The sequence below is a fragment of the Heloderma suspectum genome, chromosome 9 (assembly GCF_057233095.1).
Source record: "Heloderma suspectum isolate Gila_16-S chromosome 9, 16-S_ref, whole genome shotgun sequence".
NCBI lineage: Eukaryota > Metazoa > Chordata > Lepidosauria > Squamata > Helodermatidae > Heloderma > Heloderma suspectum.
In genome coordinates this window covers 30496031-30640209 of record NC_139466.1, presented here as the reverse complement: position 1 = coordinate 30640209, position 144179 = coordinate 30496031, and the positions used below count along the sequence as shown (strand labels likewise).

Here is a 144179-nt window from a genome sequence, read left to right as displayed (position 1 = left end):
CCCCCTCCGGAAACTGAAAGTGTAGTCACTGAGGAATAAAAGAGTATGCATTTGAAATCATCGACCTTGGAAGAGGGAAGAGGCTGCTGAATCAACCAAGAAAGATTTACAAGTCGCTGAGTTTATGCCGTTCACACTCCCATGGGGGGGGGGGGAATCCCTGATATACTTTTCTATCAACAAGAATAGCTATACATTGGGAGTTTGCTTCTGAGTCAAATGGCAGTCGTGTGTGTGTTGGGGGACGGGGGGAGGGTTGTTGCGACCTTGGTAAGGAAGGGAAGGGTTAGCAACAACACACACACACACACACCCATTATCCATGCACCACCGTCCCAATCTGGATCTGTCTGACTTCAGCAGCAGTTGTTGTTTTAAAACTGCACGTACGTTCAATGATACAACCTATTTAACATAGTGGATCGTTTGGTCCTTAACCTGCTTTTCAAAAACAGAGCTGAAGAGGGACTGTGTTTTGAGAAGCCACTGCGGAGAGTAGAGGCCAGGTCAGGTTCAAGGCCTTTCCTCTAAGGGAAAGCATGGTATGATTTGCAGGGGGAATGGTTGTTGTGAATGGTTGTGAACTGTCCAGAGAGCTTTGGCTATTGGGCGGTATAGAAATGAAATAAATAATAATAATACTTTCTATGAAGTTATGTCCAAATAGAAAATAAGTGTGGATTTTACAGTCAGATCTGTATGAAGGAAACTAGACTGGTGTTGGATTCTCTCTGCACTTCTTCTAGGCAAGCGACACAGCCTGAAAAACAGCCTTGGGGCCTTGCAAAGGTGGGGTCAAAAAACTCAAATGTCCGCAGACTTATTGGTATTGCAAAAGTCACTTTCAGCCTCAATTCCATTCTGTAAAATGGGCTCAATAGTTAGCTACTTAACAGCTGTTTCATGCTTTAATATGGCAATTGTGTTACCGGGTTTACCCATATTACACTGGTGTTTCCTACAGTAAACCAGCAAAGTTGGAAGGGCAGATATATGCTACTTGAACTCTCAGCAGATATTGCCCAGAGAATCACAACTGCTGAGGGCTCCCGGCCACATGGCCGTTGTGTCTGACCTCTTACATTGCATATTTGCACAAGGAAAAGCAACAACCGTGACTGTGTAAGCATCGCTACACACAGAGTGGTCAAGGGTGGAGTGGAGCTTGATTACATACTTTTTTTAAAAAATCAACCAATCAAACAAATAGTCATTTAATAAACTCTTGATTAATCTCTTGATCAGTGGAGGCTGGTGGCCACTATGTCAGTGGCATGGTGAACCCGCTCTGGGTTTCAATCAGAACCAGTCAGAACTCTAAAAGAGCTTCGTACCTTGGATAGCTCCTTTATAGTTCTGATTGGTTCTGACTGAAACCTGGAGCGGATTCACTGCCCCACTGACATGGGAGCAGCCAGCCTCCACTGCTCTTGATTATGCAGATTTGCATACATTTGCATATAGGTAAAAAAAACACCCACCAACCAAGATTCCTGAAGCAAGAAGCATACTTTCTTTGTTTTTAGGTGGTGCACATATGTTAGAAGAGGCATTCCCTCTTGCAGTGAGAGAAAAGAGAGAACGTCTCTCCTGAGATTGCACTTGCCATAACCACGTGTAATAATGATTTTAAAACAAATTTGCTGCCCAAACAATTAGGGCAGGGATGCAGAACTTCTTTCAGCCCAAGGGCTAAATTCCATTTCTGAGAAGCTCTCAGGGTCTACGTTCCAGGGGTGGCTGTGGCCAAAGGCAAAGAAGAGCATTGCCAAAGGCAAAGGAGCTGGGTCAAAATACCAAAAACACCGGTGTGTTTTAGCTTAGAGATCTTCCTGCTAGTCACTAAGCCCTTTGACCTTTTAGAATGGGGGCCAAGCTGCACAAAAGCTGGGAAACTACTGTCCTGTTCTTACGGTCTCTCCCTTCGCAATCAACACACTCCAGGAAACAAGCTTCAGGCCAACACTACTTTATTAGTGAACCACTAGCTTCCTTACAAATGCAGATTCTAGGAAACTCTCCGACTGCATAGAACCAGCTAATCCACACATCTACGAATATCAGTACAGGAGACGAAGTGGAAGTTAGATAAGTTGCCAGCGGTCTGGGCATGAACTTCATGGCCAGACTTGCTTCGCAGGGATGCCCCTCCTTTAGGGTGGCTCCCTCCTACATTGGCTTTCATGAGTGGTCAACCTGGCGGAGCACGTGAGCGCTGCCTCTAACTTTTCCCACTTTGCTCTGCAATGGCCCTTAGCGTCCCTCAAGTCATGCCCCTCGCCCTCCTCCTCCTCCTCCTCCTCTGAAACTTGAGTTCTTGTGGTGGAGGAATGGGGGAGCGGTTCAGGCTGGGCTCCCTGTGTGTCAAGGTCTTGGGAAGAAAGTCTCGCCATGTCTGGGCTCACTAGGGAGGGTGCTTCCCTCTGCTGTCCCCATTCTGATTCCGAATCTGAGCTTTCAGACATCTCCACATGCTCAGATTCATTCCTGACACTACTAGTTGCTGTGCCGAAAATTTCTACCACTTTTCCCCCCAACCATTCTTCATTCAATTTGACAGAAAATAAATTTATTTCAAAAAGAAATTCAATAGTGAACTTTTGGGGGAGAAATTCTCATGGGTTGGGTTTCTTGTGCTTAACTTACTTAGGAGGAGGCCAAGGAGTGTCTGCAAATGTCCTTTTTTTCATCGTACAACCATCTCTCCCAGAGCCTGTAGCCTCCTTGGCTTCTCACACTTCAATTAAAGCCCAGGGGCAGACATCATGAGACAATTCCTCCCATAGGGCCTTTTCAGCTCAGGAAGGTGTAGGCAGCCAGGGTGGCTGCAGAGCCATGGAGAGAGAAAACACACACAGCGCACCCTGGGCCACCTTGCAGTGATGCAGTAAGCTCAAAAACACCACAAAAAGAAAAGATAAAACACCCCGAGAGTGAGGCAGAACAACGGAAGCCTCTTTCATGGGAGAAGAAAACTTTTAGGGAACTGGAGGACGGATTTGGGCATAGCGCTAGCTCCACTTCTTCCCTGGAACTGGACATCACACCGCCCACTTCACACCTGCGCTGATGGATGCAAAATGGGGTGGGGGGAGCCTGCCTTCACAGTCAATCCTGGTGCCATTTGCAGTGGCAACCCAGAAAACCAAAAACCTTCATGAAAAAGGAAAGAAGCTGTGCTGCAACCCCTGCCAATGGTGAGCCTCACCTGCGAGAAACTGTGGAGAATTTCTCCTTCCCCTGGAGAAATTCAGTGGAATTGTTTCCCCTGTTTCTCTGCCCACAAATAGGGTGGAGAATTTTGAGAGGCCATCTGAGTGCAGCTTTAGAAATTACTAAATGATTGGCAGTTGGGGGAAAGAGGGAGGGCCCAGGGGAAGTGGGTGGAGCCATCTGGGAAACCCGAGAGAGCCGGATTGGGACCTCTGGAGGGCTGGATTTGGCCCCTGGGCCTGATTCTGTACCCCTGAATTGGGGCCAACCTTTTAGTCAATGAAAAGGTTTGCATGCCACCATACCTCCACCCTCCGTCTCCGAACACCCCCCCCCACACACACACACAGGGCACCCACCACTGCAGGTCCAGCCTAAAAGGCCAGCTGTCTACGGAGCAGGCCCATGTTTGAGCCTGTTGCCATCAAAATGTAGTCAGTTCACTTTCATTATTGAATAGTTCTTCCCGTTTCCAATGCAATCCCCCAAACAGCACAAGATATGTTTGGCTCATTGCACAACATACATATTTAAGTCACATCCTCTTTTGGATTTGCTGTCACTAGAGGACAGATCACAGTTTTTTCCACTGGGCAACTTCCGTAACAAACGTATTAAAACAAGGAGAACAACGTGGCTGCTTGGGAAGTTAACGCACTCCGAAGGTATCGCCTAAGGACTCCCCTGCTTCTGTTTTGCTGCTGTTCTCATTGGTGATTTTACAGAGCATGTAACTCCAAGTGATTTGCAAAGGTACGTCATGGACTTTTTTCACCTTTCATTCCAACAAACTTGAAAGTAACTTTTACTGTACTTCCAGCCCCCCAAATCCTTTGCATGTTTATTCCAATGTAAGTTATGCTGTGTTCAATGGATCATACTCCCTAGTAAGTGTGCTTAGGATTGCAGTCTTAAATACATTAAGGGCACAATCCTATGCACGTTTAGAAAGAAAAATGTCCTACAACTCCTAGCACTCCCCAGCCAGCTATGTTGGCTGGGGAATGCTGGGCATTGTAGGACTTTTTGTTTTTTGTATATGCCACATTATGTGTAAACACACAAAGAATTATTAAAATGAAGGGACAAACTATGGCAGCCTTCCCAACCTGATCTTCTCCAAATGTGCTGGACCACGATCCCTATCATTCCCAGCTACCATGACCATTGGGAGTTGCAGTCTAACCCATCTGGAGAGAACCAGGTTGAGGAAGGCTGAACCACAGGTTGCTTTTTCTCCTTGAATGTATGTTTTGTTGAAATTAGACATTTATTTACCAATGGCATCGATGCATAGTTTTTATGGTCTATCACATCCTACATGTCATGCTACACACAGATTTGGTGTACTCACACTGGCAGTTTACCACTGGTTTGCTTCACTGTCTATAAGGTTTGTACTTGACCAACAGTAGTTGTGTATAAAGTTACTGTGGTGTTAAGATCCAGTAGCAGTTGACTGCTGCTTTAACTGGGATGTTTGGAAGATTGTCATTCTGATGTGTATCTTATCCTCTGGGCCGAAAGAGTTGGACAGAATGGCCTTTTCAACTGCCTTACCAACTGAAAGGCATTATAAGTGTTACCTAGCATGGGGGGGAATTAAAGAGGAAGAAAGGGAGTTTAATGCCCACAAAGGGTGTGGGTGTAGAGTATTTTGCTGGTGAGTTAATGTAGGAGATAATGTAGTTCTTGGGGGAGAATTGGAAATAACGTTTTATCTTCCCTTGGTTTACCTTCCCTTCCCCAAAAGACTTCTCTTTATTATTTTTTACAGAAACATTCCATATCCTGCGAGTTAGGCAGTCTCCATTTCGAGCCAAGATGCTGGCAGAAAGCGTCCTAACACAGCTTGCCTACAAAGATGAACCACACAAGCCCCACCAATGTCGAGTCCTAAAAGCAGTCGCAGGAGAAAGCTGGCGAGATCACTTGATAGACACAGATGAATATCAAGACTTCCACACAGGATCCAACAAGCAGGCTACCGAGAAGATGGCGGCAACGTGTTATGACATGGGAATGGATCGAGAAGCCCGCCTGCGGAATTCTGTACCAAAGCCAGCCATGAAAGGATGCGACGATATCCCTCCATCGGCTCCTCTGCATATATCAAGAAGAGAGCAATTCTGTGAAGAAGAGCTGGATTTGTACCGATCTTGGTCATGCCAAAGCCTTTATCAGAATTATCCTGATCTCCATATTGGAGGCGATCACATAGCTGACCATACGTGCGATTCCGGTTGCATCATGGACCAGACCTATGATGAACTATCCGCTGGCCCTGTTTTGCTGTCAAAAGATATCCGGTTAGGGCATTCCCCTGTAACTGAGCCTCAGCAGAAATCCAAGGACACCAAATTCTGGCATGGAGATGAGGCTGGGGAGAGAAGCATGACACTCCACAAGCAGCCCCTTTCAAACTCCATGATCAACAACTACATGGAGACCAAGGTTCAGGAACTATATAAGCAGTTTTTGGAAGAGAAGCTGACGCGGTGCGGTTCCATCACCCACCTCCTGACGTCGAATTTGCTGACAAACAACATTGGCGAGGTGCACCGCCAGTTGTCCCACGAGCGACACACTGACGCGTCGAAAGCCACACAAACTCTCTTGCATTCTCTAGCTCTGTTGGGTTTGCAAAACACCAGCAATGGAAACAGCAGTGAATTTAGCACTCCCAACTTACAAATCTCAACGCCGCTTGGCAAAAGGAAGTCCTCAGGGGTGCAGTATGCATCATGATGGAAATAAATTGGTTCTTAAAAAAGACTGGCTTAAACAAAAGATGTTTGGTTAATTGATACATAGATCCATTCATCTTTAAGGTTCCACAGGACTCTTGGAACAAAGCTCGTGACAGACCAACATGACTGTCCTGCTAATTTGGTTATGAATCCTCAACTGTTGTACCCTGGCCATACAAGATCACTTTATGATAAATGCAAAAATCAGACACTACCAATATTTTTCGAGCAATTATACCTTTGCATAACCTGTTAATGGTTGATTACGGGTCGCTACAAAGTGTCAATAATATTAAACATCTAATGTCTATCATATCCTGTTTTCCAATTGAAATATCTTATCAAAGCAAATGGGGTGAAATAGCAATGTGTTGTTTCTTAATCTTATTATTACTATAGCAAAATGCATGGCAATTTCCCAAATACAAGAAGACAGCTCCCTGCCCCAATGTACTTACAGTCTAAAATTCAACACAGTTAAGACAACAGAGGAAGGGGAAGGAGATGGAGTTAGGAGTAAATAGGAAGAATATATGTTCATTTTGGTTAAAGGAATTATACTTGCTTACAGTAGGATATGGGGACTAAGACGTTAAACCATAGGAAAACTGATTCAAATAAAGCTGTCTGGGTGTGAATGTTTGCAAAAACTAAATCCCACCAGCTGGATGATGATGAAAAACTTCCTGTTGACTTTGCTTATTTTTTTTCAGGGCCCCAATTTGTGTTTGCAACACTGTGCATTCGCAGTTTAGAATACTCTTGCAAATTAGATCTGTTACACCAGAAAAACTGGTATTAGCCAAACAGTCTTGAATCAGAATGCCTTTTTTTCTGGATTCTTTCACATAGCAGGCATGGTGTGTGTCCCCATATACAGACTTTGTATATGTTCTTTATTCTGTCTTCTTTTGTAGAACGAATAGACACACATATGGAAAAATCCCACTCTTGTGTCTTAATCAGCCTCTAAACTGGTGGTTCTTACGCAATTTTTAGTAAGGGCAGCCCATCTGCAAGTAGAATTTAGTCTTTTGGAACCTACGCACCTGATCTAAGATAAGCCATTTCTTGTGTTGTGGGAACAGCAGGACTACCTGAGACACTCCAGTGTTTAACTAGGAATGATTTGTCATTACAAACTGTTTGGAAAATCCAGGGCAAAACTGGTGCAATATAACAGCAAAGCACTGATCTCAGCTTGTCTTTTGGATCTGACTTCCCCTGTAACATAATTTACATTTTCATAATGATATGAAGGCAGTGTGTATATCAACAGTGATTTGAAAATGTGAAATTGACTCAGTAATTTGAGAAGGAATGATGAGTGTGTAAAATGTCCCAACCCTCCGTTTTGTTTCACTGATTCATTTTACTGATTCATCAGAGTGGTTACTTGAGAGAAAGTCCCACTGAACTCCATGGGGCTTATTTCTGATTAGGCATGCATAGGACTGCACTGTTAATCAATCATTCTTTGTCCTCGAACACAAAATACAGCATGGGGCACCTTTGAAACCTTTGGGTCTGCTTTCAAATAAAGTATCTTTGGCTTTTTGAAAAAAAAACAACAACATTATTTGCCATTTTGCTGGGGTGTGTGGAAATCAACAAATAGAAACAACACATTTTGATGGGAGTGAAACACTTGTTGCCATTTCGAGCCAGCCCTACTATTCACTGAATTCAAGTGCCGGAAAAGTGCTGGAAAGCTCAGTGGTGCTGGCATCAAGCATTCTGCTATAAAGCTCTAAGTGTTGCTGAAAAATGTAGGAATGCACAACACTGCTGCGTCCTTTGTGAATACTTTACAGGTGTATGCAGTACACAGCTTTGGCCAAAACCGAAATCAACCAGAGTTAAGCCACGATGGGTCTCCAATCCAAGTTCCCCTACCTGTCCAAAACAGGGGCAGAGATTCTGATTCTACTCCCTGCTGCCTGCCGTCCCTTTGTCAGTCCTGCCTTCCAGCAGATAGCAAGGAACAAGGTCCAAAGACTGCGGCAAGGAAGGTTGAAGAGCATGAGGCAACGGCTGGACAGAAAGAAGCACAACTGAAGGCACGTCTGCAGGAGGCACTCAGAAAGTTTGGCTTCCTTGGTGCTCAGATCAAAGAGGAGGGCTGACCATGTAGCTTTAGTACATGCTCTTCTTTGGCCTATGAGACTTTCACAGAGCTTGTTGCAAATAGCGGGGGTGGAGGGGAAGGAATTTTCTTCAGGGCCTCAGTTCGGATAGGGAGCATGTTCCAAACTGGGCTGCTTTTACTTCAAAACCAAAGTGGCCAGTTTAAGCATGTTTAAAAAAATAAAATGTGAATGGTGGAACGTAGTTTAGCCTCCGAGAGCTGGTTGACAAGCTGAACCCAGGCCTTACATCATCCAGGGTCAGGGCCCCCTCCCAACCCATGATACCTTGCCCCTGTATCTCCATGCACCTAAGAGCGCTACCTACTCTAGAGTAGTTCCTTGGCATTCAATTGGAATCTAGATCATTACTCCAGAGTGCAAGGTCAGTGAATTGTAGGATTTTAAGGTATTGTGATGCAAATTTCTTCTTACAGCCTGTGAGGCAGCCTTCCCACAACCTGGTGCTCTCTAGATGTGTTGGACTACAACTCCCATCAGCCCCAGCAAGCATGGCCATGGCTGCTTTAAGGGGTCAGATTTCACTTCTGTGTTAACGTTGACACACGGTCCAACTTTTTGAGGTCTTGACAGCTCAATCTGATGCACGTTTACTCTCAGACGTACGCCCCAGTGTGATCGGTGGAGCTGGCTCCTCAGTAAGTGTGTTTAGGGTTGCAGCTAGGGTGGTCATGTGTCCTATTTTACAGGGGGCACTCCTCTATTTGAAGGCATCCTCTATTCCAGAACAAGTTTGGTTAAAAGATGAAGAACCATAAGAAGGAGAAGCAACAGGGGCCTAGAAGTTGCTCATCAGCACCTGGGAACATGTGAAGCTGCCTTATAGTCAGACCTTTGGTCCACGTAGCCCAGTATTGTCGACACTGACTGGCAGCAGTGGCTCTCCAGGGTTTCAGGCAGGTCTCTTTTTCACAACTCTTTCCTAGCCCAACCTGGAGATGCCTGGGATTGAAGCTGGGACCTTCTGCATGCAAGGCATGTGTTCTATCACGGAACCACAGCCCTCCACCTTAGCAAGCCCATAGGTTACCTGGTCACACTCTTCCCCCCTATTTAATTATTGTCTGTCTGTCTGTCTGTCTGTCTGTGTCTGTCTGTCTGTCTGTCAATTTAGTGAATTTATTGTATTTCTGCCAATGCCTTAGGCTGCAATCCTACGCACACATCAGTGGAAGCCAGCTCCAATGAACACTGTAGGGCCTACTTCTGAGTAAACATGCAAGGGATTGTGCTGTTAGTGAATGAAGGATAAGCAAGGAGATCTAATGGTTGTATTGTTGGCCCTTTGTCATATCACTTCACTGGCTAGATATAATAATGAGGAAACAACGTACCTGATTAATATTGAAATAGGAAAGTGGAAAACTTTTCAGAAAGGAGAAACTGGTAAGCAAAAAACCATAAGCAAAGGAAACAACCATCAACCGCAAAGCTGGGAAAATATCATTTTCCATTTATATTAACTTCCTACTAAATTATCTTTTATACTGGGAAGGGGTGTTTTTTACCTTCTGACTGTCAGAGAAAGTCAGAGAAATGAACTGATTAATCAAACACTACCCATAGCCTCATTCACGGGCTTTCTGCAGCTTTACAGAGTAAAGATGCAATCCTATGCATATTTAGACAGAAAAAAATCCTACAACTTCTAGCATTCCCCAGCCTGCATGGCTGGATGGGGAATGCTGGGGGTTTTAGGATTTTTTTTCCTGTCACAGTGGGGGATAATTGCACCTCTCTTGGAAAGAGTTCTTCAAATGGGGGTGGGGGAAGGGGGGGTTACCACTGGGCAAACCCTTAAATCAGCAAAATCAAGTGGCCAAGGGTGTTTCCAAATGAGGCTTTCATTCTGCAATTGTTCTGTTTCATTCACAGAATTTTACAGTGGTCCAGACATAGTCATCTTCAATTTGTAGCCCTGCTGTGTTTTCTCCTAGATTTTCCTGTCTTTTTTTCTTACCACAAGAAAATGGAGAGCCAGGGCCTGCAGGAGAAGCCACCACCACCACCACCGGGGAAGAGGCGTGCTTGACGCCGCTGGGCCTGCTGCTGCCGCCGCTGGACCTGCTGCTGCCGCCACTGCCACCACCACCAGGCCTTCCCTGTGGACTTCTGCCTGGCAGACCGCCAGTCCCTGCAGGACCAGGCCCCCAGGTACCGAGCCAGCTGTGCTGCTCCACCTGCCCCTCCCTGGAGGGGCTACATAAGCTGGCTGGCTGAGGTAGCCTGGGAGAGCCAGGGCCTGCAGGAGAAGCCGCCACCACCACCGGGGAAGAGGCATGCTTGCTACTGCTGGGCCTGCTGCTGCTGCTGCTGCTGCTGCTGCTGCTGCTGCCGCCGCCGCCGCCGCCGCCGCCGCCGCCACCACCACCACCACCACCACCACCACCAGACCTTCCCTGTGGACTCCTGCCTGGCATTTTTAAGGGGATTTTAATTGTTTTGTTTGTTTGTTTTATTTTGTTGGGGGGGATTTTGTTGTGTTTTTAGGGGTGGGTAGCCTGCCTGATAGGCGGGAGCGAGGGGGCATGTGTCCACCTGATGGAGGCATTGCGGGGAGTGTTGAGGGCCAGAACATACCGAGGCTGGGTGGCAGGCGCTGGCGGAGCGGTAGGGGCAGGCCATGCCAGGTAAGGGGAACAAGGGAGAGATGTGTAGTATCTGTCCCCTGCTCCGGGCCTGTCCAGAGCCAAAGGATGGCTGGGGGAGGCGTGACCCCATTTTCTGGCCTTCGTTTGCTGCTCTGCAATGCCAGGTCTGTTACCCAGAAAACCTCCCTCATCCATGACATGATCCTGGATGAGGGTGCAGACCTGGCATGTATTACGGAGACCTGGCTGGCCGAGGCTGCTGCTCCAACCCTTGCAGCCATGTGTCCAGCCGGATTTTCGTATGCACAGCAGCCGAGGGCTGGGGATCGGGGAGGGGGAGTGGCTGTTATCTACCGAGAGTCCTTGGTCTTCACCAGACCCCCTCTCCGGGAGACCAAGGTTGCTGAGTGCATGTACTGGAGGTTGGGCCCGAAGGGCAGTCTGGGGATTCTGCTCGTGTACCGTCCACCCCGCTGCACGACTGACTCCCTGGCCGAGGTGCTTGAGGTGGTCTCTGATGTGCGTGTACAGTCCCCTAACTTACTGGTGTTGGGGGACTTCAACGTACATTCGGAGGCCATCCTCACAGGAGCACCTCGGGACTTCATGGAGACCATGGCCTCCTGGGAGCTGCACCATATTCTAACTGGGCCCACCCATGTAGCCGGTCATGCACTAGACCTTGTGTTTGTTTCTGGAGAAGTGGGGAGTGATCTGGAAGTCGGGGGTATATACCACCCCCTTGTCATGGTCAGATCACTATCTGGTGATGTTGGACTTCTCGGTTCCACAACCCCTCCGCAGGGGTGGAGGACCCATTAAAATGGTCTGCCCCAGGCGTCTTATGGATCCAAATGGATTCCTGAACGCGCTTGGGGATTCTCTGGGGCATGCCAACGGCCACTCGGTCGAGACCCTGGTGGGTGGCTGGAATGCCGCAATCACTGGGGCATTAGATCGGGTGGCTCCGAAACGCCCTCTCCCCCTGAACAGGGCTCGGACTGCACCATGGTTCAATCCGCGGTTACGAGCTCTGAAACAGGAGGTGAGACGGCTAGAGCGCCGGTTGCGGAAGTCTCGCTCCAAAGACGATCAGACACAGGCTAGAGCTGTATCTTCAGCCTATCACGTGGCGGTGAAGGCAGCAAAAAAGGAATATTATGCAGCCTCCATCGCATCTGCAGAGTGCTGCCCCAGGAGGCTGTTCCAAGTGGTCCGGAGCCTGGTCGGTCCTGTGGCTCCGGAACCACTGGAGCATTCTAAGGCCTCCTGTGAGGCTTTGGCAAGGCACTTTGCAGATAAAATTGATCAGATTAGGTGTGTTACTCTGCACACTGTGGATACAGTTAGTGAGCAAGAGGCGGCCTGTGGCAAACCGGTTTTGTGGGATCGGTTCCAGCTTCTTCCTCCTGATGAAGTGGACAAGGTGCTTTCATCTGTAAGGCTGACCACCTGCTTACTTGATCCTTGCCCATCTTGGCTCATTATGAGCTGCAGAGAGAGACTGGGTGAGGGGATCAGGGTGGTGGTGAACGCCTCCCTTGAGGAGGGAGTGATGCCATCAGCTCTCAAGGAGGCAGTGATAAGACCGCTCTTAAAGAAGCCCTCCTTGGATCCTCAAGTTCTGAACAACTTTCTCCCAGTCTCAAATCTGCCATTTTGGGGCAAGGTGATTGAGCGAGTGGTGGCGGTGCAGTTGAAGGCACACTTGGAAGAAACTGATTATCTAGACCCATTTCAGTCGGGCTTCAGGCCTGGGCATGGGACAGAAACGGCCTTGGTCGCCTTGGTGGATGATATGAGGAGGGCTCTGGATAGGGGTGAATGCTCCTTCCTTGTTCTCCTCGACCTCTCAGCGGCTTTTGATACCGTTGACCACGGTATCCTCCTGGACCGCCTGGAGGGGTTGGGCATTGGAGACACTGTATTGCGGTGGTTCCGGTCCTTCCTCTCCGGCAGGTACCAGAGGGTAGCACTGGGAGAGGAGGTTTCGGACCCGTGGCCACTTACTTGTGGGGTGCCACAGGGTTCCATCCTCTCCCTGATGCTATTTAACATCTATGTGAAGCCGCTGGGGGCTATCATCAGGAGGTTTGGGGTGCAGTGTCATCAATATGCGGATGACACGCAGCTCTACCTCTCATTCAAATCTTCACCAAGGTTGGCCGTAGAATCCCTGTCCAAATGTCTGGAGACGGTGAGTGGCTGGATGGGGAGGAATAAGCTGAAGCTGAACCCTGACAAGACCGAGGTACTTTTGGTGGGAGACAAGAGGAGGCTGGGGGATGTTGACCTGGTGTTGAATGGGGTACGGCTACCCTTGAAAGACCAGGTCCGCAGCCTGGGGGTCATTTTGGACTCCCAGCTGTCCATGGAGGCTCAGGTGTCAGCTGTGAGCCGGACAGCGCTGTATCAACTCCATCTGATACGGCGGCTGCGCCCCTTCCTTCCCAACCATCTGCTCCCATCGGTAGTACATGCCCTGGTCTCCTCTCGTTTAGACTACTGTAATGCGCTCTACGTGGGGTTACCCTTGAAGACGGTTCGGAAGCTGCAGCTGGTACAGAACGCGGCGGCTCGCCTGATTAAAGGCAGCCGCCGGCGAGATCACATCACTCCAGTGCTGAAGGAGTTGCACTGGTTACCAGTTGTTTTCCGGGCCAAATTCAAGGTGTTGGTTTTGACCTTTAAAACCCTATATGGTTCCGGCCCAGCCTATCTTAAGGAGCGCCTCCAGCAACACCAGACAGGCCGCTTAAAAAGATCAGCCTCAGATGGCCTTCTCTCTGTCCCATCAGCCAGGACAGCTAGACTGGTGGGGACGAGGGAGAGGGCCTTCTCTGTGGTGGCCCCCACTCTGTGGAACTCCCTCCCTAGGGAACTCCGTCATGCCCCCTCTTTAATGAGCTTCCGTTGTGCATTAAAAACGTGGTTGTTCAGGCAGGCATTTGGGGTGGGTTAGGGTATTTAAAAAAAAAAATTTTATGGTAAAATTTTATTGTTTTAAATTGTTTTATGGTGGGTTGTACATCGCCCAGAGTGGCTGGGTGACCAGTCAGATGGGCGATTAATAAATTTAATAAATAAATAAATAAATAAAAAATTAATGGGGCTGGAACATTTCTCCTGGATGTCCTAGCTTTTTACCTGAAGAAAGCTTTATTTTTGATTATTTATTTATTTAATAAATAAATAAATAAATGATTTCCCTATATACAAATACCAACAGATATACACAAATATTTACAAAGATAAATAATTAAGGGTGCAATCCTATGCATGTTTAGACAGAGAAAAGGCCTACAACTCCCAGTATGCTGGCTGGGGCATGCTGGAAGTTGTAGGCCTTTTCTCTGTGTAAACATGCATAGGATTGTACCCTAAATTTGTTCTAGAAGATAATAAATAGTATATATCCTTAAAGAACTGGAGGAATTTACAACCTTATCCTCAAACCTAACATTTTCTGATTTAAATAGGTTTTTTTCTTCTTCAAATAAATATACAAGGATCATCAAAATGGAAGATCCCAAAGTTAACTTTCCTTATAGCTGTCTAAAACAATGTTTCAAAATTGGATATAAGAAATTCTGTTCACAAAAACAGTGCATATGTTTCCCAGTCAAGTAGAAACGGATATAGTGTTTTGACACTTTTCTCAGACGCTGAGATAAGTTGCCAGTACTTATATCAGTATTTCCTTAACACATAGTCCAGGAGGGGTTTTAAAAACCAACCACTGCAAAACCAACCCAGCACTGTGAGAGAGTATTTCAAAATACACATCAGTATGGGGGAGTATTCCAAAATAATGTCTCTCCTGTCTACAGTCTGAAACAGTGCAGTCTGCTCTGCCCCCTTAGGAGTCCTCTACTTAATCCTTGTGAATGTGGACAACGGGCCTTAAGTTAGGTGAATACAAGAAGCAGAGAGAAGAGGGAATGAGGTGGCAGAACTGTGGAGGTAGATGAATGGACTGTACCACTTCGGAATGCAGATAGGGGCTCACATTCTTGAATTCTCCCCTACTTAAAAAAAAAAAGCAAACATTCCTTGCACCTAGAAAACTAACACATCAGGGAGAAATGTTCTAGTGTAGACCTCTCCCTGCTATGCTAGATTTCTACTAATGTGGGGCATCCCCCCCCCCACATACACACACGTAGAAGGAGCATTAAAAATGGTATCTCCCACCTGCAGTCCATTCAGCTACAGGTGTAGACTAAGACTTAGTTCTGCTAAGTCAAGGAGCAGGGCTATGTGGGGAGCTACGTAGAGGATATTAGGACCTATAGAGAACTAGAGAATGTCGTGCAGGGATTACAGCCATCTTCCCCAACCTGGTGCCCTCCAGATGATTTAGACTTCAACTCCCATGAGCCCCAGCTAGTGGGAGCAGTGATAAGAGATTATTGGAGTTGTAGTCCTAAACAACTGGAGTGTACCTGGTTGGGGAAGCTTGGGTTAACATTTTGGACTAGGGTCTGGAGGACCTGAATTCAAATCCCCACTCCATCAGTACCTCTCAGGTATCTCTGCAGCAGAAAAGGTGAGATAGAAAAGTAATATGTAAATAAATAAAAATCTGAATTCCCAAACTCAGAAATGAGCCACAGTTGACTCCCAATTTTGGGAACAATATGGAACTTTGATCTGCTTAACTGTTACCAGCTCATCTATCCAGAAAATATTATATCCTGAAAATACTAAACTTGTTTAAAACTGCAGTGTCTTTACGCAATGACGGTCAGACTCTAAGAACATTTGCTTCCATCCAGCTGGCTGATTTTGTCATTTCAGAAGCCCTGTCTTCTGGCTACAGCTGTTAAGCTTTTTTTTTAAAAAAAAAGTAGCATGGTTTCGGCATCTAGATTTGAGGTACTCATTCTTAGGGGTGGCATCAAAGGTAGGCATGGTTGGGCACTTGCTGAGGGCCCACAACCAAGCAGGGGCCCATTGACAAGAGACCCCGGGATTTGCTCCTCGTCTTCACCATTGCAACCTGCTTATTCATCTGCCTCTCGCTCCAGCCCAGGCAATAGTTGTGGTGAGAAGGAGGAGCAGTAAATGCCACTGCCCGCTTGCTCACTGGCTCTCTCCCTGTCAAGCAAGGAAGTGGTAACAATGATAAGAAAGAGGTCGTCAAGCAATAGCAGCTGGTGACAGTGGTGTTGAGAAGGTAGACTCGCTGTAGAAGGGGGCCCACTGAGGGTGTCTTACCTAAGAGCCCTCGAAACCTTGCACTGGCACTGGACATTCAGTTCAATTCCAGCACAAGTGATCCTAGACTGACTTTGGACACGATTCACTGCCTGTTTGGCTTCATTTGTGTTATGGAAACTCATCATGGAAAGTAGTGGAGAAAGCCAGATGTGCTTACAAAAAGATTTGAATGATTCCAGCGGAAGCCTTAAAATTCCTCTTGGCAATATATTCAAATGTTTATGAAACAACGGGATTACTTAAGATCTTGTGACATTAATTTTCCGGTTGAAAGGACAGGGGAACAGAAACAAACTGAGACTTCTGCTTTCCATTGCTGATTTTGACATGTCATACTCTGTCACCAAGGTCTCTCCATTGCAGATATCTTCTCTGTCTGGGCACTGTCTAATTAGGATGACAGCCTTCTGGCCACTGACAAGAAAATAGCTAGTACTTCGGCTGTGTATCTAACAAATAGATTCACAGTTGGGGGAAGTAGTTGTAACTATTTTAACTGTCATAGTTTTAAGGGCAACAAAACTTCTATTCAGTATAAAGTTATAGCATATGTATAGGAGCATTTGGACAAACATGAACATTTTAGTCACAAAGACTTAATGGATTGTACAATACCCAACTGGTTGTTTAAAATAATAAAAGGAATTGAAGTACCATGAGTATTTATTAAGTCATAGGAGATCACATTGAATTAAAATTTGAACACAAGAAAATAAAAGTATAGTTTCAAAAATGAAACCATTTCTTTTCCTAATCTCCCCAGACAAGAATAACTTCAACAACTTCTTCTTCTTCTTCTTCTTCTTCTTCTTGCAGATTGAGGGTGCAATCCTATATATATCTGCCTCAGAGTTACCCCCATTGAACTCTATGATATGACCCATCATGGTTTCCTTATTGAATTGAACTTGGAGGAACTGGTTTATGGTGTTTCCCAGTGGAGGCCGGTGGCTCTGATGTCAGTGGGAGTGGTAAATCCACTCTGGGTTTCAGTCAGAACCAGTCGGAGCTCTAAAGGAAGCACCTTGGATAGCTCCTTTAGAGGTCTGAATGGTTCTGAGTGAAACCTGGAGTGGATTCACTGCCCCACTGACATCAGGGCCACCACACTCCACTGGTGGTTTCAGTCCTCCTTGGAGTGGGGAGCGTTCCAGAAGGTGGAGCTGGGGGACTCCTGTTGGACACCATGGCTGTTGGCCTGTGGCAGGGGTGGGGACCCTGAGGCTGGGGGTGAAATCTGGCCCTCCTGGGTCCCAATCGAGCCATCCAGGGTGCCCCGCCCCCTTTTCCATGGCCCCACCCTCTTTCCCCCAACCACCAATCATTTGGTGGTTTCCGGGCTTTTGTGCGGATTTTTCCTCCATCCTAAAGGTTGAAATAACTAATAGCCTCTCCTAAGGCTGAGACCTTATCCAAAATTAAATTAGGCCCGTGAGCTGAAAGAAGTTCCTTTCTTCAAGGGACTATAAAAATTACAAGGCAACATATTACTAAAATAGCATAGAATTTTAGCACTGAAGAACAGAATTTAAAACATTGCATGCTGCAGATAGGCCTGTGGGTAATTACTGATAAGAATGTCTGCAGAAATTCCTGTAAGAATGTCTCCTACTAAAATTCACTGGCGACTCAGAAAAGTGTTCAGAAGGCTGTCGTTTTTATTCTATCCGTTAGACAAGTTTTTTCAGGCTTTCCCAAGATACATCAGTTAGTCCAGGGCCTCTCATATCGGGACAGGCCTTCTCCAATGACCTCCCGCCAGCAGGCCAAGATGCTTTTATTCAGACAGGCCTTTGGCTTCATAAGCTTGTTTCTGTAAATGTTGCAATGTATCCCAATAAAAACTTTCCTCCCGCAGATTACCTTTATGCTCTGGAAACCCCTAAATATCACAGAGCCCTTACCCTGGCTCGTTTTGACGCCTTACCATCAGCTTTTCTGGAAGTGAGCTACGCATGTATCCAGCACTCTCAACATGTTTGCCCCTGTTAGAAAAAAGAGACTCCATAACCGTTGGCACCTCAGTTACGTAGGAGCCCGAGTGGCGGGAAAAATGTGGGTGGAGCCAAAAGGAGAACCATAATGACGCACTCATGACTAATGGCTTGGTAAGCTGATACTGACTGTTTATTGGCTATTGACTTGGTAAGCTGACGTACTGACTGTTTCATTGGTTACTGGCAAGAACAATAGAAGTGATATGGTATAAAAGGCTTTTGCACACGTGTCTCGGGGTCCAGACTGCTCTGCACCCGTTTTGCAAAACGTTCAATAAAATAGTGTTGGATCCACTGCTGCCTGACTGGCATCCTTTTCTTCTAAACCGAAAGCAAGGACTTTTTTTATCTAACAATTTGGTGCCGTGACTCGGATCCTGCTTTGGGGCGCGTCCCCTTCGCGCTGAGCTGAGGGGCCGCGGAGGAGAAGTGGCCACAGGCGGTTGTTTTACACTGCCTTCTCCTCACGACGGCGGCGGCAGAGGCGCTTGGGGACCAACGCCAGAGGAAGAGGGAGACGTGATCACTCCTTTTAGGCACCGGCAGTAGATAAATAAGCAGCTGGACGCAGCTGCGGGCGGGACAGAAGAGGCTTTTGGGGTAAGTGAAACAGCTTACATTAGGGGATAAACGCAGGACGGTGGTGTGTTTGTGATTGTGTGAGATGCCTACGGGCGAAGCGAGTGGGGAGCCCTGATCTGCATTTCCCTACCCTGGAGACAGGCTGGGTCAGAGGAGGGCGAAGCGCAAGAATTGCTGATTGAAATTCCCACCGTCATGGGCGGGTCCCAATCTAAGTCTGCGAAGAAGTCCCATACGCCCTTGGAGTGTTGTTTGCGCAATTGGTCACGTTTTAAGCAGGATTATGGAACTAAGATGACAAAGGATCATCTTGTCTTTTTTTGCACCCGGGAATGGCCAATATTAGAACCCAAATGGCCACCCGAGGGGTCTTTTGACCCAACCTTGGTATTTGATATGCGAACAACAGTAGCACAGAGGGGAAGTTGGGACCAGTTCCCTTATATTGATTCATGGGCAACTTGTGTGCCCCTTGGCAGCAGGCCCGCTCCATGGGTTGTTGAATGCATGTCCCTTGCCCTTCCCATGGTGGTCAAAAGGAAACCACCAAAAGAAGGACCACCTAGGGTCATGGCCACGGCACCGGAGGACCTATTGCTTCCTCCTCCCTACGGGACAGCCGTCGCAGGGCGACCACGCCCATTGCAACCACCACCTTCTCCTGAGGGGCCCGCCCAGCGGTTAGATGCCGCCGAGAAGGACCCCTCTCACGAAATAGTACCAGTGGACCCCACCCCTCTAGTTGAATGCCGGGACACTCTCCAAGATCGTCTACATTCCCTAGAGGAAAGATTGGAGGTCCTACAAAGAGAAGCAAAAGGGGGACCTAACTATAACCTGAGAAAGGACCCCCAACCACCGGTGAAGTTCACCTTCCCCATCAGAGAAGTCCCCGACCCTACCGCCCAATATCCTCAAGGGATGATGTTTGTTTATGTCCCATTCACGACATCTGATTTGTATAATTGGAAACAATTTAACCCCTCCTTTGAAGAGGATCCCGGGCCACTCCTGTCTCTGATGGAGAATGTGAGGCTTACTCACAACCCCACATGGGATGATACACAAATGCTATTGAACACCTGTTTCCTCAGCCAAAAGCCAACCATCCTTGCGGGGGCACGAGCCAAGTATAGGGAGGAAAATCCCCAGGCAACTGAGGAGGAGACGGCGGAGGTTCTGCCCACAGGGCGACCCAATTGGGGGGTGGCCACAGCGGCACATAGATGCTTACATGCTGACTATTTTCGGCTCATTTTAGCAGGCATGAAGCAAGCCGCGAGAAGGGCCCCCAATTTGCAAAAAGTCCTGACTCTAAAGCAAGACAAAAACGAACCTCCTGCCATGTTCCTCCAAAGGCTGAGGGAAGCCTTCACTAAATATACTGACATTGACTTGAATGATCCAAATAATTTAAGGATCCTCACGACTCAGTTCGTGGGAAATAGCTGCCAGGACATCAGAAAGAAGTTGCAAAAAGTTGAAGGAGGGTTGGCAGCTGACCTAGGAGTTTTAGTTGAGGTAGCTCAAAAGGTTTATGAAAGGCGAGAAGAGGAAGAAGGAAAAGAAAAAGACAAGAGGCAGGCCAAACTCCTTGCTGTGGTTCTTAGACCCGACAAAGAGGGAGCTAGAAAGGGGAGGAAAGGGGGAAGGAAGGGATCTCCCCTGGGGAAAGATCAATGTGCCTTCTGTAAGAAAATGGGGCACTGGAAGCGTGATTGTGAGGCTTTGAAGCAGAAAGAGAGAGGGGAAAATACGGGAGGAGCAGAGAGAGTTCTGTATGAACAAGAAAGAGATTAGGACAGACCAGGGCCCGGCCCCCTCTTAGCTGTCTCTGAGGCAAGACAGGACCCCATGGTCAAAATAAAGGTTGGGGGCCGCTCCTACAAAGCCCTTGTGGACACAGGGGCCGCCCTGTCTGTCCTCCCCCTCAGTGAGCCCCCAACGGGAGGTGGGGGATTCACCACCATAATGGGGGTCGAGGGAAGGGCAACCCAAGTGCCCCTCTCTTGTCCCCTGTTCACCAAGGTTGGGTAAACACACCTAGAACATGCATTTGTCTGTACCCCCTCCTGTCCGGTGGCATTGCTAGGAAGGGACTTATTGACTAAACTCCAAATTGAGATTGCTTTTACTCCTGACGGAAGAATGGAGATACGGCTCCCTAAACAGCAGAGTAGTAACTACCAAATGGCCCTTTTGAAGGTTGCAGAAGAATCCACCCCAGAGGCCACCGAGGACTGGAGCCTAATAGAAAACAGAGTCAACCCTCTAGCTTGGGCCGGGATTGGAGGGGCCTCTCGTGCCAAGTCGGCAGCACCATACAAAATTCCCCTCAAGGAGGGAGCAAGGCCTGTTCATGTGAAACAGTATCCCCTTTCCCGTCAAGGAAAGGAGGGCCTACAACCAGTAATAACAAAGCTCCGAGAAGAACGCTGGCTCATTGAGATAATGTCCCCTTATAACATGCCCATCCTGGCTGTGTCAAAAGGGGGGGGGGCAAGGGCTTTCACTTAGTGCAAGACCTCCGGCTCATTAATCAGAAAAATTGAGGCCCCCCATCCTGTGGTCCCCAACCCACACACCCTCCTTGTAGGAATTCCGGAAGAGCACGCCTGGTTCACTGTCATAGACCTAAAAGACGCCTTTTTCAGCATCCCCCTCCACCCTGATTCAAGGCCTTTGTTCGCCTTTGAATGGGAGAGCCCAGAGGGTGGGTGGGGGGTCAAAAGTTCAATTAACATGGACAGTAATCCCTCAGGAGCTGAATCTCTCACCGGTGGTCTTTGGCCAGCAGCTCCAAAAGGATCTCGAACCCTGGGTCCAGCAGCACTCAGAGGTGCATCTCCTCCAGTACTGTGACGACCTCTTGATTTCAGCCAAGGCCAAGAATACGTGCCTGAGTGGGATGGTTTCCCTCCTCAACCATCTAGCGGGGGGGGGGGGGGTATAAAGTGTCAAAAGAAAAAGTACAGTTGGCCCAACCAACTGTAAAATTCCTAGGCTACCACTTAACTAAAGGGACTCGGAGCCTAGGGCAAGAAAGAGTCGAAGTCATCCGTGACACTCCTGTCCCTAAGTCCCCCCGCGAATTGAGGGCCTACCTGGGGCTGACCGGATTCTGCCGACTATGGATAGCAAACTGTGGGGAGACAGCGCGGCCGCTGTATGAGGCGCTGCAGAAAGACAGACTGGATAAATGGAAATGGACTAAGGAAATGAATAAGTCTTTCCTCAGTCTTAAAGCTGCTCTTGTGTCACCACCCGCACTGGCCATACCAAATCCCAGCCGGCCATTTAGACTTTATGTGCATGAAAATAAGGGCATAGCTTCGGGAGTGCTTTGCCAGCGAAAAGGGCCCTCTTGGAGACCAGTGGGATATTATTCCAAGGTCCTAGATGTCGTAGCACGAGGATGGCCAAGTTGCCTGAGAGCAGTGGCGGCAACAGCTCTGATCTGTACTGAGGCCGAGAAAATGACGATGGGAGGACCCATTGAAGTTTGGGTGCCGCATGGGGTGCCACAAATTTTGGGATCAGGAGGAGGAAGCAAATTTCTCAACCTGGCCCGGCATTCCCGATATGAAATAGGTTTACTAACAAACGAAAACCTCACTTTTAAGGCTTGCTCTAGCTTTAATATCACCACACTACTGCCAACATTACTGGGCACAAACGGATTGGGACTCCCAGATCATGACTGCCTTGAAGTACTAGACCTAGACACCAAAGGCCGACCGGACCTTGAGGCTGAACCAATAGAGGGAGCCAGAGACCTGTTTGTAGATGGGTCTAGCTATATGCTGGATGGAAGGCGCTACACAGGAGCGGCCGTCGTTACTCTAGACGAGAATGTGCACGAGGAAAGGTTGCCTCCTTATTTCTCTGCCCAATCCGCTGAACTGGTAGCCCTGACAAGAGCCCTGCAAGCCAGCAAGGGAAAGCGAGTAAATATCTATACCGATAGCAAAAATGCCTTCGCTGTTGTGCATGCTCATGGGCAACTGTGGAAAGAGAGGGGATTCCTTACAGCAAACGGATCTCCAGTGGCTAATGGTGGCCTAATAGTGGATCTTCTGGATGCCCTCCAGCTACCCTCACAAGTGGCTGTTGTCCACGTCCGAGCCCATGGGAAAGAAAAAGAGGAAAAATGGAGACAGGGAAACCAGAAGGCAGATGAGGCCGCAAAAAGAGCAGCCAGAGAGGGAATCCAAGGAACATTCCTCATTCTACCCCAAAGAAAAGAGCGCCCCACATACTCCCCTGCTGAGTTACAGATGGCACAAGAACACGGAATAAGTCCCTGCGATGACGGATGGATCCAGATGACAGATGGAAGACTGCTTCTTCCACAGACCCTGCAGAGGGTTGTTCTAGAACAAGTTCACCATTCTCTTGGACGCCCTGGAGCATCAGCCAAGATTGACTATTGCAAGAGGCTGTTTGTCTCCCCTGGCATAACTGTATGCACCCACCGACTGGCCGCAACCTGTGAAGTCTGCCAGAAAACCAACCCTCCCAGGGCACCCCCTCCTCCAAAAGGAGGGCGACCATGGGCCTACTATCCTTTCCAGAGGGTGCAGATTGATTTTGCTGAAATGCCACCATGTAGGGGTTACAGGTATTTGCTTGTAATAGTGTGTCAAATGACAGGGTGGGTAGAGGCATTTCCATGTAGGAACTGCCAAGCTAAAACTGTTGTTGCTAAATTGTTACAGGAGGTGGTGCCCCGGTTCTCCCTGCCCGAAGTTATAGAGTCCGATCAGGGCTCACACTTCACCTCAGTTATTACACGGGGACTGGCACAGGCTCTGGGAGTAGAGTGGCATTTCCATTGCCCCTGGAGGCCCCAGGCAAGTGGACAAGTTGAAAGAATCAATCGGAGCCTCAAAGAGACTTTAACCAAACTCCAACGAGGGGTGAAGCTCACTTGGGTTGAGGCTCTGCCAATAGCTTTAACGAAGCTTCGAAGGATGCCAAGAAAGGACATAAAATTGTCCCCCTTCGAACTGATGTTTGGGTTCCCGCCTCGGGTACACTGCGGAAGGAGGGAGGAAGTCAAGTGGGAGATGGGTGATCAGATGCTAAGGGATCAGTTGACTTCTCTACAGTCTGTTCTTTCACAGCTACAAGCTTATTCCGTTCCGTTCCAGAGATTGCCGTTAGATGCATCTATCCATCTCTTCCAGACGGGAGACGAGGTGTTGCTGAAAAAGTGGAATAAAGAAGCTTTTATAAATAAAGAAGGGTGGGAGGGGCCTTATTTGGTGGGACCAACCAGCCACTCGTGTGTAAAGCTTGTGGGTTCTAGCAGATGGACACATTGTAGCCGGATAAAGCCATTTAGGTGACCCTTGCTTCCTTCTGTCACCTGGAGAGAACAGAAGGACATGGGCAACGGTCCTTTGCTCCCTGGCAGCCCTCCGGAAGCTGCCAGGGACACAGGCGAAGAAGCCATCCAGGAGCCACAATCACATGTAATATATAAGTCACAACATCTGGGAAAAGCTCGGGTTCGAATTACAAAAAACTTGTAATATGAAGCAAGTATTGTGGGTGGTGTTGGTAATGTTTGTCAAAGAAATATTAACATGGATGGTGATGCCTCAAGGACTTGGACTTGACAGCTTTAAGATAAAACCCCAAAATGTCACACCTACACCCCTCAAACCACTTCTGGTATAGATCCCCGAGAAAGAGAGGCATCCCTGGAGAACCAGGTTAGGAATCCCAATAACAGAGGAAACTGATAATGTGTGGTTAGAGTGGATAAAGTATACAGCCAAGTCCTTAAATAAGTCTGACTGTTTTGTTTGTGCCACAGGAAGATCAGTAGCAAAGGTGCTGCCTTTTCCTCTGGGGTGGGACACTCCTTCCCTCCTCACCTGCGTGATCCATTTGTTCCAACACCCTGATGCATGGGGAGAGGAGGAATGCCAAACCCTCAATAAATTATACCCCCCACTCAAATTAAAGGATCACGTCAGACCTTCCACAGTCTTCTTGCAAAGAAGAAACCATACCGGATGCATACACCGAAACCTTGCAGACACAGAGGGGCGTATAGGGAACCTGACGAGTAAAATAAGATGTGTTAATTCCACCCGCTTTAGGAATAATTCCCTTTCAATCCCACGGGCTGATCTCTGGTGGTATTGTGGTGGTCTAGAGTTGTATGAGGTATTGCCCTCCAATTGGTCCGGAGCTTGTGGGTTAGTTCAGTTGGCAGTCCCCTTTTCAATTGCATATCATCCAGCAGAGAAGACTAGCCAACCCCGGCAGAAATGATCAGTAACCCCTTTTGATGATCAAATATACATTGACTCCATAGGAGTACCAAGGGGAGTGCCAGATGAGTTCAAAGGAAGAAATCAAATTGCTGCAGGATTTGAATATACCCTGTTTTGGTGGGTGACCATTAACAAAAATGTAGATTGGATCAATTACGTTTATTATAATCAACAGAGATTTATAAACTATACCCGAGATGCTGTAAAAGGATTGGCTGAGCAGCTAGATGCCACCAGCCAAATGGCTTGGGAAAATCGGCGTGTTCTTGATATGATGTTAGCAGAAAAAGGGGGGGGGGTTGTGTCATGCTAGGTGGACGGTGTTGCACCTTCATCCCTAACAACACTGCCCCAGGTGGCACGGTAACAAGGGCTTTGCAGGGCCTCAAAGCCTTGTCTGAAGAATTAGCCGAGAATTCGGGGATTAACAACCCCGTGACCGCCTGGTTAGAAAAGTGGTTTGGAAAATGGAAACACCTAGCAGCTTCAATCCTTATCTCGCTTGTAGTGGTAGTAGGAGTTCTGGTATTATTTGGTTGTTGTATTATCCCCTGTGTTATCCCAGCGATTGATAGAAACCGCTCTGTCAAAACAGATGCTCTTGCTTTATTGTACCAATAAAGAGGCTCCGTTTTAAACGCTTTAAGACGTGAGTAAAGACTTAAAGGAGGGAATTGTTAGAAAAAAGAGACTCCATAACCGTTGGTGCCTCAGTTACGTAGGAGCCCGAGTGGCGGGAAAAATGTGGGCGGAGCCAAAAGGAGAACCATAATGACGCACTCATGACTAACGGCTTGGTAAGCTGATACTGACTGTTTATTGGCTATTGACTTGGTAAGCTGATGTACTGATTGTTTCATTGGTTACTGGCAAGAACAATAGAAGTGATATGGTATAAAAGGCTTTTGCACACGTGCTTCGGGGTCCAGACTGCTCTGCACCCGTTTTGCAAAACGTTCAATAAAATAGTGTTGGATCCACTGCTGCCTGCCTGGCATCCTTTTCTTCTAAACCGAAAGCAAGGACTTTTTTTATCTAACACCCCTGTCAATCAGGCATGGCTGAAACAGTTGACCATGCCTTATTATACTGCATATACTATAAGGACATTTGCTCCCATTATATTGCCCCGATTTTAATAAAATTCCCAGGCAGATCTGACAAGTTTTACTCCTTCCTTCTTCTTTCAGATTCAACTAAGGAACTTACTTTTAAGGTGGCAAAATTCTGTGCCTGGGCATGTTCTGTTAGGAATCAGATGGTTAAATCTTATTATAATTCATCTTAGTATGAACTGATACTAATAGATACTGTCACTGATGCCTGTTTCGATCTGAACTTGCTATTCTATGTATGCTTGTATTTGTAGCTCGTACTGTATTTGTATCTGGTAGCCTGATTCATATTTTGGATTCCTAGCAGCTGGTCTGTGATGGTAATTAAATAAAAGTACAATGCTGTGATTTGTTTAACTGACTATTGTATTGATTTTATTGATGATTGTATTGGACATTTGTTGAAGTTGTATTGATTTTATTGAAGATTTACCTGCCAGCTTACGTTATATTTTACTCTCGTAAGCTGCCTTCAGTACCTTTTGGTGGAAAAACAGGATTTACAAATTTAGCCAACAAATAAACATAGGGGACTTATTTATTTTAGGGATTTATAACCTACCCTTCAATCAGTTCCCAGGGTAGCTTCCACAGAGTGTAAATTACAGTAAAAAAGAGAAGAAAAAAAAGCACAGGTTAAAACAAAATCATAAAAAACACCGCAATTTAAAAGAGAGCATAACATCAGTCAGCAGGAAAAAAACAAATACGAAAGAGCATAAAAGCAATTTGCCAAGAGAAAACAGGTCAGATGAAAAAAACCTGGGAAAATAGAAGAGTTCTCTGATGCCGAAATGACATCATGGTAGATGCCATGTGAGTCTCCCTGGGGAGACCATTTCAGAGTCAGGGGGCCACCACCAAATATACTGTTTCCCCTATAGCCACCAGTTGCACCACAGATGGTGGGGGCACTTGAAGAATGGCCCACTGATCAAGCAGAGACATCTGGAGAGAAGTAGTCTTGCAGATACCTGATCGCAAACTGTATTTCTGGTTAGACTTGCATAGGACTGCGCGTAAATGTACTGACCTTATTTTCCCCTTTCCTGTTTTGCTGTGGTTTTTAGATAATTGCTCCTCTGCCTCAATTATGCTGGCTGCTTATGAATCACCAAAAAAGAGGAAATGCACAGCCAAAAAACAGGTCAAAAGAGAACACCAATTTGCACACACCAATTGTTATGTATAGATGCAAATTTTAAAATAACAGTTATAATTTAGATAGAAATACAGTACATCTCACCATCCAGTGGTGTAGTGGAGGCAGGGCTCGCAGGGATGCAGTCCCGGCACTTTTTCATTAGTAGGGACTCTGATGTCATCTGCCACCCCTCTCAGTATTCCTTGTTCCCTCTGAGCTTAGCTGCGATCCTCACTGTAGCTGTGCGGGGAATGAATTTTCCAAGCAACAATATATTCTTCAGTGTTGGAATGCAAAGTATCTGGGATGACTTGGTCTGGAATGGGCAGTTAAGACCTATTTGCTTTACCAAAGACATGCTCCTGGTGGAGATGAAAACTCCTGGAACTGGTTTGTTGATATGGATTGACACAGCTTCCTGAAATTTTTGGACTGCCCTTGGAGACTGTCACAATGAGCTCCTGCATTTCCAAATTTACCACTACACCACTCTGTGTGTGTGTGTGTGTGTAGTTCAATCCAGCTGGGTGTGTGGACATTTCTGTTGGAGGGGGAGGGGGAGATATAGGGCATTTCTATACCAGCCTAAAATCGTGCATTTAAAATAGGGCTTTCTGCTTATTTTTTAAATGCAGAATCACCACTGACTCCCTTTACATGCGCTTCCTTTCCCCCCTCCCCTTCCCTCTTCCTTCTCCCCATATCTGAGTCTTCTATTATCTTTCATTGGTCTCTCTCCTCTTCTTTATTTTATTTATCTATCTATCTATCTATCTATCTATCTATTTATTTAATTTCTATACCTCCCAATAGCCGAAGCTCTCTGGGCAGTTCACAAAAATTAAAACCAAAGAGCACACAATAAAACAATATAAAATATATAAAACATTAAAACCACAGTATAACAATACAACCAGAATAAAACCAGAATAAAACCTAGCAGCAATGCAGGGATTTAAAATACAGATTTAAAACAGCAATGCTAAAAGTCTAGAAAGCGAAAATGCTAAAATGCCTGGGAAAATGAAAAGGTCTTCACCTGGTGCTGGAAAGAATACAGTGTAGGTGCCAGGCGAAACTCCCTAGGGAGCTCATTCCACAGCCAGAGTGCCACAGTGGAAAAAGCCCTCCTCCTAGTAGCCACTCACCTCACTTCCTTCAGCAGGGGCTTACAGAGAAGGGCCACTGAGGATGATCTTAAGGTCCGGGCTCTTCCTGCCGCTTTAAGTCTTTTCACGGAGGAAACTGAAGTGGAGCACAATGGGGTAATTTGATAGCTCATTATCTGCGATCCATTTAAAAATGGAACAACGGGCATTTAGTGCAGGAGGGTCATGGCAGGGTCATGGCATCATGTAAAGAGCCCGCAAACTTCCGTTGAGGAGCAATCTCAATCGTTGGATAAAAGCTCTGTGGGATGAAGCCCATAATGAAGGAGCTTAGGGAAGGCTAATGGATAATGTTGGGGCGCTATGGGAGTGTGCAAGGGGGCTGTTTAAATGCGAAGGGATCTGTCCATGAGGGCTGAGTTGAGAGGGTGAAGCTTCCATAGAGTGGCACTTCTGAATTCGCCACTACACTACTGTCACCATTGTATAGAAGACTGTGACCACATGACCTATGTGCCTGTTCGGACTGCTGTCCAGGTGCAAACTGTGGATGGGCAACAGTTCTCATGTTTTTAAAAATCTTTAAAACTGGAATTGAACAGGGCAGCCCTTCAAATAGAGGACACCTTCAAATAAAGGACATCTGTACTCTGGCAGCCCTTCAAATAGAGGACAGTTCTCTGGAAAAGAGGACACCTGTCATGTAAATATATCAGTTCCATTTACTGTCTCACGTAGGGATATATGGATTTTGCTAAATCTGTTCCGTCTGTGTTTCGTGGCTTGTCAGACGTCTTTTGTCCCATCGTCCACTCATTCATGCAGTCGGATGTATGGGAATTCTGTTCCACTTGCACAAGTGCACATTAATGCCAATGTGCACTTGCACTAATGAGCACTTGTGCAAATGTGCATTAGCGCAAGTATGAATTTGTGCAAATCCCCGCAAAAGTAAAAAACTGGTCTGCGGAATTTGCACGACTCGGAAAAAGCCGGTTTGCTACAGCTCTGCAGATTGGGTTCATAGAAACCCGAACTCATTTGACTCTGTTGCAGATTTCTCTGACATCTGTAGCCTAATATCACAGCAGAATGTCAAAGCTATGCAAGGCTAGCTCCAGGTATGAGGGCCCCCCAGGGCAAAAAGTCATCTGATGGCATCTTCCTTCTCTTGGGAGCCCCGAGTGGTCTTTCCTGGTGGTGGCAGATTGCAGTAGCAGTGCTGCAATCAATGCTGGGCAGCGTGGGTTTATATTAATTCCTTACATCAATCCAGAGCGGGATCACATTGGCCCCTGGGCATTGTGGGAAATTAAAATGCAGGCTCCAAGACAGCCAGGATGGGGACCCAGGGGAGGCCCTGCCAGGGCAGTGAACCACAGCAGCTGCCCAAGGATAACACTGGGCCTCCATACACGGAAGACTGCAACTGGACATATTTCTAAAATGGCTGAGGGCACAATAAATCGCGAGGATGTTGCTCCTCAATGGAGCCCTTATTTAAAACACACCATGAGTGAGAGGCGGAAGCTGAACCCCCGCTTTATTTTAGTTCATTTCTACTGAATGATGCTGGCTTCTCACGGATTGTAAAAGCCACTGGTTCGATACAGTGAAGACTTCCAGCAAATTTACGCAGCTGTCAGTGTGGGGCACATGGTGTCTGAATGAAGCTGCATCCACTGGTACCCCTGGGCATGGCCTTGTCATGGTGCATCCCTGTAGCCACCTGACGGAGGGGTCTGTCTGCTCCCTCCACTGAGGAGGTGCTGCAGGGGTGAGGAGGCAGGCAAACAGAACTCTGTCCTTCAGCCTGCTCATCTCCCCTGCCTTCAAACTGTGCGGACTCTGCAATGCTATGCGTTGATTAGGGATGTCTGCCTCTAGTGTCTGAAGATGGTGCTGCAAGTTTCAGCCACATGGACACATGGAAATTTATTATGGGCGCATTCCTATAGAGATAGACGGGCGCCTCTGACCTCCCCTGAAGTCGGAGGTGACCGCCTATCCAATGCAGGGTGGAAGCAGCGCGGAGGAGAGGATTCCCTCCATGCTGCAGCCACCCTGCACTTTGCCTTAGACTCATATTTTTGAGTGTATAAGTGTGGCTTTGGGAAGGGGGCGGGAACAGGGCTGAAGACCATGTAGGGAGCTGTCTAAAATAGCCTCCATGGTCTCCTCCCATCCCTGCCCCCAGGAACACCCCATTTTCACCCCGCTGTGCTCTGTGTTACGAGCACAGAGGTGGTGGCAGTGTGGTTCTCTCCACCCTGGCTATCAAGGGACAGGGAGCGGGTGAGGATCATAGTTTCCTGGCTATGAGCTCATAGTACTGTCTACAAGGTTGTAGCTGGGAAACCAAAAACTCCTATATCCCCCAGATGCTGTCTAGGGAACGTAGGACTGCTCTCTAAAACATTTAAATTTTTAAAACAAATTTTAAAAACAAATAACCATGAGGGGCATACCCCCAGGGTCCCCTTAGTATGCATGCCAAGTTTCAGGTGTCTAGGTTTTACGGTCTTGGTGCTACAGCAGTGATGAATGGACAGACACACTTCCTCTTTTTTTGTTATAGATTTTATTTATAAATGTATTGCCCATTTTTCTTTATAAAATATACTCAAAGTGGCATACAAAAAAAAAAAAAAGGTCCATAAAACACAGCAAATAAATCACACAGATTACTCAGATCAATTTCATGCAATAAAACCCAAGGGCAGGCTAAAACAATTCAGCATAAAATTTAAGTAACATTTGCATGTGCTAATTCATATGCATAGATGCAAATTTAGAAAATAATAATAATTTAAATAGAAATACACTAGAAATACAGAACACAGAGATACAATATAAATTTAAATAGAAATGCCATAGTATGGAAGGTTATGACCAGGTACCTGTGTGCCTTGTACAATCAGCCAGGGAAGGCTGGTGGAGCTGATTTCGGTGCGGCAGAGATCCCATTCTGGGGTTTACTTACAACAAGCCAGAAGTCTAAAGGAGCTATCCAAGGTGCTGGACCATATCCCCTCAAAGGGCTTCAGCACACTGGATAGCTCCTTTAGACTCCTGGCTGGTTGTAATACCCAGAATGGAATTTCCGCCCCACTGAAATTGGATCCACCAGCTTTTGCTGCAATCAGCTATCCTTCAAATAGTGGACACCTTCAAAACAGAGGACTGTCCTCTGCAAAAGAGGACACATGGCCACTCTACCCTCCTTCTAGGGATTCAGAGGCTGAACTGATTCTGCACACTAGAGTCATACTATTTTGACCATTGTGAACAGCATTGCTTGTTCTGTGAACGCAGTGACTATGGCTGTGAAACACAAGAGGGCAGCAGACACTAGTTTAGTAGGAAGAAACCTTTTGGAGACTTTCATTCTGTTTCTTTTTAATGGTCATACGGCACTTTTCCTTCCAGAAGGAAGCCCAAAGCAGCTAACTGTTAATATACCAAAAGAAATACAGTAATATCCAAAAATGGCAAGCCAAACAATATGAAAAATTATCTAAGAATAAAAATGTCACGACCAGCTATCAATTAAAAGTCTCATTCCATACCTAAGGGGAGAAAATAACAATTCAGTTAACACAATACACATAAAGGTGAAGTCCATAAATTTCTACAGAACAAACGCTGCAATAAACAAGAAGATGATAAAACACAGCACATGCTTTAGTCCAAAATATACACTTCTATTAATGGAACCTACAACAAAATGTTGCAGTGTGCAAAATGTTGCAGCATGCAAAATGTTGCAGTGTGGGGTACTCCTGTTCAGTGTTCCAGCCAGCCAGCTAGCCAGCCATGCCTTCTTCCAGGATATTCCATTACAGTGCTTCTTAAACTGTAGGTCAGGACCCACTAGTGGGTCTCAGCCAAACTTCAGGTGGGTTTCTATGCTGCACACTGCACAGACCCTTTTTGCTTGACTGCCCTGTGCCACGGCCGTACCATGCACACTGCATAGGCAGGTGTAGCTGGCAGGAGGAGTTGGTTGGAAAACAAGGCTAAAAACAACAACAACAACAACAACAACAACAACCAGAACAACAACAAAGAGGAAGGGGATAAGAGAGGCAAGCTCTTACAGGAGGAGGTGAATATAAAAGCGGTAGAAAGGAGGGATGAAGGAAACTGACAGTTGGGGATAGGGTACAGGTTAAGTGTGAAAGAAGAATGGGAGAAGAAATGACAGAAGATGGGTAAGAAGACTTTGAGAGACACGCAGGAGGAGGAGAAAAACAATATAAAACAAAGTTTCTTCAGTAGAGGCAGTGTGCTGCCGTGATTAAAGCAGCCCTTCCCAACATGGTACCCTCCAAATGTTTTGGACTTCAACTCCCATCAGTGCCAGCCAGCATTACGAGTGGTCAGGGTTCCTGGGAATTGCAATCCAAGACATCTGAATGGCATCAGATTGGGGAAGGCTGGGTGAGAGAGTTGAACTAAGACTGGGGAAATCCAGGTTCAAATCTCTACTCAGCCACAAAGCTGAGTGGGTGACCTTGGGGCAGTCACTACCTCTCAGCCTCAAAGGGTTGTTGTGAGATAAAAGAGGGGTGTGAAGAGACCCATAGACATTGCCTTGAGCTCCTTGGAAAAAAGGTGGGATATAAATGCAATCAATCAAATAAAGAGTCGTTATCAATAGGCCAGTCCTCCAAGAATTTGTCTAATCCCCTTTGAAAGCCATCTAGACCTGCCTTCCCCAGCCTGGTGTGTTGGACTTCAACTCTCATAATTCTCAGGCTGTGGGGCGATACTGCCTGGGAATTATGGGAGCTGACATCCAGCACATCGGGAAGGCACAGGTTGGGGAAGGCTGATCTAAGCCAATAGCCAATAGGCAGCCAACTCCATACCTTGATTACATGTTGTGAGACTGAGGTTGGGACGCAGCTGGCTGACCCCGTGAACAGCCAGGCTTGACGGCAGCTTATGGAACTGCCTGCAAGATGCACATGAGGGGCTCATTTGCATATATAATCATATTTATGTTCAACAGACTGATCTCACGCACGCATGTTGGTAAACAATGCTGAAAATTAGCGATCTGATTGAAATTACATGTTGTGGTATGGAATGTTTATGTTTTCTGGGGGACTATGCAGAACGTTGCCTGGATAACAGCCTTGAAGAACGTAAACAAAATGAAGCTTGCAGTGTCGTTTGAGAGGGTCTGAGCTATCCTTCCCCAACAGGGTACCTTTCGGTCACGGGAAGATAGAAAAGTTTTACGCTAGTACAGCCAGACCCTTCCCTTCCTGATCATCAGCTGGACTGCAAGATGCACCAAGGGCCTCCTTCTCTTGTTCTGAACTTCAGTTCCCATCAACCCCACCTGGCATGGCCCAATAGTCAGGAAAGCTGGGAGTTGTAGTCCAAAACATTAGGTTGGCACCTGGTTGGGGAAGGTTGGCTCCCAGCATTCCTGACCATTGACCATGTTGGGTGGGGCAGATGGAAGTTGAAGTCTCAAACATCGGGGGGTACCAGGCTGAGGAAAGCTAATGCATTTCATTTTCCCCTGGACTCCTGCATGACATTCAGGGGCCAGGTGCATGGTTTTCCTTTTGATTCTTACGGCGGTAGCTGAAAACAGAGCATCAGTATTCTTAGATACTGGCCCAGTGTGGCAAAATGGTCAATCTCAATTCCTTGTACCAGGGTACGAGCAGTCTGAGACTGAAGTAAGGGCATCTCAGCGTAGAAGCTGGAGATCCAGAGTGGTGCACCAGTGCAAGAGCTGAGGCAGGCCCAGGCAGGCCCAGGCACAAAAGCTGTAACTGTAACTAAACAGGAGCCAAGGTAAGGGGGACAGGAGCTGGCAGTCAGGATGCTCAAGAGAGGCCTACTGGGAGCTGTTGTGCCAGCAAAAGTCAAGGAGAGATAGAGAGGTTTTATGCTTGTAAAGCCAGACCCTTCCCATCCTGATCATCAGCTGGACCACAAGATGACTAGCTGCTTCCTTCTCTTGAATAGACCCCACATCATGAGAAAGCTGGAATGTATGGCCAGTGGGTTCATGAGACAAGGCCTTTTTAGTGGTTGTGCCTCGTTTGTTGATTGTCCTCTCCAGAGAAGTCTTCCTTGCTTTAACCCTGGTTGCTTTCCATTGCGGCTTGTGGGGATGGCTTGTGGGGATCACGCAAGTTAATTATTATGTTCAGGTGTTGCTACTGTAGTCTTCTTTTCCCTTTTCCCTGATGCCGCTAACCATGTTTCGAGTAATTCTTTTATACTGTTTTAGTGTTCTAGATTGGTTATTATGACCATTCTTAGCTGTCTTGGATGGACTTTGTATAGAAAGACAGTAGGGCCAGCTAAGTACAGGTTCAGGGTAGTGTGGGGTCCTTGGCAAAGTGGTCTCCTGCCATGGATATGTCTGGCTATGGCAGGTATCTATTTTAATTTCCTACAGTGCCCAGAAGCTCCTGAAATAGTTCCCTCTGGCGCATTGTGGGAAATTAAAATGGCTGCCCACTGCTGCCAGTGGGCCCTGATGGGGTTATAAGACCCTGGCAGGTGCTTGGTGTCACCTGCTGATGCCAGACCTAAAAGGTGGGATGAAGTAACTAAATGAATAAATACTACCTGGACCAAATACTTTGAAAAATGATAATTCATGTTAAGCTGCTTTCCTTTTACAGCTTCCTTATTCTGTTTCATTTAATGCATCTCAATGATCAAAGGGCTATAGTTTTTGTTGCTAAAGAACACACAGCCACAGAGCATTATCCATCTTTTCTCTATAGCTCTCCATCCTATTGTAAAGCAGTGGTCTTATTTCTTTGCTTGGCACAGCTGGACAAGAAAATCCATTCATGGAGGAGATTTATTTATCCATTTTATTCATTTATCAATTTGGATTTATTGATCTATTCTATTCTATTCTATTCTATTCTATTCTATTCTATTCTTTCATCCATTCATTCTAAAATCCATGCATTTATTTAAAGCATATATACCCTGCTCTTCAGCCAGAAAGGCTCCTGGAGTGGCATACAGATCCATAAATCCAAGACAGTCCCTGCCCTCAGGATTACTATGTAAAAGACACAACACAGAAGGAAAAGGAGATGGGGAGGGAAAAGGAAAACAAGAAAACTCAGGCACCAATTCTTAATGTTATACAATTCTTATCATGACCTGTTGAGATGGAAACAGGTTGCTCACAGTGCAAAAAAAAAAAAAGGCCTTGGTGGCCTCCCAAGAATAGCCTGGTGATCCAACCTACCTCAAAATGTCTGTAACACAGGTAGATATTGTTGGTCTTACAGGATAGGTAGGGTCTGGCTGAAATCTACTGGCTTCTCACTCCAGCCACTGCAGGTAAGCCTCTAGATGCCCAGGTGATGCTGCTGCCCCTCAGAGTGTAGTTGATTCTGATATTCTCTGTGAGAAGGGAGGAAGGGCCTAGCCCAGCTGGCCAAAGCAGCACTGAATGGAGATCACAGTTCACCGCACTGACTGCTGTGTCTTCTCAAACTCACAGGGCAGTTGGAACTGATGGCCTCTGTAGGGGTGGGGTAAGGATGTAGGCTACTAACCACATGTTTATTAGCCCGCAGTGGGCAGCTTGAATTTGAAAGCAGCAAAATTCAAATGGGGGCATATTTTCCTAGCCTTCCTGATTGCTACAAAAGATCACCAACGTCAAGTACACTCCTCTGTCCTGTGCTAGCTTGGCTCAAGGCTCCCAGGAAAGGTTGAGTTAAAGCCATTGCACTTCTTGGACCAGCAGGATCACATCCGATGGAGCAGAGTGACGTCAGGTTATGTGAAGCAAAGCAAGCAAAGCCTATCAGGACCTTGGACAGAACACTGTGGCAGGTACTTTAAGTGGTCAATGATGGGAGCTATTGTCTGAGCAACATGTTGTCTCAGCAACATGGAGAAGCCTTCTGAAGGCTGGCTGATTTGGACCTGCTGTTAACTCTACCCCCTCTGAAGAGATGTCTTTATTTCTTAAAAGGGCCACTGCCTGATTCTGCAGTTGCTGGCTCCTCTGGCATGGGGGTAGTGGGGACAGTATTGGAAGGTATCCGCCAAGTCTGAGGAGTCTGGTCAAGCCATGTCCTCTTGCCTGGAAGATCCTGGAATAGCAGATGATGGCTCACTGGATGATGCCTCTTCTCCTCTGCATCTTCCTCTGAGTCAGATGGGGAACTGAGGCCAGAGAACATGACATGCTCTGTTTCAGCCTTCATCAAACTAGTGTCCTCCAGATGTTTTGGCCCAGAATTCTCAATATTCCTGACCATTGGCCATGCTTGCTGGGGATCTTCTCCATGTACCCTCATTAGGGTGTATGTGTCAGCAAGGGAGAGATTCTTCTTCAGCAAAATGCATTCTAGAATGAGCACTGATGGCTGATGACTAACTATACTTACACCGTACTTACAGTGCAATCTTGTACAGGTCTACTCATAAGTAAGTCCCGCTGAGTTTACTGGGGCATGTTGTTGTTGTTCAGTCGTTCAGTCGTGTCCGACTCTTCGTGACCCCATGGACCATAGCACGCCAGGCCTTCCTGTCCTCTGCTCTCTCCTGGAGTGTGCTCAAGTTCATATTCATTGCATCGGTGATGCTATCTATACTCCCAGGTAAGTGGGTATTGGTGGTGGTGGTATTATTATTATTATTATTATTTTCATTTCTATACTACCCCATTGCCAAAGCTCTCTGGCTGGTTTACAACAACAGAATTGCAGCCTGTTTGTGTGTGTGTGTGTGTGTGTGTGTTCAGCTGCTAGTAGCCACCAGCTGTCAATGCTCATTCAAGAAAGAATCTTCTAGCCATCAATGCCCATTAAAGAAACATCTTTAGATATTAGCTGAACAAAAAGCTTTGGGAAATGTGATTGATTCCCTTGATAGCCATAATGCTATCAAATGTAAACAATTGCTTAGGAAGGATTTCTGACTGCTCATCTGCTGTATGCTGAAACTTCTAAACGTCCTTGTCCAAAGGAAATGTTGGATCCTCCTCTTCATATGAGCGTGAGGGGAAACAAATTGATTCCTAATTTGCCCTTAGTTCAGGCCTGGTGCCATTTAGGAAGCTGAAGCAAAAGTGGGCCATCGATTTTTGTCCTGTTGTAGCCTGGGGCCTCCGCACTTTAATAAGCTGTGCCCTCTGGAATGAAACTCTGGCATAACATTACTGACTCCACAGAGGAAATTGCCACTGTGCATTTAGGTCTTTGTATTGTTAATGTATCTGATCATGTTAGCAGCCATGTCTCCTGTTTTCCAAACTGTGCGTGATAAAGAGAATGTGATGCAAGGTCATATACATGGACACTACACCTTCAGTGGGTCTACGGATAAAAGTTGCTACATTCTCTACGAGCTATAACAGCAATTACACATGAAAATACACACACAAAAACACACAAACACACACACAAACACACACAAACACACACACTGTAACCTCCTGCGTAACCTATTTGGATAGAATAATGGAACCACAAGGAATTTGAATGCTGGATATGAAAATGGACATTTTTGTGAACCACCCAGAGATCTCTGGCTATGGGGCAGTATAGAAATGTAATAAATAAATAAATATTTCAGTAGGTTAGAAACCTGGGGCATTTTAAAAAACATCAGGTAAAGTGACACAGGCTAGAGGAGGGGTGCAGAACCTCAGGCTCGGGGGCTGAATCTGGCTTGGCAGAAGTCCCAATCTGGCCCTCTGGGCCTCCCTAGATGGCCACCCCCTTCCCCTGGCACCCCCCTTTCCCCCCAGCCATGAATTGTTTGATAGTTCCCCGGGTTTTGTGCAGTTTTTCCCCCCATTCTAAAAGCTTCAGATGCCTCTCCAAAGGCTTAGATACTAAGCTACCATATGTTGGCATTTTTGGCCACATCAGTTTGGCCAAACCAGTTTTGCCTTTGGTCCCACTCAGCACTGGAATGCGGCCCCCAAGGGCTTCTCTGAAATGGGATTCATCCCTGGGGCTGAAAGAGGTTCTGCAACCATGGTTTAAAATGCATGAATGGTGACGGAGACAGCAAAGAGAGGGGACTAATTATCTTTTGCTCTCAAAGCACAGGAATATAGTGCTACTCAATGAAGCTGATTGGCAGTAGATTTAGGATAAACAAAAGCTTTTCATGCAATATATATGGACTTCATTGTGATGCGGGAAAGGCCATTCACTTTTGATAGCTTTTGAAAATGATTACACAAATTCACAGAGGAAAAGGGCTGTGTTGTTACCCATGATACCTGATAATGGAACCTCCATAGTTAGGGGCAGAATATCCTGGATTACCAGGTGTTGTGAACAAACAGTAGAGGAAGACAAGCGCAGCTAGCTGCCTAGTATTTGAGGCAGCTCCTTCGAGCCTGCCTTTTGCTTACCAGAACCGAGGAACTTCATAAACAACAAAGAGTCTGTCAGCACCTTAAAGTCTAACAAATGGATTATGGCAGATGCTTTCATGAGCCAGACTCCATTGGATGCATTTGCTCTTCAGTTGGCAGTTATATAGGCTCTTGTGGGTGCAGAGAAAACAAAATGCAGCCAGTGAGGTCAGAGGGAAGGGAAATGGAATGCCAAAAATGCAGACTGTGACAATGGCGTTAACTGTGCAATTGTAGGTATGTTTACTTAGAAAGAACCCCTGTTGAGTTCAATGGGATTTACTGTCAGGTAAGGAGGATTGCAGCCTAACGCTTAAATGTATGCAAAATAAGCACAGGTGCCATTCAGCCCCTGTATTTGGATAAAAACCTGTTCTCTCCATTTAGGCCGTAGGTGATAGAACTAACTGAACTTCGTGATAGGGTGTAATTCTGTGGTTTCATGCTGGAAATCCCCCCCCCCCCCGAAGCTATTAGACCTGAAGTGGAAAAAGAGACAAGGACCTGTCAATCTTCTCCTGTACCCTCTACACCTAGTAGCAACTCCGGGGGGCATAATTTCAATAGGAGAAACAGGACAGGGGTGGGGAGAAAGGGTTAAGCCTTCCTTCCACAATTCTGCTCCTCCCACTGAAAACAGAGCACAATCCACAGCTTCTTTTGAAGGGCCAAACTATGAGTAGTTTTTTTTTTGGGGGGGGGAGAGAGTGCACAGTGCTGTAGAGCAGCCAGGGCTGACAATTTTTGATTAGCAGGGAAGGGCTGGATGTGCCTGATCTCAGAAGCTAAGCATGGGTCAGCCCTGATTAGTACTTGGATGGGGAGCTGCCTGGGAATCAGGCTTCCTGCATTGAGCAGGGGGCTGGACTCGATGGTCTTGTAGGCCCCTATGATTCTATGACCACCCCCCCACCCCAGAATTCCCGGTTCTCTCTGAGTTTTCTAAAATAAAAGGTACTTGCTAAGGCTCAAAGGGAGGATGCCAAGTCATCCTCCTTGCGCAGGGAGTTCCATCGCTCTTTTGCAACTGCTCAAAAGCAGGGGTGTAGTGGAGACAGGGCTCTCAGGGATGCAGCACTGCTGCTTGTTCATCAGCAGGGATGCTCACCTGCTAGCCCACACATACTTCCCTTCTCCTTCTGAGCTTAGCTGCAATCCTCACTGGAGCTGGAGGCGGGAATGGATTTTACCAACAACAAACATTCTGTTCCCTGTTGTAATGCAAGGTGTGGGGGGTTGCGGTGGTGGTGGTCTTGAATGGACATTAAGACCCAGTAGCTTCACAAAATACCTGCTCCTGCTGGAGATGAACACTGTTAGGACTGCTTTGTTGACACGGATGAACACATCTGCTTGCATTTGGGGGCTCCTCTATGATTCTGTGATTCTATAAGAGCCCCCAAATGCAGGCAGGTGTGTAGGGTTGGAAGAGGCCCAAGGCCCTCGAGCTTAACCCCCTGCTCAATGCAGGAATCCAAGTCAGAGCCGAGCATTCCTGACAGATGGCTGTCCAGCCTCATCTCCAGTGTGGGAGAGCCCACCACCTCCCTAGGTCATTGGTTCCATTGTCGTATTGCTCTTACGGTCAGGAAGTTTTCCCTGGGTTGTGGCTATGGGAATTGTCATGAGTGTCTGTGCTTCAAAATTTGCCACTGCACCACTGGGGACCTGGCATGCAGTGATGCAAAAACAAAAAAGACTGTCACTCTGTGCTGCGGTCCTGATGGTGCCCCCCCCCCCCCCGGAAGCTGCCATTCATCCCAAGGAGAGAAGCTAAAACTGGCACAAAAATGGTTAACAACCTTCCCTGCATGCTGCTAAGATTGCAGCTAAGTTCAGAGGGAATTGGGAAATATGAGGGAGGTGGCAGGTGATGACAGGGTCCCCGCTGATCAGGCGGTTCGGCCCTGTGAGCCCTGGTTCCACTACACTGCTGTTCATATCCTGTGTTTATCAACTGGAATGGTGCAATCCTATGCATGTTTAGACAGAAAAAAGTCCTACAACTCCCAGCACTTCCCAGCCAGCAAGGGGAATAGGACTTTTTCTGTCTAGATATGCATAGGCTTGCACCCTAAGTCTTCTTTGCAGTTCAGAAGAACAGCTCCCCATAACTGGAAAGGTCCCTTGTAGAAAGTGCCTGTGTTACAAGCAACAGATTGATCTGTTTTAGAATGGTTTGTTTCAGCTAAGTCGAGAATGCATCGTTTTCAAGCCATGTGGGGAGTCCAGCACTGTGTTCCCCTCCCCACACTCACACACAGCGGTGGCTTTTCTCTCTGATACCTACCCATGTAATTTAGATTGGGCTGCAGGGTGCATGTAACCAAGCAGCCTCCGGAAGAACACTGGAGTGGCAGCACACTGAAAGAGCAGGGCAGCAGCCAGCCAGCCAGCCCAGACATTCCCCAGACAGGGACAGCTCAGACGGGCAAATGGAGGGACGGATCCTCGGAGAGGGGCCTGTGCCAAGACCCTGGCTTCTGGGATCCACCACTTCCCTCCTCCTCTCTATGCTAGTCGCTGCTGCTCTCCAGAGTTCTGCAAGGCTGGAGTCTCTTGAGGATATGGATTTGGAGAAAAGCCAGGCGAATGAGTCCAAAGCCCACTCGGTCCTCTTCTCTCTGGACTACCAGCACGTTCAAGTACCGTTTGAGATCACCTTGTGGATCATGCTGGCTTCTTTAGCTAAAATAGGTATGTTTCTCCAGACAGGGGGTGGTGGGGAAGGTAGTCCAGTCTGGAAGAGCAATTTTGAAATTGTTGCTGGCAGTAATGTGTCTATATTTCACTGGCAATATTCATAGTGCATTAGAGATATTATTATAGTTATTGTTATTGTTGCTGCTGCTGTTGTTGTTGCTGTCATCATCATCATTATCATGATCAACATCAACAACAACCACTTCAATTCAGTGTTATTGTTTGTAACCCTAGACCATCAAAATGGAACAGAAAGAAAATATCCAGAAGATTGCAAAAGTAAAAACAGACACATTAAACATAGATAAAAGAAAATGACTAATAGTTTGGGGCTGAAAAACTATAATAATAACAACAACAGCAACAATAAGCAGCAGCAGTAGTAGTAGTTCTAAAGTACATCACTAAGTGGTACATTTAAACTTAAAATCATGATAGCTAAATGGAACCTCAATGTACAGGTGCAGATGCAGTGTACCTCATGATGCTCAAAGGGCATAGGCTGGCCGCTGCCCTCAAGCCATGCCTGGAAGCTCCCTAGAGACATATGGCTGGTCAATGCTAGACACAGGAGGTTGGATGAGATCAGGGGAGGGCAACCTGTTGTCCTCCAGACGTTGTTGGACTCCAATTCGCATCAGCCCTGACCATGGGATCAGCAGGCTGGGGTTGATAGGAACCAGAGTCCAACAACATCTAGAAGGCTGCATGTTCTCTACCCCTAAATTAGATGATCCGATTCAATAGGACTCTCCTTGCGTTCTTGTGGCACTTCTGGGCAAAGGTGAGAAGGGCAGATAGTTCTGAATTAAGGCCCATATTCCAGTATGGAGTAGTGGTTAGAGTGTTGGACTGGGACTCAGGAGATCTGGGTTCTAGTCTCCATTCAGACATGAAGCTCACTGGGTGACTCTGGGCAAATCATAAGAAGAGCCATGCTGGATCAGACTAAGGGTCCATCTAGTCCAGCATTCTGTTCACACAGTGGCCAACCAGCTGTTGACCAGGAACCCACAAGCAGGGCATGAGCACAACAGCACCCTCCCACCCATGTTCCCCAGCAACTGGTGTACATAGGCTCACTGCCTCTGGTACTGGAGGTAGCACATAGCCATCAAGACTTGTAGCCATTGATAGCCTTTTCCTCCAGGAATTTGACTAACCCCCTTTTAAAGCCATCCAAAGTGGTGGCCATCACTACATCCTGGGGTAGCAAATTACATAGTTTAACTATGTGCTGTGTGAAGAAGTCCTTCCATTTATCTGTCCTGAATCTCCCACCAATCAACTTCATGGGATGACCCCGGGTTCTAGTATTTTGAGAGAGGGAGAAAAATGTCTCCTTATCCATATTCTCGACACCATGCATAATTTTGTAGACCTCTATCATGTCTCCTGTTACCCTCCTTTTTTCCACGTTAAACTAGGAATCCCTGAGTCAACCTAACCTACCTCAAAGGGTTGTTGTGAGGATAAAATGGAGAGGAGACGAATCGTCTGAACTACCTTGGGTTCTTTGGAGATGGGCTGTAAATAAAATAATAAATAGATAAATAAATTTGGGGGAACCCCACCACACTGGATAGACCCTTTCCCCTGCTTTGTTTGACCAAGCAAGGTTTAATTTTGGAAACTTCTTTCAACGTGATGCGTTATTGTTGTCATGTGTCTGAGCCTCCTTGAGGATATTTCGAGTCAGATGGCAGGTTCTACATTGAATAAATCAGCCTCCCCCAACCTGTTGCCCTCCAGATGTGCTGGACTTCACCTCCCATAATCCACAGCTAGCATGACTGGGGATGATGAAAAATGTAGTCCAACAGTTCTGGAGGGCACCAAGTTGGGGGAAGGCTGGCAGGAATAAGTGCTGCACTGAAACCCCACCTGCCCTTTCGCAACCTCTTCATTTCCCTGTGAAAGAGGCAGTTGTTTTTCTGCCTCTTTTGTTGGGCTGTTGAGAATTTTGGAGAAATTTCTCAGGGTGCAGGGCTTACTTTATTGGGAGGAGATGGCTGAGGGCTGTGTGTACTCTTTCTTTTACCGTTTCCCCCCGTTCTGTCCTTGCAGCCTCTCTGGCTGCTTGAGCTTCTTGGAAAGTCCCTAGAGGACTTACCCAGTGCAGCCCTTGAAGTTTTTCAGTGCTGCTGCCTGCCTGAAAGCTGAGTGAGGAGTTGGTGCTCTTCTCCTCCTCCTCCTCCTCCTCCTCCTCCTCCTCCTCCTTCTCCTCCTCCTCCTTCTTGTTAAAAGGACATTTAATAACAACAAAGCATAATCAAAAATGCCCCAGCTTTCAGGCCCTGAGCAGGCAGCAGCACTGGAAAGCCCCAAGGGAGGAAGTCCTGGCTAAGTCCTCTGGGGGCTTTCCAAAAAGCTCAAGCAGCTGGAGAGGCTGCAAGGACAGAATGGCCTAAAAATGGTAAAGGAAATAGCACACACAAACCCCTCGGCCACCTCCGTACAGTACGGTAAGCACTGAAGCCCTGCACCCTGAGAAATTTCTCTGAAATTCTCAAACGTTCCCACAATTTTGGGGTGCAATTTCTTTTCGCCCCTCCCGTCCCCCCACAAATGGTCAAAAATAAATAGATAAGAAAATTCAGCACAGTGCTAATAAATATTTACATTGTACCAGGGGTGGGAAACCTGTGGTCCTCTAAATGCTGTTGGACTACACCCCTGACTATTGGCCACGTTGTCTACGGCTGATGGTAGTTGAAGTCCAACAACATCTGGAAGGCCACATGTTGCCCCCACCCCCTGATTTACATTCATGCACACAACAGAGGCCGGTGGCTCCGATTTCAGTTTTAGTCAGGACCAGCCAGAACTCTAAAGGAGCTTTCCAAGGTGCTGAACACTAACCCCCAAATGGGTTCAGCACCTTGGATAGCTCCTTTAGAGTTCTGGCTGGTTCTGACTGCAACCCAGAATAGAATCATAGCCCCACCGAAAACGGATCCACCAGCCTCCTCTGCTTGCATGCACGCACGCACACACACACACACACACACACACAGGCACACTGAATAATACTGGCCTAACTTGAAGTACTTTTGTGAAGATTACTTGATCGTTGTGAAAATTATTAATACCACCTCCCCTACAGTCTTGGTTCATGTTCCAAGGAGCACAGCACAAATCCTTGTGTGTCTATTTTCAACGCAAGCAAAATACCAGTGAATTTTGACAAGTGGCGTGTGTGCATGTGTACAGAGGTCAAGGGCTGATGCGAAGGGTAGGCATAGTTGGGCACTTGCCAAGAGTCAAAGCCCCATCAGGGGCCCATTGACAAGAACCCCCTGGAGTTGCTCCTGCTCTTGAGCACTGCAGCCTGGTTGTTCACTCGCCTCTCACTCTGGCCCAGACAATGGTGGTGGTGAGAAGGAGGAGGAGTAGATGCCACCACCTACTTGCTCATTGGCTGTCTGCCTGGCAAGCCAACCACTGGTAGCAATGACGAGAGAGAGGATGAAGAGCAAGAGCAGCTGATGGTGTCTCGCCCAAGGGCCTTCAAAAACCTGGAGCTGGTACTGAGGCAGAACTTATACACTGCGAGAAGGAGATGCACATTGCGAGAAGGAGATACTTCTTCATGGAGTGTTTTATAAGTATGTTGGGGTTGATTTACAATGGCAAAGGATGCTACTAGTATGAAAGGAACATGGGAGCGTTCGCTTGCATTGACATGAAAGTCAAAATCAGAGTCCTGTGAATCCCACAGAAAGAGGTTCAGAGGGCCCATGTTCTATAATGTGCCACTATTTTAGCCACTATTTACCAATATAAACTACGATAAAACAAAACGCTTGCTTTAAACTGTAATGCTCTGAGGCCATTCTTTGGTCTACATCTGTGTTGGATGTCTTTCACTCTTCTCTCACCCACTCATATCCATCAATAAAATAGCCAAGTTGTTCCAATGACACAGCAAGGAGTTTTCCCCTCTTATGTATTATTCAGATGCACAAATTAACTGGCCTCACTGGCCAGATGTACTGAGTGTGGGTTTCAGAGGCCGTATTGACATTTTCTGCTCATTTGAGGTTTGAATGATCACCACGCATTAAAAATTGAATCCTTTATAATTAATAAAGCCATCTCTGATTGTGAGCATGTGAAAACTTCTTGGAAGCATGGACAATCAACTCAGTGGTCATTGGGTTTTTTTAAGTTTAAGGTCTTTCTGAAAAATGTTAACCGCATCATATATTGCTGTAACCATATTTGAAGAGAAATTATTAGAGATGTGCAGAACTGCAGCTATTTTGATACATTGTCCAAAGAGATGCTTTGAGTAGCCCAAAAGGCTTAGGACCACCAAGTGAAATTTTTGACTTTGGTTTCTTTTGGAAGATGAGCCCCACACTCAGAGGAGTTGCTAGGTCCTGAAAAGATTCGGGGCCCAATCTTTCCATTGGGATCAATGGACAGCCCCCCCAAGCTTAATTCATGTGGAGGCGGTTTGGGGGGACAAGTGCACAGGGGAGGGGGCCCGAATCTATTTTCCATGGCCCTGAATCTATTCCTCAACGCAGTGAGTGTCCACTGGTCCTAGTGGAAGGGCTTCTTATCAGCTTCATTGCCATGCAGAGGGCCATTTTCAAGGGGGATTGCAGCTTTTCAAGGGTCAACACTCCTCTTCCCACATGCTACAACATCACCACCACCCAAAATCTTCCCCTGCATGGCAGTTAAGCTGAGAATAAAATGTTTTCTATTGGTTTGGGATGATCTGGGCTAGGGTGCAAATTAATGGAAGAAATGGTTTTATCTGAGATGATTTGCCTCCTGTGAAATTTAAATAAATCCTAGTAATTATTTCTAAATGTAAAGGTATAAATTAGCATACGCAGATTTTATGCAGATTTGTGTCTTATAGGCCTGTGCTCCGAATCTTGCAACCACTGGCACAGGGAATAGAGGATTAACCATTCCCTCCCCAACTGAGAATTCCCGTAGAATCCCCCCCCCCAGCAGATAAACTTAGGAAAAACCTCCCATTGTCATTAATGGGAATATTTTTTCTAGGCTTCATTGTCTTGCAGGGGTGAGTTTGAGGGGGCATTGCAACATATGAGGATGGGGGTTGACTCTTCTCTCCCCAGCTCCCCTGTCAGGGTACCCCTTATGACTTGGACCCGCTGAGCAACTCCTTAAGGATCTCTTGCCTCCTTAAGAGTCCCATCTTCCTTCTTTTCCCTTCCCCTTTCCAGTAATGTGAGGTTTAGGCTGTAGGTGTGGGGTGACTTATACCCTAGACACAGGGTTTGACAACAGTTTACTAGTAAATTAAATCAAACAAATTACAACTAAAGGTATTTACACAATAGAGGTGAGTGATACAAAATGCCTTAAAAGAAAATAAAAGTTGCAAAACACAAGTTCCTTTACCCTAGCTGTACTTACCCTCCTCTAGGCTTCTTCTTCCCATGACCTCTTCAAGCTCTGGCCTCTCCGACTCTTCTTACTGTCTCTCTCAATCTCTTTTTATACCCTTCTCCCTCAAAACTGAAAGTACAGCTTCAAACCCGAAGAAATGAAACTTAACTGGGGAAATGAAACTGAAACTTAACTGGGGAAATGAAACTACTCCTCTCAGGGATACCCCCTCCTAACAAAAAACTCCAGGCCTCTAGGCCTGACTTTTTCCTTGCCTCTGTAGGCCTCAAACCTTCACGCACCCCTTGAAAATTGCCCCCATGGATGGCAGTTTAGCAGAGGAAAAAACCCTGCCATTGCCACCAATGGATATTCAGGGCTTTGGGAACTGGATCCAGGGCTGTGGGATGCCCCGGTCTGATTTTTGGAATGCCCCCTTTGTTGAGTTGCATTCTTTTGGGTGTTCTGGATTTCCCAATCATGTTGCCTCTTGCCCTTGGCAGCTTTCCATTTGTTTGAAAAACTACCTTCGGTGCTCCCTGAAAGCTGTTTATTGATCTTTGTGGGCCTCATCATGGGAGGGATCATTTATGGCCTCAACGACAAGTCCCCTCCGGTTATGGACAGCGACATCTTCTTCCTCTACCTTCTGCCCCCCATAGTCCTGGACGCCGGCTATTTTATGCCCAGTCGTCCCTTCTTTGAGAACATTGGGACAATCCTCCTATATGCCGTGGCGGGGACCATCTGGAATGTCTTTGGGATTGGATTCTCACTCTACGGGATATGCCAAGTGGGTGCCTTCCAGCTGCGTGATATCTCGTTGCTCCATAACCTCTTATTCAGCAGCTTGATTGCAGCCGTTGATCCCGTTGCGGTGCTGTCGGTGTTCGAAGAGATACATGTCAATGAAAAGCTCCACATCTTGGTGTTTGGAGAATCTCTTCTCAATGATGCTGTAACAGTTGTAAGTATATCGGAAGCAAAGAGAGCTATCTTGGGCTGGAGGGTGGGGGAAATCCAAAATCCACAGTTGGGCAATTGCTGAACACAATGTCGCAGAAGGCTGTGCAATCTGTTGAGCTCTCCAGAGCTTGTTTCCTTGAAAGCTTGATGTGTACCGAGTCTGGCCCTCTGGGGTTCCTCAGATGACCACAGCCCCTTCCCCTGACCACTGAAGGTCAGGTGGTGCCTAGACTTCTGTGCAGTTTCCCCCATTCTAAAGGGTTGAAATGCCCCCCCTGAAGCTTGGTTACTGGCAGTAAGAGCTTTAAGCTAAAATAGGCTGGTTGCTGTTGTGTGTGTTTGGGTTTTTGGGGGTTTTTGGGGGTATTTTTAGCCCCACCTGTACGGCGCCTGAGAACTTCTCCAAAATGGAATTCAGCTGAAAGAGGGTCAACCCCCCTATTCTAGGGGCTGGATCAGACAATACCTGTCCCCTGACGTGGCGCATTACATGAAGGGTGGCATCTGTTCATCTGCCCTGCTTCTGCCATTCTTTCACATCTGTGCAGGGATGGAACTTCTGAATATGTGTTAGACCGAGTGCATGTAGGCCAAACCTGTGTGGTCAATGAGCAGATTTCAGGTGTTTTTTTTACAGGGGAACTGATAGAGCGATGTTGTCCTGTGTACATTGGGTTCAATGCATACTTGGATGTTCCATCCCTTTGTGCCAGAGCTGTCCTCCAACACCATGTCACTGCCACCTGCCCCCACCGCCCAGCAAATGCCACCTGAGTTGCCTGCTTCAATCTGCCTTCCAGACCATTTCCAAGCCCCATTCAAATTGTTGGTGTTGACATTTAAAGCCCTAAACGGCTTGGGACCAGAGTATTGAAAGGCATGTCTCCTCCCACATGTACCTGCTCAGACCCTTAGGTCATCTTCAGGGGCCCTCCTCTGGCTGCTCCCACCAAAGGAAGCTACATGAGGTAGGGATGTACGGACTGTGTGAAATCCGCTCTGCGTTTCACAGATTGTTTGGTACCTTTTGTTCCATTGTCTGCTCACAGATGGATGCGAATTATTATTTTTCGTCATGCAGAAAAATATGCGAATAATTTTGTAAGAAGTTTCGTAACAATTTACATAATTTACCTTAGTAGGTAACATTTACCATATTGTCCCCCATTCCATTCCATTCCATTCCATTCCTCTATTACATTTCTATACCACCCCATAGACAAAGCTCTCTGAGTGGTTCACAAACGTTAAAGACCATTAGTATACTCTCTCTCTCTCTCTCTCTCTATATATATATATATATATATATATATGAAAACCATTCACATAATGACATAAAATAAATAACACACAACAACAACAACCTATATCTAAAACAATTTAAAACAATCAGCCAAAGACAATCAAGAAACTCATTATACGCTGCCAAATGCCTGAGAGAAGAGGGCAGGTTTAACCTGGTACCAAAAAGATGACAATGTTGGTGCCTGGTGGGCCTCGTTGGGGTGATTATTCCATAAATGGGGAGCCAGCACTGAAAGGGCCCTCTCCCTCGGAGGATGCTCCCAGCGGAGGGTCTTAGATGCATTCAACTTTTTTTCAGCAGAAACCTGTGTATTTTCTTATGGAGAAGTATGTTTACATTTTGGGAAAGTAAAAAAAAAAGTCCACAGACTCTGCACAGCCTGAGGGGGGTCATTCCACAGCAGATTCCACAGGTTGGATTCTTAGAAATCTGAGCTCATTTCAGTCCATCTTGAATTTCTCCAGCATCCCTAACAACAGGCTACAATAGAGATGGTCTTCTCAGTGGTGGCACCCCACATAAGGAATAAACTCCCCAAAGAGGATCATCTGACAACCATGTTATCTTTTCAGCACAAAGCAAAGACCTTTCTTTTCTCCCAGGCCTAGAGACCTAGTTCTAGGTTATTATGGCTGCTTTATCGACCCCTATGCTGTTTTATGTTTTACATTATATTGCATTTCATTCTTTTAAATATTTGTATTGTATTCGATATCTTTAACTGCATTTTGAAATGGTATTTTATTTTTTTAACTGGTTGTAATCCACCCAGAGAACATTAGTTATTGGGTGGATCAGAAATGTATTAAATAAAATAAAAATAATATAATAAATAAATAAATAATGTTAGGCCTGGCCCCAATAAAGGCCCCGCCAGAGATAATAAACAAGTAGACAATTTGTTTCCCAACATCCTGCCCCATGTGAACCATACCTTAATTTCATTTCTGGCCTTAAAACTAACCTTTTCCATTGCTGTTTTCTTCCTAGGTGTTGTACAAACTGTTCCGATCCTTTTGTGAAATGCCATCCATCAAAACGGCAGATGTGTTTGCAGGAATTGGGAAATTCTTTGTGGTCGGAATTGGAGGGGTCTTGGTAGGCCTTCTGTTCGGCATGATAGCTGCCTTTACCACACGTTTCACCAAAAACATCCGTGTGATCGAGCCCCTTTTTGTTTTCCTCTACAGTTACCTGTCCTATCTCACGGCAGAAATGTTCCACCTCTCTGGCATTGTGGCGTAAGTAAAAGGAGGCAATCAGATATTTCAGGCTTGAACATGGCTAAACATTGAGCCAAAGCAGGCCTAAGCCCCAAGGTTTCAAAAGGTATCTCTGCGCTGTTGTTAGGATTATGGTGGGGGGAAGCATAAAAGCTTTTGGAGAAATGAGCTCAGGCACAAAACCACATTCATTGTAGTTCTATAAATAAGCAGCACGGAGGATGGTGCATTCTTGCAAATGCAGTCAGTCAGGCTATTACCTTATCATCTGAGAACTGGAAAAACAAAGTCATTAGATTAATAACTGTGAGACTCTGCTTTTTCTACACTTGGTGGTGTTTTCATTGTATGTTGCTTGTTCCCACTCAGTCACTGAAATAGAGGCTCTAGTGAAAGTTAGGTTTACAGCACCACTGGTTCCCATACAACTGTTGCTCTGTTTCGGGCCAGCATCAAGGGTAAGTATGGTTGGGCATCTGCCAAGGGCCCACACTCCAGCAGGGCCCCACTGACAAAAGTCCCCTGGAGTTGCTCCTCCTGTCCACCACTGCAGCCTGCTTGTTCACCTGCCTCTTGCTCTGGCCCAGACAATGGTGGCAAGAAGAAGGACCATAAAATCATAGAGTTGGAAGGGATCTTGGAGATCATCTAGTCCAACCCCCTGCACAATCCAGGCTCTGCACTGCAGGGTGCAGCTATAGCATCTCTGACAGATGGCCATCCAGCATCTGCTTAAATACCTCCAGTGAAAGAGAACCCCCCAGCCTCCGGAGGCAATCTTTTCTACCACTGAACAGCTCTCACTGTTAGGAAGTTTCTCCTGATGTTCCACCAAAATCTGCTTCCTTGCAAGTTCCACCTATTGGTCATAGTCCTGCCCTCTGGAGCAGCAGAGATGCAAATCAATAGAAGCCACCGCCTACTTGCTCATTGGCTCTCTGCCAGTTGTGCAGGCAAGTGGTAGCAGTGATGAGACAGAGGAGGAGGAGCAATCACAGCTGGAGACAACTGCGCTGAGAAGGTAGACTCATTGAGGGGGGATGTCTTGCCCAAGGTCCCTCCAAAACCTGGAGCTGGCACTGGCTCTGTCTGGGTTTGTGGTGGGGCACCTCTTACCAACCTCTATCTGCCAGTCCCTCTTATGTCCCCTCCCTTTGTCTAATTCAGCCAATACCCAATTGTAAAGGCTCAGGGCCAGTGCCAGGGGTTGCCATCATAGGGTACCTGTTGAGGCCCACACCCCAGCAGGGGGGCTGCTGCCCAGATCCCCTTGGCCCTGTTCTTCCTCCTCCATGCCGTTCCTGCCTGTTCACCTGTCCTCTCCAACTGTACAAGCAGAAGCAAAAGGAAGGAGGGAAGGAGGAGAAGCAGCTTCCACCAACCTTGGCCATAGGGGGAGAGGGCAAGTGGTGACCATAGTGAAGAGGTGGGCCCACTCTGGGCACCTTGCCTTAGGGCTCCCTGAAATACAGAGCTGAGACTGCAGAGCTGAGACTCCTTTAGCATCAATGGATACGTGCCTTGAAATTGGCCTGCCATCAGCTTTGAGGTGCACATGTAGCGATTTGACTCTGGGCATCCATGCTAGATGGCCAGGTGCAGTGTTAGACAACGGTGCAGCTTGAGCTGGAACTTTGGGCCAAAGGCCAGAGCCCCACAGCCCAAGGACACCCCCCCACACACACACAAATGACCACCCAGAGAGTGGTAGGTGCAGAAGCAAACTCTATTTTATTCCTGCAGTCATGACAGTGCTATGATTTAGGGTACAATCCTATGCATGTCTAGGCAGAAAGAATTCCTACAACTCCCAGCCAATGTCAACTTCAGCAGTTTCGCTCAGCTTCAGCAGGCCACATGTCAACATCAGAACATAAGAAGAGCTCTGCTGGATTGGACCAAAGCTCCATCTATCATCCAGCATCCCATTTCCCACAGTGGCCAACCAGATGCCTGCGGGACACCCACAAGCAGGGTGTGAGGACAACACCTCTTTCCCATTGTTGTGGGCCAGCAACCAGTATTAAGTGGCACACGGCCTCCAAACCTGGATGTTGCCTATAGCCATCATGACTGGTGGCCATTAATAGCTTATAAGACAATAGTAGCCATGACAGCTTATATGTTGATAGCCTATACACTGATAGCCTATAACACTATAAGACTATAGTGGCCATTGCTAGCCTATATGTTGACAGCCTATAAAACTATAGTAGCTATTGATAGCATATACATTGGTAGCTATACATTGTTAGCCTATAAGAATATAGTGGCCATTGATAGCTTATACATTGCCTATAGCCAACAGCAATAGCCTATAGTCTTTACATTGTGAATTGCAGGACATGCTATTGCTATTGATTGCTAATGATTTAGCACCACAATTGCTACTGAAATAGCATATTGCTATAGGGTAGACATTATTAATTATCATTAATTGTTAATTATTATCATTAATAGCTAATGATTTAGCACTGCAATTGCTATCGTATTAGCCTGCTGCTATAGGCCATTACAACAGCAATAGCCTATAGCCTTTATAGCCAATAGCAATAGCCTATAGCCTTTCCCACTAATAGTATATACATTGATAGCCTATACACCGATAGCCTATAAGACTGTAGTGGCCATTGATAGCCAATACATTGTCTATAGCCATCATGACTAGTGGCCATTGATTGCCTTCCCCTCCATGCAGTTATCTAGATACCAGAGTAAAAATCCCCCAAAGAACCATCAACACTTGTCTTTTAATGATGGTCACATTGTTGGATGTTGGGGATCAGCGTAACTGTTATTCTGCTTTTCAGTTTCATGGCCTCCTCCGTTAAAAACACACACCAAAACCTCTTGAAATAGGAAGGAGTACTAGATTGATTTAATTTCTTTCCCTCTCCAGAATCATTGCCTGTGCAATGGGGATGAAACGTTACGTGGAAGCCAACATCTCTCTGAAGTCCCACACAACCATCAAATACTTCATGAAAATGTGGAGTAGTGTCAGTGATACTCTCATCTTTATCTTCCTTGGCGTCTCCACCATCGGGGACAATCATGAGTGGAGTTGGCCGTACATTGGCTTCACAGTCATTTTCTGTCTCCTCTGGAGAGCACTAGGTAATACAGGGGACTAAAAAAGGCCTCTTTGGGCAACCAGCACCTGCCTTCAAAGAACCTCACTGTTCAAGATGGCAGCATACCGACCTGCAATCAGAGCTGGCCATAGGTCAAATGATGCCCTAGGCAAAGCACATCTTCAGTGCCTCCCTGAATACCTTATTTTTAAATTCCATTTCTTATCTATTCCATGGCTTTAGTGCACAATTTCCATGAATGGTTTATCCCTGTCATCTATAGTAATAAAAGGGTGTGTGTATCTATCTGTCCGTTCATCAGTGCCACAGTGCCGAGACTGTAAACATAGACCCCTCGAACTTGGCGTGCAAAATAAGGGGACCCTAGGTGTGTGCACTGTGGCGGTATTTTGTTTTTAAAATGCATAATTGATTTTAATTGACTGAAGGTGCAATCCAATGCATGTTTAGATAGAAAAATGACCTACAACTCCCAGCAGCATTCCCCAGCCAGCCATGCTGGCTGGGTAATGCTGCTGGGAATTGCAGGGCTTTTTTCTGTCTAAACATGCATAGGGTTGCGGCCTTAAATGTGTCCATGTGGTTGAAGCTTGCAGGATCACTTCAGCCGCTAGGGGCAAGGTTCCCTAACCAGCACATCGCTTTGCATTCCCTACAGTTTGAGGCTAGGGGAGTTTAGTAGGCCAAGGGACAGTTATAGGCCTGCCTGCTCCTTCTGCTGTGGGGCAGCCCCCCTCAGGGGAATAGAGTGGACAGACCCCTCCCTCAGGGGGCTATAGGGGTGCACTGTGGGAGGGGCTGTGCCGAGGATCGCCAGTGGGCATCGCTTTACTCAGATGGGTGTGTCCAACTCTGACGGCTGTGTAAGGTTGCTTGAAGGCTTCCCCGTGTCAAACAAAGAGTTATTCCATTCCACGCGAAACCACGTCTGTTCGCTATTATAAGATAAGAGCACAGTCAATTCCCTCCCCCCGCCCCCACACACAGACACATCATTTGTTGAATGGAGACTGATGTTGCAAAATTTCAACATCATTGTCATCACAGAATAATAATAATAATAATAACAATAACAACAATAATAATAACAATAATAAAAATTACATTTATATTCCGCCTTTTTCCCTCTTGCATGGAACCCATGGTCAGCATCCTCCTCTTTTTCTCCTCACAACAAGCCTGTGAGGTAGCATAGGCTGGGAGTCAGTGACTGCCCCAAGGTCACCCCATGAACCTCATGGCTGAGTGAGGACTAGAACCTGGATTTCCCGAGTCCCAGTCCTAACCACTACACCACATTGGCTCTCTTGTAATGCTGTCCACACAAGTGTGTGCTGCTAGTGTTACAAGTGAAGAGGTGAACTCTATGTACTGTTTATTTCAACTATTGACTAGATAGTTGAGTACATAAATTTGACAGGCAGCCCCTCAGGCCTGGTGCACCAGGTTGTTGCCTGCCTTCAAATCCAGCCCATTTAGAATGCCAGCTATTGAGGGCGATCAGCCAATCGCCCAGACAGAAGGAATGGAGCCCTTTTATACCTCTGAGCCAGACTACCCCTCTCAGACTCCACCTCCTTCCTAAGGAGTGCAGAGCTTAAAGGGGCAGTCCTCTGGCATGGGGTCTAGCACTCTGTGGTCTCTTAGTGATCTCTCTGGGCATTTCCCTGCATTGGCTGACATGCTCACTGGGTATGAATTGGCTAACAGGCTTAGTGGGGCGCGAGGCCTTTGGGGCTGAGAATGCCATTCCTTGAAAGAATCAGCTTCCAGGGGTACAGTCTCTGGAGGTCCAGGCTTGGAGGTTTTTGGCTGGTGTGTGTGTGTTCCTTTATTGATGGTTTGGGGCTAGAGTTGTACCGTTTTTGTTAAATCTGTTCCGTCTGTGTTTCATGGATTGTCAGGAGTCTTTCGTTCCGTCATCTACTCATTGATGGAATCTGATTTTTAAAACGGAATTTCGTTCCACTTGCGCTAATCCGCATTCACATTAGTGCAAGCGCACACTTGCGCAAATGCACTAATGTGCATCAGTTAATACAAATTAGCGCTAATGCGAATGAATGCAAATTCCCCCCCCAAGTGAAAAACTGGTCTGCAAGTCCATTAAATCCACGTGATTTGGAAAAAAGGTGGTCTGCTGTGGCATCCCCAGGTTGGATTTGTAGAAATTTGAACTCATCTGAATCCATTGTGGATTTCTCAGACATCCTTAATTTGGGCCCACTGCCTCCTTAGCCTACACTACCAGCCACTTCCCCCGAGTCACTGCTGGACATTTGGGTCATGACAATTACTGGGCCAGGGGGAGGTGTGTGTGTTGGCCTTTATGACTGGTACAGTTTGCTCCTGATAATCTGCCTCCCTGCTTTATATGTTTCAGGTGTCCTTGTCCTGACTTTCATCATAAATAGATTACGTATGAATACTGTGACTCCCAAAGACCAATTCATTATTGCTTATGGTGGTCTTAGAGGGGCTATCTGTTTCTCTCTGGTATTCTTGCTCCCCGACTTCCAGAGAAAGAAGCTTTTTATTGCAGCAACAACTGTGGTTATCTTCTTCACTGTATTTGTACAGGTAAATGTGGCCTACTTTTCTTTCTCCCCTTTAAGCAGATTCTTGTTTAAAGATGTGGGATTTTTGAGTGGGAAGTGTACACATTATCTTGCAAACTGTGCACATGCTGGCCTGGTTCACACAATCACCGCTGCCTACCGTGGCTTGTTTAATCCACAGTGAGCTGTGGCATGCCAGCACATGCTGGGCAGTTTTGGAATATTCAAGCTGCAGCAATGGCTCGTTATGTTATCCGAACCTGGGCGGAAGGGTTTGTGCCAGGGTTAAATGACCCTCCCATAGTCCTAGAACAGGCCAAGGGCTGTTTAAGCCTCTCACAAGCCCCACCGTCCTGATTCAGACGACACAACAAGCCCTGGCTTGAATATTGAAAATGGCCACTGGCACGTGCCGCAGCCCACTGGGACTTAAATAATGATACTGAACATTACCCTAGCAAATTGTTGGGTAAATCTATTTCTAACCCCCCCCCCCCATAATTTCCCCAAATTTGAGATGCTATCCAACAGCCTTCTCTAACCTAGTGCCCTCCAGATGTTTTGGACAACAACTCCCAGATTCTGGATCATTGCCCATACTGGCTGGGGCTGATGGGAGTTGACAAAACATCTGGAGGGCACTAGGTTGGGGAAAGTTGCCAGTGGAAGCTGGTGATGCCTCTGATGTCAGTGGGGCGTTGAATCTGCTCCGGGTTTCAGTCAGAACTCTAAAGGACCTAACCAAGGTGCTTCACACCTTGGATCCATCACACCTTGGATAGCTCCTTTAGAGTTCTGACTGGCTCTGACTGAAACCCGGAGCGGATTCACTGCCCCAGTGACATTGGAGCCACCGGCTTCCACTGCTATACATCATCTCCCAGAGCCATATTCAGGCTGAGCACCTCCTTCCTCCGCCCCCCCCCCCCAAGGCAGTGGCTAGTGAGGTGGCTCTATAGCTGAGGGGTGTTAAGTTAGGCTGACCATATTTCCTTGAGACAAAAACGGGATATTGGGATGACAAAAACAGGACGGGGTTATGTAATATTCCGTATTCATGAAAAACAACCTAAACTCACTGCAAAAGAACATGGAAAAGGGTGCAAATGAATAACACTACTTTATTGCATATGCCCAACCCCCCCCCCCACTCATAAATATACATACAGTACTGTGCAAAAGTCTTAGGCCACCACCATCTTTGTTGTTTTAGCAAAGTTTTAATGACCGTCCATAATTATTTTTTGGTCTCTGTATTAAGATACAAACAGAAAATACAGGAAATATGTATAGGCAAAAGTCAGTATTTAGTGTGACCTCCCTTGGCTCTAAGCACATCTTGAACTCTTTTGGGGAGACTGTCCTGAAGTTTTCTGAAGTAATCTTTTGGTATATAATACCAGGCTGATTTCAGCACTTCCCAGAGTTCTTCTTTAGATATAGGTTGTCTTTTATTTCTTTCTCTGTCCAGGTGATCCCATACTGCCTCTATAATATTCAGGTCTGGACTCTGTGGAGGCCAGTCCATGACTGTCAGTGTTTTATCAGCTGTTTTCCTCGCTAAATATGATTTCATGGCATTAGCAGTGTGCTTGATTCATGATCCCATCTACACAGACAAGATTGCCAACACCACTGGCAGAAATGCAGCCCCAAACCAGGACAGACCCTCCACTATGTTTCACTGAAGGCCGCAAGCAGTCATTCGTCCCAATCTCTCCAACTCTTCTTCTCACATGTTGTCGACGATTGGACCCCAAAATTTCAAACTTGGATTCATCACTCCATAATACTCTTTTCCACTGATCCTCATTCCAGTCTTTGTGAGCTTTAGCATATCTTAGCTAGGAATGTTAGAGAATTCCGCCACGGATCCCAGGGGGGCCGAATTCCAGTGAATTTAGCCCCCTGGAATCTGTGGCGGAATGGAGACCCCTGCCCCACCACCCTGGAAAGCCCCATGAAATGGAGCCTACCTGGGATACCTGGGATGCCATTTGCATCCCTGCTTTAGCCGTGATAGGCTACATAAATATTTACATAGCCTATCACGGGCCGGCGTAGGGACGCAAATGGCGTCTCCTACACAGGACGCCATTTGCGTCCACACCAGCCTGGCAGCGGCTGGAGGCCCCGCTGCGGGTTGGCCTGGCTGGCGGCTCTGAGGCCTGGCCGCAGAGCGAAGCCAGCCAGGCAGGATTCTGGGGGGGAAGAATGGATCGCCTCCCCCGCATCGAGGATTCCGGGGGGAGGAACGGATCGCCTCCCCCCACCTGCGGAACCCGGCGGAGCCAGGTAAGCGGGGTTTCACACAACCCCTAATCTTAGCCTTTTCACCCTGTTCCCCTTCCGCAAAAGTGGTTTCTTGGCTGCTACCCTTCCACGAAGACCATTCCTGGCCAGGTGCCTGCTGTTACTCTAGTGTAAGGGGAGATCACACTAAATACTTGCCACTTTAGCCTATGGAAGCTGTTTTTTCTTTTCTTTTTTCTATTGTTGAATACTGCATACAAATTTCCTGTATTTTCTGGTTGTATTCTAATGAAGAGACTGAGAAATAATTATATATGGTCATTATACCATTGCTAAAACAACAAATCTAATGGTGGCCTAAGACTTTTGCACAGTACTGTATATAAAATACTTATAAAATATCACATGAGCAGTAAACAAATCTGTACGGCATACCACACTGAACACTCTAATGCAGGACTGCAGTGGCCAGACTGCAAAAAATCATAAACATACACCAAAAAGGAAAAAAAAAAGGGAATGAACACCCCGACTGCTATCAGAAGCCGGTATATGCTAATGTCCCACCGGAGAGTTCCGCTATAATAAAAAAATAGCTAACAGCCTGTTGAACTGAAATATGAGTCTGAAAAGTCCGAATCAAACTGAATGTAGGGCAGAAAGAATCTCTATGGGCGGAATGATGGTAGAAATAACAGTAAGACTCACCCTCCTGGCTCCCACACGCTGAATGGGGCTTAGCGACCGCCTCTTGAATTCCCCGCCACTGCAGACAAGCAAGGGGGCGGTGTCTGATCGTCGCCAGCTCAAGAAGCCTGGCCCTGGCTGGGTAAAGTAAATGGAACTTCCTCTTTCGTCACACTAGTAGTTTTACTGCACGCATTGATTAGCATAGAGCCTTATGATAAACGCGTTCAGTTTTTTACAAAAAATTGACATTTATATTAAAACGATGGGACGGTTGGGAAATAGGAAAAAAAGGGTACTGTCCTGTTTAAAACGGTACGTATGGTCAGCCTATGTTAAGTCCCAGGTCTGCAGGCCAAACTAGAACCAAGCCAGTCGTCTCATGTTCCTCAGCTGGCCATGCACTTCGCTTGGCTTCACCCCTTTCCCCTGAACACCTTTCATTTGGTGGTTGCCTGGTTTGTGCACAGTCCCCCCCCCTTCTAAAAAGTTGAAAATGTCACTCCTAAGGGCTTAGTTACTGGCTGTAAGAGCTTTAAGAGGTGTTTGGGGTACTTTGTCCTGGCCTTCTTTTGCCTGCAGCTCTGCCCACCACTGGAGCTCAGCTTCTGAGAGTTTCTCCGGAATGGAATCCAGCCCTCAGGCTGAAAGAGGCTCCTCTGCATGCCTGCTCCAGCTGTAACAAGCAGCCACTGCTGTGGGGCAGTCAAGTGGGGGAGTGGAAAACATGCCCTTCCTGGCAAACATTGGAAGAGAGGCAGCAGTGGAGGGGCATTTCAGTCAGCACCATGCAAGTGTGTGCTTGCTGATAGGCTAGAAGGTCCCAGTGCAGGCCTAGGATCATGCTAACCTCAGCAAGGCCTGCTAGCCAGTCAGCAACTGTACATATGCCCTGTGTTGACTCAGATGCCCTCCCAGCCTCCAGTGCCACCTCCCAACAGTTACCAGCTTTCCCCTCCCCTCCCCAGAACTGCCCCACAGGCATGGGAAGTCGCTAGCTTGACATACAGTAATGTCTAAAAATGCAGAACACTGAAAGTAATAGATGTAATAGCTGTGAAATGTGGAAAAAAGAGAAGCGGCCAGAACATGGTTTCAGGAACCGCTTGTGCAATTGCTTCCCGTTAGTGAATCGCCTTGCTGGCCACCCCTCACGGATGCAAGACATGCACACACACGTACAGACACACACTTGCTGCCTGTGATGAACTAGACTCCCACCAACTTCCAGCTTTTTAGCTAGTGCAGCAGATGGGATGTAAACATACTTTCATATGTATGTGGGAAGCAGCTGTTTATCTGTGACTACTAACAAGATGCTGGTCCTCATGATTAGTGGGGCGTGTGGTGAGGGAGGACTTTAACACTGCACGGGGAGCTGAGGGTGAATGTTTCCATCATAGGAGCTCTGTCAGGGATGGAGGGTAATCTCACTCTTTGCCACCACGATGTCCCCAGTTACAGCACTTATGGCTGTAATCCTATGCACACTTACCTGGGAGTAAGCCTCACTGAATTCAATGGGGCTTACTTCTGAGTAGACATGTATAGGATTGCATTGTAAGGTGTGTGTCCCCCCCCCCAATTTGGGAAATCATCTTTCCCCAACCTCCCAAGCTCCAGCTGCGTTGAATTCCAAATCCCATCACCCTGTGCCATATGGGCATGGAAACTGGGGGTGATGCAAGTCGTAGGCCAACTCCGTTGGAGGGGCCATGTTGGGGAAGGCTGGGGTAAATTAAACTATCCACTTACATGGGTGAATGACAGAAGGGCGGAAGCAGTTGAAGGCATGCAGGAGTGGGGGGAAAGCCTGACTCCCACCCTGGGGTTGGCAGTGACCTCAGTCACTGATAATTCAGCCTACTCCTGTCTGCATGCCCTCATCTTTTGTTCTGTATCTTGGCCTAGTGGGACATGACATTGGGGGACTGATGTTTATCTGTAGACAAGTGGGCAGTGAGGAGCTGTAGGAGGGAAAAGATGGGGGAAATTTCACACTCCCAGTACGGTGCAGCAGGGCTAAACTGCTTAGGTCCAGGGCTCTGCATGTAGCCACAAACTTGAGCAGCACGCTAACCGGAGAGCCAGTGTGGTGTAACGGTTAAGAGTGTTGGACTGGGACTCGGGAGATCTGGGCTCTAGTCCCCACCTGGCTGTGAAGCTCACTGGGTGTCTGTGGGCCAGTCACTGACTCGCAGCCTAACCTACCTCACAGGGTAGCTGTGAGGATAAAATGGAGAGGAGGAGGGTCATGTGAGCCACCTCGGGTTCCTTGAAAGAGGAAAAAAGGTGGGCTGGAAGTGTAATAAAACCAAGCAAGAAAGCAAAAGCACCTCCCCTTCCCCATTCCGGATGTAAGAGGCCTTGTTGGAGTTGCATCCAGGGATGCATGTTGTCCTGGGGTGTGTTCTCTGGCCCCAGACATCCCTCTCTCCAGGACCCTGAGGCTAATCGGGGGCCTGCGTCCTTCACAGCCTAGGGTCCTTGGGAGAGGTAATTTGGATGGGAGGATCTACTCTTCCTCCACTACTACCAATGGGGGCATGCACAGCCTTGTCCTCCAAGAGAGGGGAATGGCCAGGAGGCACATAGGCATACCTTCCCCCCCCCCCGCCCCCAGCATCTGCCTTCCAAAGTGGTAGCCTTCCTCTAAATCAGGGGTGCAGAACCTCAGGACAGGGGTCAAGTCTGGCCTTGTGGGGTTCCCAGGCACTGATGTCCCTTTCCTCCAGCCACTGATTGCTTGGTGGTTTCTGGCTTTTGTGCCATCTCCCCCCCATTCGAAAAGGTTGAAATGCCCCTCCTGAGGCTTAGTTATGGGCAGTATGAGCTTTAAGCTAAAACATGCTGGTTTTTTTGGCCCTGCTCCTTTTGCTTTTAGCCCTGCTCACCACTGAAATACAGCCCCCAAGAATTTCCCTGAGGTGGAATGTGGTCCTCTGGCATGTTTCTGGTGGTTCCACATGGACCCATGGCCCGACTGGAGTCCACCAGGAAAAGAGCCTTCAGTGCGGTTCCCTCCTTCTGATGGAATCCCCTGCCTTCGGAGGTCAGACAGGTGCAAGCGTTGTGATGTTTCCGGCGCCTCCTGAAGATATTGCTATTTCTGGAGGCCTTCATTGAGTAACCAGCCGTGGTTTATCAAAACTAGGGATGTTGGAGAAATCCTCCACAGACCCCTGAAATCCATGGAGGATCGGATCTCCTGCCTCCTCCTCTGTTGCGAAGTCCTCGCCGGCAGATCCTGCCTGCCACCAGCTCCGAAGCCCCAGCGATATGGCTGCCATTGCTATATCGCTGGCTGGACTAACTGCGGACGCAAATTGCGTCCAGCATAGCCAAATACGCCATTTGCGTCCCTGTTCCTTCACGCGATGGGCTACGTAAAGATTTACGTAGCCCATCGCACGAAGGAACAGGGACGCAAATGGCGTATTTGTCTATGCTGAATGCCATTTGTGTCCTCAGTTAGTCAGTCCAGCCAGCGATATGGCATTGGTGGCCGTATTGCTGGGGCTTCGGAGCCAGCTGGCGGCTCCACGGAATTGCCGCGGAGCAGAGCCAGCTGGTGAGGATTCGGGGGAGGGGAGGAACGGATCGCCGCCCCCCCGTGGACCCCCCATGGATGGCAAGGTAAGGGATTCATACATCCCTAATCAAAACTTGGTTTTATCAGAACTCTGTTTCTTTTTTAAAAAAAATTAATTATTTTAACATGGTATTTTTATTCTTTTATCCTATCTGCTGTTCACCACTCCAAAATCTTTGGATGTGGAGTGGTACACAAATATTTAAATGAATGAATGAATAGATAGATAGATAGATAGATAGATAGATAGGTTCATCACCCCTGCTCTAAATGGTAGGGCCGGCCTTATGTCAAGGAGAGACAGGCTTTGGGTTTGGGGATGCACAGTACATGTCATGCATCACTATATGAACACTGGAGTCTGTTTAAAGATGTGATGTTATTTAAAGACAACAAGATTGTGAACTAGGGTGGCCATGTGTCCTCTTTTATAGAGGACGGTCCTCCATTTGAAGGGCTGCCAGAGGACCAACCTCTATTTGAAGGTGTCCTATATTTGAAGGGTTGTCCTATCCAATTCTGGTTTAAAGATAAAGAACCATAAGAACTTTTGCACATCCACGGTTAGCACGTTGGCAGCAGACTGAACAGAGAGGCACATGGGTCACCTGGTCAGAAACTTCCCCGGGATGGTGAGATGTACTGTATTTCTATTAAAATTATAATAATTATTTCTTAATTTGCATCTCTACATATCAATTAGCATATGCAAGTGTCATGCAAATCACTACCCTCTTTTGTCCTCTGTTTTGGCAGTTAGTAAGTGATATCCTAATGTAACCGTTGGACTTGTATTGTGCAATGAGGGCAGATGAAGCAGGTACCTTCTGGCTGTGCCTGGCAGCCAACCACTGTTCCTGTAGGCAGTGAGGTCTGGTTTGCTCCCTTTCTGCTTCACAGGGGCACAGAAAGGGTGACCCTTTTCTGTGCTGAGATTAGCGAGTGGCAGGGCCGGTTCTACCATGAGGCAGAGTGTGGCAGTTGCCTCAGGCAGCAGATGTTGGGAGGTGGCAGCAAGGTGTTGGAGGAGCATGCAACCTGGCCTGTGCCTCCTAAGCTAACCTGCTCCTTCAGGTGCAGTGGAGGGTGTCAGTGTTGAAGAAACAGTCCACTTGGCTTGTATATGGACTGGGAGAGGGTGCCATCTTGTTCTTTGCCTCAGGCAGCAAAATGTGTTGGGCTGGCTCTGGCAAGTGGAAATTACAGGGTGTGTACATGTGCGTGTTTGTGGCTACCCCTTCCCTCCAGCCTGGGGGCCATGTGTCCTACTTTACAAAGGACCGTCCTTCATTTGAACAGCTGTCCAGTCCAAGTCCAATTTAAAGATGAAGAACCCTAAGAAGGGAGGTCTGGAGTTGCCCATGAATAGTTAGCAACATCTGGGCAGCTGAGCAAGCCACACAGGACACCTCATCACAATTCTTCCCCGCTAGGATGAGATATATTGTATTTCTATTTAAATGAAAGTTATTATTTTCAAATTTGCACCGATTACATGGGTAGGATCTAGGGATGGGTGAACCCCCCAAACTCCGATCTGGAGGGGGGTTTCCACTGCAGGGAAATCTGGGCTGCTTAAGGCCCTGCGGATTTTCCTGGAGCCCTAGCGCATCCGCCATAGTTCGCTGGGAGGCTCTCCAGCTCTCTAAAAGGCACAACAGCCTAATGGCGGGTGCCATTAGCCTATTGTGGGAAAATTACGGCCATAAATTGCATAGTTTATGGCACTTGCGGCCATAAAGCACTTCCTTCTATGTAAATTGTGGCCTTTTGTGCCATTTAGGCCTCATTTGGGTCCACAGCGGATTTCTCCAGCATCCCTAGCTGGGTCCAGATTTAGTCATGCTATGAGTAGACGCGTTGAAATCAGTGGGACTTAAGTAGTCACAGCTCATTGATTTCAATGAGTCTGCTCCAAGTATGACCAAACCAGGATCCAGCCCCATATATATTGTCACATGCACACTTCATGCACATTTCATGCACATTTCATACGAATCTCGACTACCTTCCCTCCTCTTCCTTCGGTGATGTATTTCAGTGATGTATTTTGGGGCCATCCTACGCCAGCCCTTGACAACACAAGATCGAAGCTGGTACCATTTTGAAAGAGAGGCACACTCTGCCTTTGCTGGCAGTTATTTTTTAAAAAGCTGGACACTTCTGTTGTATACTGCAGGCTATCCCAGCTGATCAGCAGCATTACATTTCCAGTTGCCGTGGCCAGCCATACTTGTGGACTCCGGGGCAAAGGCTTTGCTTGAGAATTATGTATTTATGGCAAGACATGTTTTGAAGGTGTGTCTGTGCATGTGTGTGTGGAGATGGTAGGGGGAGTGCATGAAGCAGCTGTGTTTTTTTGACCTTCTAGTGCCATCTTGTGGCGAACCTAAATCCTTGATAGTAGCATGTCTACTGAGACATAATGCAAGTCACTAGATGACAAATTCATCAGGCACAGCTTTTTGCAGCAGGAAGTTATAGGGTGGTGAGGTTTCCTCTGCTGAATTTCTGCTTGCCACGCAGTTGCTAAAGATAAAGTCCAACCCCCTGCTCAATGCAGTCAAAGCATCCCTGACAGATGGCTGTCCAGCCTCGTCTTGAATGCCTCCAGTGTGGGAGAGCCCACCACCTCCCTAGGGAATCGGTTTCATTGTCATCTTGCTCTAACAGTCAGGACGTTTTTCCTGATGTTCAGCCAGAATCTGGCTTCCTGTCACTTGAGCCCATTCTTCCATGTCCTTGATCATCCCAGAGTGCAGGACATGGAATAATGGGCTCAAGTTACAGGAAGCCAGATTCCAGCTGATCATCAGGAAAACATTCCTGACTGTTAGAGCAAGATGACAATGGAACTGATTCCCTAGGGAGGTGGTGGGCTCTCCCACACTGGAGGCATTCAAGACGAGGCTGAACAGCCATCTGTCAGGGATACTTTGACCTGGATTCCTGCATTGAGCAGGGGGTTGGACTCGATGGTCTTATAAGGCCCCTTCCAACCCTACTATTTGATGATTCTATGATATACCAGAGTCTCCTGTCCTCAATGGTGGCAGTTCTACTGTGGAGTCATTTTCAGCACTTTTGAGCTAGCCTTTCTCCAATCCTGGCCCCCCTCTTCCATGCACCTCTGCAACCAGGATGTCATCAGACAGCCTGGGAATATGCCTTATGCCAGGTGAGATGATTGACTTGCCTAACCCAGTATTGTTTGCTCTGACTGGCAAAGAATCTCCAGGTGTCAGGCAGAAAAAAAACAAATTTGCCGTTTCATAAAATGGCTGGCATGGTGGGCATGGCCAGTCTCAAAATACCCTTTTCCCAGAAGGCAAGTGGATGAGACTCAAGCAAACGTAGCTTGCCCAAGAAGCTTCTTACAAGGCAGAGGTGGGCTCTGAGCTCCCAAACACAAAACCAATCTTTTTTGAACCCAAATAAAGATGGCCCTGAAGAGCAGCACTTTGCTTTGCAGCATGACAGTAGGTGTGTGTGTGTATCTATCTATCTATCTATCTATCTATCTATCTATCTATCTATCTATCTAGAGATGCAGGGAGTCTGATGGGCACCAAGAAACATGTCTGTGGGCACTTTGGAGTCCATGGGCACCATGTTGGAGGCACCAAGTCTAGATTGTATTGCAGGTTGGACAGTTTAAAGAACACTTTGAAAAGCTTCAGCATCCTATCTGCAATGGTCTGAATCTTTATTTTCATTTTGATTTTCTTTTTGGCCCAGCTCTTTTTTGTCCCCCCACCGATTAATCCCAGTCTTGAGGCCAAACTAGACATATTCATTATTCAATGTGTCTCTGTATCCACCTTCAAAGGAGGGATTTTGCTCAGGAGAGTTGCAGGGGAGGAAAAGGCTACATTCCCCCTGCATACTTGCTGTGATCCCTTTGCACAAATGCAAAGACACATTTAGGGCACAATGCTATGCATGTTTAGACAGAAAAAAGTCCTACAACTCCCAGCCCTTTAGGTCACATCTTGTCACTGGGGTGGCCACCATTTTGAATATTCCAGCTGTGGTAATGGTGCACCATAGCTTGTCACTGCATGCCAACATGGCGAAGGTGGGTTGTTGGGGTACCCTTTCATTTTTTTAAAAAACCCTGATGACCTCCATAAATGGGCAAAACCAAAAGACACAAGTGTGTAAACCTACAATAAGCTATTCTAGTGTGAGGTGCTCCTGTTCACTGCTTCAGTTAACCACCATGCTTTCTCAAATGATACACCATTCCGGCCTTCCCAAAACTAGTGCCCTCCAGGCCAATGGCCATGCTGGTTGGAGATGATGGGAGTAGTCCAATACATCAGGAGGGCACCAAGTTGGGGAAGGCTGCTTCATTCTGTCTCCCCCCCCCCAACAGTCAGATTTCTGTGACCACTAAACATGCTCAGCCCTGATTGGATTCCTTCTGTTGGGAATATTGCAACCTCATCTGCAAGTTGCTGGAAAGGGGCAGGGTTGTAGTTAGTTCATGGGAATTTAGTCCACAGGTAGCCTCAGGCTCTCTATAGCCTACAGTGTGGTTTCCTGTGATTTGTTCCTTTTGCTCCTCCCCTTCCTTCCTTCCTTCCTTCCTCTCTGACCTCCACAATTGCAGTTGTGTTTGCTGTCTCTCTTCTGCCAGTGTTAAAGAACATAAATGGACTGAAGAAATTGGTTTTTTTTTTTTTTAAAAAAAAAACCTCTACACTGTACCTGCATTTTTAGGCAAGATTATATTTTGAGTAAAGCTTTTACTTTTTCTTCACTAAAGAAGGGTGTGGTCTCCTTTATTCAGATAGCCTTGTCTGCATGTGGGACTGGTAAATGCTCATTCTGTTTTGCCTTTTGTTTTTTCTCTGCTAATTTCCTTTCTAACAGGAGGCATCACTACCAAAGAACTCCCATCACCTTCCTTAGGGTGTGTGTGTGTGTGTGTGTGCGCGCGTGTACGCACTTCTGCAAACCTTGGGGTTTTCCCAAGCCTACTGATATTTCCCTCTTGTGAATGGATGGTGCCATTTTGGCTATTTAAGGACTGGCACTCACACCTTGGCACTGGAAATATAATTTGCTCTTCGATTAATACAGGTTTTGAATTAAATGTGTACATTCTCTCTCTTTCTCTCCCTCTCTCATTTTGTACCACAGGGTATGACCATCCGTCCCCTAGTTGACTTGCTAGATGTCACCAGAAAACAAGCAAGTCTCCCCACTGTTGGGGAACAAATTCATATTCGGGTAAGTTCTCATACAAGGAAAGCAAGAACATCACCAAAAGGGTCCATAATTATTCACACTGTAGAATCCTAAGTAATCCCCCAGGAACGGCTGTGGCTGAAAGGCCCCACACACCCCATCTCTAGATTGAAGGCTGACTCAGGCATGTACATCATTTGATGCTTCATCTATACTCGGGCTGGATTTACGCATAGAGCAGAATGAGGTGGCAGAGACTTCTTGAGGTGGTAGAGTGAATCATACTTCTTCAGGCTGTAGTTGGGTGTGGGACACTATTGCTGAATGCTCTCCTATGTTAAAAACACTCCCTGAAAGTAAAGCATTATCATATCAAGAATAAAGCTCCACCCCTTTCCTTGCCATATTGTTGTTCTACCTTTAGATGGGGGGGGGGAGGGAGGGTCACACATAATGTGAAGTCACTGTAGGGGAAATTCCCCATGAGGCTTCTCGTCACTGTAGTGGCTGCCATATTGAATATTCAAGCCACGGCAAGGGCGCGCCGTAGCTTGTCATTACATGCCAATCCGACAAGGCTGGGTTGCTGAGTACCTGACAAACCACGCAGAACCCATGGTGTGTTCTAGGGTTTTGGTGGCTTGTCAAGCACCCCAACAACCCACCCTCATGGGTTGGCACATAATGACAATCTATGGTGCACCCCTGCTGTGGCTTGAATATTGAAAATGGTGGCTGCCATGGCAATGAGAAGCCTCACAGGGAAATTCCCCTACTGTGGCTTCTCATTACATGCGAACCCACTCAATGTTCTTATGTAAGGGAACATTCAAAAGTGGTATCCCCCTGATGTCTGTATTGGTATAGTCGATTCCACCATTTCATCCCCACCTCAGTTTACTGCATCAATAGAGCAAGAGGCTTCTGTGTCTTGCGTTGAAATGGGTGAGTTGGGTCCACATTGAAATGTATTTTGTTTGAGGTGATGTGGGGTGACCTGAAAGCTTTGCCCAGGGCAAAGTCAGTATGGTAGTAGCTTTTTTGCACATGCAAATAATTTCTTCTTCATTTGCCATTTTCAAGAAATGAATATGTATGTGTGAATCAGTTCAGGAAAGCACTTCTCCTATCCAAAGGCTTTATATTCTAAGCCTCAGTATAAGGCCAATGGATCAGTTCGACAAGCTGAAGAGTCGAACCTTTTTCCAAGCAGGAAAAGGGTTCTTCTTTGGGTAGCATGCAATGAGAAATCCAAAGTAAAGCTTAGCGTTCTTGGGTTATTTGAGAAGACCCTAGTGGACAGATAACGACCCAGTCTGGACATCACAACAACCTTGTTTTTAAAATTTTTTTAATGCAGGGTTGTTGTGAATGAAGCTGCAGTGAGAGACCAAATTCATACAATCACAGAAGGGGAAATAAGCCATGCTAGCTTGCTAGTTGCATGGCAGGGGGATTAGTATAATACCCTCAGCAGTGTGGCTTGTTCTGTCATGAGAATCTGATGAGACCTAGGGATGTCCATTGCTAGGAAATTCTGTGTTTTTTTTGGGTCAGCAGAGTTCCGTGGTGTGTACAACTCACTTTACACCTGTGAGCCAAGCTGTGGACTGTTCCCAAACTCTGGGAACCTTTTTGCGCATTTTTTGGGGGTGGGGGAAAGTTGTACAATTTGCACAAATTGCCAAGCAATTTGCATAAATTGCTGAGCAAGTTGCACAAATTTCTGAGCAATTTGCATAAACATCTGAGTAACCTGCACAAAATACAGCCAAAGTTGCATAATCCACACAAATCGGACTGCAATTTGTGCAAATTCAGCTGCAATTTGCCCAAATTGCTTAGAAATTTGCAAAAATTGCAGACACCCCCCAGTGCAAAATTCTTGGAAAATCTGCGAACTGACCTGACTCACTGCAGATCAAGTGAGGCCCCATAGCGGGAAGCCAAATGAAGTCTGGGGCGGGGAACCTTGTAAAATGTGCCAAATTCCACCTCTCAAACGAATTTCTCTGACCTCCTAACCCTGAACCCATGGGCTCTTTAAGGGTTCTGGGTGGCTTGTTACCCACGGCAACAAGCTACCTGTCAGGGTGGAAATTGAGCCCATAGAGCCCCAGAGCAGTTCTGATTCTGAGGAGGAACAGCAATCTGTGGGAGAGGAGCACACTCATGTCTCACAAGCACAGCAACTGGCAGAGATTCCTCCTGCCAGCATTCCTGGGATAGATAGTGACCCTGGCAGCAAGAGAGCGCTGGAGGGGGGCTTGCTGGACGCTCGGCGCAGATGCAGGGAGTGGTGACAGATGGAAGGCGCCGAAAGGAGGCACTCCGCTCGTTTGGTGCTCAAACAACGGTCGCATCCCAAGGACCCAAGGGAAAGAGGGAGGATCTCTCCATAGCCCATAAGTTCAGGGTCTTCCCGCGGTTCTCCTTCAAACGGGAACCAACTGCCTTACCTGGAGCTTAGGCTACTCTGCTATCTACCCCAGTGCTGTTCCTTGCTTAGTCGCTAGTGATTAGTATCTGAAAGAGTCATAAAGTAATAAAGGAATAAAGCCTTGGAAAGAATCCTCGTCTTCTGTGTCCTGAGTTGGTGATTGGAGGGGACTGTAAGAGGCAGCTAGGGTGCTCCTGACGCTACCCTTGCTGGGTTCACACAACATGACAAGCTATGAGGCCCAGGGTAATTATGCTACCTGCCCAGCATGTAACAGGGCACCCGCGGTGAGGCTTATTTCCCCTTCCATGATCCTGTGAACCAGCCCAGTGTGTTTCTGCTCTTGACGCCCTAGCTGAAAAACCCAGGGGTGCTGCATCTCTGGGTTGTTTAGTGTGATATTCAAACTGGGAATTCTGGGTTGTTGGACAACCCAGAGTTGGAACCCCCCAATAACCCAGACTTCCCAGTTCAGACATCACACCCATGGATGGGTGATTTAGCCCCAGCAGGTGCGATTGGGTTGTGGGAGCCAGGACGTTCACTCATTCCTGCTTTGTTGAGAGAATCCAAGGGTTGAAAACAAACAAACAAAACCCTTGGTTGCTGGGACATCCAAGTGCTGCCATTCTATCCCTGAAAATTATTAGAAAGCATAGGGCTGGCTCCAGGTTCGACAGAGCCTTGGCAAGGTGGGCCCTGTTCTGCATTGGTGGCCACCATTTTACATTTCCCATGATGCCAGAGAGATGCTATGTTGGGAGAGATGCTATGTTGGGTGCCCTAGGGCTTTGTAGGAAATTGAAAATGGCAAGTAGCTCTCAGACTCACCTGCCTACTGCAGGGGCCTGTGGCCTATGTTAGGAATGCCCCCCCCCCCTGTTGCTTGGCCCATGGCAGCTGCCCAAGGATGCCAGATGCTGGTACCAGCTCTGCAAAGGATGGATCCAACAACTAGTAGGAACTTTAATCATGCAGTGTTTGCGATTGCTTCCCTTTCCCCTGCAAAGACCCTTTTATTCTCTCAGTCTTTTAATGTGGGAACTAGATGTTATATTAGAGATACCATTGTTAACAAAAATGGCAGCCATGGCTCTAGCTTCCCAGGATGTAGCCTGATGGCACAAGACAATGATACCTTGCTGAAGCTAAGCACGTCTGGGTCTGGTCAGCATCTGGATGGGTAGCTCCCAGGGAACCTCACTTATACTCCCTTAAACTCCACGGTGGAAGAAGTTTGGAGTGTAAATGTACTAAGTATTTTAAAAATAAAATAAAATAGAAGAGTCCCCTCCATTGTAACATCTTATATTACAATGCCCCGATGTCACAATGCTGTGTGTATGAGAGAGACCATAACTCAGTATAAATCAGCATCTTGAAATTAGCATGGAAGACAGCAGATAGCTAGTGCAGGTATTGGGATGGCAATAGCTGAGTGGTAGAGCACCTGCTTTGCATGCGGAAGGTCGCAGGTTCAATTCCTGGCATCTCCAGGTAGGGCTGGAAAAGAACCCTGTCTGAAATCCTGGAGATCCACTGCCAGTCAGTGTAGGCAATACTGAGCTAGTCTGACTCGGTATAAGGCACCTTCCTACGTTCCTGGTAAATCAGCCTTTATTCATAGGGACTGGAATCTTACTTTATTTTTAGTGGAAGGACCATAGCTCGGTGGTAGAGCTCATGTTTTGTATGTAGGAGGTCCCAGAGGCAATCATTCACATCTCCAGGGAGGGCTAGGGAAGACCCCTGTCTGAAACCCTGAAGAGCTGCAGCTAGTCAGTGTCGACAGTATTGGCTAGGTGGACCAGTGGTCTAACTTGGCATAAGACAGCTGCCTATGTTCTGTTTCCCACCAGTGGAAACAGAACACGTCCACCAGTGACGTGCACAAAGATAGGGAAACACCCCCCATCGTGATGTCAGGATGCACAAATAAGTTGAACTAACTAGACTTTATGTGAGGGGACCAGATACATGGCAGCCACATCTGTACTGTAGTCATTACATCAGTGGAGGCTGGTGGCTCTGATTTCGGTGGGGCTGGGAATCCATTCTGGGTTTCAGTCAGGACCAGCCAGAACTCTAAAGGCGCTATCCAAGGTGCCGACCCTAGTTTAGCGATAGGGTTCAGCACCTTGGACAGCTTCTTTACAGTTTTGGCTGGTTATGACTGCAAACTGGAATGGATGCATAGCTCCACCAAACTCGGAGCCACCAGCCTCCGCTGGCCATATCTGTATTGTATTCATTACATCTAATTCGGGCCTGAGTTTGAACCATTAACTATGGTATGACTTTCAGGCTGGCTGTTGTCTTGTTTTTTGTTACTTAAAAAAGATCTTAGATCTTTCCTTAAAAATCACCACCTCAAGGTTTTCAAGGAAAGGCAGTTGAGAACACACGCACACACACACACACACATCTATCTATCTATCTATCTATCTATCTATCTATCTATCTATCTATCTATCTATCTATGAAATAACAAATATTTGTGGAGACTGAAATGGGAAAATTATACAGCCAGCTCCCATCTTTCTTTCCGGAGTGCTGCATTTGTCTCCAAAACCCACACTGTTGTTTTGTCTATGGGCTTCTGATGCTATCTCCCTTAGTTCATCCTTTATGCAACAACAACAATACAGCTGTGTACAGCAAAATCCGTCTCTTTCTCTCTCTCCCTCTGTTTAGTTCTTGGATCATTTGTTGGCTGGCATAGAAGATATATCAGGACACTGGGGACAGTATTATTGGAAAGACAAGTAAGGATTTGCTCAAAATACAAGTCTGTACATGTGTAAAGGGGAAAACAACAACAAGTCACAAGTCTGATTTCTGTTTTCATAAAGTCCCCGCTAGGGATGGCTCAGCGACGTTCATCCTCGTGTCACAAAATAGATAATTGTCACCAAACAAAAAGAGACAGCTTTCCCCTTTCTTCTTTTCTTTAAACACAAAAGGTAGGACTGGATTGTTTGGAAGCTAATTTAAAACAAGAAGTTGTTCACCATTCCTAGGCGTAGAAGACATCCTGACCCATCGAATATCATTCACAGTGGCCCCATCAAAGAAAGACTCAGGAAAAAGTATGAGTTTTTGGACTATACAAAGCCCGGATGGTTGCTGGAAATGGGTTTCTCCTGCTGCACTATAATTATACAGCAGCGATTTCCTTTGAACTGGGTGTTTTATTAGTACTTCTGATTCCTTTTAAACCACGACCATAGGTTCAGTGAATTTGAGTGTGTCTCAAGTTGGACCACACTTTCTGCAGGTATGCTGGTTTGCTCCCTTAATGGCTCCTCATCTTAATGCAATGCAGGAGCATCTCTTCACTTTAATATCTGTTCGGGTGCAGCTCAGTCTTCTTCTGAGCAACAGGTTTGCTGGTGATGGTGGGAGACAACATGAAGACGATCTCAGAAATCTGACTTCATTTAATTTGTCATTTATTTAATTAATTTATAGGCCACTTGACTCTATCTAAAAAGACACCTTGAAGTGGTTTACAACATAAATGTTTTAAATGCAAAATCTCCACATTTAAAATATTTTAAAACAGAGACTGCAAAACGTCGCAGTTAAAAACATTTTAAAACTAACTAAATAAATAGCTGATTAAGGGAGCAATCCTATGGCCTCTGGACAGCAGCTAGACGACCATAGGATATCTGGTTTTCCGGGAACCGACCTCAGAGCCTGCAGTCCAAGGTTGGTTCCTGGAGAACTGACCTCCCCCCAGTTCCGCACTGCCTCGGAACCAGCGTGGAAAATCCCCGTGCTCCGTGCTCATAAGAGGAGTGTGGAGCGGCCAAAAAGGGGTGTTCCGGGGGGTGTTCCAGGGTGGGGAGGCAGGAAATGCCTGTACGACACATCGTATGGATAGGCGGTCGTACATCTGAATAGCATTGCCCCCTAAAAATATTAAAATTGGATAGCTAATAATCAACAAACTGGGCAGCACAATCAGTCAGGGAAGGCTTGAGTGAAATGGTAGGTCTTTAACTAGCACCTAAAACATGCCACAAATGGCACCTCCCATATACCAAGGAAGTGGGCATTCCACAAAGTGAGTGCCACCACAGAGCAGGCCTGTTTCAGGGTTTCATTTCATTTCATTTTTTTATATTTCTACACGCCCCATAGCCAAAACTCTCTGGACAGTTCACAAAAATTAAAAACCATTAAGATACACTATATAAAATATAAAACCATTCACGTGATAACATAGAACAAATAAAGCACACAACAACAATGTATATCTAAAACAAAAACAATCAGCCAGAGACAATCAATAGACTCATTATATTCTGCCAAATGCCTGAGAGGAGAGGGCAGTTTTAACCTGGCATGGAAGAGATAACAATGTTAGTGCCAGGCAGGCCTTGTCAGGGAGATTATTCTGTAAGTGGGGAGCCACCACCGAGAAGGCCCTCTCCCTTGGTGCTGCCCTCCGAGCCTCCCTCAGAGGAGGGCCTTAGATGCAGAGTGCAATGCACAGGTCGGTTCATGCCGGGAGAGGAGTTCCATCAGGTACTGTGTGTCAAGGGCTCCTTGGAGGCCTCTCGCAGTCTAATCCAGTAGCCAAGTCCAGACACAGACAAAGGGATTCCTTTCAAAGCTTTATTCTTCTTTTACAACTTAACAACTCTACAGGTAGCAACTAGATCTGAGCAGCACAGTACCTATGCCCTAAGTTGGAGCAGTTGGTCCCCATTTGAAAGGGAATTACTGGCAGACCCCTGAACTTAAGGACTAGGGAGAGTCCCTCCCCTTTTCCCTTGGATCCTCGGGGCGCAGCCGTTGTTTGCGCGCCAACCGGGCACTGCGCCTCCTTTCTGCACCCTCCATCTGGCACCGCTCTCTGCGTCTGCGTCGCGCATCCACCAAGTCTGCTACCTCTGCTCGGTCACTCCCTGGACTGCTTTCTAATCTAGGAATGCTGGTGGGAGGAATCTCCGTCAGCTATGGGCCCTGGGAAAGAGGAGCGCGCTCCTCTCCCAGGAGTGACTGCTCTTCCTCAGAATCAGAACTACTCTGGGATTCTATGGGCTCAGTGTCCACCCTGACACTGTGGTCCCGAGCCATGGTTGCCACTAGAATCGCAATCTGCAGGTTGCGGTACAACCAGTAAGGTCTCCTCTGATGATCTTAGGAATCAGATGAGTCTATGGGTGCAAGCCTATGCATGTTTAGACAGAAAAAAGTCTCAGGTGAACTACTCCTTCACCTCAGTGCAGGAGTAAGCAACCCGGACACTGTCATTGGTGCCTGCCAAGGCGCTCTACCCCTCCCAGGTTTTTTTTAATGAACACATTTTCTTACCGGTAGCTGGGATTGCTGTGAAATAGGTTTCTACTGGTGCTGAAAACTGTGGGTTCAAAGGAGTTTTGTAACATGTTGGGGCTCAGACCCCGCCTCTGCCTTGTGCTCAGGCCTTCAGGCAGGTTACTTGTCCTTTGCCACGCCTCCCATGACAGCCATTTTGTGTTGGTGCTCGGGACAGTTTCTGCATTTCTGGAACTGCCAAATGTGCCCATGGCCCCCAAAGGTAGCCTTCCTGTAAAGCTTAATGCAGGAACACTTCTGGAATTGTATATGTCGTCAGTGTGTGTAGAAAGAGGTCACGGCTATCCAGAGCATTTTAGAAACTCAACATTCACCATTGCAGCGACCTTTCATGCTAGTTTAACCCATGTTAAGTAAGAATATGGTAGGAGAGACCAGTGGAGGCTGGTGGCTCCGATGTCAGTGGGGTGGTGAATCTGTTCTGGGTTTTAGTCAGAACCAGTCAGAACTCTAAAGGAGCTATCCAAGGTACAAAGCTCCTTTAGAGTTCTGACTGGTTCTGACTGAAACCCAGAGTAGATTTACTGCCCCACTGACATTGGAGCGACCAGCCTCTGCTGGGAGAGGCAGTTGTTCTGTTTGCATGAGTAGCACTAAAGCAGGAGTGGCAACTTCTGGCTTTCCAGATGTTGGACTGCAACTCCCATCAGCCCTCACCATTAGTTATGCTGGCTAGGGCTGAAGGGACTTGCAGTCTAACAACATCTTGAGGGCCATGAATTACTCACCCCTGCACTAAAACTTAATTCTCTTTTTTATTTTATTTTTTTCACAGATTGGAATATTTCAACAGCAAATACCTCCAGAAGTTTTTGCTCCGGGAATACGTGCAACCCAAGTCAAGCATTGTGCTCTTCTATGAGAAACTGGAGAGGAAGCATGCCATTGAATTAGCTGAAGCGGGCCAGCTCATTTGTGGGCCGACCCACCAGTCACTGCTGTAAGTTGCTTTTCCCCCTTCATTGAACAAATTAAACTGCCTTATACTAAATCAGATCACTAGACCACCTAGCTCAGTACTGTTGACTCCAGGGGTGTTGAACCTCAGGCCCATGGACCAAATCCAGCCTGTCTGGGGTCTCAATTTGTTGGATAATAGGAAGACTCCGGCACTCCGCATGCTTCCAGACACTAGGTGGTGATAGAGAATGTATTGCATCAACAGCTGTTTGTCTTGTTCATCACCCTTGTTGTCTGAACAGTTCCTCTTTCCTGCTCCCTCCCTCTTCCTCTTCTTTCTTCCCCCTTCTCTCTGCCTCTGCAACAAGCAACATGTGCCATGCGGTCTCTCCAGAGAGGAAGCAAGTAAACATACCTCATTCCTTCATGTACTTACACTCATGCACCCAACTTTAGGGGGTTAAACAGTGTTCAGCCTTTTAGAATGGGAGAAAAATACACAAAAGCTGGGAAACTACCGAACAAATATTGGTTGGGAGAAAGGAAGGGAAGGGAAGGGGGCGTGGCCATCTCAGGAACACCAGAGTGCCAGATTGGAACCCCAGGAGGGCTGGATTTCACCCCAAGGCCTGGGGTCCTGCACTCCTCTGGTATAGATTCCTATGCAATATTGAAATACAACCTGTATAGATAGCAGGATAGATTCATTCAGAAACCTACAAACCATGCAGTGGTGACAGTGGGACAAAAGAAACGGAAATGATGCGTCCCTCAGCCATCTTTCTTAATATCTATTGTTTGTTTCTAGCATTGATCTTCATTTGAAGCTGCGTGTCCTGATTCCTGGTTGTCCTTCTGCCTCATAAATGTACCTGTATCATTTTCTGAATCTTCTCCATCTTTTCCCCTCCATAGCAACAATGACAAAGCAGTGGTTACAGTCAGTGACTCAGACAGTCTCAGCCTAGATGATGTGGATGATATCCAGAAGATATTGGAAAGGAACCTGTACAAAACAAGGAGAACGGTGAGATTTTAATTCAGGTGGTAATGACGGTGTTGTAAAGTAAAATGGCTGGAACCTCCTTTTTTGATTTCCTGCAATGCCCTGGACTGACACTATTTTTGGGGAGCATTGTGGGAAATTAAAATGGCAGCTCAGCCCAAGCTACCTTGCATGGTGCAGTGGAGGTCAGGAGTCAGTGTTCCCAAGACGCTGGAGTTCTGCAGCTGCCTGATGGTACTCTGTGCTGACAGTGAGATACTCTTGGCCTGGGAAGTCACACAAATGCAGTCAAGTTTCCCACATTTGTGGAAATGGCAGGGGTCAGCACACCCAGAATGCAATGGATGAACCTGGGAAAACCTCCTTCGTGATCACGGTGTCTCCCCTGCCAGGTAAGTAAGGGGAGACACCATGATCGTGAAGGTAGTTTTCCTAGGGTGAGGCTCATCCGTTGCACTCCCAGGGTGCTGACCTCTGCCATTTCCACAAATGTGGGAAACCCGACTGCATAACTTGTGGTAGTCAAGCAATGCTCGAGGGCTAATCAGGTGCTACTGAGAGATGTAAAGACAGTTTCAGTCTGGTCCTATGTTACTAATCGCAGATGCTCTCAAATATGCTGCAGTAGTAATTCAGAATATGAGGTGGTCATGGAATGGATCCAGGAACTGGATTTGGCTCCTAGGGAAGGCTGAACAGTGACAATGTGACTGCTGCTTGGTAGGGCCTAAGGCATGCATGTGTGTTGAGTGCTCAGAGCCAGGATGGACAGGTACCCTTGGAAGCAGGCAGGCTGTAGGCAGATGGGCTGAAAATAGCTAGACATGTTGGTAGGAAGCCGGAAGTTGGGCAGCTCAGAGGGAGGACCAGGTGATGTCCCCAGCAGAACAGGGTATAAACCTTTTCATAAGTAAAAAATCAATTGGCTACCTGGACTGACAGAAGCCAGTGATGTCAGCTAGTATGTGGATATCTCAGTAGCAGCAGCCCCCTTCTGCATCACTTGATTGCCCAGGTCAGGAGGATCATGGGCTGCAGGTCCGGCATCAACAGGTGGCACTGTGGGGCAGCTGCCCAAACTGGGACCACTGCTGCCCTGCTGCCTGCCTTGGGATCCCTGTGCTGGGTGGCAGGGATCAGGCCACCATTTCAGTTTCCCACAATAGACTTCGGGGCATTGTGGAAAATGTTTAAATGGTGGCTTAGACCCAGCTAGGAATGTTGGAGAAATCCGCAATTGATTCAGATGAGTCCAAGTTTCTATGACTCCAAGCTGTGGATTCTGCAATGGACCGGCTTTTTCTGAGTCACGTAGATTCCGTGGACTTGTGTACCAGTTTTTCACTTTTGAGGGAGATCTGTGCTAATGTGCATTAACACAACTGTGCATAAGTGGTAATGCACACTTGCACAAATGCACTAATCCACAGTAACTAATGCAGATTAGCTCATTTGCGCAAGCGCGCGTTAGCACTAATGTGAATTAGTGCAGGTAGAATGACATGCTGGTTTAAAAAATCTAATTCCATCAATGAGCGGATGATGGAACAAAAGACTCTTGACAATCCGTAAAACACAGTCGGAATGGATTTAACAATCTGTACGTCCCTAGACCCAGGTGCCTTGGACTTATTACAGTGGTGCTGCTGTTCTCTGCAACCGAAGTTGCTGCTACCAGTGGGACCCACCAGTATAGAAGGTCCCAGTTAGAGGGCTGTCTACCAAGGGCCCTTGAGATGTGGAGCTGGTCCTACTGGGCTGCTGTGGCAAACTCCAGCTGCAAAGGCCTGTCAAAGGCCTCCCAACCAGCAGCAGGAGGTGACACAGGAAGTAGGGAACCTACGCCTGATACATAGACCTCCTGCTGTGATTCCAGCAATGACTGGAGGCATGAATGAGCCCTTCTGTACTGTCCCTGCTCCTCTTTACACAGCTTATTTTAGGTGAAGGATGAAGCAGGGATGATTCTATTATTCCCTATGCGGGGGCTGCATGCAACTTGCACATACACAATGGATGGATGGGTCAAACTCATTGGGTGCAAAAAATAAAATACAAAAATAGTTAACACCACCTATGTTACCTTCCATGCATTGCACGTGACCAGGTGTCGGCATACAACAGGCACACTCTTCCTGGAGAAACAGAACCGGCGGAACAAGCAAAGGAGATCTTGATCCTCAGACACAAGAGCTGGCAGATCCACATGAACCAAAGTGACTCTGGCCACTTGAGCAAGGAGGTAGGAAGGCAGGCAGTGGGCATGGAGACTTATTCAAATTAGAGCGAGATAGGTAAGGTGTGCCATTTTGCATCTCACTCCCATCGGTGGACCTTGAGTGGCTGGGGGTGGTGAAGCCAGATGCAAAGTAGTATAGTATATACTATATAGTATATAGTATAAAGTATAGCAAAGTACGGGCAGAGCCAATTGCCTATTCCCCCCCCCCCCCATGAGTCATACATTGGGATGACCTGCATAGACACATGCAAATCAACAGCCCTGTGCAGATGTTCACCTGCACATGTGGGGGCTAAAACTCTCTCTCTCTCTCTCTCTCTCTCTCAATCTCTCTCTCTGTGGGGGGCAGGTAGGGACATCCTGCTGATCGCATGTGCCCATAGACTTATACACAAAATAGAGCCGTGAATCATGCGTATAAGCCTATGGACAAATAGACTTAGACACAAGATTCATGACTCTATTTGCATATAAGTCTATGGGCACATCCTCCCGATGGCAATTTTTTTTTTTTAAAGACATGGCAATCGGCAGGGACAGGGAGGAGGCGAACGGCTCTGGCTGGAAGAAGCAGCCGAGTCCCGTTCCACCTCCAGTCCTCCTGGAGCAGAGGTTTGTGGTCCCGATCTGCTGTGGATTCCTGAGGCCGGATTCCAAAGAATCCGGCCTCCTTTGAATCTGCCACGGATTTCTCTGACATCCCTACAGTAGAGAGGGAGTGAACCTAGCCTCCCTTTGGAGAGAGTTCCTCAGCCTGGGAGCGGCCACAAAAAAGGCCCTCTCTTAGGTCACCACCAAACATGAAGATAGGGGTCTTGAAAGAAGGGCCTCTCCAGAAGACCTTACAGACTAGGCACGATCAGATGTGAGAAGGCGGTCTTTCAGGTAGCCTGGTCCCAAGCTGTATAGGAACATAGGGAGCTGCCTTATACTGCGTCACACCCTTGGTCCTTCTAGCCCAGTATTGTCGACACTGACTGGCAGCAGCTCCCTAGGTTTTCAGGCAGGGATTTTTCCAGCCCTGCGTGGAAATGCTGGGGATCAGACCTGGGACCATTTGCATGCAAAGCAGATGTGCTAACATGGAGCTTCCGCCCCCCCTTCCCTTTATAAGAAGAATTATCTTTATATGAAGAATTAGCCACATAATTTTTGTTTGAGACCACTAGGAATGAAAAGTGTGACATTTTGGACCTAGTTCTCACCAAGGTGGTACACCAGGTACACCAGACTGTACCACTTCAGAGTGCAAGTGGAACTCACATGACTGAATTGTATTACACCCCCCCTCCAAAATCCATCTTGCGACCAGGTTATCTGAAAGATTGCCATCTCCCATATATACCTGCCCAAACCTTAAGATCCTCTTCAAAGGTCCTGCTCTGTATGGCCCTATGAAGTGAAGAAACTACTAGGGAGAAGGCCTTCTCAGTGGTGGCACTGTAGCTGTGGAATTACTTCCTCAGAGAGACTCACTTGATGCCATTTGACTAGTCTTTTCAGTGCCACCTTTTTATTCTCCTAGGCTTTTAAAACCTGTGATCTTAAAAGCCTGAATTTTTATCCCACTGATTAGATATTGTGTATTTTAGTTACTGAATATGAACTTGAGCACGCTCCAGGAGAGAGCGGAGGACAGGAAGGCCTGGCGTGCTATGGTCCATGGGGTCACGAAGAGTTGGACACGACTTAACGACTGAACAACAACAACAATTTTAGTTACACTATGAATTTGATTTTTAGTTCTTTCACTGTTGATTTTTTTTTAATGCTACAATTGTTTTGGGGATATCTTTAAGTTGGCATCTTATCATTTCATCTTTGCGAGTCACCCAGAAAACTATATTATTAGGTATAAATATCATAGATAAATTGTCCCTGCATATAGAAAACTGGCTTGGTAGTGTGAAGGCTAGGTTAGAATCATTCTCCGTGACAGGATTTCTAAGTGCAGGGAATCTTTTTGCATAGATTTATCCCCCTGGTGAGAAGGAGGCCCAAGAGAACACATTAGTGTGGCTAATTCACTAATAACTCACCTCATAATTCTTCTCTAGGGCCTGTTTCATCTAGAATTGTATTCTTCCTTTGACCACAAGATGGAGTCATTACAACTATATTTACGAAAGATAAACTTAGGGAAATAAATGTTAATTGTGAACTAATAAACCAAAGAAGGACATGTATAGGTAAAAAGTAGGAGGAATGGAACACAAAATTTTATTTTTGTTTGTATTTACAAATTATTTGCTTACACATTATTATTAGTTGTTCAATTTGTTTTTCACCCATTTCTAAGGACTGGGCAGCCTACAGAGAAGAGAGAGAAAGGGTGGGGTGGGGGAGATCTCATTACTTTAACATCATAAATAGTTAAGAACTACACGTCAACAATAAGACTTCATAGTTCAATTGATAAAGCCAATGAGCATTTTGTTTGCATGGTTAAACCAGGAAGCCTCTTATTAACCATCATTTCAGTTTAATCTGAACCAGGAAGCTATGATTACCAGCTTCGGATCAAGCAAGAATATTAAACCTACTTCTAACTAAGATTGAATATCCTGGCTTATTCCAAAGATGTTAGCTGTTGCCATGTTTGCACATAACAACAACCCAGAGTAGGGGTAGAGTATGTTTTTTTTGTTGAATCATGGATTGTTGTTACAAGTGAACCCTTGTAACAACAGAAAGAGTGCCACAGGCATGTATGAAAGTTTGCAGGATCAGGACACAGCTTCATACACAGCCGTAGCCCTCTTGTGATCATTTGCTAAAGCACTATAGTGCTCTTTCACTAAAGCTCTATAGCAAAAGAGCGCTGCAGCTGTGTATGAAATTTGGTACTGATCCTGCAAATCTCCAAGGTTTTATAGTCACCACCCCCCTTTTTGCTGCACTTGGGATTTTTGCCCCTCTGGGGTAATTGCACAGGGTTTTCATGGTGGATTGGGTGTCTCCTGACCAGGAGATGCTGTGTCTGAAGTTTGGTCCCAATCCTGCAAACCCCCAAGGTTTCATACCCCCCCTTTTTGCTGCACTTGGGATTTTTGCCCCTCTGGGGTAATTGCACAGGGTTTTCATGGTGGATTGGGTGTCTCCTGACCAGGAGATGCTGTGTCTGAAGTTTGGTCCCAATCCTGCAAACCCCCAAGGTTTCATACCCCCCCTTTTTGCTGCACTTGGGATTTTTGCTGCTTGTTGAGTGATTGCACAGGGTTTTGGTGGCAGATTGGGTGTCTCCTGACTGGGAGAAGCAGTGTATGAAGTTTTGTCTGCATCCTGCAAACTTCCAGCACTTCAGAGGTGAAACAGCACCACTGGTTGGGCAGGAGGACTGTAGCAGGACAGGGGCGGGGTGTATGAGAGTCAAATTGCACACAGTAGCTTAATAAGCTATTCACAGTAGCTTATTAGGCTGGTCCTGTGGTGGAGCATCATGGACTATTAAAAAAACAAATGGCTGTGAGTAGCTTATTAAGCCACATTCATTCATTCATTCATTCATTTATATCCAGCCTTTCCCCCTCTTTAAGGAACCCAAGGTGGTGTACTTTATCCTCCTCCTCTCCATTTTATCCTCACAACAACAACCCTGTGAGGTAGGTTGGGCTGAGAGTCTGTGACTGGCCCAAAGTCACCCAGTGAGCTTCCATGGCCGAGTGGGGACTAGAACCCAAATCTCCCAGCTCCCAGTCCAGCACTCTAGCCACTACACTACACTGGCTGTCATGGGTTATTGTGTTGTCTGAACATGGCCCATAACTGCCCTGTAAGGCAGGTCAGTACTTATTTAGACCAAGTATGACACATGCTCATTCTGGTTTTTCTGTTCTGTTCTGTAAATCAATCAATCAATCAATCAATCAATCATATTTATTTATGGCTTGATTTTTGATTAATAGTCTGGTCCAGAAATGAAGTTCCTTCTCTATCTGTACTGGGATTTCATAGTTTGCTTTGTCGTAATGCAGTGACATATCACCCTTTGAATTCCAAAGAAACAGAACCACTTTGAATTGGCCAGTCCCCTAAAGGTGCTTATGTTGGGTTGGATCATGCTCCTTTGTTCAAAAGGGCCAAAACAAACTTGAAATGGGATCTGAACTCCTGTTTGTTTGGGGCCTTTTAAGTAGCAATTCTAGGGGATGGGAATGTCCCAGTTTTGATTGGATCTGTGGCACTGGGAAAGGAAAGCATTAATCCTTTTCCTGTGTTTCTTTTCCTGTTCTAATGCATTCTCCTAAAGCTGCTATTAGCCCAACTTGGGGGAGCGGGGGAATTCACACACCTTGTAGGTATCTGGATTCTTTACTAGCATGTTTAATAGCAGCTGGTGCGTGCGTGCGCATGTGTGTGTAGGATTTGGGCCAGTAAAATGGCAAAGGGAAAGGGTTAAACACCCTCTCCCACCAGTGTTCATCACCACCACTTCAATCTATGTATCAGAATGCCCTCCCCCCCATTTTAAAATTAAAACACAAAAGTTCAGGAGACCCTATCACTGATCTTCTCCATCACATCTATTTTGACCTGAAGTTTAAGGAGATAATATCATTCCTCTACTAGATAACTGTGATGGAGTATTGTGTTTTAAAATCAAGGAAGCAAGGTTCCAAGGTACTGGAAACTGAGATCAAGGTTCTAATCAGAACCAGCCAGAACTCTAAAAGAGCTATCTAAGACGCAGAATCCATGTTGGGAATAGGGTTCAGCACCTTGGATAGCTCCCTTAGAATTCTGGCTGTTTCTGGCTAAAACCCAGAATGGATTCACAGCCCCACTGAAATGGGGGGGAGGGGCTGTGAATCTATTCTGTGAATATTATTCCTTGATAATTGTGATGTACTGTGTGTGTTTTAAGTTCACAAATAGTTTATTTGCAGGCAATTCACTATCACAGATTAGACTCAATGCATCCAAATGGTGGAGGACATCCCAAACACAGCAATATAATGAATGAAACACTGTTTACCATAAATTTCAAGTTTGCTTATTTTATTTTCCACTGGGGATCTAATTGATTTTGTCAGAATAAAAAGTGTGACCCCCCAACCCTCTTGATGACCTTTTTATCTTGCCCACAAGAGAGAGGACAAACAATGTTACTACCTGGAGAGTAAAATCCAAAATCTGATTTGGATCAAAATCTGATTTGGAAGGGTTTTGTCTCTGTGTGGAACCTTGGGTCTTTCCACCCCCAGCTATTCTATCTCCATAAGAGTTCTTTAGGGACCTCTTTTGGATGACCTTCTCAAGAGTCATTCAACTTCTGTACAACTGCGAACTCTATTGTTATTACAGTTGCAAAGGCACGGAAAAACAATGGACAAAGAGCATGGGGTCCCTTGTTACAAGAGAAAAGAAACAAAAGCAAAATAGAAAATAGAAAATGGAATTGGGTGGTATCCAGAGTTATTTGGCAGCCTAGGCTCTCAGGGTCTAGTTGCCACATTGCATGTCCATCAGAGTCCGACTCTCTGCTTTAGAAACATAGCAGACATATTCAGTCGTTCAATGTGCTAACAGAAGTTCTTGAGGAATGAAGATTAGTGCTTTAGCAAAAGGACAGCGCACTGATTAGCATGAGTCTCTCTACCTAGCAAGGCCTCTGCAGGCTATTTGGTCCAGAGCCAAGGAACACCTCTGCACAGACTGGCCAAGTTTCTGTTCCATTTTGCAAGGTTGGCAGACAAGCTGTTTTCCAGATTAGGTTGGGCAATGGAGTCCAAGGGAGACTGGACTTTTTACATCCACTGAATTATTTTTTTTAAAAAAATCTTGAAACATTACTCCCTTCCCCGAGCTGTGGTGTGTAGATTTTGTGTATTTTTAGAAGCCTCTTTGTTATCTTATCAAAACTGAAAACAAATGGAAACATGGTGGATGGGAGAAATACAGATGGCTGTTTCTACTATCAACTTAACAGCAATCTTCAGAAAATTGCAGAAGATTATAGTTGGAAGACATTTCAAAGGCAATCAGGTTCAGCCCTCTTCTGGAAGCAGGAATCCTATCCAAAGATATCTTTGGTCAAATGTCCATGAGTGCCCTCATTTCCAGCAATGGACAGCCTTGAATATATTTATTCTTTATTCTATTCATTGGATTAATATTTGGCCCCGTTCCAGGGCCTGGGGGCAGCATTAATATTTTAACCACAGTATTCCCAGTTAATCCCAAGATTGTAACACTCCTTCTTTATGCTGATCCCTGGCCATCAAAAGCCAATTTCAATTTAAAAAAAAATCTCACACCTGGAAAATATTCAAGATTTGGACATTTGTTACTCCAGAGCAGGGGTGTTGAATCTCACATCTACAAGTCAACTCTGGCTTGCATTGGATTCCACTCTGGCCCTCCAGGGTTCTTCAAATGCCCATGCTCCCGTCCTTTTGCCCAACCACCTTGTCCCCAACCATCAACTGTTTGGTGGTATCTTCAGTTCTGTGCAGTTCCGCCCACCCCCACAGCTTGTATTGGGTTGGCTTTGAAATAAGTTGAGTGATGTGAAGGAAGGATCCCACCAGGGCTGGCCAACTTCCCTGTGAAGGAGGACCCCTCAGGACCCAATCCCAGGTCCCCTTCCCAAAAACAGGACTGGCCAAACCTGGCTTTTCAGTCCCCCAAAATGCACAGTAGCCACCCTCTTAAGCCAGGAGGCACTGAAATTAGCACTGACGTTATGCAGAGAGATCACACCAACTAAAGGTTGGATAAAAGTTTATTAAGATCAAAATAAAGGGATAGAGGTAAAGAGAAGAATGGAAGTAACAAGTTACACAAGAAGGTACAAAGCCAAGTCACTTAACTATAAACAGAGAGCTTCATGAATGCACAGCCAAGCAAAATAATAAATCTATCCTTGCATACCTAAGTATGGAACTCCCTGGATAGCAACCAGCCGTCTGCAGGTCCAGGACCACCAGGATGAAGGGAGACACCATGCCTTGACCTCAGCCCTCTTTTATTGCCCGTCCTTGAGCAAAGGGGCCAGGAGCCTATAGATAACACACAATCTCAGGTGGTTACATCTGATGTGGCAGCCTGACATAATGTTATGGTAGAAAACAGGCCGTCATTCTTAACAAGCTACTTCACCAAAACCCAGGAATTAAGATTTCCTGAATTTGCACGCCCTTGAATCCCCAACCTTCTCTTCCCATCCAATGCGTCTGGCAGGAATAACGGTGGCAGTAAGCTGGAGAGAGAAGGAAGAAAGGGGAAAAAAGAGTTTTCTTCCCCCTCCCATCTTTGACAGGAGTCCAGGCCAAGCCAAAGTGCCCCCTGGGATATATAGTTTCCACCAGGGGTACTGCTGACCCGCCTGACCCAGGCCCAGGCCAGGATGACTCTTTGGATCAAGACCCTGACATTACAGAGCCTAAATACCTTGTAGGACCCTCTCATCCTAGTGAGGCTCAGGTACCTCTGGCATTGGTGGGGAAGCTACACCAGGCCCTTCAACAGTGGTGGACCCTGAGGAACCCCCAGACAGGACTGCCAAGGACCGTACCTCACCTGTGGGGTCAGAGGAGGAGGTTGAGTATCTGCCCAGCCCTAGAATGAGCCAGCACCACAAGGTAGAGGCACAGGCCACCACACGGAGGCAAAGTGTGGTGTAGTGTGGTGGCCACACTACACCAGTGTGGTGTAGTGGCAAGAGTGTTGGACTGGGAGCTGGGAAATCTGGGTTCTAGTCCCCACTTGGCCATGGAAGCTCACTGGGTGACTTTGGGCCAGTCACACACTCTCAGCCCAACCTACCTCACAGGGTTGTTGTTGTGAGGATAAAATGGAGAGGAGGAGGATAATGTAAGCCGCCTTGAGTTCCTTGCAAGAGGAAAAAAGGCGGGATATAAATGCAATAAATAAATAAATAAAAGTGTGCACCTCAAGAATGGTAGGAACCAGGCTACTTGAGAATAAAGAACTTCTCATCATGAGAAGGACTTCTTCCAGAAGACTTTGATGCTGGCTCCGATTTCAGTAGGGCTGTGAAGCTTGTTCCCAAAATGGGTTCTGCACCTTGGATAGCTCTTTTAGAGTTCTGGCTGGTTCTCATTAAAACCCAGAATGGATTTGCAGCCCTACCAAAATCAGAGCTGCCAGCCTCCACTGCTTTGATGTACTGCAGCTGAGTCTTGAGTGGGGCTCTGGTAGCCTCAGCTCATAAGCCTTCAGTTGGGACTTGCTAGCTGCTGCAATAACACCTTTATCTCAGTTTCCAGCACCTTGAAACTGTGCTTCCTTCCTTGATTTTGCTATTCTTTGAACTGATCTCTCATGCTGCTGATTTCTGAACTCCTGATAAGACCTTGTTTTTGGACTTCCCATTTGCTAGACTGACAAAACTGTGCTTTGACCTTTTGCTTGCTGACTTTGCTAAATGGATTTGCTCCTAATTCACCATGAGGCTGAGCCCCAATCTAGCCATAGCAGGACAACTGTGATGGCAATAATCCCTTGGGAAAACTACCTTTTCTAGGCGGCTACTTCTGCCTAGCTGGAATGCTGCTATGTAGAACCCCAGAAAAAGTGAGGGAGAGACTTCTCTGTCTTCCTTTCTTTACCCTGAGGCTCACTAGGCTTGGGACTGCCAAAGCTGGGGCTCTGATTCTACTCCTGCCTGGCAAGTGGGATGGAAAGGATGGTACATGGGGCTTGGGGAGGCTGGATGGTCAGGGGATATAAGAGAACATAAGAAGAGCCATGCTGGATCCAACCAAGGGTCTGTCTAGTTCATCCTTCTGTTCACATAGTGGCCAACCAGCTGTCAATGGGAGACCCACAAGCAGGACATGAATGCCAAGCACCCTCCCACCGATGTTCCCAAGCAACTGGTGTACATAGGCATGCTGCCTCTGATTACTGGAGGTACTATAGAGGCATCAGGACTACTACCCTTCTCCAGGAATTTGTCTAGCCCCCTTTTAAAGCCATCCAAATAGGTGGCCATCACCATGTCTTGAGGAAGCGCATTCCATAGTTTGACTATGCACTGTGTGTAGAAGCATTCCTGGCTTGAATTAAAGTTTGAGCTGGACAAGAATTCAGAGCCGTATCGCTTGCCTCACATTAGAGATGAGGGCAAGCATTTGTTTCATTCATATTTTAATATGAACCTATCGACTTTGCACTTCTCAAAGTAGTACGTGTACCAGAATGCAATGATCTCTCAGTTTTTGCACTTCTCCACATTTTGCGATGCAGCTCTCCAATCAAGAAATGTGTCAAAAATGTGTACATTAGGGAAAGTGGTATATTAGGCAGATGTGTTTGCAAAGGAAGAAGTGTATATTAGGGGACATTGTGTACAAGAACACATATAAATTTTCATGCACACCAAAATGAATATTAATTTTTGTGTGCACTTAAAAAGCCCTCAAACTGATGTGGAAATGGGACAAAATGGACTTATATTTGAAAAAAAAAATGTGGAATTTACAGAAAGCAAAACAAATTCATCCAACCCAACTTCAAGCTGATCGTAAAGATCAGTCCTTTCCTACTGGTGGATTCTCTTTTTGTTACGGTTCTCTCAAAAAGAATTAAGATAAGTAGCCACTATGGGGCCGCGGTGGCTTAGTGGTTAAGACGCTGAACTGCAGACTGGAAGGTCGGCAGGACAGCAGTTCAAGACCCGAGTGCCGCGTGACGGAGTGAGCTCCCGTCTTCAGTCCCAGCTTCTGCCAACCTAGCAGTTCGAAAGCAAGAAATTGAAAGTAGATAAATAGGTACCGCTTCAGCGGGAAAGGTGACAGCGTTCCGTGCACCTCGGTGTTCAGTCATGCCGGCCACATGACCACAGAAGGGTCTTCGGACAGCGCTGGCTCTTCAGTTTAGAAACAGGGATGAGCACCGCACCCTAGAGTCGGACACAACTGGTTGGGGACACCTTTTAGCCACAATAGGGTGATCTTAGCCTGAAAAAACCCTCTTAATTGTCCAACCATTGTTGGTTTGTGTTTGTGTTTGTCAGTGAGAGCCCATTATTTCTACACAATTGCATGATGTTCTTTCTTCATTGCAGAAGGATGACTGCTATTCATCGGATGGTGGAACTAATCCGAAACCCAAGTTGTGCAGATCTCTTACCAGTAAGTTGGAAAACTCTGGGCATTATTAGCCAAAACACTACTCCTGTTTGGACTCCACATGTTTTTTGGACGAAAAGTATTTAGGTTCATTGATTGGCCATTTCTGCCAGACCTGGTCTTTTAATCCTAGCCATCATAGACATTATTTGGTGAGTGACAGGAACCCAGAGATGGGTTCTTGCAGACAACCAAACAGGGTAGATGTCTTTTTTGGTGTTGAAGCAGTGTGTGTGTGTGCGTGTGTTTATTCACCTTCTTTGACTAATAGCAGCACATCTTACCAGTTGCTCATCTTTTTGTCTTTCTACAGCCAAGCATTCCAGAAAAGTACCTGGTGTGAAACCTAATCGATCAAAGTCAGTTGGCATTATACCACTGCAGCCAGGTTCTACCCAGTGGGTTAATGATGAAGAAATGGGGGAAAAGCCAATTTCAAAGGAGAAGTAACCCCATGCCATGGCTTTCCTTCTGCGCTTCTTTTGAATCTGTATTTCTTTTCTGATTCTGCAGACAACAGTAGAAAGTGTTTGAAGTGTTTGACAAGTCTTACTTTTTGTAAAAAATCATGTGGGTTCAAAGTACATTGAAATTGCTTTGCAAGTATGTACATTAAATGTGTTTAACCCTCTTCAATTCCACAAGGGATCTGCAAAATAATTGTTAAAAATCCCGTTCGCCGTTCATCATGAGCATGTTTTACAGTGAACGTTTGAGGTTGGAGACAACATGTTCAGAAAAATAAGGTGGAATAGCCCTCCCAGGATTGCAGACTTTCAGGATGCTGGTGGGGGACCCCGTAACTGAATCATCCCCCATGTCAGAATCAGAAACTGTCAGGAGAAAACGTTCTAAACGCCAATCCTATGCATGTTTACTCAGAAATAAGCCCTACTGAGTTCACTGGGATTTACCCTCAGGTAAGTGTATAGGATAGCAGTCCTAGTCTAGCCTCTTCACTAGTGTGTCAGCAATCCCACATGAGATTCCCCGCACTTGCTTTCTGAAGTGGAGCAGTCCTAAAAGGGCTGGGGCTGTACCATGTTATTTCCTCAGATGTATAAGGTTATATCCAGACTTAGTTATACTTCAAGTTAGGGATGTCAGAGCAATCTGTCTGGGGGGTGAGTTCGCTGAGCTTTTAGTAGCTCAGCCCCCTGGACTTTGGCTCATTTCCCTGCAAGCTGGATCAACTCAATCTGCATCGAGTTAGGCCAGTCTGTGGATTTTCCTTAAAAAAAAGTAAATAGAAAAATTGCACAAATTGCAGCTCCAATTTGTGTAGTTTGCACAAATTGCGGCTGTAATTTGTGCAAATTTCTACTTTTGGCAATAAAAAAACCTGAAAAAAGTTCCTGGGTTTTGGGAAAAACCCGTGGCTCAGTTCACAAATGCAAGCTGAGCTGGGGGCTCACGGAAATCCAGCGAACCCTAAAAGGGCTGGATTTCCCAGCAATGGACTTCCCTCCTTCAAGTAGATCCAATGAACTCAAAGGGTCTTAACTTAATCTAATCCAAGATTAAGTTATGTTAATCTAATTTAAGTCCCATTGATTTCAGCTCCTAGGACTTTTTTCTGTCTAGACATGCATAGAATTGTGCCCTTAGTCACACTTAGAAGAGACCCAATTTATCAATGGGATAAGTTAATCTTACTTAAGTCCCATTGATTTCAGTGGGTCTCCTCTAAGCATGACTAAGGGCACAATCCCTTGATTAAGAGCAAACTCCCTACAACTGGGAGTTGTAGGACTTTTTTCTGTCTAAACATGCATAGGATTGCAGCCATAGTCCAAGATTACAAGCCAGATGCTTTTTAACAAAGAGCTTTAGCGTGCAATCCTATGCATGTTTAGACAGAGAAAAGGCCTACAACTCTCAGCCTTCCCCAGCCGGCATGGCTGGCTGGGGAAGGCTGGGAGTTGTAGGCCAGTTCTCTGTCTAAACATGCATAGGATTGCGCCCTTAGCAGTGCAGGACATAATGGGGGGAGCTGTTTTGTATGAACTTGAGAGTATGTTCATCTTTTTTGTGTATTTTGTATATATGTACAAATTCGTAATAAAATTACAGCATGAGAGGGTGAGAGAATGTTTGAGTCTATATGGAGAGCAATAGTGTTGTTGTCATAATACTACCACTAGCCCTACTATTTCGGCTATTATTTCTTCTGATTCCAAGATTGTTCCAACTTCCTTGGGTGTGTGTGTGTGTGTGTGTGTGTGTGTATGTAGCATCTCATTCACCACTGAGCCCAGTGGAGCTATAGAACAACCTTCCCCAATTTGCAGTGGCTTAGTGGTTAAGAAGACGCTGAACTGCAGGCCGGAAGGTCGGCAGGACAGCAGTTTGAGACCCGAGTGCCGCGTGACGGAGTGAGCTCCCGTCTTCAGTCCCAGCTCCTGCCAACCTAGCAGTTCGAAAGCAAGGAATTACAAGTAGATAAATAGATACTACCTTGGCGGGAAAGGTAACAGCGTTCCGTGCACCTCGGTGTTCAGTCATGCCGGCCACATGACCACGGAAGCGTCTTCGGACAGTGCTGGCTCTTCGGTTTAGAAATGGAGATGAGCACCACACCCTAGAGTCGGACACGACTGGTTGGGGACACCTTTACCTTTACCTTTTAGAGTATAACTAGCATGGATGATGGCTGTGGACGATGGGAGTCAGAGTCCAACACATTTGGTGGGCCCAGCTTGGGGAAGGTGGCTGTAGAAGATGGAACAAGGAGTCAGGCTAACTTCTCTGCTTGGGAAAGAGTGTGGTGAATCAAAGAGGTCAAATATGGTGGGTCCTTAGAGCCACTGTGGTGCAGTGGTTAGAGTGTCAGGGTTGTATCAAATGGGTTGCATCCACTGGTAGTGTACCCTAAGACCCATTAATTTCAATGGGTCTACTCTAAATAGGACTAACATTGGATGCAGCTCTCAGACCAGAACTGAGAAAACTCTCATTCAAATAGGTCTTCTCTGGGGCAAGAGATCTGATGTGGGACAGTGGAAGTTGCTGTTTGTAAGTGTAAAGATGTGCCTCCAATGATGCTTAACATTATAAATAAATGCAAATATTACCAAAATGTCCTAAGTTTCCAGTCATCTCTCACGCTAGAGCGGGGTTGGGCAACTTGTGGCCCTCCAGATGTTTTGGCCTACAACTCCCTCCAGGCCTAGCCAGCATAGCCAATGGTGAGGGATCATGGGAGTTGTAGGCCAAAACATCAGGAGGGCCACAAGTCCCCCACCCCTGCTCTACAGGAAACTAAACCCAGAGAAGTGCTTTGCTGAGCTTCCAGCAAAACCACTGCAGGAAGGAGTGAGGCAGTTGAATGTGGGTGTTGTAAAAGGGCAGCAAATTGTTAGTTGTTTAAGTTATCATTATTATTGTATTTTTATTGGCAGGGTGGAGGAGAGTTGATTGGGCATCTGTGTGAATAGAATGCTGGACTAGATGGACCAGCACGACTCTTCTTATGTTCTTATGAGAGATGCTTGTAGGATTTTCTGCCTCAGATGCCCAAATAATTTGACTGCTCTTGGGTAATATTTATTTATGTGAGGGAGGCTACTATTTACTGCTCAGCCTCAGACAGCAAGGTCAGTATGGCATATGGCCCTCCAGAATGAATGAGGTGATAACGAGGGTTTCAAGGTTCAGTATTGTTTGTGACAGATTAGCTCAAATTCCAAAAGGAGTGGAGATAGAGGAATTCGAGCCAGACGCTCTGTAGGTGAATATTTGTTCAGTTATGTTTTCTATGCTACTTAATTGGAAGACTCAGAGAAGCCAGATTAAAGACAAGGCTGGGGGAATGGAGTGTGGTATTTCATTCTTTCTGTCTGCAAGCTTTGCAGTCACTGAGAAATGGTAGATGTATGGAATGGAAGACTTAGAAATACATGGACCTGCCCATGCCCTAAGATCAGTCATGGAGGCCCTGCTCATATCCCCACAGGTGAGATATCTTAGATTGGTGGGTGCAAGAGATAGGGCCTTTTCTGTGGCTGCCCCATCCTTGTGCAATGCCTGATCATGGGATGTCCATGTGGCACCCTCCTCACTGTTTCTTAATGGGCTTTAAAGACCTGGAGGCTCCAGCCCGCTTTTAAAGGAATGGATACCCATTTTTATTTTATCACTGTGAGTTTTGATGGTTGCTGTTCTTTTCAATATTTCATGCTGCTCTTTTATCTCACTGTATTTTTCTATTTGCCTGATTTAAATTCTTTGCCTTGTAAATTGCCTTGAGGAGGCTTTGCCTCAAAATAATATGTGAAATGTTTAAAACAAATTAAAGAAATAATAAAAAAGGAGAAGTCAGGAAAGAATCAAACAGAAGCTGGACACTTCTGTCCTTTTCTTTGGTGGGAGAGGCCAGCAGTTTTTTTTGGCAAGATTATTTGCATGTCTAATTAAAAGTTAAAGCAGGCGTGGTGACCCCGTGGAACTCTAGAAGGACACGAACTCCCAGCAGCCCCAGTCAGCATGGCCAATGGTCAGGAATGATAGGATTTATGGTCTAGCAACATCTGGAGAGCTATAGGTTCTCCATCCCTGAGCTAAAACTTGGATATCTTCTGGTCAAAAATGATCCTAAGGCTTAATTACTAGATCTGTGAGCCTCTTAAAATTCTCCACCCTATTTGTGGGCAGAGAAATTCCACCGAATTTCTCCAGGAGGAGGAGAAATTATCCAGCAGTTTCTCACAGGCAGGGCTCACCATTGGCAGGGGTTGCAGTGCCCCTGTTTCCCTTTTTCCTAAAGGTTTTGTACTTCCACTGCAAGTGGCAACAGCATCAACAGTGCTGGAAGCCTGGACCCCCTTTTGCATCCTCCACGTTATTTATTTATTTATTTAGATAAATAAATCTAAATTTCTATATTTATTTCATTTCATTTCTATACTGCCCAATAGCTGAAACTCTCTGGGAGGTTTACAAAAATTAAAACCAACAAGCACACAGTAAAACAATATAAAATATAAAAACATTAATACCACAATATAACAATACAACCAGAATAAAACCAGCGTAAAAGCTAGCAGCATTGCAAAGATTTAAAATGCAGATTTAAAACAGCAAAGCTAAACGTCTAGAAAGCTAAAATGCTAAAATGCCTGGGAAAATAAAAAGGTCTTCACCTGGCACCGGAAGGAATGCAATGTAGGTGCCAGGCAAACCTCACTGGGGAGCTCATTCCACAGCTGGGGTGCCACAGCAGAAAAGGCCCTCCTCCTAGTAGCCACCCGCCTCACTTCCTTTGGCAGGGGCTCATGGAGGAGGGCTGCTGAGGATGATCTTAAGGTCTAGGCAGGCATATATGGGAAGAGGCGATCCTTCAGATAATCTGGCCCCAAGCCGTTTAGGGCTTTGAATGTTAATACCAGCACTTTGAATTGGGCCCGGAAATGGACAGGCAGCCAGTGCAGCTGGAAAAGTACTGGCATATTATGAGCTCATTGTTAATCCCTGTTAACAATCTTGCTGCCATATTTTGGACCAGCTGAAGTTTCCAGACCGTTTTCAAAGGCAGCCCCATGTATAGCACATTGCAGTAATCCAGACAAGAAGTTATCAGAGCATGGATAACTGTAGCTAGGCTATCTCTGTCCAGATAAGGGCGTAGTTGGTATACCAGCCTAAGCTGATAAAAAGTGCTCCGTGCCACTGAGTTCACCTGTGCCTCAAGTGACAGTTCTGGATCCAAGAGCACCCCCAAACTACAAACCTGATCCTGTAGGGAGAGTGCAACCCCCTCCAGAACAGGTTGAATATCACCTAGCCGGGCAGACGAACCACCCACTAACAGGACCTCCGTCTTGTCTGGACTGAGTTTCAGTTTATTGGCCCTCATCCAGTCCATTACCGTGCCCAGGCACTGATTCAGAACAGCCACTGCCTCACCTGGGTTTGATTAGAAAGAGAGGTAGAGCTGGTGTCATCTGCATATTGATGGCACGTCAGCCCACACCTCCGGATAACCTCCCCCAGCGGTTTCATGTAGATGTTAAACAGCATGGGGGATAAAATAGAGTCCTGTGGAACCCCATGGCACAATTGCCAAGGCACAGAGCAATAATCCCCCAGCACCATCTCCTGGAATCCAAGTAGGAGCGGAACCACTGCAGTGCAGTGCCTCCAACTCCCAACCCAGACAACCTATCCAGAAGGATACCATGGTCAATGGTATCGAAAGCTGCTGAAAGGTCCAGGAGAATCAACAGGGTCATACTCCCCCTGTCCCTCTCCCAGCAGAGGTCATCCCACAGGGCGACAAGGCAGTTTCCATTCCAAAACTGGGCCTGAAGCCTGATTGAAATGGATCTAGATAATCCGTTTCATTCAAGAGTGCCTGGAGTTGTCCTGCAACCACCCGCTCAAGCACCTTGCCCAGGAAGGGGATGTTGGCCACTGGCCTATAATTGTTAACATCCTCTGAGTCCAGGTTAGGCTTTTTTAGGAATGGTCTGATTACCTCCTCTTTTAAAGAGGCCGGCACCACTCCCTCTCTCAAAGAGGAATTTACAACCTCCTGGACCCAGCCGGACATCCCCTCCTTGTAATAAGCCATGAAAGGCAAGGGTCAAGCGCACAAGTGGTCGATCAGACTTGGCCAAGCACCTTGTCTGCATCTTCAGGCTTCAATAACTGAAACTCATCCAATAAAACTGAACCAGACAGTGCTCTGAACGCCTCTACCAATGGAACAGCATTAATCGTGCAATACAGGTGTGAGGGAGCAGTGTTGTATCCAGCTTAAGGGAATAGGTAGAAGTAGTGGTGTGCCAAAATCTGTCCTCCAGGTTCCCCCCCTCCTTTTTTCTTCCTATCTTAAAGAGGCTTCCATTTTACTGCCACATCCTCAGGGTATTTTATAGCTTATTTTGAATTTAGTCTGGTGGTATTTTTGAGTTTAATCACTGTGATGTGGCCAAGGGTACTGTGTATGTGTTTTCTCTCTCCATTGCTGTGCAGCCTCCAGAGCTGCCTGCACTTTGTTATCTAAAAAAAGCCGTAAGGAAGGAATTACCCAATGATGTCTTCTCCTGAGCTTTAATTGAAGTGCGGGAAGCCCAGGAGGCTACGGGCTGCCAGAGAGATGATTGTACAATGAAAGACAGGACACTCATGCACAAACCTCATAAGTAGGGTAAAAGCACAAGGACGCTCAAGCCCAGCCTATGAGAATTTCTCCAAAATGTTCTTCTCCTTTGAATTTCTTTTTGGAAACAATTCATTTTCTATGAAATTGAATGAGAATGGTAGAAAAAAAAAATCGGGCTAAATGTTTGGTGCAGCACTATTAATTACTGGCAGTAAAAGCTTTAAGATAACATGTGCTGGGAGTTTTGGGATTTTGGCCCTGCCCCCTTTTGCCTTAGACCATGCCCACCACTGGAATGTGGCCCCCAATAACTTCTCTGAAATTGAATTCAGACCTTGGGGCCCTTGTAAATTATTCTGCATATCACATTTTTTCTCTTTTCTCTTTTTACTACTACTACTACTACTACTACTACTACTAGCAAAGTTAGTTTGTAACAGTATTCGTATCATGCAATTCTTTTCAGCAATCAAGAAACACTAAATCAATTGTAATAACATGTAAATATCAGCAAGCAATATACCTAGTTTAAACTTGATTTCTGTTAGAAATCAAAGAAACAGAAACAGTAATTTAAAAAAGAAATAAAGTAATTGCTGGATTCAGAATTTAGGAAAAAAAACATTGTGTTTTTGGAAGCAAGGACTACTTTTTAGAATAATTGATAAATGGGACCCAATTTATTATCAAATTGTCCTGTCACTGCCTTTTTTCTGTTGTTCTCATATAATGCATTAATTTAGCCATAAGAACAAATTCCCACATTTTTTGTATCCATTCACTCATTGTGGGTATGATTAATGATCTCCATGATTCTTGCTGCCATGATCATATGAGGAATTATGCAAAATATTTTATTCAGATGTAGGGCACAATCCACTCCCTGCTCTGTGCATGGCAATCCATGCACTCATCCCTTGTAAAGCAAAAGGGAGGGGGACTGAGTAGAAAGGCGGATTAAGGGTGCAATCCTATGGGGATAGGTGGGCGCCTCCAAACTCAGAGGCGACCAATTATTCAATGCAGGGTGGGGGAAGCATGGAGGGGATCTTCACCTCCACGCTCCATCTGTCTCGCATTTGCAGCTCGATGGCCAATTTCAGATGTCTAGCCATAACACTTTGGAGCAGGGGTGGGGAGGTGGCCATGCCACCTATGAAGCGGCGAGGGAGGGGATAGGGGGGCAGTTTTCTGGGAACTGACCTTGGAGTGTGGGCTTCGAGGTTGGTTCCCCCAAACCAAACAAACCTGTGGCCGTCTAGCCATTGTCTAGCGGCCATAGGATTGCACCCTAAGGAAGAATCCTATGCATATTTAGACAGAAAAAAGCCCTACAACTCCCAGCATTCCCCATCCAGCATGACTGTAGGGCTTTTTTCTGTCTAATTATGCATAGGATTGCTCCCTTAGTGGTAGAAATGTCTGTTGCAAAGGAGGAGAGCATGGGAGAAGATAGGGAAGAAACCAACGAGGGGCCAACAATCCCTTTCGTCTTTTGTAAAGTATAGATTAAAAAAAATCAAGGCATAATGGTCAGTCAAAGGTTTTGCAAAGCTCTTTCTCACTTACTCTGGGCCTCTGACAATGCAGAGAACACCAACAGCCATCCCAGAGTAATCTCTTCTGATATCTAGCACTTTGAAATCCTACAGTTAAGTGGAAAAAAGTTAAATACTGGGATCTCAATGCATGGCAAATTAATTCTTTGCAGAGTTTCAGGCTTATAAAAAGTGTTTAAATTCACTGTGTCATTGAATATTGCACGGTTCTGTGAAAAGAAATTGTAGCCATTTGATTCACACACACACCTCTCCCAGTGGCTCAGAAATTCTCTCTCTCCCTCTCCTCTCCTCCCTTCACTGAACTAGTTATGACATCTCCAGGTGTACAGCTATGAGGTTTTAAAGGTGCACTGAAAAATCTGAAGTATGAATGGAAACAAACATGTTGGTTGTATTCACATATTTGTTTGTACACACAGATCTTCTTATCTACACGTCAAACAGCTGGGACTGGCTCTAGTCCCCTGCTGAGTGTAAACTCCATGGCATACTTCGAATTGGCTCTGTGTACTGTGTGAAATGGCACTTATAGATGACACATTTGTGAAAAGATGAAATGGATGTTTGCCTGGGGACATGTTCCCCATGTCTTATTCTGCTCAAAGTTCAGCCCCCTTCACATGTTACTCATGTGAAGGGCACTCATGTGCAGAAGAAGGAATGGGGCTGGGGTGGTGACTTGTGAATCACCAAAAGAGAGGACACACCTTACCACAAAAGAGATCAAAGGAGGACACCTCTTTGCATAACATTTGCATATGCTGATTGATATATAAAATGTAAAAATTAGCACATGCTAATATATGTGTACAGATGCAAATTTAGAAATAATTATTGCAATTTAAATAGAAATACAGAACATCTCACCATAGTATGGGAGACTGTGTGACCTGTGTGTCTTGCTCAGTCTGCTGTCCAGGTGCTGTTGATGGGCAACTTTAAAGCTCTTCCTTCTTGGGATTCTTCATCTTTGAGTGGACAGCTGTTCAAATAAAGGACTGTCCTTTTGTAAAGTAAACCATTGCTGGTTGGAAATCCATCATCCAGAGATCTACCAGTAGGTCCAAATCATCCTTTTGTCTGGCCCTGTTCTATGCCCCTGATCATAGTCTGCAGCACTTGTCTGTTTCTACACCAGCCTTCCCCAGCCTGGTGCCTTCCAGATGTGTCGGACTACAATTTCCATATCTGGTTGTGGATACTGAGAGTTGTAGTCCAACACACCTGGAGGGCATGAAGTTGGGGAAGATACACACACACGTCATTTGCATAATATATACAGGTCGCAGAATGGGGCTGTTGTTGTCACAGGAATTCACTTATCTCAGACAGACATAGCCCTGCTGTAATGCCTCAGCTGTTTGGCAGCCCCAGGTCATCTGCTTTTCATAGCCCTCTCCTTACCGCCCCATGAAATTAACACCAGTTCTGAAACGATGCCAACCTGTTTTCTTAAAATAGAGACGCTTTTCTTCGTGTGTCCCTCCCTTGTCTCTCTGTCTCTCTCCAGAAAACAAGACTGTTTCCTTCTTGACCCCTTTCCTCAATTTCACCCCTCCCTCCTTCCTTCCTTGTCTTTCTACCATGAAGATCAAAATAGCTGCGTTTTTAGCAGGGATTCTTGGAGTCCTGGGTGTCCTTCTCTTCCTTGTTGCCTTTGGGACAGACTATTGGCTGCTTGCGACAGAGAAATGTGGAGGATTTGAACCTGAGAACAGCACCCGTCATGCGGAGGAGGTAATCGCCCCCCCCAACAGTGGGAAATAGTTTGCAAAGATGCTTCTGTAGCTTAAAAATAAATAAATACTGTTATCAGAAGAAAAAAAATACCCTTGGGAATGAGAGGAAAATTAAGAGGTTGTGAGTTTTAATCTCAAATAAGAAGCAATTGTGTATGCCCCTGTGATATATTCAGATTCAGTTAATTCTTAAACAAACAGACTACATTCAGTGGCTGTTATCTAAAAAACAGAAACAAAGGAAGCATGCTTTTCTTCTTTTTTCTCACATGCAGATTTAATTGACTGATAAATAAATCAACTAAAACTCATATGATTAATCAACATTTCTTTAAATGGATGACATCCTTACTAAAAACAAAGGGTTTTTTTCCTCCTTTTCTGACTTTGAATAATCCAGTTCTGGCAATTTGCTAAGGCTGCAATCCTGTCCACACTTACCTGGGAGGAAGCCCCAGTGTACACACCGGGCCTTACTTCCAAAGTAAGCATGCGTAGAAATGGGTTGTTAGAGGGCAAACATTGGCCTGGCCTGTAAAACTCCATTATTTGAGTAGCAACTGCAGGCAAAATTGACTGAGTAAATGTGGCATTTCAGACCCATCTGATGTGTCTTCAGTTGCATTTGCGTCTTATTCACTTTTCTAACAGGAGGAGAAAAACAGAGATACCTGGGTGGCAATCTCAATGTTAACACCATTTGCCTATAAATATATTATATAATATATTTACAAATGTAGCTTCTGTGCTAATTTGAATGATAATGAAGTATGCCAATTTCTACAGCACATCTGGATTTTTCTTTTTCCTTTTTATAGTATGGGAGGGGAGACTGGAAAGGCGACGCCAAAGGAATTCTTACATTTCACCATGAAGGTTTCTTTTGGCGATGCTGGTTCTTTGGTGAAGATTACAAGAAGACCATTTGGAACTTCTGGTTTAGTGAGTGTGAATCTGGTGGTCTAAGATGAGTTCGAATCTACACCTTCGTTATCTAGTGGATCAGGGTGTGAAGTATGACCAGTATCAAAGGCCACAGGTTCAGGTTTTAAACTGAAATGAATCAATTGTTGCATGTATTGTTTATGAATCAATTGTTTATTCATACAGCAAATATTATCATCATACAGAAGACATGGCAACTTAAGTATTTAGAAAATAATATCAATGGAAACTGCTATTAGTTTAAGAATAGCATTAGAATTGCATTGACAAAGGATTCAAAGTAATTTGAATAGGGTTCCTGCTTCTCCCCCCTAAAACTTCCTCTGGCCTGTGTCGTCTTAGGGCATAATCCTACCAGAATGGCCATAAGCTTCCGAACTGGGAGGCTTGTGGCCATCCAGTGCAGAGCGGGAGGAGTGGCAGAGGTGATCTTCACCTCCGCGGTCCTCCCGCTCTGCATTTTGGGTAGACAGGCTTTTTCGCCTGTCTAGCTAGGGCTCTGCAGAGCAGGAGGGAAGGAGGCTGGGGACATCTGGGGATACAGCAAAAATGGGCCCTCCCAGTTCCCTCTTCTCCCCACACACCAGCATGCCCCCTTTCCCTCCTCTCTGAGGTCACTTTTGAGAGCTTGGAGAGGCAGTCAGAGGAGTTCTATCCACACCAGCTGTGAGGGGGAAGGGGTGTGGAGCTCGGATTCCTGGACCCGACATCGGAGACAGCACTCCAGCCTTGGATCCAGGAATCTGAACTATCCTACATCCCACAGACTTTTTTAGGGGCCATAGGGTTGCTCCTTGAGTTGTTTTAGAGTATTCCGCTACAATAGGAAAAAATCGTGTCTATCGGCCCAATGTAGTGGGCCGGAAATATTTTCATCTCCATCAGAGCTGGAACAATATAAAGAAAGGAACAGCAAGAGGAACAGAAAGGGAAAGGGGAGCAGGAAAATGGGAAAGAAAACAATAAAGAGGGAAAATAGAAAATAGATGGTTGCAAAGTGAGAAGTGTATAGCTGCCATCTTCACGTGACCCTGAACATGCTTTTTATATTGATCACAAATGAGACCATATCACTTTTCACCATTTAAGTCAATTTGATAATGGAGCATGTAGGCAGACATGTAGATTATTTCACTTTATAGATTATTCCACTTTATATAAACCATCATCTTCTAGGGGAGAAATTTCCAGTGTTTCTTTCACTGTCTGATTATTGTTTTGTAAGCTCACCCCATTTCCACATCTTCTGCAGTGATGGACAAATCTGTCAGTTCCTTTTACTCCTGCATTTGAATATTTAAAATCTCAAGTTCTTTCCACCCCATGTATGAAGATACTTGCAAATGTTGGTAAATTCTTATTAAAAACAAACCAAAGCGCAATGAACACCCCTCCTCACCAGACAAATTGAACAGGTGAAGACATTCCCAGCATGTAGAGGACCATGCTGTACCCGCCTGCCACACAGCTGTTAGCGATGAGGAGCCCGTTGGAAAAAGAGGAGGTGGCAACCCTAATTCACCACCATGGAGATGACTGAATGAACAGGGATGACTGAACGCATGCATCTGTCAGTTTGGCTTTCAAAATTCGGTCTCAGAATTCAAAATGTTCAAATCTCAAGTTCTCTCTGCTCCGTTTATGAAGAAATTTGTCAATTTTGATCACTTTTATATAAAAAAAAATGTAGTGAAGAAAGTAGTTCTCACCCATCCCTAATCTTCCCAAACAGCCCAAATATTTCATCATCTGCAGTGATGCTTTGCCATCATAGTAGCTATGAAGGTTTTGTTGTCCTTGGCATCAAAATGCCAAGTCACATATTGGCTGTGGCAGTGATTCAGCAACATTTCCAAGAAGCCTGCACAGAGCTGAACATTTCCACAGTTGTCATTCATCTTAGTCCATCATAGCTGTTCTAGAGCTTTCAAAATTCAGTGTCTCCTTGGGCCTAGCAAGGACAGACTGACATTGAGTGCAAGTGCGACCTGTAACAAAACGTTGCAGTGCATTCTTACCTTTTAACAATGGCACCAGTGGAAGCCAGTAGCTCTGATGTCAGTGGGGCTGTGAATCTGCTCCGGGTTTCAGTCAGAACTGTAAAGGACCTATCCAAGGTGCTTCAGCACCTTGGATAGCTCCTTTAGAGTTCTGACTGGTTCTGACTGAAACCCGGAGCGGAACCACCGCCCCACTGACATCCGAGCTACTGGCCTCCACTGAATGGCGCTGCTACAGCTGGACTACCAGAGCTCCATAGCTCTTGGGTTCCTCAAATGCAGGCTCCCCACTGTGGCTCCCCCCGCTCCCCCCCACTCACTCTCCCTTTGCTCACTCCCCCCCCAAGCAGTGGCACCTTTCCTTTTCCCCTTTCCTTTGAGCTTTTAGAACAGGGTGGGAAGTGGTGTGAAATGATCTGCACTTATGCCCAGCATCTTCATGTCTCTGAATAGCCTCTAGATGACCACAAGGGCCCAGAGGCATGCTGGGGAAATCAGCATGCTGGGTGGGCACATTCACAGATGCACTCTGCAGCATGCCCAAACTCTTCTAAAAGTTAAAGAGAAAGAGAGCACACCGGGGCCTGGGAAAGAAAGAGTGAGAGCAGAGAAATCAGAGAATGAGCACCAGGGTGGAGCGGTGGGAGATGGGGAGGAGAGAAAGCTCACAGAGAGAGCATGGGGGGAGCTCCCAGGAGAGTGTGAGAGGACCCCCCTGAGGGCATCTTGCCCAGTGCCCCCTCAGGACTGCCTCTGCCTCTTAATAGGAACGTTCGTGTTCAGGGTTCTAACCAGCCGGCCATGCCTTTCTGCAGAGTACTCCATTCTTTAGATCCACCCTTTTCCCTCTCCCTTTCCAACTGACACTAAATATCCCAACAAGGCTACTGTGCATGGTCATTGAGTTATTTGTTGTTGTTTTTTGCCCCCTTAGCTTTTACTTCTGCAAACCTTCAGGAGAAATCATATTTCTCATTGGTCCCGGTTAGGCTGCAGCCTTTTTGGCACTCACCACCTGAGTTCGCTATTAGAGAGAATGATGAATGACCTCTTTCAGCCATTCTCAACCCCCCCCCCACACACACTGACCACATCAAAAATGGTTAAGGTCTTCAGTGGACCACTTAATATGCCTTTTCTTTGTTCTACAAATCAAAGCACATGCATAACTCAAGTGCAGATATTCTTGACTGCTCCACAACCTTCCTGTGTAACCTTGGATCAACACCTTGGATCACCAGTGATCCACAGACGAAAGTGTAAGAACCTCTGACCTCTTTTATAGCTTGCGCTTCACACACACACACACACACACACACACACATGGGGCCCTTTGCCTACTCTGGAGTAAAAATGGGGAGGAAAAAAAATACAGCTGCTACACACACATTTAAAGTAATGTCTGTTTTGCCCTTATGTCTGTTAGTCCTGAATGTGCCACAATTCATACTAAATTGATATCAATTTAGACTGCACTGCCTGCAGAATAAAGCAGAATGCAGAGAATAAGATGTTTCTGGTTCTATAATTCACCAGTATTATGATTCTATCCTGACTCCTGATCCTATATATATTTCTTTGAATGTACATCCCACTAGTCCCCCCGGGACTTACTTCCAAGTATGTGTGCCTACAATTTCAGCCTAAGTCTTCTAATGGTTTTCCTTATCGTGTATTTCCAGTATGAGTTGATAAAGTACAGATGATTCTGGATCGCAGCATTAATATAATAATGGAGACAATCCAAACCTAATTATTATAATACATTGTATAACAGGATATTACCTTAAGTCAAATGATCAAATTAAACATTGCTTGAAATGCATTCCCATAACACAAGATAGACTTGATAACCAGCAGATCTTTTATTACTTTTGGTGTCTGCATTAATGAGAATCATCACAGCAAATTCATTTTGCCGCTTTTTGCAGATGCAATAATTAATGCAGTAGAAATTTCATTAGTCACTTAGCATGGACGAATGTCCATTTATTATAAAGTGCCCTCATTCTGTGGGAAACATTTTAAAGTAAAGTGGATAATCATTAATTAATTTGTTTAACATCCATCCTATTACTGTTCATCATGATAAGCCTTGGTGGCATTAATATTGATGGCACACCTCCGCAATAAGAGTCCCTCCACTTCCTAGGAAGTGTGTCATTGGTAACCACTGCAGTAATAAAACATACTAACAATCCCCAGGCAACTAGGAGCCAAAATAGGGTACATTCAGTCAATAGCTGACATGATAGCTGATGCAGAGAGAGAGAGAGAGTACAATAACTTCTACTACATCAGCTTTAGAGCAAACAAGTGAGACCTGCAGAAAAAGTTGCAGTATGAATTGAACAGAATGCTTCTGGTTAGAATTCCAGTCATTCCATTCCATTCTCTCTCACTCCCCCCGCCCCCAAGCCCCCAGACATCTGCATTCTGTGGTCACTGGGCAAGCACTCATTGGGCTGTTTTGAGGTTTCCCCGACTTCTGCCTTAGGGTTTTGTTCTGAAGATTTTCTTTTTGTTCCGCAAACCTTGAGCATCTGTTTAGCCTGATGATACCTACAGTGTCTGCATGCATGCACCATTTTGGCTACATAAGCAATGGCATTCACAGCCTGAATATCAGAAATAGAAGGGACTGTGTTTTGCTAGGCACTCTTGTGATAAAAAGTCCATCTCCTGCCCCACAGGAGTCAATCTCCTGCTCCATCTTGAAAACAGATGGATTTTGTAACCTGTTTAAATTGTGCAATTAAGCAACTGTTGCATATATTTGCTTGTGTGACATAATTTATTATCTTCTCCTACTCATGGGAAGGACTAAGGAGCAAGTTCTGTCTGTGGTGTTTGATGTTTTACACATGCAAGTAATATCTAGTGATGGATGAACTCCCCTCAGCTTAATTCAGAATTGGCTCAGTAACTGCAAGCTTTCTTGGCGAGTATGCAGAAAACTCTTCTGGGAATTCTCTCCTGGCTCATAATGTTACCACTGATGTGCAGATGGTGCTGCGCCCATGTGCTATATCGTGTCACCTCCTGGGAATCACACTTCCCAGCATCAGGCATGGGTAAGAGCCACTTAGAAATTAAACTGCCCAGAGAGAAAGAGAATGTCACAATGTGAAGAGGGCTAAAAAAGCTGCTTAGATGAGCATGTTAGTCACATAGTTTCATAGCTATCAATGAGAGATTCATCAAGTATAAGGAGTAAACATTAAAGAACTTTGTAGTTCTACAAAGCAGCTTGCTTTGTAGCTCACATAGGGAAGTATCAGTGGGGTGACAGATGTTGCAGCCAAATTGCCCTCACATTCCATAGGACAGTATCCAACAGTTTCATTCCACAAACTCAGATAGTGCTAGCAGAGCTCAGCTGAATCCTTCCATTGTGAAAGCACTTGCCCATTTATGCTTGTGCAACCAGTTGTGCAAGCCATTGCGCAACTGGTTGCACAACCTGTTGCACAAGCAGAATGTGCAACCAGTTGCACAAGCATAAAGCACAACCGGTTGCACAGGCATAAGGCACAACCGCTTCCACAACCGTGCTTGTGCAAACTCAACTTTAGTTGGGTTCTTCTCTTGCGCGTAGTTCAGAATCTAGTTTCTGCTAGTGCAGTGTCCTTTGTGCTAATGGAATGATACAGTTGGATACTGCCCATAGTTTCACAACAATCAAAGAAACTTTCAGGAAGTGTTTAACAGGTGTCTGGGTGTGCACCTTACAAAGTGGGTGGCCTTGGACCTCTCTTCAGCTGACTGTGCAGGCATAGAATCTCACCTAATATTGTGTTACAATCCAAGATGGCAAAGAACTGATGTGAATGAACAGTGATGGATAGCTGTATGGGGGAAGTCTTAACCTGGTGGGGTAGTGCCCCATTCACCCTAATAGGCAAGCCTCCCCTGTGACTGTCATTCTTTGGAGACAACAGACTAAAATCCAGTTCTCTATTTTTTCCCCTTCTAGCTAGCCAAGGGCATCCAAAACACTGCATGAATGGCTACCTTTTTCCTATGCCTATTGCACTTGGACCTCAACCACACCCTTCCTATGATGCAACTGCAGGTATGTTCAGGTTAAAAGATTCACCGGTAATGCACGCTTTATATTAGGAGAACTGTAAATGGGTTTGATGTGAAGAAGGGTAGCAACTGGCCACATCTCTCTGTGCTTGAAGGAGACAGTGGGAAGGCCTCTGCTCCTCTACTGACACACGGTGGTGGCCAGGAGTCTGGCCTAGCAAACTCCCTCACTGTCTGGACTGCTGCCAGAAGTATGATTTCACCACCTACAGCAGGGGTGACGTCATGGGCAGGCATGGTTGGGCACCTGCCCAGGGCCCGCACCCCAGCAGGAGCCCATTAACAAGAGCCTCCTGTACTTGGTCCTCCTCTTCACCACTGTAAGCTGCCTGTCCACCTGCCCCTCTCTCTGGCCCAGACAACAGTGGCACTGAGAAGGAGAAGCAGTAGATGCCACGGCCTGTGTGCTCCCTGGCTCTGTGCCTGTCAAGGAAGCAAGTGACGAGAAAGAGGATGAGGAGCAATGCAGCTGGTGACAATGGTGATGAAAAGGCAGACTCACTGAGGGAAGGGGGCCCACTGAAGATGTCTTGCCCAAGGGCTTTCCAAAACCTGGCACTGGCATTGACCCAAAGTATGGCATTGACCTAAAGCATTCTACCTCTGTCACCGTACTCTGCTGCATGGGTAGATCCAGTCTTACTTCTGAGTAAACACACATTGCCTTGCATTGGGCTGCATGGCTATAGCCTAGCCTTCCCAAACTACGGCCCTCCAGATATGCTGGACTGCACCTCCCATAATTCCCAGCCCGTCAAACACGTCTGGGGCTGTCATGCTGGGAAAGGCTGCTATAGTCCTGTGCTTACTTACTAGGGAGTAAATCTCATTGAACTGAGTGGGATTTTCTTCTGAGTCAATGTGCTTAGGATCCTGCTGAAATTTCTCTGTGGATGTGCTTTTGTAACAGCTTGTTACATCTAGAACAGCTTTTGGAGACCCTTCCATCCCCATCAGCTTCATACTGGCACTTAGTCGTGAGACTTATTGTGGTCGCTGAAGACCCCTCATGTGCTGTGAGGTCTTAGTATGTTCATTAAGATGACAATCCTATGCCTGCATATTTAGCACTTAGGGGCTGTGATAAGGATGGTTCCATGGGGGCAGAGAAAGTGGGGTTTAAGCCTTCCCTTTGCACAGTGGTCCTGACAAAAATCTGCCCCCAAAGCTATTTTGCCCTGAGAGCAGAGCTGCAATTTCTTTATTTCTTTATTGCATGTCCACACCACCCAATAACCAAAGCTTTCAAGGTGGTTCATGAAAATTAAAACCCTAAAAGACAACATGATGAAAACATAATGTAAAAACCTTTAAAACTTCAAAACAGAATAAAAGCAGAGTAAAACAAAAACAATAGCAGAGTAAAAATTAAACGCTACCGATAGCAGCTTCTCTGTCATGGCAAATAGCAGCTTTGGAGGGCAATTTCCATTGGGACATCAGTGCAACAGGAAAGGGTTAATACCCCCGACTCCCACTGTGCACCATGGTCCCAATTGTGATTCTCTTTCCCTGCAGCTGCTATTTTTAAAACAACAACAGATACATTAAATATATCATGCATTTAGCCTAAATATCATCATACATTTAGCTGTATGTATTTATGTATTTTAGTTCATTTCTAATCTGCCCAATAACTATTGTTCTCTGGGCAGATAACAAACAGCTAAAAAACTAAAATGCCATAGAACAGTTAAAATATAAAAATACAGTAGAAATTGCATAAATCATGCATTTAGCATAACATGAAGTATGGCCCTTAGTAAACATGGATAGAATTGGTCTAGTTGGCCACTGTGTGAACAGAATGCTGGACTAGATGGACCCTTGGTCTGATCCAGCATGGTTGCTCTTATGTTCTGATGTTCTTATGTCTGCTCAGTGGAGGTGTTCAGTTCTATTCTGTTATTTACAGGACTATGCCTATGACAAGGGTGTTGCAAGTAAGGATGTTGGAGAAATCTGCAATGGAATCAAATGAGTTTGCATTTCTATTAATCCAAACCACGGATTCCACAGGGGACTGAGTTTTCCCAAGTTGCATGGGTTCTGCAGACTTGTGGACCATTTAAAAATGTTTTTTTTCCTGAATGTTACGCCAATTTAGTTGTAGAAAATTACGTTAAATAAACAAACACGGGCCAAACATGTGCATTTCTCCAATAGGGTAAAGCATGAAAATGCACATGGGGGGGGGGATTTGCACATTTTTTTGGGGGATTTGTGCATTTGGGGGGATTTGTGCATTTCTTCAAATGCAAATTTGTGCAAATTCAGGAAATTGGAAAAAAATCCAATTCCATCCATGAGCAGACAATGGAACAAATAGCACCTGATAATCTGCAAAATGCTGACATAATGGATTTTATAAATCTGTACATCTCTAGTGCTAGGCCTGGGCCCATGAGGCACTGGCTGTAAACCCTTTCCTGGGCCCCCAAATCTATTCCCCAGAGCCCTAAGTGTCCATTGGTGCTACTTTCCCCCACTCAGCTTGATTGCCATGCATGGAGCAACTTTCAAGGAGAACTGCAGCTGTGGAGGGAAGAGTTAACCCTATTAATTCCCAGCTGGGGAGGGAAGAGTTAACCTTAATTGCCTCCCATATGGCAATTAAGCTGAGTGAAAGCAAAACAAAACACTTTTCTTCAGGGCCACTGGGACGTTCTTCCTAAGCTTAGCTGCCCTGCGTCTGAGATTTCCAAGCAGATCACAGCTGGGGAGGGAAGGGTTAACCTTCCCTTCCTGTGCACTGTGCCCCCCCCCCCCAATCCCCCCCTCTGCTTGGCAGTTAAGCTTCAAAAAGACCTTCCACTGATGCCAATGGAAATATTTGGACCCAGGTCTTTTAAGTTCCCAGTAACCCCTCTGCCTACCCTGTGATGCACCCTAAGCCGTCAAGCACTGGTTGGCATAACAGTGGGTGCTCTAAGGTGCAGGCAGACACCTGCTGCATCACAGTGGCTCCTTCGATCTGATTAAAAGCCAATTCCACATGGTTGATGATGATCCTGCTATTTGTTTCATTCTGTTTCTCCCCCCCTCCTCCTCCCTCTTTTTCTTTTTCATTTCTTTGCAAACTGTTGTCAGTGAAACCTGGAACAATATGAACTGGCTCTCTCATGCACTCCTGAAAGCAGATCCGATTATCTGGGTTTACTCAGTCTTTCCCTCACCTTTCTTCTTTTCTGACTGTGCAGTCTACAGGGGCTTCTGGACGGCCTTCATTGTGTTGGCTGTCACCGCCAGCCTCGTCGGAGGATTCTTGTTGGTGTGTGGTGTGCCCTTTGTCAACGCGCGGTTCTATAAAGTGGGAGGCGGATTCCTCATCATGGCTGGTAAGCTGCCAGTTCATGATAATTGGGTATATAGGTGCCTGGAAAGCGGAGGCTAAGTCCCTCTTTTTTGGTGTGTGTGTGTGTGTGTGTGTGAGAGAGAGAGAGAGTATGCAAGTATGTGCGAGAAAAGGAAATGGACTTCTCATAACGAATTACACAGTATTCAATCACCAAGAAAGGTACGTGTTTTGATTAGGGTGGCCCCTTGTGAATCGCCGCAAAGAGGACATGCACACCCAAAAAAGAGGACATCAATTTGCACAAAATTTGCGTATGCTAATGTCTATGTATAGATGCCAATTTAGAAATAATTCTTATAATTTTAATAGAAGTACAGTACATCTCACCATAGTGTGGAAGACTGTGACCAAGTGACCTGTGTGTCTTGCTCAGTCTGCTGTCCAGGTTCTGTTGATGGGCAACTTCAAGGCCCAGCTCTCCCTTCTGAGGGTTCTTTATCTTTAAATCAGATTTGGACTGGACAGCCCTTCAAAGAGGGGACACCTTCAAAATACAGTCCTCTAGCAGCCCTTCAACAAGAGGACTGCCCTCTGTAAAACAGGATATATGATCACCATAGTTTGACCAATAGTATGTTTCTTTCTTTCTGATGTAATGGATGGATTGTTAGATTTGGACTGGGGGACCTAGACCCAGATCCCAGCTCACCCATGAAACCCTCTAGGTAGCTAAACCGTGTCTCAATTTTCCCTAACTCATAGCTCCCAGAAAGAAGGGTGCAATTGAGTGACCATAGCTCAGTGGGGCAAAGCGCATGCTCTGGATATAGAAGGGTCCAAGCATCTTCATTCCTAAGATCTCAGGAAGCAGAGCTGGAAGGAGCCTTCTCTGCTTGAGTCCTGCTTGGAGAGCTGCTGCCACCGACAATACTGGGCCTGTTGGATGCCAGCAGTCTCATGCAGTGTAAGGCAGATAAGCTAGGGATGTACGAAAATCACTTACCTTTCGGGGATTATGCTGATGGTGGGGGGGAGGCGTTCCGTCCCTCTCTCCGGAATCCTCACCGGGGGAAGGCGCTCTGCTCCTCCCCCCCTGGAATCCTGGCCGGCTGGCTGTGCTCTGCAGCGATTCTGCGGAGCCGCCCGCCAGCTCCGCCAGCAGCCAGACATCCGGCTGCTGGCTAGCAGGGACACAAATGGTGGCGGCTGTAGCCGCCGCTGTTTGCGTCCCTGCAGTCAGCCGTGATAGGCTACGTAAATGTTTACGTAGCCTATCACGGCTGATTTTTAAAAACACACACACATGCACGTATGCAAATGGCGGCGGCCATGGCCGCCGCCATTTGCATTCCTTTTTTTGGCACGTCTTAGTCTACGTAAACATTTACGTAGACTAAGACGGCGAAAATAAGGGGAACGCAAATAGCGTAGTGTCTACGCTATTTGTGTTCCCCTTATTTTCGCCGTCTTAGTTTATGTAAATGTTTACGTAGACTAAGACGTGCCAAAATAAGGAATGCAAATGGCGGCGGCCATGGCCGCCACCATTTGCGTACACACGTTGTTTTTTTTTTTAAGTCAGCCGTGATAGGCTACGTAAAGATTTACGTAGCCTATCATGGTGTTTTTTTTAATCTAGCCATGATAGGCTACGTAAATCTTTACGTAGCCTATCACGTTTTTTTTAACCTGGAAATGGCGGCCGCCGCCGCACCGCCACCGGAGCCGCTGCCGGAGCTGCTGCCGCCAGGAAGATCCACCCAAGGTAAATCCTGTCCCGGGGGGTGGCAGGGGGGTGGCGGGCCATTCCGCCACCGATTTCAGGGGGCCGAATGTGCTGGCATTCGGCCTCCCCGAGATCCATGGCGGAACTTTCGTACATCCCTAAGATAAGCTATGATACATCTTTCTTTCCTTTCCCATAAATGTTTCTCTTCTATCTTTTAAGGCAGGGGTGCAGAACGTCAGGGCCGGGTACCAAATTTGGCCCTCCTTTTATCCCAATCCAGCCCTCTGGGGTTCTCCAGATGGTCACACCCCATTCCTTTGGCCCCACCCTTTTCCCCAACCACCAATCATTTGGTGGTTTACCAGCTTTGGTGCAGTTTTCCCCCCATTCTAAAAGGTTGAAATGTCTCTCCTAGACCTAGTTACTGGCAGTATTATTTATTTATTTGTGTCAGAAGCATCACAATTAAAAACATACTATAGCACATAACATTTAAAATATAAGATGTAGAAGTTAAAATATATAAAATTTAGACAAATCTTGCCCCAAAGCTAGCAACATTAATTGTGTTCTCTCACGCTGTCATAAGGTCCTCATGTGTGCATTGGTGGGGGCACAAAGGGCAAGTATACATATGTGTTGTTGTCTGCAAGTCTCTGCAGTCACATAGGGCAGAGAACACTGGATAGCCCCATTTATTCAGACTATCTCTAGATCGTGTTGCACCCGTGCGCAGTCTATTCAATGATTTCCAAACTTCCCAGCTTTCATCGAAACTGGGTGCCAGCTTCTCAGCTGGTTCCCTCCAGTGTTGATTCTTTGTAGCTTTCCATAGGTCCATTCTACTTTTGAATTCATCAAAGTCTTTCATCGATTTGAGGAAGCTTTTCCTGGATTTTAATCTCTGAGGAGCTGGTTGTCAGCCATAAAGAGAGTGTTGTTTGGATATTGAGGATTTAAGCCTCTCTTTGTTAGGCTGGTGGTTTGGCTATTTTGGCCCTGGCCCTTTTGCCTTTGGCCTCATCCCTTTGGCCCCACCCACCACTGGAATGTGGCCCCCAAGAACTTCCCTAACATGGAATTTGGCCCTCGGGATGAAAGAAGTTCTCCACCCCTGTTCTCCACCCCTCTTCTCCACCCCTGTTCTCCACCCCTGTTCTAAGGCATCCCTAGACAAGGTAGTACACAACAGTGCTGTGCCGAAAATTTCTCCCACATTTTTTTCAACCATTCTCTTTGATAGAAAAGAAATTGCTTTTGAAAAGAAATTCAAAGGAGGAGAAATTTCAGAAAAATTCTCATGGGTTTGGGGTCTACTTACTTCACTTATGAGGTGACCATGAAGTGCACAGAGATTCATTGTACAATAATCTCTGTGGCAGCCTGTAGCCTCCTCGGCTTCCCGTACTTCAGTTAAAGCCATCATGAGGGAGATGTCATGAGGCAATTCCTCCCATGGGGCTTTCTCAGTTCAGAAAGTGCAGGTGGTCTGGGGGGCTGCACAGCAATGGAAAGTTGTGTTAGAGAGAGAAAACACACGCAGCACCCTCGGCCACCTTGCTGTGATTTGTTGTTCAGTCGTTCAGTCGTGTCCGGCTCTTTGTGACCCCATGGACCATAGCATGCCAGGCCTTCCTGTCCTGCGCTCTCTCCCAGAGTGTGCTCAAGTTCATATTCATTGCATCGGTGATGCTATCTAGCCATCTCATCCTCTGCCGTCCCCTTCTCCTTTTGCCTTCAGTCTTTCCCAGCATCAGGGTCTTTTCCAGAGAGTTTTCTCTTCACATTAGGTGGCCAAAATATTTGAGCTTCAGTATCTGTCCTTCCAATGAGCACTCAGGGTTGATTTCCTTTAGGATGGACTGATTTGACCTCCTTGCAGTCCAGGGGACTCGTAAGAGTCTTCTCCAGCACCACAGTTCGAAAGCATCAATTCTTCGGTGCTCAGCCTTCCTTATAGTCCAGCTCTCACAGCCATACATTACTACTGGGAAAACCATAGCTTTGATTAGACGGACCTTGGTCGGCAAGGTGATGTCTCTGCTTCTTACTATGCTGTCTAGGTTGGCCATAGCTTTCCTCCCAAGGAGCAAGCGTCTTTTAATTTCATGGCTACAGTCACCATCTGCGGTGATCTTGGAGCCCAAGAAAGTAAAATCTGTCACTGCTTCCATTTCTTCCCTTTCTATATGCCAGGAAGTGATAGGGCCAGATGACATGATCTTAGTTTTTTTAATGTTGAGTTTCAAACCAGCTTTTGCACTCTCCTCTTTCACCCTCAACAAGAGGCTCTTGAGATCCTCTTCGCTTTCTGCCATTAGGGTGGTATCGTTTGCATATCGGAGGTTGTTGATAATTCTCCCAGCAATCTTAATTCCGACCTCTGATTCATCCAACCCGGCATTTCTCATGATGTACTCTGCATATAAGTTAAATAAGCAGGGTGACAATATGCAGCCTTGTCATACTCCTTTCCCAATTTTGAACCAATCGGTTGTTCCATGTCTGGTTCTTACTGTTGCTTCTTGACCCTTGTACAGGTTTCTCAGGAGACAGGTAAGGTGGTCTGGTACTCCCATCACTTTAAGAATTTGCCACAGTTTGTTGTGATCCACACAATCAAAGGCTTTAGCGTAGTCAATGAAGCAGAAATAGACGTTTTTCTGGAATTCTCTTGCTTTCTCCATGATGCAGCGAATGTTGGCGATTTGATCTCTAGTTCCTCTGCCTCTTCTAAACCCAGCTTGTACTTCTGGTAGTTCTCGGTTCGCATACTGCTGAAGCCTAGCTTGTAGGATTTTGACCATCACCTTGCTGGCATGTGAAATGAGCTCAATTGTGCGGTAGTTTGAACACTCTTTGGCGTTGCCCTTCTTTGGAATTGGAATGTAAACTGACCTTTTCCAGTCTTGCGGCCATTGTTGAGTGTTCCAAATTTGTTGGCATATTGAATGCAGCACTTTAACAGCATCATCTTTTAGGATTTTAAATAACTCAGCTGGAATACTGTCATCTCCACTAGCTTTGTTGTTACTAATGCTTCCTAAGGCCCACTTGACTTCACTCTCGAGGATGTCTGGCTGAAGTTCAGTGACCGCACTATCATGGCTATCAGGAACATTCAGATCTTTCCTGTATAGTTCTTCTGTGTATTCTTGCCACCTCTTCTTAATCTCATCTGCTTCTGTTAGGTCCCTGCCTTCTTTGTCCTTTATCATGCCCGTCTTTGCACAAAACGTTCCCTTGAGATCTCCAATTTTCTTGAAGAGATCTCTAGTCTTTCCCATTCTGTTGTTTTCCTTGATTTCTTTGCATTGTTCATTTAAGAAGGCCTTCTTGTCTCTCCTTGCTATTCTCTGGAACTCTGCATTCAGTTGGGTATATCTTCCCCTTTCTCCCTTGCTTTTTGCTTCCCTTCTTTCCTCAGCTACTTGTAAAGCCTCATCAGACAGCCACTTTGCTTTCTTGCATTTCTTTTTCTTTGGGATGGATTTCGTTGCTGCCTCCTGAACAATGTTACGGACCTCCATCCATAGTTCCTCAGGCTCTCTGTCTATCAGGTCTAATCCCTGAAATCTATTCCTTACCTCCACTGTGTATTCATAGGGGATATGATTTAGGTCATACCTGAATGGTTTAGTGGTTTTCCCTACGTTCTTCAATTTAAGCCAAAATTTTGCAACAAGAAGCTCATGATCTGAGCCACAGTCAGCTCCAGGTCTTGTTTTGACTGACTGTATAGAGCTTCTCCATCTTTGGCTGCAAAGGACATAATCAATCTGATTTCGATATTGACCATCTGGTGATGTCCATGTGTAGAGTTGTCTCTTGTGCTGTTGGAAAAGAGTGTTTGCTCTGATCAGCGTGTTCTCTTGGCAAAACTCTATTAGCCTTTGTCCTGCTTCATTTTGTACACCAAGGCCATGCTTGCCTGTTATCCCAGTGATTTCTTGACTTCCTACTTTAGCATTCCAATCCCCTATGATGAAGAGGACATCTTTTTTTGGTGTTAGTTCTAGAAGGTGTTGTAGGTCTTCATAGAACCGATCAACCTCAGCTTCTTCGGCATCAGTGGTTGGGGCATAGACTTGAATTACTGTGATGTTGAATGGTTTGCCTCGGATTCGTACTGAGATCATTCTATCGTTTTTGAGATTGTACCCCAGTACTGCTTTTCCCACCCTTTTGTTGACTATGAGTGCTACTCCATTTCTTCTAAGGGATTCTTGCCCACAATAGTAGATATGATGGTCACCTGAATTAAATTCGCCCATGCCTGTCCATTTTAGTTCACTGATTCCCAAGATGTCGATGTTCAATCTTGCCATCTCATGTTTGACCACCTCCAACTTACCTTGATTCATTGATCTGACATTCCAGGTTCCTAAACAATATTGTTCTTTACAGCATCGGATTTTCTTTTCACCACCAGACACATCCACAGCTGAGTGTCCTTTCGGCTTTGGCCCAGCCGCTTCACTCTTTCTGGCGCTACTTGGAAATACCCTCTGCTCTTCCCCAGTAGTATATTGGACACCTTCCGACCTGAGGGGCTCATCTTCCGGTGTCATCTCTTTTAGCCTTGTGATAGGTTCCATGGGGTTTTCTTGGCAAGAATACTGGAGTGGGTTGCCATTTCCTTCTCCAGTGGACCACATTTTGTCAGAACTCTCTGCCATGACCTGTCTGTCTTGGGTGGCCCTGCACGGCATAGCTTATGGCTTCACTGAGTTACGCAAGCCCCTTCACCACAACAAGGCAGTGATCCATGAAGAGGTTGCTGTGATTAGGTAAGTTCAAAAACCAAAATCAGTTCAAAATTTTGCCCCAGAAAAGTGGAAGCCTCAACAGATTTGCTGCTGTTGCTGCTTGCAGGAGCAGGGCAGCAAACAAAAAACCCATAGGGAAAAAAGAAAGAACCTGAGCTAGAACCCCTGCCAATAGTGAGCCCTATCTGTGAGAAACTGTTGCAGAATTTTTCCTCCCGGAGGAGAAATTCAACAAAATTGTACCCCCAATTTCTCCTCCCACAAATAGGCTGGAGAATTTTGAGAGGCCATTTGCGTACAGCCCTAGTACACAACCCTTCCATAAAACATGTCACATAATGGTCCCCTGTACCTTTGAATATATGAAGACAGCCTCCATGCAGCTGAAAATGCGAAGGGCCCTCTCTGGGCAATCACTGCAGCCCTGCTTTGTCAGGGCTCCCAGGTACATGGAAAGCACTTTACACACATGCAGACCTTAAACAGACATGCATAGGTTCAGAGTAGGGATGTCAGAGGAATCCGTCCAGGGGATGGAGCTTGCTGAGCTTTCATCAGCTCAGAGCCCCGGACTTCGGTGTGTTTCCCCATGAGTTGCCCCAAACAGAACTTCATCGAGTCGGACCAGCTCGCGGAGTATCTGTCCCCCTTCCATAAATAGAAAGTTGAGCAAATTATGGCCACAATGTGTGCAAATTAAGGAAATTATGGCTGGATTTATGCAAATTATGCAATTAGCACAAGTGTCTATTTACGACCCCCCCCCCCAATTCCCAGATTTCAGGAAAAGACCATAGCTTGGCTCATGAATGCAAGGTGAGCTGCATGGGCAATGGGAATCCTTCAGGCTCAAAAAGGGATAGTTTTGTAAGCAATGGACATCCTGAGTTGGGAGTAGGGCCTGCTGCCATGATCCTGCACTGCTGTGCACCTCCTTACATATGTGTATGTGAATGCCTATAAAGTGGTTCATGTGTACAGTGGTCAAGATGTATAGACAGGTGTGAACCAACCCTCTGTCATAGGGCTGGGCAACCTTGTAGTCCAAAATATCTGGCGGGCACAACTCTCATAATCCTTGACCATTGGCCATGCTGGCTGGGGCTGATAGGAATGGGAGTCCAACAATGTCTGAAAGGCACCACATTGCCTATCCCGGCTATAACACCTTCAAGTAAAACAAGGCAAGGGGTAGGTCATAAGCCCATCCAGGTTTACCTGTAATTCAGGCCTGTTCTTATTATCGCTCCAGTAATATTTATTCAAAGATATTCATATGAGATCCTTTGGACCATCATCTGAATCTCTGAATAGGGATTCCATAACAGTGATCATCATTGGTTATTTTTATTTCCTCTTTTTAAACAACGTTCATTCTAAATAAAACAAATAAATAAATGTCAGGTTCTTCAAAAGTGTCAATATCAACTTCATGAGATTTTCCTTGCTTCTCTGCTTATTTCTCTCTCAGCCGTAGGATTTGGAATGACAAACGGAAGGGAAAACCAGCGTTGTCGTCCAATACGGATGGCAGGTCATGCTTAATTAACTTTTGTGTCCTGGTGATCTTTCCCTCCAGAGAGATGAAAACAGTCTGTGATTTACATAGAGGGGAATTTGTCTGGGGATTAGGTTCTGAGATAAGATATCAAGACACTGTCCATCTATGTCCTGAGGTAGGGCTCTCTGCTCCAAAACAATATCCCAGTGGTTAAAACTAACTTCTCTAGGGCTGGTCTGAAATGCCCCATCCCCCATTTACTGCCCCATTTACGGATTTGGGGGGATATGGTGGTTGAATTGAGGTTCAGAGGCAAAACTCACTAACAGAGCAACTCTACTGGTTGGGATGAGTAGCTCTGACATCAGAGCATCTGAAAAATCCAAAGCCCTACCAGCACAGAAGCAGGGTGGAAGGGAAGGGAAGGAGGGGTGGCATTCCCCCCTTGTCTTTTCTGGCTTGTATTTTTCTTTATTGAACGGTTTCCTTCTTGTTGCTGTCAACAGCAGCTATGGCCATCTAGGCATGGATGGACTGACCGCTGTCCATCCCCACTGGGCGCTTGTCGAGCCACTGCCTGCCCCTGCTCACTGCACTGTGCAAGCCTCTGAACAGCCCAGTGAGTGCCTAGTGAGTGCCCAGTGGCCATCAGCCCCCTCGCTGACCACCACGTTGCAAAAAAATGGCGGCTTGGGGTTTTCCGTAAATAGTAATGTTGCATAAATGGTGGCCATGAAGGGGCGTTTGTGCAACATTACAGGTGTGAATGGAACATTTACGCCTGCAACGTTGCCTAAATGGCCCCTTTATGGCTCCCATTTGTGCAACATCACTTTTACAGAAAACTCTGACGTGCCATTGTTTTGTAAAATGGCGGCTTGGTGAGGGGACGGGCGGCTGCCAGGTGCTCACAGACTGTGTAGTGTTTAGCAAATGGCCAGGTAAGCGTGCGGCAGCTTGGCAAGCAGGGTCTGGGAGACCAAGCGAGATGGGAGGAGTCCACCAGACTCCACCCCCACTTGGACTACAGTGACATCCCTATAGCCATCTGTTGTTGTTTTTAACCCAGAGGACGCTTTCTGAGTGACACTACACTGTTTGTCACATAGCTCTAGAGCAGGGCCCCTCAACCTTTATGTGTCAGAGGGCACATTTGGAATTTTGAGTGAGTGTCATAGGTGCTCTCACAAAATGGCTGCCATGGTCGGCATGGCCAGCCTTAACAACAACAACAACATTTCCAAAAAAAGGCAAACTGGTGAGATGAACAAAAGGTACAAATAAGATGTGTGTTCTGAGCTCCAAAACACTACACCACCCCTTTGAACCCAGATAAAGATGGCACTGGAGGAATGTACTTTGCTTTGCAGTATGCCAGCCTCCCAGTTAAAAAAAAAATTCAATGAAAAGATAAGAAGTCATAAAATAAAAAGCAGGAGAGGCAGGGAGCCTGTTGGGCACCAAAGAGGGCTCTGTGAGCACATTGGTGCCCACGGGCACCACACTGGAGACCCCAGGTTTAAAGGTCTTCTGGGTTAAAAAAAAGAGGCAGCCCCAAATAGAGAAAATGTACATCATCACCTAGCATTATTCTAGGTATCTTCTGTATAAAAAGAGAAAAAAAGTTGGATAACAGCTTTCCTGTTTCACCTCTGGGTAATAATGGGTGTTTCACCCTCCTGGTAGCCCCTAAGCACCCCCCACCAAAGCTTCTGCTCATCAAGAATGTTGACTTCATTGAGGAGGAAAGGCTAATCACTTGCTTTTTTAACCAAATGCTTAATACTTCATTTACATGATACCAAAAGCTCAATATAGGTGCCTTGTTTGGAGGCAAGGGAGGGACATTGAAGAAAGTGTGAGGTAATTTATGATTTAATAAAACAAAGCTTGCTCTCGCACTAGTCACTTAGTCTGGAAATGCCATCCTTTGTTCACTTCTACACAGAATCCAATCCAGAGAATGTTATTGCCAACCTGTTGCATTTTTTTTCAAAGGCAAATGCAATGCAATTGCAGTCCTAGCCCATCCAGTGTGAACTTGCTAAGAGCTATTGAGGCTTTTGGGGGCTACTGTGCCTTAACCCATAGCTTCCTCCTTACAGATGTTGCCCCAATTATTGCTTCCTGTTCAGTGTGGTAACTATGGATAGCTTCTTCCTATTTCTTCTTCCTATTTGAAAGAAATTTCTTCTTACTGTTTGTGGGCAGAGAAATTCAGACGGGTGGGTTATGTCACTGGATTTCTTCACAGGGAGGATACATTCTCCAATAGTTTCTCAAGGGTAGAACTCACTGTTACCAGAGGCAGCAACACAGTTTCTTCCCGTTTTATTTTGTTGTTGCTGTCACTGCAAGCAGCAACTGTGTTGGCAACCTGGCCACCATTTTGTATCCCCCACAATGCCCTGGACTTAGCATCATTCTGGGACAGTGTGAGGGGAACAGAGTATCTGCCACCAAAAGATGGATATTCAGGGAAAGTTCCACAAAAGGAGCCTTCTTTTTCCAGGGGTGGGTGAGGAGGGGTGATAAAAAGTAAAACCTTAGACATTTTCTCAGAAAAATGTATTCTGATGTATTTTGGCTCTACTTCAGACCATTCTGTGGATACCACTTCACTTGTGGGCAAAGGAACAAATTAGCAATTGTGAAGGTTTGAGGCCTACATAGGCAAAAGGGGAAAAAAAGAAGTCAGGCTTAGAGGCCTGGAGTTTTTTGTTGGGAGGGGGTATCCCTGAGAGCAGTAGTTTCATTTCTCTGGTTAAGTTTCATTTCAGTTCCCCGGTTAAGTTTCATTTCTTCATGACTGAAACAGTACTTTTGGTTTTGAGGGAGGAGGGTATATAAAGAGAGCAAGAGAACTAGCCAGAGAGATCAGAGCCTGAAGAGGGGGCAGCCTGGAGAAGTCTAAGTATAGTTAGGGTAAAGGAACTTGCATTTTGCAACTTTTATTTTCTCTTAATGCTTTTTGTATCACTCATCTCTATTTTGTAAGTACCTTTAGTCATGATTTGCTTGCTTTAGTTTAGCAGTAAATTGTTGTGTTAAGCCCTGTGTTGAGAGTGTCAATCACCCCACAACTACAGCCTAAACCCCACCTTATCGGAAAGGGGAAGGTAAGAGAAGGAAGGTGGGACTCTTCAGGAGGCAAGATATCCTTAAGGAGTTGCTCAGGGGGTCCAGGTAATAAGGAAAACCCTGACAGCAATCAGTTCTGATTCTTTACTAAACCTAATCAACTAGATGGCATGTATCTCAATGCTAAACTACACACAATGTTAAGTACGTAGCATGCAGCTGATCTCCATTTTGTTTACCTTAGTGTAAACACATGGGGGATTTGGACTGGTTTAAGCCTCCATGCCCAGATACTTGCCCCCTGACCCCCAAATCCCCCTTCTTGGGCTAAAAATGGAAAAAACACACACACTTCATTGGAGCCAAGAGAGTTTTCTTTTTAGTCCCCACCAGGGGACAGGGGGAATTTGGGCAGGAAAAAAGTGGGTGGGAAGGTTTAACCTTCCCTTTATCTGTGTACGGTGGGCTTGATCCTGATCAGCCTCTCATGCACTTACATTAAGGTAAACAAAATGGTGAAGATCTGCTACATGTTACATATTTAACACAGTGTGTAGTTTATCTGAAGGGTTTGCAAGACCAGTTTATGAGACCTCATATCTGAGATATACCACAGAGGTAGAGCAGATGTTATCTTCATTGGTTTTCAGAGTTCACAGAAAAAAATGAGCTAGGTTTCAGAGCGATTTAGGTTTTCATCAAGCGAGCTCAGCGACTTAATCTGAAGTGGTGGGGGCGGGGGGAGAAGGCATTGCATAAGTGGCCCCTGATGTCCACAACATGTCCAGAAAACAGAGAGATGAGATTTCAAAGCAAGAGGAGGGAGAGATGAGCCTCAAAACTTGGCAGGTACTCTTGTTCAAAGTGACAAAAGTTGGTGGGGCTGCACGCTGACTTCATCAGTGCCAGCAGAAAACTTCTTTTTCAATTACTGCCACGGTTTCGGTGGGGGGAGATTTTATTATCTCATTAGGCTCTTTCTTTCTAAGAACTGCTGGCAATTATTTACTGGATTTTCAGAGCATCAGCCTGCCAGCTACCTTAACATATCTTGCTGAGTGATCTTCCAGAGAGTCCTTTCAGAAAGAAACCAGCTCATCTCGCTTGATGTTGTCTGAGGAGGTTATATCAGTAGATAGGACTGGGAGCGGTTTGATATTTATTGCTAGTTTCATTCAGAGACTTTTCTCCCCACCAAGTCATTGGCTGTGTGGCCCGCCAGCCTGCTTTCCAATTGAATGAAACACAAGAACATGGGTAATGGTTTTGTCACCAGGTGTTCTTAACCATGCTTGACATGTGGTGGTTAGCTGGAGAGGGCTGCTTTTATTATTGATTTGTTTCTTTTGTCCAGAAAGGAACACATTCATTGAAGGCTCATTTCCACCTGCCAAGGGTCTAGTTCTACAGCAGGAACCCACTTTGTCTTGCATTTTAAGACACAATCCTATGCATGTTTAGATAGGAAAAGGTCCTACAATTCCCAGAATTCCTCTGGCAACATGGCCAATTGGAGAACACCCAGAGTTGTATGACTTTTTTTTTCCTGTCTCAACATGCATAGGATTGCATCTAAAGTGCATTTGTTTATTTCTAAAATAATTTCAGCCCCTGCCTTTCATCAACAAGCCTTCTAAGGTGACTTACAACCATTTAAAAAGAGCTGGGGCAATGGAGTCTCATGATTTGATTCATCTCTGCTGTGATTTCAGCAGGGTTGTGGGTTCAGGACCTTGGATACCTCCTTCAGAGTTCTGGCTGGTTCTGACTGAAATCCAGAATGAATGCACAGCCCCACCCAAATCGGAGCAACGAGCCTCCACTTACCTAGGGCACCTTTTTCAGGCAAAGGCTGCGTTTCCATAGAAGAAATCTGTTTGGGCTGCATGACAGTGGTAGGTGGAATCAAAGCCAGAGGTGGGTAGAACCAAAAGTGTGTGGGGCCACCCCTCTCTCTCACTTCCTTTCTCTCTTTCTGCCCTCCTTTCTCTCTGCAACAGCCCCTTTCTTTCTCTCCCCCTTTTCCTACATGTCCTGTGGGCTGGTAATGGAGGAACAAATCACTCTTGCCAGAAGTCTGCATTGATTGCCTGCAGGAGGGCCTTTGTGACTAGGTTGAGGGCCTGTAGTGGTAAATTTTGAAGTGCAAGGGCTCATCATGACAGTCCCCATAACTATTCCCCTCAGGAGAGTCCAAAAATGCAGGCAGCCAGTGGTGGCTGGTAACTCCATTTCCAGAGGGGATATGATTCCATTCAGGGTTTTAGTGACCACCAGCCAAAAGTCTAACAGTGATATCCAAGGTGCTGAACCCAACTGGAGACAGGGTTCAGCACCCTGGATAGCACCGTTAGAGTTTTGGCTGGTGGTCACTAAAACCCTGCATGGAATCACAGCCCCTCCGGACCTGGAGTCACCTGCCAGCAGGGCAGGCAGCTGTATTTATCCATATCAACAAACCAGTCCTAGTGGTTTTATCTCCACCAGGTGGCAGGTCTTTTGGAAAGCCAATGGGTCTTGACTGCCCATTCAAGAGCAAGCCATCTCAAATACTTTGCATTACAACAGGTGTTAGGAAAAATCATTTCTGCTAAGCCCAGAGGGAACAGGAAATTCTGCGGTGGATGGCAGTTGATGATCTGCTAATAAAAAAGTGCTGCTGCTGCATCCCTGTAAACCTGGCTCCACTACACCATTGGTTGAGGGCTGCCGCCTGCCAATTAGGTGGCTAATTTTCCTGCTCCCCCTCCCAGCTCTGAAGGAAAATTAGGTGCAAAGAGAGATGGGATGGAGAAAGACACCCAATGCCTCCTCCTTCATGGTGTCTGTAATTTCTACCCCCTCTTGCTTTCCTTGCCTGTTGGTGGGGCAGCCTTCAGGATTCTCAATAGGTCAAACATTCACTTGGTCTGTCCCAGTTTTAAGATTCAGGGGGGCTTTTACTGTGTCACCTAATATGTCAATGAATCCACCCCAGTGGGCTTATTTGGCAGTGATAGGCAGCAGGAGCACTCCAACTAAGGATGGACAAAAGTCCCTTACCTGGTCCCGCAGCTGTTTTCGGTGCGGGGGGAGGTGCTCTGTTTCTCCCCCTGAAATTTTTGGTGGGGGGGAGGTGCCCCATCCCTCCCCTCTGAAATTCTGGCTGGGGGGGAGCGCCCCGTCTCCCTGGCCGCGAAATAAAAAAGTAAATGGTAAAAAAAACACAAAACAACGTGATAGGCTACGTAACGATTTACGTAGCCTATCACAGCTAGATTTTCAAAGTCAGCCATGATAGGCTACGTAAATCTTTACGTAGCCTACCACGGCTGACTTTGAAAAAAAAAAAAAGCACGTATGCAAATGGTGGCGTCCATGGGCGCCGCCATTTGCGTTCCTTATTTGGGCACGGGTAGTCTACGTAAAGATTTACGTAGACTACGGTGAAAATAAGGGCAACGCGGGGGGGTGGCGGTCGGAAGACCGGCCGCCGCCCCCGCCGAAATGCCGCCAAAACACCGCAGGGACCCGCTGCTGAGAGGGACATTTGACAGAGGTAAGTCCCATCCCGGGGGGTGGGGGGTGGCGGGGGGGTGGCGGAGAATTTCCCCACCAATTTCGAGGGGCCGAATGCATTGGCATTCGGCCTCCGGGAGATTCGTGGAGAAATTCTCTGACATCCCTAAGTCTCCAACTAGCATAAGAATGTAAGAACACAGGAAGAGCCATGTTGGATCAGACCAAGGGTCTATCTAGTCCAGCATACTGTTCACACAGTGGCCAACCGGCTGCCCATGGGAAACCCACAAGCAGGACATGAGAGCAACAGCACCTCCCACCCATGTTCACCAGCAGATCCTGCCTGATACTGGAGGTAGCATATACCCATCAGGGCTAGTAGCATGAGGAATGAGCCCACAATGTGCTGGAACAATGCTACTGTGGGAATATTATGGGAAATAAAACTGGCAGCTCCCAGACCCAGCTGCTTCTCAGTGATCGGAAGTCCCAGAGTAGCTGCCAGAGGTGAGTCCTTCTGGAGTATTAGAGCCATGGCAGCTGCCCAAGGATGCTTTGTGGTGATGTTTGGCCTGCCCTTGATAGACCTTCTCCCATGTGTAACAAGGGAGTGTAACAAGTAGCCTGGCTTTCAGGGGTTCTTCCCATTCCTTGAATGGGAAGTTTTAATGGCAATACAATGAAATATATAGAGACACCACATGCATTTTATATTCAGAATTGTTCTCCAAAAGTTGAGAGTTCTATACTGCAACAATTATAAGCGGCTCATATATCATATGTATTTGCACTTATGAAATGCCAAGAAAGATCTCAACATCTCATTATTTTTTATTAGCATCTTAAAGCTTCTGCTAGGTGAGAAGGTGAGAGAGAAGGGGATTGAGAGTTCACTTTTCCTGTAATTAGCAAATTATAGACGAGTTCCATAACTCCTAAAGAGAGTCTAGAGTTCACCCACTTGTCTCTACAATTAGCCAATGAGGTTTCACGAGGCTACGAAGCGAGAAAAGAAGGCGCAGAGTTTAGTGAACAATTTGCTCTAAATTAAAGCACAACCTCCCTTTGAGCGAAATGATGGAAGTCAGAGAGCCTTGCAGGCAGCCCCTTGACAATTGTTGCGAGAATCTAAAGGAGAGTGGTGTCATAGCACAGTTCAGTTCTCATGCAATTAGCCCCTCCCCAGAATATGCCACTGACCTAAATCAACATTGAGACTAAAGCTTGGAGTTAATCTTGGGCCTTAATGAATGGAGGCAGAGAGGATTATTACAAAAGAAGGAAGAAATGGATCTGTTTGGTTAATGCCTCTGAGCAAAGCTGAATTAATGCAGAGCATCTCTGTAGAGCAGTGCTACAAATAAACTGTATAACAGATCAGTCCATTCACAGGATTGCAGGAGCCATCTTCTGGCCTGGAAACCAGTGGGTGACTCCAAAATGTGGCTGCACTTGTCAACTTCCTTACTCCTCTAGGTCTGTCCTACCATATCTTCCCTCTGTTCTACCACTCCCAAGCTACTCCAACCTGCTCTAACCCTGAAAGTCAGCAATTAGAGCTCAACAGAGTCTCCATGTCCAGAGGCAGTATACCTATTACTCATAAGAGATCCTGGGGACGCAGGAAAGCTGTTGCCCTCCTGTCCTACTCTGTAAGCATCTAAGAGGTATTTGGATGGTCACCGCTGGAGACAGGATATTAGACCAGTGGAGGCTGGTGGGTCTGATTTTGGTGGTGCTGTAAATCCATTCTGGGTTTCAGTCAGAACCAGCCAGAACCCTAAAGGAGCTATCCAAGGTGCTGATCATAGTTCCAAAATGGGCTTGGCACCTTGGATAGCTCTGTTAGAGTTCGTTACTCCATTGGAATGTAAGCACAGCCCCACCGGAACTGGAGCCACCAGCCCCTGCTGTGTTAGAATAGATGGAAATGAGTGACTTGCACAAGGCCCCAAACCGAGTACAAGGCAGGGGGAGGGTCCCAAATACCAAACCACTCCTTTGACCCACACATTTGCTGCTGCAATTCAACATCCACGTTGCAAAGTAAGCAAAGATGCTGAGGTACCGGTGAGTTTCCTAAGATCGCAGGCAGAATACCAGGTATTGGTGAAGTCTAAGCCCCAAATGGCAAACTTCCCCCAACCAATTTACCCTCCCTCCCTCCCTCTCTCTCTCTCTCCCCTCCCTCCCTCCCTCTCTCCCTCCCTCTCTCTCGTCTATCTATCTATCTATCTATCTATCTATCTATCTATCTATCTATCTATCTATCTACGCACACACTTCAGAAACCACAAATTGGCAATCTTGAATAAAAAAGTGGAGCCACCAGTTACAAAGCACTGAGGGCCATACCCTGTTTGACTGATCTGTAACAGCTATAGCTATGCCAGGAGATCCAACAACATTGACTAAGGGGGAGAACTCCTGGATATACATCCTTGACACATTGGCACCACATGGCCCCGATGTGGAGGACAGTGCAAACATTGCTTAACATCTGCATTTGATCTGAACATTTCATCCTCACAGCTCTGTAAGTGCCACCTTGGAAATAGTATTTATATCTTAACAGTTGATGAAGGCGGAAGCTGAAATGTTTTGCTAGTTAAATTGAAATCTCTGTTAATCACAATTACCTGTGTGTGTGTGTGTGTGTGTGTGTAATTGGAGGCACAGTTGTGCTTCCAACAGATAAGGTGATCAGTCAAAAAAGGGTTCCACAATGTTAAATGAAAATCAGGGTGGGTGGGTTATTCTAACCTTATAAAATTGAGAGAGTTTCACCATTTCCTGAAAATCACATGTGCCAGACAGAAATGTCAATTGTATGTAACGTGAAAATTTCAGGAAGATTGGTTAAAGATTGAAGGAGAAAGAGCAGTTAACAGAAGAAAAAATAAAATCAATATTCGGTCACGCAGTGTTGGCACTGAAAACATGTGTTGGCGACCGTTTGTGCTCATCATTTGCCAAAAAGCTGGAGGCTATATATGAAAATCATATATGTTTTCCTATTCTCCATCCTCCCAATTTGGATTTGGGACTGAAAGACCCAGGAAAAGTGTGTGTGCATGGAGGGTAAGTTGTAAGCAAGCACAATTTGTGACATTGCACAACATCATGATTGATCACGGGGCACATCAGATAAGGCATCGGCCTTAGCTTTCAATTTCTTGGCTTTCTGGAGTTTGGACCAACATGAGATAGCCTTATTGTCTGGTCTTTTAAACTGGCAGGTTTTTTGATAAGTGAATATATCTATATGTCTATACCTATATATCTATATATGATTTGCATGTAGTCAACCAGCAGAACAGCAGTGTCAAATAACACAAGTGTGTAAGTAACTGGGCATATACCTCTACCTTTGAGACCATGTTGTGCTTTATGCCCAGCCACAGTCTCTCGGTTAAACATGACAGTGGCCTCTTAAGCATAGAACCGATGTGGCAAGTTAGAATAGCAAAGGCATGTGGGGATGCATTCTTGCTGGTCGCTCCCTAGCTCTGAAACTCTTATTCTCAAGGCTTCCCAAGCATCTTTTAGAATGCAACTAAGCTAGGGATGCATAAGGAATTTAATTCAGTTTGTTTTTGATCAGAATCTACCCAGTTTTCACATCCTGGAACCGAACGCAGAGCTGCAAGCAATTTGAGGTCCAAGTCTGTACATATCTGAGCTTGTGATGTGATTTGCAGAACAACAAAATGTTGCCCAAATGCACACATTTCCAAAATGAGCACAAAAATGCATGTTTTTGAAAGATGTGCACAGAAGTACTCACTTTTTGTGCGGAAACCCCCCCCCCCGCCCCAAAGCTCACAATCCAATATGGACATGAGTCGAACGAGCTTCCAAGGTGGAATTTGGAGAATATCAACAACCTTGAGTTTTGCTGATTCACACATCCCTACTCACACATCCCTACTCTAAGCCTGTAAGGAAGATTTTACACGTGTGTTTTAAGTTGTTTCAATTAGTATTTTATACTTACTGTGAGCCATACTCACCTGTATTGCTCTGTGTTTCCTTGGTCATTGATGGGGCAAAATGTACATGAATGGGCAGTTTGCTGATGCAAGAAACCCTTTGATCCTCCTACACCAGAGCTGGGGAATATGTGGCTTGCAGGCCGCGTGTGGCCCCAAGGGCCAAAATTAGTTTGAAAATAAGAGCATCTACCTGCTCTAGATGCCATTTTACAATTTGTTCTTAATAAAACAATTTTTTTTCAGTGCCATGGCATGAGGCTAGGTGCATCCTGCAGGGGTAGTCTGGGGGGCAAAAATGCCCCCCGGACCACCTGAAATTGCCCATTATTGTCCTACACACTTACTGGAGAATAGGTTCCGTGTAACTCAGTGACACTCTCTTGCATAGGATCACATTGTAAGACTTTTTTTTTTTTTTTTTAAGAACGGGGGGTAGTTTTTGAATTCTTGCCTTCCTGTGTGCTTGCTTCTGCACCTTCATGATGTCTGCTCAGCCTGTGCATCAGTAAATATTAAGAACATATGGAAGGCTCTTCAGCACCTGATCCTGTGACCTTTCTGCCTTATGGGGAATAGGGAGCACAATATATTTTACATTTTTAATACATTTTTTAATATTTTTTTGCTGCTATTTGGATGGTATAAAGTTGTTACCCATCCTGTGCCCTGATTTGGAGAGGGTGGGTTATAAGTCAAATAAATAAAAAAGTCTTCTTCCAAACATTAAAGTGGATATATAACCTAATCACCGTAAAGCATAACTTAGAAATCTGAGAGCAACAGCTAAGAAACAAGTACAGCAATATGGGAAGTGGGATAATGGTGCCACATATGAATCAATGGGTCTTGGAATTAATGAGAGAAAAGAAACAAGATGAGATCCAATGGAATATGTTCATGCTTCTTAGCAAGCGATGAATCGCTTTGCATCAGTAAGAAGAACTGGAACTGCAATAAAATGTTGCAGCATATCCTCCTTCTTTAAAGAGCGCTCCTGTTCAGGGTTCAGTTTTTCCTTTTCTAACAGTCACACTGTATTCCATATTTATTGAGCATGGCCACTTTTCATTGGGCTGTTTGTTTGTTTTTTCTTTTTTAAAGATATATTGTACTTCTGCAAATCTTAAGGTTCCCCTGAGCATGCTCACCTCTCCCACTTGTGGCCCCATTTTGTACACAATCCTGTTAACACTCACCACTTAAATTTGTTATTAAAAGGAGTGATACATTATAAGAAGGAGAGATGGGAGGTAGGCACTGGGAGTACATATGGGATACTAGGAATGTAATTTGATAACTGTAATGGAAAGAAAAACGAATATCATACCAGAAAAAGCCTTCACATTTTGATGAAAGTATTTTGAATATTCAAAGCACCATATATGTCATCTCAGTAATCCTGCTAACAGCCCTGTAAGGTAGGTTACTATTACTAAACCCAAATTGCATATGGTGGGTCACAGGCAGATGGCAAAGGCCAGCTAGTGAGTTCATGTCAGAGGCAAGATTTGCATTGGGAATGGGCTCAAAAGCTTGAACTTATCCACAGCAGTTCACGTGAGCTCTCAAATCCCATACTTATTTAAAAGCAAATGAGAACTCTCCAAACCTTGTGGAACATTTATTTAAAATCCTAACAGCCACCTTGTCATTGTTAAAGGCGTCTTTAATGAAATTGGAGCATTTGAAATGAGAGCCAGTGTGTAGTGTAGTGGTTAGACTATTGGACTGGGAGCCGTGAGGTCCGGGTTCTAGTCCCCACTCAGCCATGGAAGCTCACTGGGTGATTTTCGGCCAGTCCCAGACTCTCAGCCCAGCCTACCTCACGGGGTTGTTGTTGTGAAGATAAAATGGAGAGGAGGAGGATTAGGTACGCTGCCTTGGGTTCCTTGGAGGAAAAAAGGTGAGATATAAATGCAGTAAATAAAAATTAATAAATTGGACAAACCATCACAGCAAACCAAAGACAATTTACAAGTTGTTTTTGAATGTCATCTTTCATTTGGGAATTGAACTTTCCTGCCTCACAAGGATACTTTATGCAGTCAGCATCATAAATATTCTCTCTCTCTCTCTCTCTCTCTCTCAAACAGGAGGTTTATTTGCCCTACTCATATTTATGTTTGTGATGTGGAAGGAATTTGCTGCCGATCTCCATAAATACATACTTCTAGAAAGAAGTAGAAGATGCCTGGACAACCCTCCTGTTAATGTTTATTACGGCTGGTCCTTCATGTTTGCTCTTGCTGGAGTCCCTTTAGTGCTACTTTCTGGACTTCTCTTTTACCTGGTCGGTCATAGTATCCTGAAGGAGCTGGAGTAAAAGAAGTGGACCTCCGTAAAAAGGCCTACAAAAATGCTGTGGTGCCATCTGGAAATGAGGCCTGACATCTTGATAGGGTGGACAGGATCTGTATCAATATTGGTATGGTTTAAATGCTTTAAAATCATGGCGGGGGATCACCTTAATGGGAAATATGACATTAGCCAGTGGTGGCTGGTGTATCCTATCTTGGGAAAGGGTTGGGCATCTTGGATACCTCCTTTAGAGTTCTGGCTGGTTCTGACTGAGCCCCAGAATGGATTTCCAGCCGCACCGAAATAGGAGCCAACAGCCACCACTGGCACTAGCTACCCACTGAAACCAATTTCATACTTTTAAAAATTATTATTACGAAAAAGTCAAGTACTTCTATAAGAGCTAAACACTTGCTTTTAAAGAATGGGGGTGGGGTGGAATTAGGGTGGCCACTTAACACAGTGCCCCCAAAGAGGAAAAGTATAACCAAGAAACAGGACAACAGAGGGCATAGATTTGCATACAATTTGCATATGCTAATGCATATGTAGAGTTACCATTTTAGAAATGCTAAAATTTAAATAGAAATATAGTACATCTCACCATACTGGGGAAGAAGGTGACCTGTGAGCCTTATCAGTCTGCTGACCAGGTGCTAATTGTTGATGGACAACATCAAAGTCCCTTTTTATGGTTCTCTATCTTTACACTGGATTTGGACTGAACTCAGACTTCAGGTAGAGGACACCTTCAAAAAGAGGACTCTGCTGAATGGCCTCTTGTGAATTGCCCCCAAAGAAGACACCGATTTGCATAAAATTTGCATATGCTAAATAATATGTGTAGATGTCAATTTATAAATAATTATGATCATTTCAATGGAAATACAGTACATCACACCACAGTGTGGAAGACTATGACCAGGTGACCTGTGTGCCTTGCTCAGTCTGCTGTCCAGGTACTGTTGATGGGCAGCTTCAAGGTCCAGCTCTTCCTTCTGAGGGTTCTTTATCTTTCAATTGGACTTGGACAGCCCTTCAAGTAGAGGACACCTTCAAAATAGAGGATAGCCCTCTAGCAGCCCTTCAAATATAGGACTGTTCTCTGTAAAGCAGGCCATATGGCCACCCTAGGCCTAATCTCCATATAGTAAGACATATGGCCACTGTAGGTGGAATTATCTAATTCGGCACCACCTACCATCAGATCATGGACTTGCTCAACAATCCCTGGCATGCATATCTCAATCTATTGTGACCAGGGAACTCTCCTACCTAGAACTAGGGATGGGGGAGAATTTCTCCCCGAAACTTCGGGGGGCTGAGTGCCAATGTATTCGGCTCCCCGAAGTAGTTTCGGGGAGAAATTCTCCGCCCCCCCCCAGGATGGGACTTACCTTTCCCGAATGTCCCTCCCGGCGGCGGGTCCTGGCGGCGGTTCGGCAGGTCTTCGTCAGGGGCGGGGGCAGCAGCCGGTCTTTTGACCGGCTGCCGCCGCTGCCATTCCAATAAAAGTAAAAAAACAACAACACGCCCCCGTGATAGGCTACGTGACAATTAACGTAGCCTATCACGGCTAGATTTGCAAAGTCAGCCGTGATAGGCTATGTAAATCGTCACGTAGCTTATCACGGGTGACTTAAAAAAAAAAAAGTGCGTACGGCTAATGGCGGCCCCCATAGGGAGCCGCCATTCGCGTTCCTTATTTGGTCGCTGTAGTCTATGTAAAGATTACGTAGATTACGGCGAAAATAAGGGCAACGCTATTTGCGTTGCCCTTATTTTCGCCGTAGTCTACGTAAAGATTTACGTAGACTACAGCGACCAAATAAGAAACGCGAATGGCGGCTCCCTATGGGGGCCGCCATTAGCCGTATGCGCTTTTTTTTAAAAAGTCACCCGTGATAGGCTACGTGACGATTAACGTAGCCTATCATGGCTGACTTTGCAAATCTAGCCGTGATAGGCTATGTAAATTGTCACGTAGCCTATCACGGGGGCGTTTTTTTTTTTACTTTTTATTTCGCGGCCGGGCGAGGCGCCTCCTCCCCGGCCTGAATTTCGGCCGGGCGAGGCGGGAAGCCTCCCCCGCAGCCTGAATTTTGGCCGGGCGAGGCAGGAAGCCTCCCCCCCCGGCCTGAAATTTTGGGGGAGCAGCGAAGCGCCTCCCCCCCAACGCGAAGCAAGCTGCGAGACCAGGTAAGTGGCTTTCGTGCACCCCTACCTAGAACAGCATCCCTATTCCTTTTACTGGAGGCTGTTGGTCTATGCATGTGATATTATGTGCATATGAACATGTGGGCTGGCTCTTTCCATTCACTGAAATAAATAGGAAACCTCGCATGTGTAAAGATCTTTATATATGAGCATCAGAGAACTCCCAGAGCTCTGGACTGGAGAGGTAGAATGTTCACTAGCCCAGTTCAGATACTTACCTGGGCTGCAGGTCTTGTTTCTGTTGTGGATGGACAAGTGTTTACCCCTCTCTCCATTGCAGTCATAACATGTGTAATACGAGCAATCCATGTGGGTGTCTATGTGCAGAAGGGCCCCCAAACTGGGTTGTTATTAACTCTCAAAATGGGGGGGGGATCAAGTGACCAGGGTCTCTGGCAATGCTGGCTCCAGAATGTGGGCTCCCTTGGGCAAGACGTCCACACTTGGCCTTCCTCCCTGAGTGGGCCCACCTCCTGCCCACCTGTCAGCACTGCTCATTCACTTGCCCTCTTCCCCTGCGCCCAATCCGCACCACTGCCCAGAAGGAAAGGGCCAAGTAATTGGGAATGATGGCTGCTCTTGCTGCTGGCAGTCTTGAAGAGGGCAGGTGAACAGGTTGCAACAACAAGGAAGAGAAGGAGCAGGGTTGCTGGGGTGTGGGCATGCCAGCCTCTGGTGCTGATCCTGTCCTCCATTCATAAAGATGTTTCTGTGGGGATAAACTGCATCACAGGCTACATTATGAACATAATGGAGGGGGCTCCATCTGCCCTCTACTCTACCATGAATATAGGGCATCTGGCCTCAGTAGGCTTTTGAAGTCTGTCTTTAATGAAATGGCAAGGGGACAAATTAAGATGTTACAGATTAGCCTTCCTGTACCTGGTACCTTCCAGATGTGTTGGACTGCAACTCCCAACATCCCCAGGCAACTCAATGGCCACACTGGCTGGAGGTGATGGGACTTGTTGCTATGACCCATCTGGAGGGTAGCAGATTCAGGTTGATGAAGTCTGTTACAAATCAACATTTATAATCTTTGGCCCCAATTTTAAACTGAGATGAGATGTTTGTGCAGTTGATATCAATGGGCTATAGGTTGTACCTAAAGGCAGAGCCTGGTGAAAAACTGGTTGTGTCTTCAATATTTATATTAAACATACATTATAAATACTCAGCATTAATTCCCAATTGACCTTGTTTCTTGTTAAATGTAATCAAATCTGGCTGGGATGCTGTACACTATTAGCTCTATTTGTAGATGCTAATTAAATACCATTTTTTAAGAGTTACTGTAACTAACATAAAAGGATGACTGTTAAACACATCTTTTACATATTTTGCGCATCATGTTATGCAGGGAAGATGAAAAAAAAAGAAACCCTTCACATTTTTTAAACATGTGTTTTATCTGTACATTTTTTGGCAAAGCAATGCTTTCATTTTTGCAAATCCAGATGCCTGTATTGAAGCCTAAACTTGAGTAGACCCACCAATTTCAGTCTGTGAAACAAAACAAGGAAGCTTAGCTGGCACTGTACAGTTCAGACAAGTCTTGCATTGTGTAATAAAGTTACCTGTGTTTCCTGTTGGGTTGTACCTTCCATTCTGTCAACACCTGCTAATCTGAACATTGCACACCAGAGGTGGGAAAACAGGATCTAGTTAGCTTTTTTTTTTTTTTTAACCCTGCGATTCACAAGCAAAGCCAGGTGCTAGACACATACACTTCAGAATTCAAGCATTCTGAGCTCAGGAAAATGTATATGAAGTATCTGTTTGTCTCTCTGTCTCTCCGTGCCTGCTTCTCTCTCTCTGTATTTAGTACCAGAACTGAATGGAGTTTGTAGTGCTTACACACAAAAGTCACCTCCTGGTTGCTTCTAGGGATGTACGGATTTTATTAAATCCATTCTGTCTGCATTTTGCGGGTTGCAGGTGCTGCTCATCTCATCGTCTGCTTGTTGACAGAATTGGATTTTTCCAATTTCCTGAATTTGTGCAACCCCCCTCCCCCCCAATGTGCGAATCCCCCCCAAACATGCATTTTCATGCTTTAGCCTATGGGGAAAATGCACATTTTCAGCTGGTTTTTTTTAATTTAACTTATTTTTCTCTGACTAAATTTGCATAAAATCCCAGAAAGTAATAAAAACCTGTCTGTAAGTCTTCGGAATCCGTGCAACTCAGGAAAAGCAGGTTTGCTGCAGAATCAATGAGTCAGATGTATAGAAATCTGAACTCATTTGATTCCACTGTGGATTTCTCCGGCATCTGTACTGCCTTCATAATTCAGGATAATGGGGGAAGGTTAGTTTTGTTAGACAATCTTTGTTGCTGATCTTGTTAAGCAATTGGGAGTCAGAAATCCTTGCTGATCTATTGCAAATCACTCAGAGATCTGCCAGCTCATCTCAATCTGCTTTATGTCCCCCTTCGCTGCTCACAAGGGAGCTTGTACTGCTGAGTTTTCAATTGTAACTGCCCCCAGCATGGTTCTAAGGATGGATGTAACATTTCTCTTCTAGCTGTTCAATCCTATACTTGCCTACTTGGAAGTAAGGTCCAATGAGGCTTGCTCCCAAGTAAATGGGTATGGGATTACACACTGAGAGCCAGTGTGGTGTATCAGCTTGAGTGTTGGACGAGGAGTCGGGATTGCTGAGTTCTAGTCCCCACTCAGCCATGAAGCTCACTGGGTGACTTTGGGCCAGCCACAGACTCGCAGCCCCACCTGCCTCACAGGGCTGTTGTTGGAAGGATAAAATGGAGAGGAAAAGGATTATGTACACCTCCTTGGGTTCCTTAAGGAGGAAAAAAAAAGTGGGCTATACATGTAATAAATTAAATAAGGAAACTTGATTATGTAGGGGCCAAATTACCCATTGTGTTAAGCATACATTAAACACACACGCACACACATTAGTACTAGTCAATTTCTGGTTCATATCACTTTCATAGGGCAAAAAATCTGAACCTCATATATATATATTCCGATGGGATCTGAGCTAGCAGTGACTGACCAAGAAAGAGATCTTGGGGTTATGAGGACTGTAAGAGGACTGGAGTGGCGACTGTTGACCCTCCAGGCCATAAGAGAACACAAAGAGTTCTTGGACAGAATGGTGGAACTACAGCACCAAAGCGAAGTACAGGAGCTAGAAGAGCAACAGCAAGCTGAGGCAGAAGAGGGAAATGTTGAGGTGAGGAAAAATGAAGTAGAGGATACTCCTTGGAAAAGGGTGACAGGAGCAGAAGAACTAGTAGCCACTCTGCACCAGTGGAGGCAGTGGAACTAGGGAACCGTTTCCAGGTACTTGAGGATGAGAATGGAGGACAGCCTGCAGAGGAAGAATTACAGGGGAACATGCATGAGAGCAAGCAAGAAGCTGAAGGTAAGGATGGACGAAAGTCCCTTACCTGGTCCTGCAGCTTGCTTTGTGGTGGGGGGGAGGCGCTCCGTTTCTCCCCCCGAAGTTCTTGGTGGGGGGGGAGGCGCCCTGCCCCTCCCGGCCAAAATTCAGGCCAGGGGGGAGGCGCCCCATCCCTCGCCGCCGAAATTCAGGCCGGGGGGGAGCGCCCTGTCTCCCTGGCCGCGAAATAAAAAAAGTAAATTGGGGGAAAAAAAAACGTGATAGGCTACGTAACGATTTACGCAGCCTATCACGGCTAGATTTTCAAAGTCAGTCGTGACAGGCTACGTACATCTTTACGTAGCCTATCATGGCTGCCTTTGAAAAAGAAAAAAAAAGCGTGTATGCAAATGGCGGCGCCCATGGGCCTTTTGCGTTCCTTATTTGGATGCTATTTGCGTTGCCCTTATTTTCACCGTAGTCTATGTAAATCTTTATGTAGACTACCTGTGCCCAAATAAGGAACGCAAATGGTGGCGCCCATGGGTGCCGCCATTTGCATATGCGCTTCCCCCCCCCAAAGTCAGCTGTGATAGGCTACGTAAAGATTTATGTAGCCTATCACGTCTGACTTTGAAAATCTAGCCGTGATAGGCTACGTAAATCATTACGTAGCCTATCACTTCTTTTTTTTACTTTACGGGGAAATGGCAGCGGTGGCAGCCGGTTGGAAGACCGGCCGCCGCCCCTGCCACCGCCGAACCGCCGCCAGGACCCGCCGCCGAGAGGGACATTCGACAGAGGTAAGTCCCATCCCAGGGGGGGTGGCGGAGAATTTCCCCACCAATTTCGGAAATTCTCCGCCATCCCTAGCTGAAGGTCAGCCAGGCAGAGGCGATGAAACCAAGGCCTACAAAAACAAGAAGAGGAGTAGTAGTGGGAGACTCCTTGCTGCATGGGATCGAAACACAAGTATGTCGCAAAGACCCGTGGACTCACCAGGTATGCTGTCTCCCGGGAGGATGGATTAGAGGTATGACTGAAGGGTTGCCTGCACTTATAAAGCCCACTGACAGGTATCCCTTCTCATCCATGTGGGAACAAATGATACCACCAAGTGGAGCTACGAAGAAATCACATCAGAGTTTGAAGCTTTGGTAGGAAACTCAAGAACTTTGGGGCCCAGATAGTTTTCTCATCCATCCTTCCAGTAGTCAGAAGAGGGATAGAAAAGGAAAGAAAAATACTCCAGGTGAATGACTGGCTACAAAGGCGGTGCCAACAAGAGAGATTTGGATTCTGGGACCATGGGCTATACTTCCTGGAAGATGGACTGTTGGCAAGGGATGGGTTGCACCTCACAAAGGCTGGGAAGAATGTGTTTGGCCACATCCTGAAGAACTTTATCAGGAGGGCTTTAAACAGAATGCTATGGGGAAGGGAGATGTAAAGTTGGAGGCAACAATGGACGAAGGCTCATGCACCACAATGGAGAGAACAGCTTTAATAGTGCCCAATAATAGTCTTCACAAATATGTAGGAAGAAAGCCAGACCATGAAGCACATGGTCTTTGATGTCTATATATTAATGCCCAGAGTATGGGAAACAAACAGAACCAACTCTTAATACAGGAGGGAAATTATGACTTGATCGGTGTAACTGAGACTTGGTGGGATGACTCTCATGACTGGAATACAGAAATTGAAGGATATAACTTGTTCAAAAAGAACAGGAGGAACAGAAAGGGAGGTGGGGTTGCACTATATATGAAAAATACATATCTCTGCAAAGAATACAGCAGGATGAGCTTGGTAGCCCCATCGAGAGCATCTGGGTTAAAATAAATGGAGCAAAGAATAAAAGGAACCTAGTGGTTGGAGTCTGCTACTGGCCACCCAATCAAGGAGAAGACGAGGATGAAACTTTTGAAAAGTTAAATAGCCAATGTTTCAAGGAAGCATGATGTAGTAGTAATGGGGGACTTCAATTTCCCCAATATTTGTTGGGAGACCAGTTCTGCAAAACATGGCCCCTCCAGGAAATTCCTGACTTGTCTGGCAGATAACTTCCTCCTACAGAAAGTAGAGGAAGGAACTAGAGGATTGGCTATCCTTGACTTGATCCTATTCCTAACCAACAGATATGACTTAGTGGAAAAAGTAGCAGTTACAGGAACTCTGGGGGAAAGTGACCATGTTATACTTGAGTTCTTGGTTCTAAAGGAAGCAAAAGCCAAGTGTAGCCAAACACGTACCCTGGATTTTAGGAAATCTGATTTTAATAAACTCAGAACAATGATCAGTAAGGTCCCATGGTAAGTGACTCTAACGAGAAAAGGAGTCCAAGATGGGTGGGAATTTTTAAAAAAGGAAATTCTAAAGGCAGAATTACAAACAATTCCAACAAGAAAAAAAAGGCAGAAGACAACAGAAGAAGCCAATGTGGCTTCACAAAAAGCTTAGAGATGACCTGAAAACAAAAAAAAGTACACAGATAAGAAGTGGAGAGAAGGCCAAGCAAGAAAGGAAGAGTACAGGCAGGTAGCACAGAATTGCAGGGATGGCGTCAGGAAGGCTAAAGCTGAGAACGAGCTGAGGTTAGCGAGGGATGCGAAAAGCAATAAAAAGGCTTTCTTCAGCTACGTGCATAGTAAAAGACACAGGAAAGAAGTGGTTGTTCAGCTATTTAATAAGGATGGCTAAAAGGATGACAAATGACAAAGAAAAGGCAGAGGTGCTCAATTCCTACTTTGGCTCAGTCTTCTCGCAAAAGAGGGTCTATGACCCCCCTGGCAAAGGCAAAGTACAGGCTGAAGGGGAGGATTGCAGCTTGAGATCGATAGGCATATGGTCAAGGAACACCTAATTACTTTGAATGAGTTCAAAACTCCAGGGCCAGATGAACTGCATCCTAGAGTAATAAAGGAACTGGCAGAAGAACTCTCAGAACCGCTGTCTATTCTCTTTGGGAAATCATGGAGGACGGGTGAAGTTCCAGATGACTGGAGGAGGGCTAATGTTGTCCCTATCTTCAAAAAGGGTAAAAAGGAGGAACCTGGGAACTACAGACCAGTCAGTCTGACATCCATCCCTGGGAAAATTCTGGAGCAGATTATCAAGCAATCCATCTGGAAGCACCTTGAAAACAATGCAGTGATGACTCGAAGCCAACATGGATTTGTCAAGAACAAATCCTGCCACACGAATCTGATCTCATTTTTTGATCAAGTCACCTCCCTTGTGGACTGTGGGAATGCTGTGGACATCATATACCTCGACTTCAGCAAAGCTTTTGACCAAGTGCCCCATGATATCCTGATGAGCAAACTAGCTCAAAGTGGGCTAGATGAAGCAACGATCATGTGGATCCACAGTTGGCTACAGAATCAGACTCAAAGAGTGCCTATCAATGGGATCTTCTCAAACCGGGAGAGGTAATGAGTGGGGTACCGCAGAGCTCAGTCCTGGGCCCAGTGCTCTTCAACATCTTTATTAATGACTTGGAGGAGGAGATGCAGGGAATGCTGATCAAATTTGCAGATGACACAAAATTGGGCAGGATAGCTAATACTTTGGAAGACAGAAACAAAATTCAAAGTGATCTTGATAGGCTGGAGCGCTGGGCAGAAAACAACAGAATGACATTTAACAAGGATAAACGCCAAGTTCTGCACCTAGGAAAAAGAAACCAGATGCACAGTTACAAGATGGGGGATATGTGTCTCAACAACACTATAAGTGAGAAGGATCTTGGAATTGTTGTCCATCACAAGCTGAATATGAGCCAGCAATGTGATGTGGCTGCAAAAAAGGCAAATGCTCTTTTGGGCTGCATTAATAAAAGCATAGCTTCCAAATCCCAGGAAGTACTAGTTTCCCTCTAGTTCTCAGCACTGGTTAGGCCTTATCTGGAGTACTGTCTGTGTCCAGTTCTGGGCACTACACTTTAAGAAGGATGCAGACAAGCTGGAGAGGGTTCATAGGAGGGCAACAAAGATGATCGGGGGACTGGAAACAAAGCCCTATGAAAAGAAACTGAAAGAACTGGGCATGTTTAGCCTTGAGAAGAGAAGACTGAGAGGAGATAGGATAGCGCTCTTCAAATACTTGAAAGGTTGTCACAGAAAGGAATGCCAGGATCTGTTCTCGATCATGCTCGAGTGCAGGACATGGAATCATGGACTCAAGTTACAGGAAGCCAGATTCCAGCTGAACATCAGGAAAAACTTCCTGACTGTTAGAGCAATACGACAATGGAACCAATTACCTAGGGAGGTGGTGGGCTCTCCCACACTGGAGGCGTTCAAGATGAGACTGGACAGCCATCTGTCAAGGATGCTCTGACTTGGATTCCTGCATTGAGCAGGGGGTTGGACTCGATGGCTTTGTAGGCACCGTCCAACCCTACTATTCTATGATTCTATGATTCTGTGGTGGGCAGGTCAATGAAAATGTCAACCCAGTGTGCAGCTGCTGTGAAAAAGGCAAATTCCATGTTAGGCATAATTAGGAAAGGAATTGAAAATAAAACTGCCAAGGTCATACTCCCCTTATAAAATACTGTGTACTTAAAATACTGTGTACAGTTGTGGTCACTGCACCTAAAAAGGGATATTGGAGAGCTGTAAAAAAGATACCTACAAACATATTTGCATGCATGCATGTATGTATGTATATAATTTTAAATATATATATATATATATATATGTATATATTTAAAATTACTTGTTCTCAAGAGACACATTTAAAAATATATTTTCATACTTTTTTTTGAGCTGGGAAGTGTGAAAGTTGTCCAATAACTAAGTTCCGATTTGCACATTAGTCTGGGAGTATATACTACTGGGGAGGAGCAGAGGGTATTTTCAAGTAGCGCCAGAAAGACTGAAGCGGCTGGGCCAAAGCCAAAAGGACACTCAGCTGTGGATGTGTCTGGTGGTGAAAAGAAAATCTGATGCTGTAAAGAACAATATTGTTTAGGAACCTGCAATGTAAGATCAATGAATCAAGGTAAACTGGAGGTGGTCAAACATGAGATGGCAAGACTGAACATCGACATCTTGGGAATCAGCGAACTAAAATGGACAAGCATAGGCGAATTTAATTCAGGTGACCATTGTATCTACTACTGTCGGCAAGGATCCCTTAGAAGAAATGGAGTAGCACTCATAGTCAATAAAAGGGTAGGAAAAGCAGTACTGGGGTACAATCTCAAACATGATAGAATGATCTCAGTACGAATCCAAGGCAAACCATTCAACATCACAGTAATTCAAGTCTATGCCCCAACCACTGAGGCCGAAGAAGCTGAGCCTGAGGTTGATCGGTTCTATGAAGACCTACACCTTCTAGAACTAACACCATAAACATATGTCCTCTTCATCATAGGGGATTGGAATGCTAAAGTAGGAAGTCAAGAAATCACCGGGATAACAGGCAAGCATGGCCTTGGTGTACAAAATGAAGCAGGGCAAAGGCTAATAGAGTTTTGCCAAGAGAACACACTGATCATAGCAAACACTCTTTTCCAACAGCACAAGAGGCAACTCTACACATGGACATCACCAGATGGTCAATATTGAAATCAGATTGATTATGTCCTTTGCAGCCAAAGATGAAGAAGCTCTATACAGTCAGTAAAAACAAGGCCTGGAGCTGACTGTGGCTCAGATCATGAGCTTCTTGTCACAAAATTTCAGCTTAAATTGAAGAACATAGGGAAAACCACTAAACCATTCAGGTATGACTTAAATCATATCCCTTATGAATATACAGTGGAGGTGAGGAATAGATTTAAGGGATTAGACCTGATAGAGTGCCTGAGGAACTATGGATGGAGGTCTGTAACATTGTTCAGGAGGCAGCAACTCAATCCATCCCAAAGAAAAAGAAATACAAGAAAACAAAGTGGCTGTCTAATGAGGCTTTACAAGTAGTTGAGGAAAGAAGGGAAGCGAAAAGCAAGGGAGAAAAGGGAAGATATATCCAACTGAATGCAGAGTTCCAGAGAATAGCAAGGAGAGACAAGAAGGCCTTCTTAAATGAACAATGCAAAGAAATCGAGGAAAACAATAGAATGGGAAAGGCTAGAGATCTTTTCAAAAAAATTGGAGCTATCAAGGGAACGTTTTGTGCAAAGACGGGCATGATAAAGGACAAAGAAGGCAGGGACCTAACAGAAGCAGATGAGATTAAGAAGAGGTGGAAAGAATACACAGAAGAACTATACAGGAAAGATCTGAATGTTCCTGATAGCCATGATAGTGCAGTCACTGAACTTGAGCTGGACATCCTAGAAAGTGAAGTCAAGTGGGCCTTAGGAAGCATTACTAACAACAAAGCTAGTGGAGATGACAGTATTCCAGCTGAGCTATTTAAGATCCTAAAAGATGATGCTGTTAAAGTGTTGCACTCAATATGCCAACAAATTTGGAATACTCAACAGTGGCCACAAGACTGGAAAAGGTCAGTTTACATTCCAATTCCAAAGAAGGGCAATGCCAAAGAGTGTTCAAACTACCATACAATTGCGCATTTCACATGCCAGCAAGGTTATGCTCAAAATCCTACAAGCTAGGCTTCAGCAGTATGTGAATCGAGAACTCCCGGAAATACAAGGTGGGTTTCGAAGAGGCAGAGGAACTAGAGATCAAATCGCCAACATTTGCTGGATCATGGGAAAGCAAGAGAATTCCAGAACAACATCTATTTCTGCTTCATTGACTATGCTAAAACCTTTGATTGTGTGGATCACAACAAACTGTGGCAAATTCTTAAAGTGATGGGAGTACCAGACCACCTTACCTGTCTCCTGAGAAACCTGTATGAGGGTCAAGAAGCAACCGTAAGAACTGGACATGGAACAACCGATTGGTTCAAAATTGGGAAAGGAGTATGACAAGGCTGCATATTGTCGTCCTGCTTATTTAACTTATATGCAGAGTACCTCATGAGAAATGCTGGGTTGGGTGAATCACAGGTCGGAATTAAGATTGCCGGGAGAATTATCAACAACCTCAGATACACAGACAATACCATCCTAATGGCAGAAAGCAAAGAGGATCTAAAGATCCTTTTGTTGAGGGTGAAAGTGGAGAGTGCAAAAGCTGGTTTGAAACTCAACATTAAAAAAAATGAAGATCTTGGCATCTGACTGGCCCCATCACTTCCTGTCATATAGAAGGGGAAGAAATGGAAGCAGTGACAGATTTTATTTTTTTGGGCTCCAAGATCACCACAGACGGTGACTGTAGCCATGAAATTAAAAGATGCTTGCTCCTTGGGAGGAAAGCTATGGCCAACCTAGACAGCATAGTAAGAAGCAGAGACATCACCTTGCCGACAAAGGTCCGTCTAATCAAAGCTATGGTTTTCCCAGTAGTAATGTATGGCTGTGAGAGCTGGACTATAAGGAAGGCTGGGTGCCGAAGAATTGATGCTTTCGAACT

The 144179-nt window shown here is 45.9% G+C and overlaps 3 protein-coding genes and 1 pseudogene across 4 annotated transcripts; 3 read left to right on the top strand and 1 right to left on the bottom strand.

Annotated features, from left to right (window-relative positions):
- Positions 1-3824: 3824 nt before the first annotated feature.
- On the top strand, positions 3825-7522 carry LOC146338560 (TLR adapter interacting with SLC15A4 on the lysosome-like). 2 transcript variants are annotated; one of them, XM_084814036.1, is made up of 2 exons: positions 3825-3966; positions 4967-7522. In XM_084814036.1, exon 2 carries the CDS (start codon positions 5038-5040, stop codon positions 5959-5961), a length of 924 nt encoding a protein of 307 aa, XP_084670162.1. In that variant the 5' UTR covers positions 3825-3966; positions 4967-5037; the 3' UTR covers positions 5962-7522. The 2 variants fall into 2 exon arrangements, with proteins under 2 accessions (XP_084670162.1, XP_084670161.1); XM_084814035.1 differs by having other exon boundaries at positions 4991-7516.
- Positions 7523-33813: 26291 nt separating this feature from the next.
- On the top strand, positions 33814-91631 carry LOC146338558 (sodium/hydrogen exchanger 2-like). Its single transcript, XM_084813278.1, has 16 exons — positions 33814-33841; positions 35669-35702; positions 38789-38840; positions 38939-38941; positions 40855-41248; positions 47137-47600; positions 49896-50146; positions 53028-53245; positions 55607-55803; positions 67462-67551; positions 72644-72714; positions 76077-76241; positions 77117-77228; positions 79315-79449; positions 89483-89549; positions 89860-91631. Exons 1-16 carry the CDS (start codon positions 33814-33816, stop codon positions 89994-89996), a joined length of 2418 nt encoding a protein of 805 aa, XP_084669404.1. The 3' UTR covers positions 89997-91631.
- LOC146338559 (U1 spliceosomal RNA) lies at positions 77481-77607 on the bottom strand (annotated as a pseudogene).
- An 8166-nt stretch (positions 91632-99797) lies between the features above and the next one.
- Positions 99798-131186, top strand: LOC146338557 (transmembrane protein 182-like). Its single transcript, XM_084813342.1, has 5 exons — positions 99798-99950; positions 100771-100894; positions 106874-106972; positions 110190-110327; positions 130957-131186. The coding sequence occupies exons 1-5, from the start codon at positions 99798-99800 to the stop codon at positions 131184-131186; spliced, it is 744 nt and encodes a 247-aa protein (XP_084669468.1).
- The last annotated feature ends 12993 nt before the right edge of the window (positions 131187-144179 follow it).

Bases quoted from the DNA above. Each gene is read 5' to 3' on its own strand.
- LOC146338560 (XM_084814036.1), top strand. From the start codon at position 5,038: ATGCTGGCAGAAAGCGTCCTAACACAGCTTGCCTACAAAGATGAACCA.
- LOC146338557 (XM_084813342.1), top strand. From the start codon at position 99,798: ATGAAGATCAAAATAGCTGCGTTTTTAGCAGGGATTCTTGGAGTCCTG. The intron at 99,951-100,770 runs GTAATCGCCCCC...TCCTTTTTATAG, and splicing joins GCACCCGTCATGCGGAGGAG to TATGGGAGGGGAGACTGGAA. The intron at 110,328-130,956 runs GTAAGCTGCCAG...TCTCTCAAACAG, and splicing joins CGGATTCCTCATCATGGCTG to GAGGTTTATTTGCCCTACTC.
- LOC146338558 (XM_084813278.1), top strand. From the start codon at position 33,814: ATGGTCAATCTCAATTCCTTGTACCAGG. The intron at 50,147-53,027 runs GTAAGTAAAAGG...TTCCCTCTCCAG, and splicing joins CACCTCTCTGGCATTGTGGC to AATCATTGCCTGTGCAATGG. The intron at 77,229-79,314 runs GTGAGATTTTAA...GCACGTGACCAG, and splicing joins TGTACAAAACAAGGAGAACG to GTGTCGGCATACAACAGGCA.